General features: G+C 40.5%; 1 protein-coding gene across 1 annotated transcript; it reads left to right on the top strand.

Annotated features, from left to right (window-relative positions):
* Positions 1–7,002: 7,002 nt before the first annotated feature.
* Positions 7,003–64,349, top strand: LOC128703269 (L-fucose kinase; the record flags this gene model as incomplete). Its single annotated transcript, XM_070099962.1, has 4 exons — positions 7,003–7,204; positions 14,916–15,056; positions 23,351–23,560; positions 59,493–64,349. Coding segments are annotated over 4 exons (835 nt in total), but the record flags the coding sequence as incomplete, so codon positions are not given.
* Between the last annotated feature and the right edge of the window lie 63,347 nt (positions 64,350–127,696).

Genomic DNA, 127,696 nt, shown 5'->3' with positions numbered 1-127,696 from the left:
TGGTACATTGTACTATATGGTACATTGTATTATATGGTACATTATACCATATGGTACATTATACCATATGGTACAATATATCATATGGTACATTATATCATATGGTACATTATACCATATAGTACAGGGTACAGGGACCCTAATGCAAATAAGTCTGTCTGACTTATTTTGGGTTATCCTAGGTTCTCCAAACATATGCTGCTAAGTATGATACTCTATGTAACTTTATTTGTGTATACCTAAATAAACTTACTTACGATGCCACATGCTCTTGAGTAAGTTTATTCAGGTGTACAGAAATACAATTACATGGATTATTATACATAGCAGCCTATGTATAAAATCCTAGGATAACCCAAAAAAATCAGGGTGACTTATTTCCATAGGGATCCTTGTATCTGTACTGTGTGGTACCCTGTACCATATGGTGCCCTGTGCCATGTGGTACCCTGTGCCATATGGTACCCTGTGCCATATGGTACCATGCACAATATGGTACCCTGCACCATATGTTTTCCTGTACTGCATGGTACCCTATACCATATAGTACAATGTACCATATGGTACCCTGTAACATATGATACCGTGTACCATATGGTCAATAGGAGGTGTTGGTGGCATGAGACACCAGCCAAGACTGAGTGAGTGACGACGCAAGCTAGCTACTGACTCAGCAGTTTCCGAGATAAAGTGCTTTGTCATCCACCTCAAGGAACATGCTGAGTTCCTGTACATTTGTAAATATATAATAGAACATTACTAATATACAACATTTTTGCATATTTTTGTTGTAAACAATTATTGTAAACAAAATAATGATGAAAATATAAGTGTGTTTATTGTGTTGAATACAACAGTACCATATAGCACCATATGGTACAATGAACCATATGGTATCATTGTGCTGTATGGTACAATGTACCATATGGTACCATTGCACCATATGGTACCATTGTATCATATGGTACCATTGTACCAAATGGTGCCATTGTACCATATTCTACCATATGGTACCATTGTATCATATGGTACCATTGTATTATGTGCCATTATACCATATACCATATGGTACCATTGTACCATATGGCACAATTGTACTGTATGGTACCATTGCACCCTATGGCACCATTGTACCATATGGTACCATTGTATTCAACACAATAACCACACTAATATTTTCATCATTTTGTTTGCAATAAACTTGTAAACAAGTTTTGTAAGCAATATAATGAAAAACAAATTAGTGCAGCTATTGTGTTGAATACAGTGAGTGTACACTTATACAATATACATTATATTGGGCTCACAGGCTGCAAATGTTACTAGAAAAAGAAAATAATTAGAAAAGAAAAGAAAAATGTATAAAATGCGTAAAATAAAAAAAATGTGATTTTGCGGAGGTCACTGATGTTGCCGCCACCTGGTCATTTTGTGTCAACTTCCCGCCACTGTATCTCGGTAAGTACTGGTCAGAATATTTTTTTTTTGTTTTATTACCTTCACAAAAATATTATCTTTAATTCTGTAAGAATTTTTTTTTTTTTTTTTTTTCAAAATTTCTTGGACACTGGGGCACCCCTTCAGATTTTGGCCTTGGACCCTGAAAGGGTTAAGCATCCCAGAGCGATAAAATGCATATTCAGTTCACTTATTACTTACCTTAAAATATTTGTAGTCTTAATGTAGGGTCAGGGGTGATTAAACGAGATAAAACGAATAAATGAGAGAGAGAGAGAATGAGTACATGAGGGGGCCCGGTGGTCTGGTGGCTAAAGCCCCCGCTTCACACACGGAGGGCCCGGGTTCGATTCCCGGCGGGTGGAAATTCCGACACGTTTCCTTACACCTATTGTCCTGTTCACCTAGCAGCAAATAGGTACCCGGGTGTTAGTCGACTGGTGTGGGTCGCATCCTGGGGGACAAGATTAAGGACCCCAATGGAAATAAGTTAGACAGTCCTCGATGACGCACTGACTTTCTTGGGTTATCCTGGGTGGCTAACCCTCCGGGGTTAAAAATCCGAACGAAATCTTATCTTATCTTATCTTATCTGACAGGTGCAGAGTTATGTAAACAAACCAGGCGAACGCAAGTTTTGTGAGCAAGCCAGGCATACACGTATGGTTTGTGTACAAGTTACATTGTGTACAAGGTGTTTCTACATTGATATTGTAGAAGAAACAAAGAGGAACACTCCCATTCTCATGTAACACCATTTTTAGAAGAAATGATGCTCTGAGTGAAGGGAATGGAAATAAGTCACCCTGACTTTTTTGGGTTATCCTAGGTACTTTACACATATTCTGTTATGTATGATAGTCTATGTAACTATATTTGTGTATACCTGAATAAACTTACATATGAAGGGAGTGATTTTATACAGTTACCCCCAGTAACACATTTTCTCTTATGTTGGACTTGAGAAAATGTTATTCTACTGTGGGGTGTATTTATCATCTTTATATGTTATGTATTGTGTTTATTATATCATTTTGAAGAAATATCATAGATGGATTAACGAAAATATGTATATTAACAGTGATTATTATTATTATTACTAATATGGTGTCTCGAGGCATAAGACACTCTTAGTGATTTTAATGTGTACGTGCACGCCAACACAGTATGTAAGTTTATTTAGGTACAGGTATACGTAAGTATAATTATCAGAGTATACATAAAATATGAAATAACTTAAAAACACTTGAAATTTTGGAGTTTTGGAGTTGGTGCTTAAGAATCTCACGGAGAATGTAAACAAACCAGGTGGGGCATGATGGCCGTACTAGAGTCAGGTGGGGGGAGCCGTAAAGATAGTTTTGGTCATAATTTGAAATGATCCTGTTAGCGGAATGCCGAAAAGCAAAACGCCATAAAGCGGGGCCCTACTTTATTAACGTAATATGTGACATTTAATGAGATTCATTGATTATTATTATTATTACTAATATGGCATCACTCGTACAAGTCGTCTGGCTACCACTTCTCATATTTATGTTTATTTATTCTACTGTGGGGTGTATTTATCATCTTTATATGTTATGTATTATATTTATTATATAATTTTGAAAAAATAACATAGATGGATTAATGAAAATATGTATAGTAATGTAATATACGACATTTAATGAGACTCGGTAATCATCATCAATCATCAGTCATCATCAATCATCATCAATCATCATCAATCATCATCAGTCATCAATCATCATCGTCATCATCATCATCATCATCATCAATAATAATATGGTGTCTCAAGACATAAGACACTCTTACTGTTTTTTATGTGTACCTGCACTCCAGCACAGTGTGTAAGTTTATTTAGGTACAGTATACATAAGTATAATTATCAGAGTACGTGTATAAATAAAATGTGAAATACCTTTTAAAAACACTTGAAATTTTGGAGTTTCCGGACATAATGGAGAGGCGTGGTGCTTTCAGAGGTCATGGAGAATGTAAACAAACCGGGTGGGGCACGGTGACCATTTTAGAAAGTCAGGTGTGGGGAGCCATATAGAGAGTTTTGGTCATAATTTGAAATGACCGTATTAGCAGAACACTGTAAAATGAAACGCCGTAAAGTGGAGCTCTACTGTATTATTATTATTATTATTATTATTATTATTATTATTATTAATTTCTTTTTTCTCTCTCAGTTGTTTGTTGGGCTATCATAATGAAACTTGGGCAATGTATAATGGAAAGATGCTTCTTAACATACACCAAAAATGAAAGAAATCAGACCATAAATAACGGAGTTCACTTCTCAGCCCTTAGCGGATCCATAGCTGTGTATTTTCGTATGGTTTTTAGGGTTGTATTCTCATTTCTTTTGTCTCATATGATAGAATGGAAATAGATATGATTTTCATTGCTTTGATGACGAAAAGTACCTTGAAATTGCGCTCACACTAGCAAAAATGTTCGATTCTTTAGCAATGTTCAAGAGTAAACAATTGACGTCACTGTCTAATACTTGTGTGCCTTAGATTTTGCCACCGAAGTGGCTAGTTTATTGTGCACCCCATATCCATCCTGTGGACGGTAGCGCGAGAGCATGTGGATACACAAAAGGCCTAGGAACTAGGCCCCAAAGGGTTAACAGGAATACATATGGATTTATATCTACATATCTATAGTTCACTTATCTGTTACAAGCAAATTTAGGAAATTTGCTTAGTATATCTGGTATCTTATTTTCATTAATAAGATATCTTGACATGTCACATAGGTTATTATACTGTCTGTCTCTGTATTCTTCAATAAGTGGACAATTAAGCACATAGTGTTCAAGAGAGTGACCATATGCCTGATCACATAATTTACATTTAGTTTGATCATCATCTGTGTGTCTCCCAAACTGCCAGAAGTACTTGTAACCAAGCCTAAGCCTGGCCACTACAACATCAGTCAGTCTGTTCACATTGCAAGTTGCTCCATAAACATACTTATCTACGTTCATGTTATCATAGTGGGTTATAGATCTACTCAGGCTTCTAACTGCATTCCTATAACAATCATCTTCATTATTTACTTCTCTCCTAATATTATTCCTAATGCTAGACACAGTTATACCAAAGTTATATTCTACGTTCTCCTTCTGGATACTCTTCTTGGCTAACATATCAACTTTATCATGAAGGAGTAATCCAATGTGTGATGGGATCCATAGCAATTGTACATTAATTCCTTTGTCCCTAATTTTTGAGTATCTATACCTGGCTTCCCCAATGAGCATGTTGTTGGAGTCATTATATGAGCCAAGAGCCTTCAATGATGACATAGAATCAGTAATGATGATATAGTCAAGCTCAGTATCATAGGTTAGCTTTAGCGCCATTAGGATTGCAAACAATTCAGTTTGCAGTGTAGACGCCCAGTTGTTAATTCTTATGCCTTACTCAACAAATTTATTATCGTTCTTAACTAGGGAGGTGGCAACAAGAGCAGATGCAGCCCTGCCAGAAGACTCCTGTTTAGATCCATCAATGTATATAACTTGTGATAACTTATTACTACCAGCTAGGCGAAAAATTTCTTCTTGAGCAGTTGCTCTAACAAGAGATTTAAGGAAGGGATTACTAGCAATGAGCTTCTTGGGAGGGACTTGTAGGTATGTGATATTAAATGAACACATCTTCCATGGAGGGGTGAAATGCTCTTGTTGCCTACAGTGATACAGTTCATGCAGGTTATAAAACTTAATGCAATTGCACGTTTTCACAATCCATTTAGATCTGTGTGTATTTACCTCTAGACACTTGGTAAGATTCACTGTGACAGTGTCTGGTTCGTTTCTCAACATTCTAATACCGAGTACAGTGTTAATTTCAACAATCCTATCACTGATACTAGAAATACCAAGCTCCTTCCTCATGTTAAGAACTTTTGTAGATCTGGGACAGCCAAGAATAGTCCTGAGAGCTTCATTTTGCATTAACTCCAAGGGTCGGAGGGAACTTTCTCTAGCTAATATCAACATGGGAGCAGCATAATCAATTAAGGACCTAACATAGGCTATGTACATCATTCTCACGATTCTCACATTAGCACCATAGTTGGGATTGTAGCCAGCAACAGCTTTGAGAGCATTTAGCCTAGCTTTACATTTCTTGTTTAGTTGTGGTATAGTGGATTTGTTAAAGGGTACATCTACACCAAGATATCTGTAAGTTTTAACGTAGCTAATGATTTCACCCTGCAAATAGATGGGTGGGGGATGTCGTTTGCTTGTTAATATCTTTGTTTTAGAGGAAGATATTATGAGGCCTAGTCGATTACAAATTGCTTGAACTTCATTAAGAATGGTATTCATCTTCTTATGCCCTGTTGTATGGATCATGATATCATCAGCATAGCTTATAGCTATATGTTTAGGTGAGGCAGGTAGAGCATTTAGGAGAGCATTAATCAGAATATTAAATAGCATGGGACTAAGAACTCCTCCCTGCGGTGTACCTAAAGACATTTCTTTAGAATCACTTCTGAAGCCTTGGTAAAGGACAGAGGATACTCTATTTGACAGGTATCCTATTATCCAGCAGAGTAAGCTACCACCAATATTCATTTTGGCTAGTTCATGTAGTATAACGGTTCTGTTTGCAATATCAAATGCAGATTTTAGATCAAGAAAAGTGGTAAAACTAGTAGAGGTGTGTGCAGTGAGAAAGGTGGAAATACAGTTCTGCACACTTTTACCTTTCATGAACCCATAGAGGTAGGGGGAAAGTTGATGTCTGATTCTGTAGTACAATCTGTTAAGCATCATTCTTTCAAAAGTTTTGCAAAGACAACTAGTTAAGGAGATCGGCCTAAATGTATCAGGCTGTTGGGGCTTAGGGATAGGCACAATGAGACTATTGGTCCAGGAAGTAGGAAGAACGCCCTCAATGTAACTGAGATTATACAGTGCCTGTGTGCCTGCAAGTCCAAATTCCAATATGCAGTCAAGAATGAGTTGACATTATTTATACAGTTATTACAATAATGCAGTAGTATGCATAACAGTAAATCTTCTATTTTTTGTGTGAATACAAATTCCAAATAGTAAGCGAGAGTAATATAAGAGGGGCCTGGAGATGTGACTAATGAACAGAGAAAATGTTATTTTATTGCCAGGAATATCTGAATTGTTTATTCTGGACCCTATTTTGAAATGGCATCTGTTGAAATTTGATGTAGTGTAAAGTTTGTCTAATGTTACTTTCAGTTGCTGTGCATTTTGTTCAGTTGAAATTTCATTTAGTGTAAATTTCACTTTGTTACTCTTTTCTGGAATGCTCACTGTTATTTTATATAATGAAAAACACTTCTGTACTTAGAACTCTCTCTATCTTTATTTGCTGTAACTAACAATTAATAATAATAATTAATAATAATAATAATAATTATTATTATTATTATTATTATGTTATTATGATTATTATTATTATTATTATGTGTTATTATTATTATTATTATTATTATTATTATTATTATTATTATTATTATTTACTGTAGGTATGATGGTGGTTTGGAGGTTGAGGTGTGGTCGCACTTACCCCAAGGTTCAGGACTAGGAGGTAGCAGCCTCCTGGCAGGAACGTTGTTGTCAGCCATTGTTGTGTTGCTGGGTCATCCAGCACCCAGACCCTCACACCTCATCCATGCCACACTCTGCATCGAACAGTGGCTGACAACTGGTGGTGGATGGCAGGACCAGGTCTGTTGTCTTCCTTGTTTCCTTCTTGGCTTCATAACTATCAGCACTCACAACATGGCTTTATAACTATTCAAGGCAGGGGAAATTGCTAACCTAGAGAGCATATGAAGAACTTTCATGGCACACATTCAAATTCAGATTCAGATTTATTTATTTATTTGCAAGTAGTACATTGTGGCTATGTATTTACAATAATTGGGTGCAGTGCAAAGAGAGCCTCTATTATGCCTAGGCATTATGGGCCGACTTAATTTAACCTTTTGACTGTTTCGGCTGTATACATACACCTTATGAGCCGGTGTTTCAGACATACAGTGCACCCTCAACTAATGGCGGCATCAAGTAATGGCAAATTCATCTAACGGAGCTCTTTGGCATAAAAAAAATGGCTCTACCAATGGTGAAAAATTCATCTAACGACATTCGTCCCAAACTTGTCCATGGGGCCAGAGCGCGGTGGCCTGAGCGGGCTCAGCCACTCCAAGACTCCATGTACAGCCAGTGTGCCAGTGTTTACAAGCCGTTTCGGTTGATTCCAAGTGTACCTGCGATATATTTTGTATTATTCCAGTGTCTTTAGTGCTTGTAACTGCTAAATAAGCCACCATGGGCCCAATGGAAGTTTCTAGTGCCAGCCCTGTGATAAAGAAGGAAAGAAACACAATAAAATTCAAGAAAAAACTCGTAGCAAAGTACCAAAGTGGAGGAGGAAGAGAGAGGGGAGAATGTGCCTTCTTCAGTGAATAAGTGATTCTACGACATGTATGATACTAAAGCAGCAGGTATCGATAAAGGCTATATTGCCAGCCAGTGATAAAGTGTGGAATTAACAGTGTAGTAAGTAAGCGATAGAAAAACGACACGAGAGTAACTCTCCAATGTTATTGGATGTGTGCACATTCGCTGAGCATACACCTGCCTGCTATCTTCTACTACTCTAAACCTCTGCCAGCATCTCCTCCATCAAACGAATTAATTAAACTAACATCTCCAAGGTAAGTGTAAATATTAAGGTGTAAGAATAAAAGTAAATATACAGTGGACCCCCGGTTTACAATCAGCTCCCAATGCGACCAATTATGTAAGTGTATTTATGTAAGTGCATTTGTATGTGTATGTTTGGGGGTCTGAAATGGACTAATCTAATTCACAATATTCCTTATGGGAACAAATTCGGTCAGTACTGGCACCTGAGCATACTTCTGGAATGAAATAATATCGTAAACCGGGGGTCCACTGTATTAAGTGTAAATGTAAAAGGACCCCAATGAAAATACTTAAGTCACTCTGACATTTTTGGGTTATCCTAGGTACTTAACACATGCTGCGATGTATGATAATCTATGTAACTGTATTTGTGTATACAGTAGGGCCCCATTTATATGGCAGGTTAGGTTCCAGGCTACCTCGGCAAAGCAGAAATCGCCGTAAAGTGGAACACCCTTTTTTCCCCTTATAAATGCATACAAATACTAGATAACAAGTTTACACTAACATATATTAAGTTAGCAATAGAACTAGGCATCAAAAAACAATAAAAAATTAAAATACACACACATAGTGCACTCATTACTTACCTTAAAATATTTGTAGTCTTAATCTATGGTGAGACAAGTAGTATTTATTGTAAGAAATCAAGTGTGTTATGTATGGTAGTCAGCCAGGCTACCATACCAGGCCACCCCACCTACACATAATATTCTATGATATTTCAGCATCCCAGAGCAATAAAATGCATATGCCGTTCACTCATTACTTACCTTAAAATATTTGTAGTCTTAATCTAGGGTGAGATGAGTAGTATTTATTGTAAGAAATCAAGTGTGGTATATATGGTAGTCAGCTGGGCTACCATACCAGGCCATTCCACCCACACATACTATTCTATGATATTTCAGCATCCCAGAGCGATAAAATGCATATACAGTTCACTCATTACTTACCTTAAAATATTTGTAGTCTTAATGTAGGGTCATGGATGAGTAAACGAGATAAAATGAATAAATGAGAGAGAGAGAGAGAGAGAATGAGTACATGAGGGAGGACAGGCGCAGAGTTACGTAAACAAATCAGGCGAACGCAAGTTTTGTAAACAAACAAAGTGTACATGTCTGGTTTGTGTATAAGTTACATTGTATACAAGTTGTCTCTACATTGATACAGAAGAATAAATAAAGAAGAACACTCCCATTCTCATGTAACACCATTTTTAGAAGAAATGACGCTCTGAGTGAAGGCAGTGGAAATAAGTGACTCTGTCTGACTTTTTTGGGTTATCCTAGGTTCTCTACACATATGCTGTTACGCATGATAATCTATGTAACTGTACAGTAGGGCCCCACTTATACGGCGGGTTAGGTTCCAGGCTGTCGCCGGAAAGCAGACATCGCCGGAAAGCAGAACGCCATTTTTTTCCATTTATAAATGCATATAAATTACAGACAACAAGTTTACATTAAATTATATTAAGTTAGTAATAGAACTAGGCATTAAAAACACAAAGTAAAATACATTTACAGTACATTCAATACTTATCTTAAAGTACTCATAATCTTAATGTAGGGAGAGAGGCGAGTAGTACTTATTTGTCGGAAGTCAGGTGCAGGTAGCCCAGGTGCAGGTAGCCCAGGTGTAGGTAGCCCTGGCTCCCCATCTCATACTTAATATAAGGTATTTAAAACATCCCAGAGAGGTAAAATACACATACAGTACACTCATTATTTACCTTAACATATGTGTAGTCTTAATATAGGAAGAGAGGTGAGTAGTATTTATTTGTAGGAAGTCAGTGTAGGTAGCCAGTAGGTGTAGCCCGCCTGGGCTACACCTACCGGCTACCTACACTGTGGCCCAGAGCCATATTATTAACCCTTTCAGGGTCCGTCCCATAGATCTATGGCTTTACGTTCAGGGTCCAAACCGTAGATCTACGCCAAAATTCTAGCGGCGTCAAATTTAGCGCGAGAAGGCTGGTAGGCCTACATCTGAGAAAATAGATCTGGGTGGTCAGTGTGCACACAATAGAAAAAATCTGGATTTCCCCCAATTTAAGCCCTATTATCGGCCAATTCCATTGTACCAGTCAACAAAAATTGTAACTATTTCACCAGAACTCCACTTTTTCTATCGAATGAGTACAAGAAACCACCCATTTACTGATTTCAACTATCCAATAATGTGGTCAGAAATTGGCAATTTTGCCAGTTTCACACAAATTTCAGATGATGCCAATTTCCAAATAGGGTCCAGAATAAACAAGACAGACATTCTTGGCACTAAAATAACATTTTTTTCTGTTCATTAGTCACGTCCCCAGGCCTCTGTTACATTTCTTTTGCTTTCCACTTTGAATTTTTATTCATACAAAAAAATAGGAGATTTATTGTTATGCAGACTACTGCATTAGTGTAGAAATGGTATAAATAATATCAGCGCACTTGTGAAAGAAGATTAGACTCACCAGTTGATGTGTATTGGACTCATGGCATGATTTGTTTACTTTTGAACTTTGGCAAAAGTCGAACTTTTAGCTCGATATCAAGGTACTTTTCATTGTAAAACCAATCAAAATCATCTCAATTTCTGTAATATATCTTCCATTCTTTAAAATGAGACCAGAAAACTAGAATACAACCATAAATACCATGTGAAAATACACTGAAAATATACTTTGCACACTGACCACATAGACCCATTCTTTCATATGTAGGCCTACCAGCTTTCTCTTGCTAGATTTGAAGGAGCTAGAATTTATGCGTGAAAGTAAGGCACCAACCCTGGTGTGCAAGCCGTACTAGTATGGCACCAACCCTGAAAGGGTTAATATCTGTTGTTACAATATTATTATTATATCACTGATAAAATCCATATACGTAGTCTTTAATCTAAAACTGTGCATATTTTTTCTAGCATCTGTGCATATTTTTTCTAGTAACTGCAATAACAAGTCATTGTCTGGTGCTACATTATCTTATAATTTCGTGTTAATTGCTTTATACATAGTAAATACTATAGTTCATTAATAGCTTAAAACATTGTCAGCACTTAAGTTCATTATGTCTATTATGTTCTACTTAACCAACATTAACTACACAATTGTCCAAACATCCCCTTATTACAGATATCATTATTGGTGCTCAACATACTATAAATAATATAAATAATTACCATTTAACCTAAATGCTGAATGATTAAATAGACTCGGATCTAAATCTATATAATCTAACTCCTAATTAAAATTTAATGGAAAGTAACTGCCTCTATTACACAGCATTTCATGCCAGCATTGTCCTAAGTAAGGCCAGACATATTACAGTTCTCAATTACAATATTAGGTTCCTAAGTAAACTCTATGATGACCTCCTTGTACTCCTTGAGTCCCTCAAGACAACCTTCTCCTGCCACTTGCAGAAGTGTAGATGAATGGTTCACAGAACCGACACGTTGATAAATTAGACACATGTGCAACCCAAGAGTTGCTCATGTGTCTAATTTATCCACTTGCAGAAGTGTTGCCAATATACCTTTTTTTCTATTTTTCATATTTTATGTAATTTTTATGTTCGTATAATTACAATTTGTAGTAGTTCTTGTCATTTCATAACCAATCTTTGTTCTGACACTAGTACAGTATTAGGTACTGAAATTGTACTCAAATTGTCACAAACACACTGAGAGGTGGACATTTACACCTGCCTTGGTCATTTATTATTGTCTTGGAATATATACAGTGGAACCTCAAATATCGAACTTTCTTCGGTCCAGAAGGCTGTTCGAGTGCCTTTACCGAATGAATTTATTCCCATCAGGAATAATGTAAATTAGATTAGTCCATTTCAGACCCTCAAAAATACACTTATAAAAGCACTTACAAAAATACACTTACATAATTGGTTGTGTTGGGAGCAGTTCGATTTTTGAGGTTCCACTGTACAAAGTATTTATAGGTCTCAGCAATGTTTTGGATATGTGGAAGTATGTAATAAGGAGGAGGAGGAGGCAGCGGCGGCGGCATAATACATAATAGGTAACAATAAGTTCCCTTGAAGCATGAAAAACAAAGTCCATCCCTGACAGTGACATAATAAGATGAGATAACATCTGATAAGAGCTGACGTTTGATGAACATACACGAGGGTGGGGGAGGGTGCAGCTGATAAGAAAAGATTAGAGGTGATATTTGATGAGCATCGCCCTCACTTTGTTTTCGCTGGTATACAAACATGTCTGTCTGTCTGTCTATTTGTCTGTCAAGCTCCCTGTTTATCTGTCTATCCGTCAACTCCTGTAACAGGAAAATACAAATATGAAAGAGTCACAGAAAAAATGAATATTGAGCTTCGTCGAACATCCAATTGGGAAAAGAAATGGAGAATTACGACTAACCCTGACAAAGTCCTGGTTAGCATGATAGGATGTTTTGCATCAACCATCGAAGATAAGGGGGGGGGGTATCTCCATCAGAGGTACACCTAGAGCCATTAGAAATCCTAACAAGATCTTGGGATATGAAATAGACAGGCTGCTCCACTCAACATCTCACGTCAATAAAAAGATCAACATAGCCAAAGCCGGTCTTAGCAGTCTCTTTAGATTTAATCAAACCCCTTCACATGTCAAAAAAACATCTGTATAAAATGATGATAAGACCAGTACTCGAATACCCATGTGTCCCAATGTCGTTAACAACAAAGATCAACATGCTAAAGTTGCAACGGGTCCAGAATAGAGCTCTCTGCTTTATTACGGGTACCAGGAGGAGAGACAGAGTCAAAATGGCAGATTTACACGTACAACAGGATATTACTGCCTTAAATGTACACCTTGATATGCTGAAGAAGAGACAACTCTATGCAATGCAAGAACTCTACATACCAGATAGAAAACATCCTCTCCAAGTTGAAAATACCACTGGCTATATCATTAATACTCCTCCTCACAGGACCCAAAGAATGACTCCCACAGAGGGTGCATCGCTTCATCCATAAAGACGATTACCACGACCAATGATCTTGAGCAACCTCCCTGCAGATGAAGATGATTGGGTAACACCAGAACCCTTCTATGTCTACTAAGAAAATTATCGCCCCTAATTAGGGAAATATCTTGTATAACATTTCTACTTCTACATCTACTGTCATAAATATGCTACATTTACTATGGCGGGACACCACCTAGAAAGAAGCTAACATGTCAAGTAATTCTTTACGAACTGTCCAGATTACCGCCCTGTCTTGTCGTTTAAATATTCGTTATGCAATCGCAAAAAAAAAACGAAGAAAGCAATTGCAACTTGTATATCTACTACCAATAATTCAGAGTCATGTACCTATATATCTGTTATATCTATGTGACTCTGATGGGTTAGTATTATACCCCTTCAAGAATATTCTATTATTTCACATACACTTTTTAAATTGCACCAAAGTGGTTGGGCACTTACCTTTTATATTCTACCTCACTCCCCCCTCCCACCTTTTTATATCCTACCTCACTCCCCCCTCCCCCCCTTTTATATCCTACCTCACTCCCCCCTCCAACCCTTTTATATCCTACCTCACTCCCCCCTCCCACCATTTTCCAATATTTCTATCCTTACCCATCTTACCAAAGACTCTGGTCATAAGAATCGAATAGAATGCAAGGAATCGTCCTCCCTGGCTTGTAAACAATGGCACACTACCTGTACATGGGTTCAGGCTGCACGGACACGTTCAGGATGAATGCCCTTAACCGAGTTTTTGGGCATTATCCGAGCCAGTATTTTGATGCAAAAACATGCCACTATCCAATTTTAGCGTTAGCCAATGCCACCGTTACCCGAGGGTCCACTGTATATAGAAAGCCACTTGTTATGCAGAGCATTGTGGGCAGATTAGGTCAGTTTTGTCCCAGGATGTGACCCACACCAGTCAACTAACACCCAGGTACTCATTTTACTGATGGGTGAACATAGACAACCGGTGTAAGAAAACACGCCCAGTGTTTCCACCCAGCCTGGAATCGAACCCGGACCGCATGAAGTGAGAGTTTTTGCCACCAGGTCACGGGCCACGGTTACAGAGGTCTGAGCCAATTGTCCTCAAAGATGTGTTAAGTTATACCATGAATTAAAAAACGATTCTAGACTTCATCTTACGAAACAGACAAAGCAAGTATGATAGTAATTATGGACAAGGTAGATTACAGTGGAAAAATTAAATTACATGCCCCTTAAGCTTGCCCAAAATACTCTGCATAACCATGGACTCTTGACATGCATTTAAATATCACGTTATTGTACAAACATTGTATCGTGTTGAAATAGACTTGTACAGCGGTACCTCGAGTTATGAACTTATTTTGTTCTAGAAGACTGTTCGAATGCCAATACCGAATGAATTTGTTCCCATAAGGAACAATGTAAATTAGATTAATCCATTTCAGACCCCCAAAGATACACTTACAAAAGCACTTACAAAAATACACTTAGATAATTTTTCCAATTGGGAGCTGTTCAAAACTCGGGGTACCACTATACATATTTGTATTTAAAGGTAAGGCAAATAAAAAGCACAGCTTTAGTTGTTGCTTTCACTATGCTGTCTCTTAATATCAGAGCTGAATTACCCTTCTGGGTTTAGCACTTTCCATGAATATAATATATTTTCATTTATTGATATAACACTGTGTGTTTCATATTTCTCATGTTTATAATGAAGTTTATTGTTAGGTTGGTGGTCTTGTTGGAGGAGGGAAGCTTGGTGTGAGCAGCCAGGGAACACCAGTCACGGTCTCCACTTATAACATTCCTCTCTCCCACACATTTGTCACCTCCATTAATCAGCATCTTCTCTTACTTTACACAGGCAAGGTATGTTTGAGTAATGTTTTCTTTATACAGTAATCCTCACTTTATACAAGTTGTATATTTAGTTTATTTTAAGTTGGAGAGTATAATTCAAATGTGTAACTGCAGATTTCACTGTTTTATTTGTAAAATAGTGTGAAATTTTTTACTCCCATTTCTTGTTTCTTTCAACAAACCGGCCATATCCCACTGAGGCAGGGTGGACCAAAAAGAAAAACAAAACTTTCTCTTTTTAACTTTAGTAATGTATACAGGAGAAGGGTTACTAGCCCTTTGCTCCCAGTATTTTAGTTGCCTCTTACGACATGCATGACTTGCAGAGGAAGAATTCTGTTCCACTTTCCCATGGAAATAAGAAATAAATAAGAACAAGAACTGGTAAGAAAATAGAAGAAAACCCAGAGGGGTGAGTTTATATATGCTTGTACATGCATGTGTAGTGTGACCTAGGTGTAAGTAAAAGTAGCAAGACATACCTGAAATCTTGCATGCATATAAGAGACAAAAATGACACCAGCAATCCTACCATCATGTAAAGCAATTACGGGTTTCTGTTTTACACTTTGCAGGATGGTAGTACTTCCCTGGGTGGTTGCTGTCTATGAGCCTACTACCTATTATTCCCATTTAACATCACTAATTAATTTTCAGTTTACCTCTTCTCAGCAGCTAAAGTACAGTAGGGCCCCGCTTTACGGTGTTTCACTTTACAGCTTTCCGCTAATAAAGACATTTCAAATTATGACCAAAACTCGCCATACGGCTCCCCCACCTGACTTTCTAACACAGCCACCGCACCTCACCCGGTTTATTTACATTCTCTGTGAGCTCCCCTAAGCATCACGTCTCTCCATTATGTCTGGAAACTCCAAAATTTCAAGTGTTTTTAAAAGTTATTTCATATTTTATATATATATACTCTGATAATTATGCTTATGTATACCTGTACCTAAATAAACTTACACATTATGCTGGCATGCAGGTACACATTAAAATCAGTGTCTTATGTCTCAAGACCCCATATTAGTAATGATAATAATAATCCTCAATAATAATCACTGAGTCTCATTAAATGTTGTATATTACGTTAATATACACATTTTCATTAATCCATCCATGATATTTTTTCAAAATTACATAATAAACACGATACATTACATATAAAGATGATAAATGCACCCCACAGTGGAATAAATTAACATAAATATGAGATGTGGTAGCCAGACGACTTGTACAAATGATGGCAAAAATAACGTTTTGTCTAGTCTAACATAAGAGAAAATGTGTTACTGGGGGTAACTGTAGAAAATTATTCCTTTTGTATACCTTCACTCAGAGCGTCATTTCTTCTGAAAATGGTGTTACATGAGAATGGGAGTGTTCCTCTTTATTTATTCTACCGTATCAACATAGAGACAACTTGTACAGAATGTAACTTGTACACAAACCAGACGTGTTCACCTGGTTTGTTTACAAAACTCGCGTACACCTGGTTTATTTACATAACTCTGTGCCTGTCCTCTCTCATGTGCTCATTCTCTCTCTCTCTCTCTCTCTCTCTCTCTCTCTCTCTCTCATTTATTCGTTTTATCTTGTTTACTCACCTCTGACCCTACATTAAGACTACAAATATTTTAAGGTAAGTGTATATGCATTTTATTGCTCTGGGATGCTTAAATGTCATAGAATATTATGTGTGGGTGGAATGGCCTGGTATGGTAGCCCGGCTGACTACCATACATACCACACTTGATTTCTTACAATAAATGCTACTCATCTCACCCTAGATTGAGACTACAAATATTTTATGGTAAGTATATGTGCATTTTACTTTTTTATTGTTTTTAATACCTAGTTCTGTTGTTAACTTAATATATGTTAGTGTAAACTAGTTATCTAGTATTTATGTGCATTTATAAGTGGAAAAAAAGGGTGCTCTACTTTACGGCGATTTCCGCTTTATGGCGGTAGCCGGGAACCTAACCTGCTGTGTAAGTGGGGCCCTACTGTATTTAGTAGTTGATGCATCTTAGGGCCAGGTTAGTATCTATTAAGTTTTGTTAGCATGCAGGCAAATTTGTTGATGTAGCAAAATAATTAAAAAAAAAAAAAAAGACTTTGAATCATTGGAATCTGTGCCATAACTGGAGAAGGACTTATCTGATACGATTGAAATTTTCACCACAAGTGTTGTTTCCTGAACACAAAGATCACACTGCCATTGGGTGGCATAAGTCCCAATTTGCCAATTTTATTGAATAAATAGTGGCATTTTCTATTCTTCTGATGACTTCAAAATATTATTGATGATACATTCTATATTTATTATTTTTTTTTTTATTATCACACTGGCCGATTCCCACCAAGGCAGGGTGGCCCGAAAAAGAAAAACTTTCACCATCATTCGCTCCATCACTGTCTTGCCAGAAGGGTGCTTTACACTACAGTTTTTAAACTGCAACATTAACACCCCTCCTTCAGAGTGCAGGCACTGTACTTCCCATCTCCAGGACTCAAGTCCGGCCTGCCGGTTTCCCTGAATCCCTTCATAAATGTTACTTTGCTCACACTCCAACAGCACGTCAAGTATTAAAAACCATTTGTCTCCATTCACTCCTATCAAACACGCTCACGCATGCCTGCTGGAAGTCCAAGCCCCTCGCACACAAAACCTCCTTTACCCCCTCCCTCCAACCCTTTCTAGGCCGACCCCTACCCCGCCTTCCTTCCACTACAGACTGATACACTCTTGAAGTCATTCTGTTTCGCTCCATTCTCTCGACATGTCCGAACCACCTCAACAACCCTTCCTCAGCCCTCTGGACAACAGTTTTGGTAATCCCGCACCTCCTCCTAACTTCCAAACTACGAATTCTCTGCATTATATTCACACCACACATTGCCCTCAGACATGACATCTCCACTGCCTCCAGCCTTCTCCTCGCTGCAACATTCATCACCCACGCTTCACACCCATATAAGAGCGTTGGTAAAACTATACTCTCATACATTCCCCTCTTTGCCTCCAAGGACAAAGTTCTTTGTCTCCACAGACTCCTAAGTGCACCACTCACTCTTTTTCCCTCATCAATTCTATGATTCACCTCATCTTTCATAGACCCATCCACTGACACGTCCACTCCCAAATATCTGAATACGTTCACCTCCTCCATACTCTCTCCCTCCAATCTGATATTCAATCTTTCATCACCTAATCTTTTTGTTATCCTCATAACCTTACTCTTTCCTGTATTCACCTTTAATTTTCTTCTTTTGCACACCCTACCAAATTCATCCACCAATCTCTGCAGCTTCTCTTCAGAATCTCCCAAGAGCACAGTGTCATCAGCAAAGAGCAGCTGTGACAACTCCCACTTTGTGTGTGATTCTTTATCTTTTAACTCCACGCCTCTTGCCAAGACCCTCGCATTTACTTCTCTTACAACCCCATCTATAAATATATTAAACAACCACGGTGACATCACACATCCTTGTCTAAGGCCTACTTTTACTGGGAAAAAATTTCCCTCTTTCCTACATACTCTAACTTGAGCCTCACTATCCTCGTAAAAACTCTTCACTGCTTTCAGTAACCTACCTCCTACACCATACACTTGCAACATCTGCCACATTGCCCCCCTATCCACCCTGTCATACGCCTTTTCCAAATCCATAAATGCCACAAAGACCTCTTTAGCCTTATCTAAATACTGTTCACTTATATGTTTCACTGTAAACACCTGGTCCACACACCCCCTACCTTTCCTGAAGCCTCCTTGTTCATCTGCTATCCTATTCTCCGTCTTACTCTTAATTCTTTCAATTATAACTCTACCATACACTTTACCAGGTACACTCAACAGACTTATCCCCCTATAATTTTTGCACTCTCTTTTATCCCCTTTGCCTTTATACAAAGGGACTATGCATGCTCTCTGCCAATCCCTAGGTACCTTACCCTCTTCCATACATTTATTAAATAATTGCACCAACCACTCCAAAACTATATCCCCACCTGCTTTTAACATTTCTATCTTTATCCCATCAATCCCAGCTGCCTTACCCCCTTTCATTTTACCTACTGCCTCACGAACTTCCCCCACACTCACAACTGGCTCTTCCTCACTCCTACAAGATTCCTTGCCCTATACACGAAATCACAGCTTCCCTATCTTCATCAACATTTAACAATTCCTCAAAATATTCCCTCCATCTTCCCAATACCTCTAACTCTCCATTTAATAACTCTCCTCTCCTATTTTTAACTGACAAATCCATTTGTTCTCTAGGCTTTCTTAACTTGTTAATCTCACTCCAAAACTTTTTCTTATTTTCAACAAAATTTGTTGATAACATCTCACCCACTCTCTCATTTGCTCTCTTTTTACATTGCTTCACCACTCTCTTAACCTCTCTCTTTTTCTCCATATACTCTTCCCTCCTTGCATCACTTCTACTTTGTAAAAACTTCTCATATGCTAACTTTTTCTCCCTTACTACTCTCTTTACATCATCATTCCACCAATCACTCCTCTTCCCTCCTGCACCCACTTTCCTGTAACCACAAACTTCTGCTGAACACTCTAACACTACATTTTTAAACCTACCCCATACCTCTTCGACCCCATTGCCTATGCTCTCATTAGCCCATCTATCCTCCAATAGCTGTTTATATCTTACCCTAACTGCCTCCTCTTTTAGTTTATAAACCTTCACCTCTCTCTTCCCTGATGCTTCTATTCTCCTTGTATCCCATCTACCTTTTACTCTCAGTGTAGCTACAACTAGAAAGTGATCTGATATATCTGTGGCCCCTCTATAAACATGTACATCCTGAAGTCTACTCAACAGTCTTTTATCTACCAATACATAATCCAACAAACTACTGTCATTTCGCCCTACATCATATCGTGTATACTTATTTATCCTCTTTTTCTTAAAATATGTATTACCTATAACTAAACCCCTTTCTATACAAAGTTCAATCAAAGGGCTTCCATACATTCTATAATAAGGATGATAACCCACAAGTCTGAGTTGGTGTAAATTTGAAATTTTACTGAAATAGTTAAAAACTTGGAATCATTGGAACTAGATCAATTACTATAGAATATCCTTTGTGATTGGTTTCCAGATTATACCACTGATGGGCTATGTTGAAGCACAGCTTGTCACTCACTCTCTTCTGTGTAAAATTCATTTTTCCAATTTTATTAAGCAAATTGTTTCCCACATAATAACTAATGAATGCCTGTTTTGATTAGCTTAAATCCTAATAGGAAGGATTTTTGTATTAATTTTGTGTTGTGCAAGTGCCAATTTGCCAACTGTTTTTGTACTTATATCAAAATGGATTTTTTAACATCTAAATAATTTTTTTTTTATGGAACTGTGGAAGGATTTAAGCAGAATATAAATCAGAAAAATAAACTGAAAAAAAAAAATCAGTTTTGTTTTCTTTTAGATTTAACGAGAGACTTTCTAATTTTTTTTCAGGATATTCTCAGCAACATTTTTGTTTGCTTTCTCACAAATTTTTGTTTATTACTTGAGAACATTTTATTCAATCAGTTTCAAGTTTTCAACAATTGTGTAATGTATCGTGGGCAAGATTATACAAATAAATACAAATTAAAATTTATATCCTTTCTGCAGTATACAGGTAGTGTAGTTTACATGTAATATAATATTGTTAGGCACCAAAGAAAGCCACAATTATGCAGTTTTTTGGGGCAGACTAATACTAATGCTTAAAGACTACTAAAGAACTAGACATGGATTATTAAGAGGAGTTTTTAAATGTACAACAAGAGAGGTAGCTGAATGAACAATAGTACAATTTTAGATAATGCATTGATACTTCAAATTCTATTTTTTTTTTCTTTTTATGGTATACAAAGTGTGATTTACATGAAATAAAATATTGTTAAGTACAATGAAAGCCATTAACATGTCTGAGCATTTCAGGTAGACCAATACTAACGTTGACACACTACTTAAAACTAGACATAGGTTATGGAATGGTAAATTTTAATTATTCATTATTTTACATTATTACAAAAGAGAGGTAGCCAAAAATTTTATAGTAAGACTTACAGTTGATAAGTAACAAAAAAACAAATGAAAGTATTACAATTAGTACAATTTACACTACAGCCTGTCCTCACTTAACGACTGAGTACCTTACCTAAGACCATATCAGTAAAAGAATTCATCGCTAAACAAGAAGCATACTCTAATGGTAGTGGGTTTGTGTCACCCATCTTTGATATTGTTTTAATGTCGCCTTTGCACCATTTATAAGAACCTAAGAAAGAAGGAACACTGCAGTAGGCCTACTGGCCCATGCGAGGCAGGTCCAATTCTCCCACCGGCTTAAGCCAATCCCTTGACCTAGTCAGGTCAGTCACATTCACTTAAGGAAGGAGCACAGCATCCAGCCTAGTAACACAAGCTAGTCAGGTCCAACTCACACCCACCCACACCCACTCATGTATATATCCAACCTATTTTTAAAACTACACAATGTCTTAGCTTCTATGACAGTACTCGTAAGTTTGTTCCACTCATCCACAACTCTATTACCAAACCAGTGCTTTCCCATATACTTCCTGAATCTGAATTTTTCCAATTTAGAACCATTGCTGTGAGTCCTGTCTATGCTAGATATTTTTAGCACGCTATTTACATCCCCTATATTAATTCCTGTTTTACACCTCAATCATATCCCCCCTAATTCTACACCTTTCTAGAAAGTGCAGATTCAGGGCCATCAGTCTATCCTCATAGGGAAAATTTCTGGTACATGGGATCAACTTTGTCATCCTCCTTTATACGTTTTCCAGTGCATTTATATCCATTCTGTAATACAGTGACCAAACTGCACAGCATAATCTAAATGAGGCCTAACCAAAGATATATAGAGTTGAAGAACAGCCTGTAGCCAGACAGATTCTGTGTCTGATATTTCTAATCTTACATCTTGTCTAACACAACAGTTTAAATTATCTCTGACATACATCGCCACTCCACCACCCTTCCTGTTGACCCTGTCTGTGTTGAATAGTTTATAACCCTGTATGTTGCATTCAGAAGGCATTTTTCTATCTTTCAAGTTGAACCAGGTTTCTGTTATAGCAATAATATATATATTACCTGCACTTGCAAGTAATCTTAGCTCATCTGTTTTATTTCTTAGACTCCTACTATTTTTATAGTAGACCTTAGGGGAGCTAGTCACTCATTGCCCTCTACTATCTCTTTGTTTGTTGAGCAATTGCTTTGCCTTTACTAGCAGCTGCATTTTGAATATTGTCTTTTAAACATATTCCTGGGGTATCCTGATAATATCTGCTGTTTTCAACCATAATGCTGCAGCCTGATTGTTTTCCACAAACACCCATACCTCTATAATCTTTCTTTCAACACACCAGCCATATCCCACCAAGGCGGGGTGGCCCAAAAGGAAAAACGAAAGTTTCTCCTTTTACATTTAGTAATATATACAGGAGAAGAGGTTACTAGCCCCTTGCTCCCAGCATTTTAGTTGCCTCCTACAACACGCATGGCTTACGGCTGGCCAGCCAGCCGGCCCGACGGCCTGACAATGTTGACAGTGCCAGTTCTGGTTAATTTGTTCAGACATTTGGTGTCTTACTGTACAGTAAATAACTGAATTCTTGTTTTTTGTTTAACACACTGGGCATCTTCCACTGAGCTAGGGTGACCTGAAAAAGAAGAAACACTTTCACCATCAACCAGTTAATCACGGGCTTGCCAGGATTGTGCTGACATCACACTGTAACATCCCCACCCCTTCTTCAGGACTCTAGTCCAGCTAATTGGTTTCCCTGATTCATTTTATAAATTTTATCTTACTGACACTCCAACATCACTCCTAATACACTTTCACAAGCCTTTTGAATGTCCAAGCCTCTTGCACATACAAAACTTTCTTTGCCCCCTCTAACTTTTCCCAGGATAATTCCTACCCATCCTTCTCTCCACCCAAGATTATTCAGCCTTCTAATCATCCTATTTTTTCTCTAGCCTCTTATCCTCTCTAAATGTCCAAACTTCCTCAACAGCCCTTCCTCTGCAATTGATATAAATTCCTACAGCTTCCTGTATAATAATAAATTTAGATTACATAAACAGTGCATATTTATACTGTTTATCTACTCAGTATCTTGTCTTCACAATATATCTTAACATTGCTTATGTAGATTTATTCGCATTTCAGGGTTACGCGTTTTGTAAAGTGTCTGTGCTAATTCAGTGCTGTGCAATATTTTCAGGTACGTCTTGCAAGAAATCTGCTGCAGAATGTCATTCGCAACTGGTATGCTGGTGACCCAACCATAACATCATGTTTCTCGCAGCTTCGAGAGTTAGCCTTGCGTGCTGCTGGAGCCATGCTACATAATGACCTTGAGATGCTGGGTTCCTATATTAATGATTATTGGAGCTTAAAGAAAATGGTTGCTTCTGGGTGTGAACCAACCATGGTAAGGGTTTTCGTTCCCCACCGTTTATAATATGGAAAACCTTAAATTTAAGAAACCTTGATTTAAAGGACTTTGGAAAAATTGGGTAAAATCCACTAGGTCATTGATTTGGAAACATCAAAGTCTATTAGTTACAAATAGTTGGCACACAAGAAATATAAAACAATAGATGTGCTAAAACTAACTGCAAGTACAGGAGGGCCCACTTTATGGCATTTCGCTTTACAGAGTTTCACTAATACTGACATTTCAAATTATGACCAAAACTCATACAGCTCCCCCCCCCCCTCCACCTGACTCGCTAATATGGTCACCATGCTCCACTCTGTTTACATCCTCCATGAGCTCCGCATTTCTCCATTCTATTCTATTCTATTATCACACTGGCCGATTCCCACCAAGGCAGGGTGGCCCGAAAAAGAAAAACTTTCACCATCATTCACTCCATCACTGTCTTGCCAGAAGGGTGCTTTACACTACAGTTTTTAAACTGCAACATTAACACCCCTCCTTCAGAGTGCAGGCACTGTACTTCCCATCTCCAGGACTCAAGTCCGGCCTGCCGGTTTCCCTGAATCCCTTCATAAATGTTACTTTGCTCACACTCCAACAGCACGTCAAGTATTAAAAACCATTTGTCTCCATTCACTCCTATCAAACACGCTCACGCATGCCTGCTGGAAGTCCAAGCCCCTCGCACACAAAACCTCCTTTACCCCCTCCCTCCAACCCTTCCTAGGCCGACCCCTACCCCGCCTTCCTTCCACTACAGACTGATACACTCTTGAAGTCATTCTGTTTCGCTCCATTCTCTCTACATGTCCAAACCACCTCAACAACCCTTCCTCAGCCCTCTGGACAACAGTTTTGGTAATCCCGCACCTCCTCCTAACTTCCAAACTACGAATTCTCTGCATTATATTCACACCACACATTGCCCTCAGACATGACATCTCCACTGCCTCCAGCCTTCTCCTCGCTGCAACATTCATCACCCACGCTTCACACCCATATAAGAGCGTTGGTAAAACTATACTCTCATACATTCCCCTCTTTGCCTCCAAGGACAAAGTTCTTTGTCTCCACAGACTCCTAAGCGCACCACTCACTCTTTTTCCCTCATCAATTCTATGATTCACCTCATCTTTCATAGACCCATCCACTGACACGTCCACTCCCAAATATCTGAATACGTTCACCTCCTCCATACTCTCTCCCTCCAATCTGATATTCAATCTTTCATCACCTAATCTTTTTGTTATCCTCATAACCTTACTCTTTCCTGTATTCACCTTTAATTTTCTTCTTTTGCACACCCTACCAAATTCATCCACCAATCTCTGCAGCTTCTCTTCAGAATCTCCCAAGAGCACAGTGTCATCAGCAAAGAGCAGCTGTGACAACTCCCACTTTGTGTGTGATTCTTTATCTTTTAACTCCACGCCTCTTGCCAAGACCCTCGCATTTACTTCTCTTACAACCCCATCTATAAATATATTAAACAACCACGGTGACATCACACATCCTTGTCTAAGGCCTACTTTTACTGGGAAAAAATTTCCCTCTTTCCTACATACTCTAACTTGAGCCTCACTATCCTCGTAAAAACTCTTCACTGCTTTCAGTAACCTACCTCCTACACCATACACTTGCAACATCTGCCACATTGCCCCCCTATCCACCCTGTCATACGCCTTTTCCAAATCCATAAATGCCACAAAGACCTCTTTAGCCTTATCTAAATACTGTTCACTTATATGTTTCACTGTAAACACCTGGTCCACACACCCCCTACCTTTCCTAAAGCCTCCTTGTTCATCTGCTATCCTATTCTCCGTCTTACTCTTAATTCTTTCAATTATAACTCTACCATACACTTTACCAGGTACACTCAACAGACTTATCCCCCTATAATTTTTGCACTCTCTTTTATCCCCTTTGCCTTTATACAAAGGAACTATGCATGCTCTCTGCCAATCCCTAGGTACCTTACCCTCTTCCATACATTTATTAAATAATTGCACCAACCACTCCAAAACTATATCCCCACCTGCTTTTAACATTTCTATCTTTATCCCATCAATCCCAGCTGCCTTACCCCCTTTCATTTTACCTACTGCCTCACGAACTTCCCCCACACTCACAACTGGCTCTTCCTCACTCCTACAAGATGTTATTCCTCCTTGCCCTATACACGAAATCACAGCTTCCCTATCTTCATCAACATTTAACAATTCCTCAAAATATTCCCTCCATCTTCCCAATACCTCTAACTCTCCATTTAATAACTCTCCTCTCCTATTTTTAACTGACAAATCCATTTGTTCTCTAGGCTTTCTTAACTTGTTAATCTCACTCCAAAACTTTTTCTTATTTTCAACAAAATTTGTTGATAACATCTCACCCACTCTCTCATTTGCTCTCTTTTTACATTGCTTCACCACTCTCTTAACCTCTCTCTTTTTCTCCATATACTCTTCCCTCCTTGCATCACTTCTACTTTGTAAAAACTTCTCATATGCTAACTTTTTCTCCCTTACTACTCTCTTTACATCATCATTCCACCAATCACTCCTCTTCCCTCCTGCACCCACTTTCCTGTAACCACAAACTTCTGCTGAACACTCTAACACTACATTTTTAAACCTACCCCATACCTCTTCGACCCCATTGCCTATGCTCTCATTAGCCCATCTATCCTCCAATAGCTGTTTATATCTTACCCTAACTGCCTCCTCTTTTAGTTTATAAACCTTCACCTCTCTCTTCCCTGATGCTTCTATTCTCCTTGTATCCCATCTACCTTTTACTCTCAGTGTAGCTACAACTAGAAAGTGATCTGATATATCTGTGGCCCCTCTATAAACATGTACATCCTGAAGTCTACTCAACAGTCTTTTATCTACCAATACATAATCCAACAAACTACTGTCATTTCGCCCTACATCATATCGTGTATACTTATTTATCCTCTTTTTCTTAAAATATGTATTACCTATAACTAAACCCCTTTCTATACAAAGTTCAATCAAAGGGCTCCCATTATCATTTACACCTGGCACCCCAAACTTACCTACCACACCCTCTCTAAAAGTTTCTCCTACTTTAGCATTCAGGTCCCCTACCACAATTACTCTCTCACTTGGTTCAAAGGCTCCTATACATTCACTTAACATCTCCCAAAATCTCTCTCTCTCCTCTGCATTCCTCTCTTCTCCAGGTGCATACACGCTTATTATGACCCACTTCTCGCATCCAACCTTTACTTTAATCCACATAATTCTTGAATTTACACATTCATATTCTCTTTTCTCCTTCCATAACTGATCATTTAACATTACTGCTACCCCTTCCTTTGCTCTAACTCTCTCAGATACTCCAGATTTAATCCCATTTATTTCCCCCCACTGAAACTCTCCTACCCCCTTCAGCTTTGTTTCGCTTAGAGCCAGGACATCCAACTTCTTTTCATTCATAACATCAGCAATCATCTGTTTCTTGTCATCCGCACTACATCCACGCACATTTAAGCATCCCAGTTTTATAAAGTTTTTCTTCTTCTCTTTTTTAGTAAATGTATACAGGAGAAGGGGTTACTAGCCCATTGCTCCCGGCATTTTAGTCGCCTCATACGACACGCATGGCTTACGGAGGAAAGATTCTTTTCCACTTCCCCATGGACAATAGAAGAAATAAAAAAGAACAAGAGCTATTTAGAAAAAGGAGAAAAACCTAGATGTATGTATATATATATATGCATGTGCATGTCTGTGAAGTGTGACCAAAGTGTAAGTAGGAGTAGCAAGATTTCCCTGTTATCTAGCGTGTTTATGAGACAGAAAAAGAAACCAGCAATCCTACCATCATGCAAAACAGTTACAGGTTTTTGTTTCACAGTCATCTGGCAGGACGGTAGTACTTCCCTGGGTGGTTGCTGTCTACCAACCTACTACCTACCAATATGTTCACTTATGTTCACTTATTGTAAACTTGTTATCTGGCATTTATACGCATTTGTAAGTGGAAAAAAGGGCATTCCACTTTACAGCAATTTCTGATGTATAGCAGTAGCCTGGAACCTAACCCACCACAGAAGTGGGGCCCTACTGTATACAGTGGACCCCCGCATAACGATCACCTCCGAATGCAACCAATTATGTAAGTGTATTTATGTAAGTGCGTTTGTACATGTATGTTTGGGGGTCTGAAATGGACTAATCTACTTCACAATATTCCTTATGGGAACAAATTCGGTGAGTACTGGCACCTGAACATACTTCTGGATTGAAAAAATATCGTTAACCGGGGGTCCACTGTATTATATACATATGCCATTTACTAAGATATTGTTCCATCATTGTTCTAACCACATCACCCGAGATACCCAATAAGTTCCTGGTATCTTTCAATATATTTATAATATAATAGAGAATAAATAAGTATACAAAGTATGATGTAGGGCGAAATGACAGCACTGTAGTGTGTTTGGCTATGTATTAGTTGGTAAAAGTCTGTTGAGTAGACTTCAGCATGTACATGTTTATAGAGAGGCCTCAGGTAATATCAGAGCACTTTTTAGTTGTAGGTAGAGTGAGCGTAAAAGGTAGCTGGGATACAAGGAAAATAGAAGCAGCAAGTAAGAGAGAGGTGAAGGTTTATAAACTAAAGGAGGAGGTAGTTAGGGTATTGGAGGATAGATGGACTAGTGAGAGTATAGGCAATGGGGGTCGAAGACCTCTGGGGTAGGTTTAAGAATGTTGTTTTAGAGTGTTCAGCAGAAGTTTGAGGTTACAGGAAAGTGGGTGTGGGAGGGAAGAAGAGCGATTGGTGGAATGATGATGTAAAGAGTGTAGTAAGGGAGAAAAAGTTAGCATGTGAGAGGTTTTTACAAAGTAGAAGTGATGCAAGGAGGGAGGAGTATGTGGAGAGAAAAAGAGAGGTTTAAGGGAGTGGTGAAGCAATGTACATGAAAAGAGCAAATGAGAGAATGGGTGAGATGATATCAACAAATTTTGTTGAAAATAAGAAAAAGTTTTAAAGATTAATAAGCTGAGGAAGCCTAGGGAATGAATGAGTTTGATAGTTAAAAATAGGAGAGGAGAGTTAGTAAGTGGAGAGGTAGAGGTATCAGGAAGATGGAGGGAATATTTTGAGGAATTGTTAAATGTTGATGAACATAGGGAAGCTGTGATTTCATGTATAGGGCAAGGAGGAATAACATCTTGTAGGATTGAGGAAGAGCCAGTTGTGAGTGTGGGGGAAGTTTATGAGGCAGTGGGTAGAATGAAAGGGGGTAAGGCAGCTGGAATTGATTGGATAAAGATAGAAATGTTAAAAGCAGGTGGGGATATAGCTTTGGAGTGTTGGTGCTTTTATTTAATAAATGTATGGAAGATGGTAAGGTACCTAGGGATTGGCAGAGAGCATTCATAGTTCCTTTGTATAAAGGCAAAGGGGAAAGGAGAGAGAGTGCAAAAATTATAGGCGAATAAGTCTGTTGAGCAAAGTGTATGGTAGTTATTATTGAAAGAATTAAGAGTAAGATGGAGATTGGGATAGCAGATGAACAAGGAGGCTTTAGGAAAGGTAGGGCATGTGTAGACCAAGTGTTTAAAGTGAAACATGTAGGTATGTAGGTGAACAGTATTTAGATAAGGGTAAAGAGGTTTTTATGGCATTTTTGGATTTGGAAAAGGCTTATGACAGGGTGGATAGGGTAGCAATATGGCAGATATTGCAATTGTATGGAATAGGATGTAGGGTATTGAAATCAGTGAAGAGTTTTTACAAGGATAGTGAAGCTCGGATAGGTAGTAGGTTGGAGGATAGTAACCTCCCAGGGAGGTACTACCGTCCTGCCAAGTGAGTGTAAAACAGAAGCCTGTAATTGTTTTACATGATTTATTTATTTATTTATTTAAAAATTTGAGCACACATACAGAGGTACAAAAAATACAGATAAGAGCAGCATGCCAAAGCCACTTATACTATGCATAGCATTACGGGCTGGCTTAAAATTAACTTAAGATTAACTAAGCAATGATGAAATCAGTGATAAAACTTTAATGTAAACAGATTACTATAAAGCACAAGTGAGTATTACAAAGACAGGTCATATGGTTGTATGCATTGTTGTACATTCAGTAGAATGGAGTATTCTGTTAGGTAGTGTATTTAAAAAATAATAAAGTTAGATTGGGTTTTAGGTTTAACATTTATGTGATATAATTGTGAGAAACATTTAAGATATACAATTTATAAGGTTCAGTTATTCAGTATTTATTTGGTTTTGGGTGAGTAAGTGATCTTTGAGAAGAGACTTGAATTTATAAACAGGTAGTGTTTCTTTTATATTTACAGGTAATGAATTCCAGATTTTAGGGCCTTTTATGTGCATTGAGTTTTTGCATAGTGTGAGATGGACACGAGGAACATCAAAGAGTGATCTGTGCCTTGTGTTATGGTCATGTGTTCTGTTGAGGTTGGCAAGGAGATGTTTGAGGGGAGGGTTAATATCAGAGTTAAGTGTTCTATGTATGTAATAGGTGCAGTAATAAGTATGGATGTTTTGTATGGTGAGTAGGTTTAGTGTATTGAATATTGGTGGAGTGTGCTGCCTATAGTGAGAATTTGTTATCATTCTAACTGCAGCCTTTTGTTGGGTAATTAGTGGTCTGAGATGGTTACTTGTTGTTGAGCCCCATGCACAAATTCCATAGGTGAGATAGGGGTAAATAAGAGAGTGATATAGGGCCAGGAGGGCTGACTGTGGAGCATAGTACCGTATCTTCGATAGTATGCCTACAGTCTTGGAAATTTTCTTAGAAATTTGTTGTATATGTGTATGAAATTTGAGTCTATTATCAAGGTGGATTCCTAAGAATTTTCCCTCTGTTAGCTTTGTGATAGGTGATCCGTTTGTCATTATGTTAAGAGGGACATCTGTAGCTCTGTTACCAAACTGAATGAAGTAGGTTTTGTCAATGTTTAGTATAAGTTTGTTAGTCCTCATCCAGGCAGATATTTTCTGTAATTCGGTATTTACAGTATTGGCTAGCGTGACTGGGCTCGGGTGGGAGAAGACGTATGATTGTGTGATTGCTGGTGTCTTTTTTCTGTCTCATCAACATGCCAGATTTCAGGTATGCCTTGCTACTTCTATTTACACTACATTTGCATTTACAAACATATATATACACATTCCTTTGAGTTTTCTTCTATTTTCTTAACCCTTTCAGGGTCGACAGGCCCTCTCAGAGACTTGTTCTCAGGGTCGGCCAAATTTAAAAAAAAAAATTATTTTTTCTTGTGAAAAAATAGAGAATCTTTTCCCGATCATAATGACACCAAAAGTATGAAATTTGATGGAAAACTTACGGAATTATGCTCTCACGAAGTTAGCGGTCTCGACAATGTTTAAGCATCGGCGATTTTGCTCAATTTGAGCCCTATTTTTGGCCAATTCCAGTGTATTTGTCGACAAAAATCATAACTATTTCACTAGAACTCCATTTCTTCTATCGAATGAGTACAAGAAACCACCCAGTTACTGATTTCAACTATCCAATACAGTGGTTAGAATTTAGCAATTTTGCCAATTTCACACAAATTTCAAAAGATGCCAATTTCCGAATAGGGTCCAGAATAAACAAGAAAGACATTCCTGGCACTAAAATAACATTTTCTCTGTTCATTAGTCACATCCCCATGCCCCTCTTACATTCTTTTGCTTTCCACTTTGAATTTTTATTCTCACAAAAAAATAGAAGATTTACTGTTATGCAGACTACTGCATTGGTGTAGAAATGGTATAAATATTATCAGCACACTTGTGAAAGAATATTAGACTCACCAGTTGACGTGTATTGGACGCATAACATGATTTGTTTATTTTTGAACTTTGATAAAAATCGAACATTTCTGCTACTTTGAGTGCAATTTCAAGGTAGTTTTCTTTGTAAAACCAGTCAAAATCATCTCAATTTCTGTAATATGTCTTCCATTCTATAAAATGAGACCAGGAAAACTAGAATACAACAACAAATACCATACGAAAATACAGTGCAAAGTCGCTGTTTTAATCCAAAAACACGGTCAAAGTTTTTTTTTCTCATTATGCACTGTGTGCTGCAGGATTTTTTTATACCACATACACTGACCACATAGACCCATTCTTTCATATGTAGGCCTACCAGCTTTCTCTCACTAGATTTGAGGGCGCTAGAATTTAGGCGTACTAGTACGTCAAAAACCCTGGTGTGTAATCCGTACTAGTACGGCCGAAACCCTGAAAGGGTTAATAGTTCTTGTTCTTGTTTATTTCCTATCTCCATGGGGAAGTAGAACAGAATTCTTCCTCCTTAAGCCATGCGTGTCGTAAGAGGTGACTAAAATGCTGGGAGCAAGGGACAAGTAACCCTTTCTCCTGTATACATTACTACAATTAACCCATAAACGGTCCAAATGTATATATACATTCACTACCCCAGTGCCCCGAATATTTTGAAAAATAAAAAATTTTTTTTTTTTATTTATAGAAAAAAAGAGCACATTTTTCTAAGTGTTATAGGATAAAAAAAATTTTTTTAGGGTCAGTACTTACCGAGATATGAGGCCGCGAAGTTGGCACTTGGTGATCACCTGATGGCAACATGGAGTGCTGCTGCTTGCAGAAACTCTGCATATTTACCATTTTTTCCATTTTTTTTTTTACTTGGTTTTTATGATATGACTTGTATGTTTTACAGTAATTTTTTTATTTCAATGTTAATTGTTGCTTATACACCAATAATATATACAAAATTATTATCATATTGTCACAGACACTCATGTACACACTGACAGGTGATTTTGCATACCTGGCTGAATCACACATTATTATCTACAACTATATACAAGTATCTAGGTAGTAGGTTTGTAGACAGCAACCGCCCATAGAGGTACTATCGTCCTGCCAAGTAATTGCAAAACGAAAGCCTGTAATTGTTTTACATGATGGTAGGATTGCTGGTGTTTTTTTCTGTCTCATAAACATACAAGATTTCAGGTACATCTTGCTACTTCTACTTACACTTAGGTCACACTACACATACGTACAAGCATATATATACACACCCCTCTGGGTTTTCTGCTATTTTCTTTCTAGTTCTTGTTTATTTCCTCTTATCTCCATGTTGAAGTGGAACAGAATTCTTCCTCCGTAAGCCATGCATGTTGTAAGAAGCGACTAAAATGCCGGAGCAAGGGGCTAGTAACCCTTTCTCCTGTATAAATTACTAAATTTGAAAAGAGAAACTTTTTTCTTTTTGAGCCACCCTGCCTCGGTGGGATACGGCTGGTTTGTTGAAAGAAAGAAGAATATACAAGTATTTACATGTCCCACTTATGTTTCTAGAACTCCACAACTGTATGATACTCCATGAAGCATGGATTCGACAGAGTGCCACCCCACACTGGTTACAAATGTATCGTGTATCGTTCCGCTGTTGGGGTCGTTTTGTGGTGGTAGCACACACAACACACTTTTTCTGGGCATGCTTTTTCTTTGGGGTAGGTGGTATTGGTACCAAGTAGTGACAGTTAGGGATGATTCGGTCTGGCACTTCCCCCACTGGCTATGGTTGTGGTTGGGGGACAGGTTGTGGTGTGACAGGTCGCTGTTGAGGGGCAGGTACAGGTGTGGTACCATACGTTTTTGCTATCTGTTTTACGACATTCAGGGAGAATTCTGCAAAACGTTGTTGTTTTCCAGTCTTTATTTCATACATGTTGAATGCATTGAGCACTGCAATGTCTACAAGGTGAAAAAACAGTTTTATATACCACTTGCGACTCCTACGCACACAGTCAACGAACCCTATCATCATGTCACACTTGTCAATGAGTTGCATATTGTTTGTAAAGTCGACAACAGCAGCAGGCTTGACAATACGTTCATTTGTCTCCCTGTTCACTTTGTCTGTTTGTACCATCTCGTTTCTGTGGATGGTTGACAGCAATGTCACGTCCCGTTTGTCTTGCCACGTCAGTGCCATGATGTCATTGGCATGAAATGCTTGCACTGCACCTTCAGTACTGCCTCCACTGAACCTTGGCATATGTTTTCTATTCCTTCTCACTGTTCCACATATATCAGTATTGTTCACACGTAGGAAATCAGCGAGCATAGGGCTGGCATACCAGTTGTCTGTGTACAATGTATGGACCTTGCCAAGGTATGGTTCCATCATTTTTCGAATAACATCACCAGAAATGCCCAACATGCACCTGGTATTGTCGAGTGTGTTTTTCCCGGTATATACAGTCACATCCAACACAAGACGACTCTCACAGTCACACATAACAAAAAGTTTTATACCAAAGCGATGATGCTTGCTCGGTATACAGTGGTCCCTTGCTTTTCGTAGTTCTCGGCAGTCGTAAATTTCGCCAATCATAGGGGTATTTTCGTATAAACATGGACTCGCTTTTCATAGGTTGACTCGAGAATAGTAGTTCGTCTGGGACGCGTACGCACGGTGTGAGCCGGGGAGGCCTCCCTACCCAGCCAGTCTGGCATTGTTTACCAGTGAGTGAAGGTCCCCTCAAGTGCTCCTACGAAATATTTCATAATATTCCACTCATTTTAGTGCTTGCAAGTACTAAATAAGCTACCATGGCTCCAAAGAAAGCTCCTAGTGCCAAGCCTGTGGTAAAGAAGGTGAGAAATATGTACAGTGACAAAGTCTTGGGCCATTTTAGGGAAGTGTTAAAGAGACGCCAGAAACAGAGCTCTCTCCACAGTTACTTTGCGAGACAGGACTAGAGTGACTCTCAAGGTGGTCCTAGTGGCATTAAGAAACAGAGAAGAGAAGCAACCCCAGAGAAGCAATTGGTACCTGAGGTGTTGCTGGAAGGGGATTCCCCTTCCAAACTGTAAACAATCCAATCTCTCTCCTCCTCCAGTCTCCCATACAGTAAGAAGAATCTCCAAAAAAGGTAAGTGTTATGCTGTTAATGTTTCATTCATCATTTCCCATTGTATTGTTTATGTATTATATGTATATTTCATGTAAAAAATTTTTTTGTTTTAATACTTCTGGGTGTCAGGAACTGATTAATTGTATTTACATTATTTCTTATGGGGAAAATTGATTCGCAAATCGTAAATTTCGTTTATAGTAGCTCCTCCAGGAACAGATTAATTACGAAAAACGAGGGACCACTGTATATTGTTTGAATGACAAGCGTCCCTTGAAAAGAATCAAGGACTCATCAACAACAATGTTCTTGAAGGGATAAAAGTAGGCACTGAATTTCTGCTTCATGTAGATAAACACTTCCCGGATTTTGTATAGAAGGTCATTTCTGTTGGGCCTATTCCTGTCTGAGAAGTGTAACATTCGTAGCAACAGAATGAATCTGTTGCAGGGAAGGAGGTCACGGAAGACAGGAGTACTGATAAAGTAGTCTGTGGTCCTCTCCAAGATACGATACTACGTGCCGCAAAATGCCCTTTTCACACTATACCACTCACTTATTTATCCATACCTCACCTATGCTATTTGTGCTTGGGGATCAACTGCAGCAACACACCTAAAGCCAATAATAACCCAACAAAAAGCTGCAGTAAGAATAATCACCAAATCCCATCCCTGGCAACACCCCCCCCCCCCCCACTCTTCATAGACCTAAACTTACTCCCTGTTCAGTACATCCACACTTACTACTGTGCAATCTACATCTACAGGGCCCTAAACTCTAATATCAACCTTGACCTAAAACGCTTTCTTGATAGCTGTGACAGAACCCACAGGCATAACACCAGACACAAACATCTCTACGACATTCCCCATGTCCGACTAAACCTTTACAAAAATTCAATGTATGTCAAAGGCCCTAAAATCTGGAATACCCTACCTGAGAACTCTAGAACTGCAGACACATTCATCATCTTCAAAACTACCATTAGAAAACATCTTATCTCCCTGATACACCCCGTCAACTAACTACACGAATACCACCTGGTGGTTCACACTTACACTCACTCACTTATTTGACCATAAACAGAAATATTAATCTCAATCTTAAAATAATGAATCCTGTGATACTCCAATACTGAAACTATGTACTGTGCCAAAACAAAAGCATTCACATTGCTAAACTCACAAACTAGTATTTAGTCATTTAGCCATAATACCAACTTACCTCATAATTTGTAATATTTTACAATTAAGAATAAAACTAAGTCTGCCCGAAATGCCTAGCCATGCTAAGCGTTCTAGTGGTACACTCTGTAATCACTATTTTACAACATGTAAACCACACAATAACCAAATTTCTGTAAACTCAGCATTGTAATCCTTATAGAGAATAAACTTTGAATTTGAATTTGAATTTGAATTTGAATTAGTTACGTACAGGAGGGCCTCGCTTTATGGCGTTTCACTTTACGGCGTTCCGCTAATACGGTCATTTCAAATTATGACCAAAACTCGCTATACGGCTCCCCCCAGCTGACTTTCTAATACGGTCACCGCGCCCCACCCTGTTTGTTTACATTCTTCGTGAGCTCAGTAAGCACTAAGTCTCTCCATTTTGTCTGGAAACTCCAAAATTTCAAATGTTTTTAAAAGTTATTTCATATTTTATATATACTCTGATAATTATACTTATGTATACCTGTATTTAAATAAACTTACATACTGTGCTGGCATGCAGGTACACATTAAAATCAGTAAGTGTCTTATGTCTCCAGACGTCATATTAGTAATGATTATAATATCATCGAGTCTCATTTAAATGTCGTATATTACGTTAAATACACATTTTCATTAATCCATCTATGATATTTTTTCAAAATTATATAATAAACACGATACATAACATAAAAAGATGATAAATACACCCCACAATAGAATAAATAAACATAAATATGAGATGTGATAGCAGACGACTTGCACAAGTGACGCTATATTAGAAATGATAATAATAATAATAATAATCACCGAGTCTCATTAAATGTTGTATATTACATTAATATACACATTTTCATTAATCCATCCATTATATTTTTTCAAAATTATATAATAAACACGATACATAACATAAAAAGATGATAAATACACCCCACAATAGAATAAATAAACATAAATATGAGATGTGGTAGCCAGATAACTTGTACAAGTGATGCTAAGAATAACATTTTCTCTAATCTAACATACGAGAAAATGTGTTACTGGGGGTAACTGTAGAAAATTATTCCTTTCGTATGTATGTAAGTAAGTTTATTGAGGTATACACAAATACAGTTACATAGATTATCATACATAACAACATATGTGTAGAGAACCTAGGATAACCCAAAAAAGTCAGAGTGACTTATTTCCATTGCCTTCACTCAGAGCATCATTTCTTCTCAAAATGATGTTACATGAGAATGGGAGTGTTCTTCTTTATTTATTCTACCGTATCAATGTAGAGACAACCTATACACAATGTAATATTGTACACAAACCAGACGTGTACACTTTGTTTACAAAGCTTACCTTCGCCTGGTTTGTTTACATAACTCTGCGCCTGTACTCTCTCATGCACTCATTCTTTCTCTCTCTCATTTATTCGTTTTATGTCATTTACTTACTCCTGACCCTACATTAAGACTACAAATATTTTAAGGTAAGTAATGAGTGAACTGTATATACATTTTATCGCTCTGAGATGCTTAAATGTAATAGAATATTATGTGTAGGTGGGTTGGCCTGGTATGGTAGCCTGGCTGACTACCATACATACCACACTTGATTTTTTACAATAAATACTACTCATCTCACCCTATATTTTAAGGTAAGTAATGAGTGAACTGTATATACATTTTATCGCTCTGGGATGCTTAAATATCATAGAATTGTATGTGTGGGTGGGGTGGCCTGGTATGGTAGCCTGGCTGACTTCCATACATACCACACTTGATTTCTTACAATAAATACTACTTGTCTCACCCTAGATTAAGACTATAAATATTTTAAGGTAAGTAATGAGTGCACTATGTGTGTATTGTACTTTTTTATTGTTTTTTTGATGCCTGGTTCTATTGCTAACTTAATATATGTTAGTGTAAACTTGTTATCTAGTGTTTGTATGCATTTATAAGTGGAAAAAAAGGGTGTTCCACTTTACGGCGGTTTCCGCTTTACGGCGGTAGCCTGGAACCTAACCAGCCATATAAGTGGGGCCCTCCTGTATATTGCTCTTATAGGTATGTGGCATAAGCATGGCAGTGGCAAGGAATAAATATATTTCATCCACTGTTGTATCTTTCCATCTGCGCAGCCATGACGATTCCCCAACCTCTGGTGTATTGTCCATGATATAGCGGTAATTGTTCATCTGGGTCACTATCAAGTTCATTATAGGCTCGTCAAAGTATAACTGGAAAAAGTCTAACTCTGTAGACTCATTCGTTATGGGACATTCTGGCAGGATGCCACTTCCACTCACATCAAAATCAAAAGGCTGTGGCACAAATATACTTTGTGTCCAGTTCCACTCTCGGTCACATGGTGCAGGGTGGACCTCTGGCATGGGGCGTAGGGGAGCAGGAGGGGGGACAGGAGTGGAGGCAGCACATGGTTGAGGGGATGCTGGGCGGTCCTTTGTCTGTTCACCCACTGCGCCATGTGGCCCAGGCACAGTGCCACCCACCACTATTTCCTCCATCCCCACATATTCACCTTCATGATCACTTTCACTATCAGTGGCAGGGGTTTTGGATTGTGACCTGCCATGACCCTTGCTGCGACTGCAAATGGCACACTGCCTGAACATAGGTAATGATGCCTAAAAGTACACTTCACTGGTGAATAATGATCACTGTCACTAGACGAATCCTCTAATGGCATAAAATCAATTTCATCGTCACTTATATCACTTTCACTATCACTAAAACACCGGGAAAATGATAGTTTCCTCTTGTGTAGTTGCCTATGTGTAACACTCGCCACTCCAGAGGTGCTTGGCCCAGGGTCTTGTGTGGCCACACTAGCCACCCCAGAAGTGTTTGGCCCAGGGTCTGGTGTGGCCACACAGGCCACCCCAGAAGTGCTTGGCCTAGGGTCTGGTGTGGCCATACTGGCCATCCCAGAGGTGATGGGCTGAGGGTCATCTGGGTTATCGTCTCTATTTTCACTATTTCCTTGATCATTAGTAGCCACATCTGTGTCAAATCCACGAAACACCTTCCATATCACTTTCCTCGAATAATAGAGTGCTAATACGATGAAGCATGAGTGAATCATGAGGATGTGCCATGATGTTGACCCAAGATGGAGCTGAATGTAACTAGTCCTACCATGCGGTACCCAGGCGTCCCAGATTTTTTTTGATACTGCACACACTGAGTGTGCACATCCATTGTCTCATGTCTACGCAACTCAGGCATATTGCGCCAATTTTGAAGGAATGAAAAATAAAGCGTAAATATACGTTTTGGGCAGTATCGGTAAAAACGTATATATATGTTTGGACCGTTTAGGGGTTAAAAAGACAAACTTATGTTTTTCTTTTTGGGTCACCCTGCTTCTGTGGGATGTGGCCAGTGCATTGAAAGAAGAAATGAGGCTCAGATTACAGTATGTAGGAGAGAGGGAGATTATTTCCCACTAAAAGTAGGCCTTAGACAAGGATGTGTGATGTCATCATGGTTGTTCAATATATTTATAGATGGGGTTGTAAGAGAAGTGAATGCACTGGTGTTGGCTAAAGGTGTGGGGTTAAAAGATAAACAATCTAACACAAAGTGGGAGATGTCACAGTTGCTCTTTGCTGATGACACTGCTTTTGGGAGATTCTGAAGAGAAGTTGCAGAGGTTGGTGGATAAGTTTGGTAGGGTATGTAAAAGTAGAAAATTAAAAGTGAATATAGAAAGAGTAAGGTGATGAGGATAAAAAATTAGGTGACGAAATATTGGATATCAGATTAGAGGGAGAGAGAGTATGGAGGAGGTGAATGTATTCAGATATTTAACCCTTAAACGGTCCAAATAGATCGACGTTCAAATCTGTAGTGCTCCAAAAGTAGATCTGTTTTTTTTACACATTTTCAAATGTAAAAAAAAAAAAAAGATGATGTACATTTTTTTACATACTTTCAAATGTTGACAAAACGTATATATACATTTCGACCATTTAAGGGTTAAGAGCAGACATGTCAGCAAATGGGTTTATAAAAGACATAGAGAATCATAGAATTGATGAGGGAAAAAAGGTGATTACAGCCTCTCCTCACTTAACAACGGAGTTCCATTCCTAAGACCACGTTGGTAAACGAATTCATCGCTAAGTAAGAAGCATACTATAATGGTAGTGGGTATGTGTCAGCCATCTTTGATATTATTTTAATGTCACCTTTGCACCATTTATAACATATCTGGTATATTGTTAAATATTTATACAGTAGTGTACTGTATATTGTAATAAACAGAATTGAAGAAATCAGCCCTTATATACATTATTTAGGTATGCACACTGGTCAGAGAGCCCTTTGTAAGTCCGAGTCATTGATAAACGAGTACAGTGGTCCCTCGACCTACGATATTAATCTGTTCCTGAGAGCCCATTGTAAGATGAAATGATCATAGGTTGAATTAATTTTCCTCATAAGAAATAATGGAAATCAAATTAATCCGTGCAAGACACCCAAAAGTATGAATTTTTTTTTTTTACCACATGAAATATACATTTTCCTACACACAATAGTTGAGTAGTACATGCACAATATATATTGTGCATGTACTACTCTACTAAATGAAGAATAAATGACACTTACCTTTATTGAAGATGCAGCAATGACTGGTGAGACACTGTGTCCTGGGAGTGCCTATTCCTCCTAAGTAATGTAGGTCCTGTTTGGCATTTTCTTCCAGAACATGCCTTATCACACTGTGTATGCCACTACGATTCTTAAATCTCTCAAACCAATCTTTGCTGGCCTTAAGTTCACCAATATGAGCACTAGTTCCAGGCATTTTTTCCTGTTCACCTGGGTGTTAGTCGACTGGTGTGGGTTGCATCCTGGGGGACAAGATTAAAGACCCCAATGGAAATAAGTTAGACAGTCCTCGATGACACACTGACTTTTTTGGGTTATCCTGGGTGGCTAACCCTCTGAGGTTAATTGTTTCTCGATATTCTCGATAACCCACACCAATAACGGTGTTACAGCAGCAGCAGTAGCTGACAGTGCTACAGCAGCAGCAGCAGTAGCTGACAGTGCTACAGTAGCAGCAGCAGTAGCTGACAGTGCTACAGCAGCAGCAGCAGTAGCTGACAGTGCTACAGCAGCAGCAGCAACAGCAGCTGACGGTGCTACAGCAGCAGCAGTAGCAGCTGACAGTGCTACAGCAGCAGGAGCAGCTGACCGTGGTACGATAGTATTTCGATAATATTTCTCACCCTTTTTACCACAGGGTTGGCACTAGAAGCTTTCTTTTGGCTCATACTGGCTTATTTAGCAGTTAGAAGCACTAAAAACACTGGAATAATACAAAATATTCTGAATGTATGCATGGGAGCAACTGCTCTGGCTTGTAAACATTGGCACAGTAACTGAGGGCAGGCCTGCTGAGGCGCGTTCAAGCGGACAGACATGTACACGCAAGCATGCGTGAGCATTTTAGATAGAAGCGAATGGAGACAAATAGTTTTTAGGACGTGACGTGCTGTTGGAGTGTGAGCAAGGTAACATTTTTGAAGGGATTCAGGGAAACTGGCATGCCGGACTCGATTCCTGGAGATTGGAAGTACAGTGCTTGCACTTTGAAGGAGGGGTGTTAATGTTGCAGTTTTATAACTGTAGCGTAAAGCACCCTTCTGGCAAGACAGTGATGGAGTGAATGATGATAAAAGTTTTTCTTTTCTGGGCCACCCTGCCTTGGTGGGAAATGGCCAATGTGTTAACAAAAAATACAGGTATGTAGGTTTCGAGGTCCCACTACTTGGACCTGTTGTAATGAGACTTTGTCACCTATACAAAGAAAGGCTGAGAGCACTTAGAGTTGTGGCAGGTTTTCATCCAGTGATTTAATGTAAGCAAGATACATCATTTTCACAGTTTTAACATTAGCACCATTCCTTACCTGGAGGTTACCTGGAGAGGGTTTTGGGGATTAATGCCACCTGTGTATGCTGGGAGGCAGCTGAACAGTCTTGGGCCCCAGACACTTACTGTGTTGTCTCTCAGTGCACTCGTGGCACCCCTGCTTTTCATTGGGGGAATGCTGCATCTCCTGCCGAGTCTTTTGCTTTCTTAGGGAGTGATTTACGTGTGCAGGTTTGGTACTAATCCCTCTAGGATATAGACTTAGTGGGTGGGTGGGTACTCACCTAATTCACCTAATTGTGGTTGCAGGGGTGGAGACTCAGCTCCTGGCCCTGCCTCTTCACTGAGCGCTACTAGGTCCTCTCTCTCCCTGCTCCATGAGCTATATCATACATCATCTTAAAGCTATGTATAGTTCCTGCCTCCACTTCCTCACTTGCTAGGCTGTTCCACTTCCTGACTACTCTATGACAGAAGAAATACTTCCTAACTTCCCTTTGACTCGTCTGGGTGTTCAGCTTCCGATTGTGACTCCTTGTTTCTGTGTCCCTTCTCTGGAACATCCTGTCTCTGTCCATCTTGTTTATTCCATGCAGTATTTTGTATGTTGTTACCATGTCTCCCCTAACCCTCCTGTCCTCCGATTTCCCTTAACCTTTCTTCATAAGACGTTCCCCTTAGCTCTGGAACTAACCTTGTCATAAACCTTTACACTTTCTCTAATTTCTCAATGTGCTTGATCAAGTGTGAGTTCCAAACTGGTGCTGCATACTCCAGTATGGGCCTGACGTATACGGTGTACAGCATCTTCAACGATTCCTTACTAAGGTATCGGAACGCTGTTCTCAGGTTTGCTAGGCGCCCATATGCTGCAGGTGTGTGTGTGCGTGTGTGTGTGTGTGTACTCACCTATTTGTGGTTGCAGGGGTCGAGTCACAGCTCCTGGCCCCGCCTCTTCGCTGATTGCTACTAGGTCCTCTCTCTCCCTGCCCCATGAGCTCTATCATACCTCGCCTTAAAACTATGTATGGTTCCTGCCTCCACTACATCCCTTTCTAGGCTATTCCATGGCCTGACTACTCTATGACTGAAGAAATACTTCCTAACATCCCTTTGATTCATCTGAGTCTTCAACTTCCAATTGTGACCTCTTGTGTCTGTGTCCCATCTCTGGAACATCCCGTCTTTGTCCACCTTGTCTATTCTGCGCAGTATTTTATATGTCGTTATCATGTCTCCCCTGACCCTCCTGTCCTCCAGTGTCGTCAGGCCGATTTCCCTCAACCTTTCTTCGTAGGACAATCCCCGTAGCTCTGGGACTAGTCTTGTTGCAAACCTTTGCACCTTCTCTAATTTCTTGATGTGCTTGACTAGGTGTGGATTCCAAACTGGTGCTGCATACTCCAGTATGGGCCTGACGTAGATGGTATACAGAGTCTTAAACGAATCCTTACTGAGGTATCGGAACGCTATCCATAGGTTTGCCAGGCGCCCGTATGCTGCAGCAGTTATCTGATTGATGTGTGCCTCAGGAGATATGCTCGGTGTTATACTCACCCCCAGATCTTTTTCCTTGAGTGAGGTTTGCAGTCTTTGGCCATCTAAACTATATTGTGTCTGCGGTCTTCTTTGCCCTTCCCCAATCTTCATGACTTTGCATTTGGCAGGGTTAAATTCAAGGAGCCAGTTGCTGGACCAGGCTTGTAGCCTGTCCAAGTCTCTTTGTAGTCCTGCCTGATCCTCGTCTGATTTGATTCTTCTCATTAACTTCGCATCATCTGCAAACAAGGACACTTCTGAGTCTATCCCTTCCGTTATGTCATTCACATATACCAAGAACAGAACAGGTCCTAGGACTGACCCCTGTGGAACCCTGCTTGTCAGAGGCGCCCACTCTGACACCTCGTCACGTACCATGACTCGTTGTTGCCTCCCTGTCAGATATTCTCTGATCCATTGCAGTGCCTTTCCTGTTATGTGTGCCTGATCCTCTAGCTTTTGCAGTAACCTCTTGTGAGGAACTGTGTCGAAGGCCTTCTTGCAGTCCAAAAATATGCAGTCGATCCACCCCTCTCTCTCTTGTCTTACTTCTGTCACCTTGTCATAAAACTCTAGTAGGTTTGTGACACATGATTTTCCTTCCCTGAAACCGTGCTGGTTGTCAGTTATACCCTTGTTTCTTTCCAGGTGCCCCACCACTCTCCTCCTGATGATCTTCTCCATGACCTTGCATACTATACATGTTAGTGATACAGGTCTGTAGTTTAGTGCCTCATGTCTGTCTCCCTTTTTAAAAATTGGGACTACATTTGCCATTTTCCATACCTCAGGGAGTTGCCCAGTTTCAAATGATGTGTTGAAGATCTTTGTTAATGGCTCACACAATATCTCTGCTCCCTCTTTAAGGACCCATGGAGAGATGTTGTCTGGTCCCACCGCCTTTGAGGTGTCAAGTTCGCATAGCAGCTTCTTCACCTCCTCCTTGGTTATATGTACCTCATCCAGCACTTGCTGGTGTGCCCCCCAGTTCTGATTTCTTGGAGTCCTACTGGTTTCCACTGTAAATACCTCTTTAAATCTTGTGTTGAGCTCCTGACAAACCTCTCGGTCGTTTCTTGTGAATTCCCCATCACCCTTCCTCAGTCTGATTACCTGGTCCTTGACTGTTGTTTTCCTCCTGATGTGGCTGTACAACAGCTTCGGGTCAGTCTTTACTTTTGATGCTATGTCATTTTCATATTGTCTCTGAGCCTCCCTTCTTATCTGTGCATATTCGTTTCTGGCTCTTCGGCTGATTTCTTTATTTTCCTGAGTTCTCTGTCTTCTGTACCTTTTCCATTCTCTAGTACACCTAGTTTTTGCCTCCCTACACCTTTGGGTGAACCACGGACTCGTTCTGTTCTGTTCTGTGTGTGTGTGTGTGTGTGTGTGTGTGTGTGTGTGTACTCACCTAATTGTGGTTGCAGGGGTCGAGACTCAGCTCCTGGGCCTCCCTCCTCACTGATTGCTACTAGGTCCTCTCCCTCTCTGCTTCCTGAGCTTTGTCATACGTCTTCTTAAAACTATGTATGGTTTCTGCCTCCACTACTTCACTTGCTAGGCTATTCCACTTCCTGATGACTCTATGACTGAAGAAATACTTCCTAACGTCCCTGTGACTCGTCTGAGTCTTCAGCTTCCAATTGTGACCCCTTGTTTCTGTGTCCCCTCTCTGGAACATCCTGTCTCTGTTCACCTTGTCTATTTCCCACAGTATGTCGTTATTATGTCTCCCCTGACCCTTCTGTCCTCCAGTGTCGTCAGTCCGATTTCCCTCAACCTTTCCTCGTATGACATTCCCCTGAGCTCTGGAACTAGCCTTGTTGCTAACCTTTGTACTTTCTCTAACTTCTTGACGTGCTTGACCAGGTGTGCGTTCCAGACTGGTGCTGCATACTCCAGTATGAGCCTAACATACACAGTGTACAGTGTCTTGAACGATTCCTTATTAAGGTATCGGAATGCTATTCTCAGGTTTGCCAGGCACCCGTACGCTGCAGCAGTTATTTGGTTGATGTGTGCCTCCGGTGATGTGCTCAGTGTTATGGTCACCCCAAGATCTTTCTCCCTGAGCAAGGTCTGTAGTCTTTGTCCACCTGGCCTATACTCTGTCTGCGGTCTTCTTTGCCCCTCCCCAATCTTCATGACTTTGCATTTGGCAGGGTTGAATTCGAGAAGCCAGTTTCTGGACCATGTGTCCAGCCTGTCCAGGTCTTTTTGCAGTCCTGCCTCATCCTCATCCAATTTAATTCTTCTCATCAGCTTCACATCATCTGAGAATAGGGACACTTCAGAGTCTATTCCTTCCATCATGTCGTTCGCATATATCAAAAATAGTACTGGTCCTAGAACTGACCCCTGTGGGACCCCGCTCATCACAGGCATCCACTGTGATGCCTCTTCACGTACCATGACTCATTGTTGCCTCCCTGTCAGGTATTCCCTGATCCATTGCAGTGCCCTCCCTGTTATATACGCCTGATCCTCCAGCTTCTGCGCTAATCTCTTGTGAGGAACTGTGTCAGAGGCCTTCCTGCAGTCCAGGAAAATGCAATCAACCCACCCCTCTCTCTCGTGTCTTACTTCTGTTACCTTGTCATAAAACTCTAGAAGGTTTGTGACACAGGATTTGCCTTCCATGAATCCATGCTGGTTTTCATTTATAATATTGTTCCGTTCCAGGTGTTCCACCACTCTCCTCCTGATAATCTTCTCCATGACTTTGCATACTATACATGTCAGAGTCACAGGTCTGTAGTTTAGTGCCTCGTTTCTGTCTCCTTTCTTAAATATGGGGACTACATTTGCCGTCTCCCATATCTCATGTAGTTGCTCAGTTTCAAGGGATGTGTTGAAGATTGTGGTTAGGGACACGCACAGCATCTCTGCTCCTTCTCTAAGGACCCACGGGGAGATGTTGTCCAGTCCCATCGCTTTTAAGGTATCAAGGTCAATTAGCAGCTTCTGCACCTCCTCCTCGGTTGTTCGTATGTCATCCAACACTTGTAATATATGATAATTCTATGTAACTGTATTTGTGTATACCTGAATAAACTTACTTACTTACTTACTTACTTACTTACTTACTTGGTATATTCCCTCTTGATGTTCCCTTCAGTGCTGTCTTCTCAGAGCCCTTCTTGTCTCTACTGTAAAAACTTCCTTAAATTTCCTGTTTAGCTCCTCACATACCTCCTGATCATTTCTTGTGAGTTCTCCACCTTCTGTCTTCAGTCTGATCACCTGGTCTTTGACTGTTGTCCTCCTCCTGATGTGGTTATACAACAGTTTCGGGTCAGTCTTGACTTTCGATGCTGTGTTATTTTCATACTGGCACTGGGCCTCCCTCCTTACCTGTGCATACTCGTTCCTGGCTCTGTGACTTATCTCCCTATTTTCATGTGTTCTCTGCCTTCTGTATTTTTTCCATTCTCTGTCGCACTTAGTTTTTGCCTCCTTACACCGTCGGGCGAATCAGGGGCTTGTTCTGGTCTTCCCATTGTTTCTGTTGCCCTTGGGAATAAACTGTTCCACTGCCTCCTTGCATTTTGTTGTTCCATATTCCATCATTTCATTTACTGGCTTTCCTGCCAGTTCTCTGTCCCATGGAACCTCCTGCAGGAAGTTCCTCAAACCTATGTAGTCCCCTCTTTTATAGTCTGGCTTTTCCCATTCAACTCCTATTACTCTCTCTACTTGCAACTCTACTATGTATTCAAAGCACAGAACCATGTGGTTACTAGCTCCTAGGGGACTCTCATATGTGATGTCCTCAATGTCTGAACTGCCCAGGGTGAACACAAGGTCCAATCTTGCTGGTTCATCCTCCCCTCTCACTCTGGTAGTGTCCTTAACATGTTGGTGCATGAGGTTTTCCAGCACCACATCCAACATCTTGGCTCTCCATGTTTAGGGACCCCCATGTGGCTCCAGGTTTTCCCAGTCAATCTCTATGTGGTTGAAATCACCCACAGGGAGATTGACTGGGAAAACCTGGAGCCACATGGGGGTCCCGAAACATGGAGAGCCAAAATGTTGGATGTGGTGCTGGAAAACCTCATGCACCAACATGTTAAGGACACTACCAGAGGGAGGGGGGAGGACGAACCAGCAAGATTGGACCTTGTGTTCCTTGTGTGTGTGTGTGTGTGTGTGTGTACACACCTAGTTGAGGTTGCAGGGGTCGAGTCCGAGCTCCTGGCCCCGCCTCTTCACTGATCGCTACTAGGTCACTCTCCCTGAGCCGTGAGCTTTATCATACCTCTGCTTAAAGCTATGTATGGATCCTGCCTCCACTACATCACTTCCCAAACTATTCCACTTACTGACTACTCTGTGGCTGAAGAAATACTTCCTAACATCCCTGTGATTCATCTGTGTCTTCAGCTTCCAACTGTGTCCCCTTGTTACTGTGTCCAATTTCTGGAACATCCTGTCTTTGTCCACCTTGTCAATTCCTCTCAGTATTTTGTATGTCGTTATCATGTCCCCCCTATCTCTCCTGTCCTCCAGTGTCGTCAGGTTAATTTCCCTTAACCTCTCCTCGTAGGTGTGTGTGTGTGTGTGTGTGTGTGTGTGTGTGTGTGTGTGTGTGTGTGTGTGTGTGTACTCACCTAATTGTGGTTGCAGGGGTCGAGACTCGGCTCCTGGCCCCGCCTCTTCACTGATCGCTACTAGGTCCTCTCCCTCTCTGCTTCCTGAGCTTTGTCATACCTCTTCTTAAAACTATGTATGGTTCCTGCCTCCACTACTTCACTTGGTAGGCTATTGTGTGTGTGTGTACTCACCTATTTGTACTCACCTATTTGTGGTTGCAGGGGTCGAGTCCTAGCTCCTGGCCCCGCCTCTTCACCGGTTGCTACTAGGCCCTCTCTCTACCCGCTCCATGAGCTTTATCAGACCTCGTCTTAAAACTGTGTATGGTTCCTGCCTCCACTACGTCATTTTCTAGGCTATTCCACTGCCTTACAACTCTATGACTGAAGAAATACTTCCTACTATCTCTCTGACTCATTTGTGTCTTCAACTTCCAATTGTGGCCTCTTGTTTCTGTGTCCCCTCCCTGGAACATCCTGTCTTTGTCCACCTTGTCTATTCCACGCAGTATTTTATATGTCGTTATCATGTCTCCCCTGACCCTCCTGTCCTCCAGTGTCGTCAGGCCGATTTCCCTTAATCTTTCTTCATAGGACATTCCCCTTAGCTCTGGAACTAACCTTGTCGCAAACCTTTGTACTTTCTCTAGTTTCTTGACGTGCTTTATCAAGTGCGGGTTCCAAACAGGTGCTGCATACTCCAGTATGGGCCTGACATACATGGTGTACAGTGTCTTGAATGATTCCTTACTAAGGTATCGGAATGCTGTTCTCAGGTTTGCCAGGCGCCCATATGCTGCAGCAGTTATCTGATTGATGTGTGCTTCCGGAGACATGCTCGGTGTTATACTCACCCCAAGATCTTTCTCCTTGAGTGAGGTTTGCAGTCTTTGGCCACCTAGCCTATACTCTGTCTGTGGTCTTCTGTGCCCTTCCCCTATCTTCATGACTTTGCATTTGGCAGGATTAAATTCGAGAAGCCATTTGCTGGACCAGGTGTCCAGTCTGTCCAGGTCTCTTTGAAGTCCTGCCTGGTCCTCATCAGATTTAATTCTCCTCATTAACTTCACATCATCTGCAAACAGGGACACTTCTGAGTCTAACCCTTCCGTCATGTCGTTCACATATACCAAAAATAGCACTGGTCCTAGGACCGACCCCTGTGGGACCCCGCTCGTCACAGGTGCCCACTGTGATACATCATTACGTACCATGACTCGTTGTTGCCTCCCTGTCAGGTATTCTCTGATCCATTGCAGTGCCCTTCCTGTTATATGCGCCTGATGCTCTAGCTTCTGCACTAATCTCTTGTGAGGAACTGTGTCAAAGGCCTTCTTGCAATCCAAGAAGATGCAATCAACCCACCCCTCTCTCTCTTGTCTTACTTCTGTTATTTTATCATAAAACTCCAGAAGGTTTGTGACACAGGATTTGCCTTCCATGAATCCGTGCTGGTTGGCATTTATACTCCTGTTCCCTTCCAGGTGCTCCACCACTCTCCTCCTGATAATCTTCTCCATAATTTTGCATACTATACACGTCAATGACACAGGTCTATAGTTTAGTGCCTCTTTTCTGTCTCCTTTTTTAAAAATGGGAACTACATTTGCCGTCTTCCATACCTCAGGTAGTTGCCCAGTTTCCAGGGATGTGTTGAAGATTGTGGTAAGTGGCACGCACAACATATCTGCTCCCTCTCTAAGGACCCACGGGGAGATGTTGTCCGGTCCCATTGCCTTTGAGGTATCGATGTCCCTTAGCAGTTTCTTCACCTCCTCCTCATCTGTATGTATGTCGTCCAACACTTGTTGGTGTATTCCTTGCTGGTGTCCCCATCTGGTCTGTTCCCCCAGAGTCCTTCCTGTCTCTACTGTAAATACTTCCTTAAATCTCGTGTTGAGCTCCTCGCATACCTCTTGATCGTTTCTTGTGAGTTCTCCACCTTCTTTCCTCAGCCTTATCACCTGGTCCTTGACTGTTGTCTTCCTCCTAATGTGGCTATACAGCAGTTTCGGGTCAGATTTGACTTTCGATGCTATGTCGTTTTCATACTGTCGCTGGGCCTCCCTCCTTATCTGTGCATACTCGTTTCTGGCTCTTCTACTAATCTCCTTGTTTTCCTGGGTCCTATGCCTCCTGTACCTTTTCCATTCTCTGTTGCACTTAGTTTTTGCCTCCCTACACCTTCGGGTAAACCAAGGACTCGTTTTGGTCTTCCTATTATTTCTGTTTCCCTTGGGAACAAAACTTTCCTCTGCCTCCTTGCACTTTGTTGCCACATATTCCATCATCTCGTTTACTGATTTTCCTACCATTTCTCTGTCCCACTGAACCTCCTGCAGGAAGTTTCTCATACCTGTGTAGTCCCCCCTTTTATAGTTTGGCCTGTCCCCTTCAGTTCCTGTTACCTTCTCCACTTGTAACTCTACTATATAGTCAAAACTCAGAACCACATGATCGCTAGCTCCAAGGGGCCTCTCGTAAGTGATGTCCTCAATGTCTGAACTGCTCAGGGTGAACACAAGACCCAGTCTTGCTGGCTCATCCTCCCCTCTCTCTCTGGTTGTGTCCCTGACATGTTGATGCATGAGGTTTTCAAGTACCACATCCATCATCTTGGCTCTCCATGTTTCGGGACCCCCATGTGGCTCCAGGTTTTCCCAGTCGATCTCCCTGTGGTTGAAATCGCCCATTACCAGTAACTTTGCTCTGCTCGAGTGAGCTCTTCTTTCCACCTCAGCCAGTGTGTCCACCAACACCCTGTTGTTTTCTTCGTACTCCTCTCTTGGCCTCCTTCAGTTCTGTGGTGGGTTATACATCACTCCAATGACTACTTTATGTTCTCCGGACTGAATTGTACCTACAATGTAGTCTCTTTCTCCAATCATGTCCATGCCTTCCATTTCCTCAAATCCCCATCGGTGTTTTATGAGCAGTGCAACCCCTCCTCCCCCTCTACTCCTTCTATCTTTCCTCAGGATCTGATATCCTGTTGGGAAGATTGTGTCTGTTATTGTCTCAGCGAGTTTTGTTTCTGTGACTGCTATGATGTCTGGGGATTCTTCACTGATTCTTTCATTCCACTCCTCATGTTTATTCGTTATTCCATCCGCGTTTGTGTACCAAACCTTTAGTTTCTTTTCTATCATTGTGGTCATGCAAGTATATTGGGGTTGGGGGAGCGAGAGCCTTTGTGGGGGCCTATATGGGGCTGTGGTGTAGGTGGGGTTTGTGTTGATGGGTGTGTGTGTGTGTGTGTGTGTGTGTGTGTGTGTGTGTGTGTGTGTGTGTGTGTGTGTGTGTGTGTGTGTGTGTGCGTGCATGCGTGTGTGTGTGCATGTCTGTGCTTCTGTGTATGTGTGTGTGTTTGTGTGTTCATGTGTGTATGTGTGCACACATTGTGTGTGTGTGTACTCACCTAATTGTGGTTACAGGACAGGGATCAAGTCACAGCTCCTGGCCCCACCTCTTCACTGGTTGCTACTAGGTCACTCTTCCTGCTCCATGAGCTTTATCATACCTCTTCTTAAAGCTGTGTATGGATCCTGCCTCCACTACATCACTTCCCAGACTATTCCACTTTCTGACAACTCTGTAACTGAAGAAATACTTCCTAACATCCCTGTGATTCATCTGAGTCCTCAACTTCCAACTTTGACCCCTTGTTGCTGTGTCCCATCTCTGGAACATCATGTCTCTGTCCACCTTGTTGATTCCTCTCAATATTTTATATGTCGTTATCATATCCTCCCTATCTCTCCTGTCCTCCAGTGTCGTCAGGTTGATTTCCCTTAACCTCTCCTTATATGACATGCCCCTTAGCTCTGGGACTAGTTTTGTTGCAAACCTTTGCACTTTCTCTAGTTTCCTTACTTGCTTGGCTAGGTGTGGGTTCCAAACTGGTGTTGCATACTCCAGTATGGACCTAACGTACACAGTGTATAGGGTCCTGAACGATTCCTTATTTAGATGTCAGAATACTGTTCTTAGGTTTGCTAGGTGCCCATATGCTGCAGCAGTTATTTGGTTGATGTGCACCTCAGGAGATGTGCACGGTGTTATACTCATCCCAAGATCCTTTTCCTTGAGTAAGGTTGAAGTCTCTGGCCCCCTAGACTGTACTCCATCTGCAGTCTTCTTTGCCCTTCCCCAATCTTCATGACTTTGCACTTGGTGGGGTTGAACTCCAGGAGCCAGTTTCTGGACCAGGCCTACAGCCTATCCAGATCGTTTCGTAGTTCTGCCTGGTCCTCATTGTTTCCAAGGTTACAAGAGGGCTGGATTTCAATTTGAGTTCCATCAAATTTAGAGGGATAGGGAACAAAATTACCACTCTGCTACCAATCCGAGATGCAGTCTGCTGGTGAGTACTGGGTATTGATAGCAGGTTCTGAGTGTGCAGGTTATGGTGTGTGTATGATTGAGGCCTTGCTTGTGGATGTCCTGAGTGAGCGTGGGGTACTGCTGGTGCCACATCCCCTGTGGCACTACCACCACATATTGCCGTATGTGGTCAGTTATCCATTCCAATTGTAGCCACATCATCACTTTCACCATCTATTCCAGGATGTACTCAGTCCCCTTGGAATAGCATAAGGCACACTACCAGACCTTGTGTGGCATCAAATGAATCAACAATTCACCAGTGAATATTCCTCTTCAGTGTCGCTACTTGAACAGTCATCGAGATCTAGGAAATCACAGTCAGTATCAGTGCCATCACCATTGCTCACATCTGAGTCCTGGCTGCAGGAAAATATGAGCTTATGCTTATGCTGTGGTACAAATGAATGTGAACCAGACAGACCAGCCCCAGAGATGGATGATTGAGGGTCGTCAGGGTTTTCGGCACTATTTGCATCATCCTGAGCATTGCTTTCATTCACAAACTCCTTGAAAACCATAAAATTCATCTTCACTTCCACCTCCATCAGTGTTAGAACTGTCACTTGGGAAGTGAAGATTCCCGATTCAGTGAGGAGTGAGGTTTTTCTTACCGTGAGGCATGGTGAACAAAGCATTCTAAGATAGCATTCCCCCAGTGTACTGCAAGTACCCTGATTTTTATTTGTATACTGCACACACTAACCACACAGACTCATTTTCTCATATGTAGGCCTACAAGTTTTCTCCCACTACATTTTAACCCACTAGAATTTTGATATAGAACTATGGGACCGACCCGCACTTCAAAGCCCTTAGGACTATGGGATCCACCCAGAAAGTGTTAATCATTAGGATTAGTTTGCCCAAAATACACTGCATGTTAGTGGCTTTCTTTTGTGCCTGATAATATTTTATTACATGTAAACTACATTACCTGTATACTGAAGAAAAAACTGGATTTGAAAAATCATGAAACAGAATGGAATGCAAAGCAAACAATAAAAAAGACAAACTAGAATATATAATTCTTCTTTCAACAAACCAGCCATATCCCACTGAGGCAGGGTGGCCCTAAAAAGAAAAACGATAGTTTCTGTCTTTAAATTTAGTATGTATACAGGAGATGGGGTTACTAGCCGCTTGCTCTTGGCATTTTAGTTGCCTCTTAAAACAAGCATGGCGTACGGAGGAAGAATTCTGTTCCACTTCCCCAAGACAATACCCTATAGTTGAGTCCCCAAACTCATAAGAGTTACATTCCTAGTGCTCTTGCAAATCTAGAATTAGTGAAAAATATTATTTAAAATTATATATTCTTAACCCTTTCCGGATTTCCGACATACTAGTACGGCTTACGCACCAGGGTTATTGATGTACTAGAACGCCTAAATTCTAGCGCTTTCAAATCTAGTGAGAGAAAGCTGGTAGGCCTACATATGAAAGAATGGGTCTATGTGGTCAGTGTGCACAGTTTAAAAAAAATCCTGCACCACACAATGCATAATGAGAGAAAAAAAACTCCGACCGTGTTTTTGGTTTAAAACAGCGACTTTGCAGTGTATTTTCGTATGATATTTATGGTTGTATTCTAGTTTTCCTGGTCTCATTTCATAGAATGGAAGACATATTACAGAAATTGAGATGATTTTGATTGGTTTCATAATGATAAGTACCTTGAAATTGTGCTCAAAGTAGCAGAAATGTTCGATTTTTACCAAATTTCAAAAATAAACAAACCACGCTAAGCGTCCAATACACGTCAACTGGTGAGTCTAATATTCTTTCACAAGTGCACTGATATTATTTATACCATTTCTACACCATTTCTATACTAATGCAGTAGTCTGCATAACAGTAAATCTTCTATTTTTTCTGAGAATAAAAATTCAAAGTGGAAAGCAAAAGAGATGTAAGAGGGGCCTGGGGAGTGACTAATGAACAGAGAAAATGTTATTTTAGTGCCAGGAATGTCTGTCTTGCTTATTCTGGACCCTATTTGGAAATTGGCATCTTCTGAAATTTGTGTGAAATTGGCAAAATTGCCAATTTCTGACCACTTTACTGGATACTTGAAATTGGTAAATTGGTGATTTCTTGTACTCATTCGATAGAAAAAATGGAGTTCAAACAAAATAGATGTGATTTTTGTCGACTAGTACATACAGTGAAATTGGCCGAAAATAGGGCTCAAAGTGGGCAAAATTGCCGATGCGTAGCATCGTTGAGACCACTAACTTCTCAAGAGCATAATTCCGTAAGTTTTCCATCAAATTTCATACTTTTGGTGTCATTATGACTGGGAAAAGATTCTCTTTCATTTCACAAGAATGTTTTTTTTTTTTTTTTTTTTTTTTTTTTTTTTCAAAAAAATTTCGACCCTGAGAACGAGTTTAGAAGAGGGCCTCTCGACCCTGAAAAGGGTTAATAAATTTTGTTAAAGGTTTAGTTTTGTTTGGTGTTTTAGATGTCGTATATCTTTAAATAGTTCTCTAAAATAGTTGATATTGACATAAGAATGACCAGAGAGAGATATATGAAGGGAATTCAGCTTATCTTGAATACAGTGGGCCCCAGCATACCGTTGGCATCACATACCGTTTATTCCGCATACCGCTCACTTTAATTGCAAAAATTTTGCCTCGCATACCGCTCAAAAACCCGCTCACCGCTGTTCGTCCGAGACGCGTCCAATGTGCGCCTTAGCCAGCCTCACATGTTCCGCCGGTGGCATTGTTTACCAGCCAGCCTCCGCGGTAGCATCCAAGCATACAATCGTAACATTTCGTATTATTACAGTGTTTTTGGTGATTTTATCTGGAAAATAAGTGACCATGGGCCCCAAGAAAGCTTCTAGTGCCAACCCTACAGCAATAAGGGTGAGAATTACTATAGAGATGAAGAAAAAGATCATTGATAAGTATGAAAGTGGAGTGCGTGTCTCCGAGCTGGCCAGGTTGTATAATAAACCCCAATCAACCATCGCTACTATTGGTGGTACAGCTGCTGCTGCACTGTCAGCTGCTGCTGCTGCTGTAGCATCGTCTGCTGCTGCTGTAGCATCGTCTGCTGCTGCTGTAGCACTGTCAGCTGCTGCTGTAGCATCATCTGCTGCTGCTGTAGCATCGTCTGCTGCTGCTGTAGCATCGTCTGCTGCTGCTGTAGCATCGTCTGCTGCTGCTGTAGCACTGTTGTTGGTGTGGCTTATTGAGAATATACCAAGAAACAATTAACCCCAGAGGATTTGCCACCCAGGATAACCCAAAAAAGTCAGTGTCATCGAAGACTGTCTAACTTATTTCCATTGGGGTCCTTAATCTTGTCTCCCAGGATGCAACCCACACCAGTCGACTAACACCCAGGTGAACAGGGAAAAATGCCTGGAACTAGTGCTCATATTGGTGAATTTAAAGCCAGCAAAGGTTGGTTTGAGAGATTTAACCCTTTGACTGTTTCAGGGCCCTCTCTGAAACTGTCATTCTATGTCGCCAAATATTCGAAAAAAAAAAAAATTATTTTTTCTTATGAAAATGTTAGGAATATTTTTACTAGTGTTTTAAGCCTAAAAAAAATTTTTTGCCATCAGTACTTACCGAGATATAGAGCCGCAAAGTTTGCAGAAATTGACGTGCGTACGGCAACAGCGGCGACTGCCGCCCACCCGGTATTATTTTATTTACTCTAATTCAAAGGTTTCTTGCATTTTTCAATATTTTTCTTTTCCAGGTAACTTATGTGGCCTGTGAGACCAATGTAAGGTGCATTGTTCAAATATACACTCATTATTTACAACACAATAACAGAACAAACTTTATCACTATTAGTTTGTGTATACACTTTGTTTACACAAACAAACAATACAAAACAATGTTTATTACTATTGTTCCATAATATATATACATATGTACAGTCACTAAACATGTTCCTAGAACTGCTGCAGCTTGTGGAACTCTTTGAAACATGGGTATATGCAGAGGGGCACTTCACACTCCTCACACATAAAACGAGTGTCTCTGCGTGTTTGTGGGCGTTTTGTGGTATGCATACATACATAACACCTCTTCTGAGCATTTTTCTTGGCAGTAGTAGGAGGCAGTTGTATGGGGTAGTGATCACCAGGCCTCATACGAGATGACGTCTGTGGGCGCTGGTCTATTGCAGGAGTTGCGCCTTTGTACTTTGCAATTATTTGTCTGATTACTGACAGGCAAAATTCACCATATTTTGGTGTTTTGTTAGTCTTCAACTTGTATATGTTATAAGCATTTAGCATAGAGATATCAACAAGATGGAAAAAAAGTTTGATATACCACTTATAACTCTTGCGTACACAGTCTGCAAACCCAATCTGCATGTCACATTTGTCCACTAAGCGCATATTGAGGTTGTAGTCCATGACAGCTGCAGGCTTTAGAATGGGTTCATTGGTCTCTCTGTTGTCCCTGCCACTGGGTACCATTTCGTTTGTGTGAACTGATGTCAACAATGTGACATCACGTTTGTCATGCCACCGAAATGCCATGATGTCATTGGCAGCAAAGGCTTGCACCTCACCTCTGCGAGTGCCAGCGTCGAACCTTGGCATATGTTTGCGATTACCACGCACTGTGCCACACACGTCTGTCAAGTTCACTCGCAAGAAATCACTGAGTAAGGGGCTTGTGTACCAGTTATCAGTAAATAACATATGCCCCTTACCAAGATATGGTTCCATCATTGTTCGAACCACATCACCAGAGATACCCAATAACTTCATGGTATCTCTCAAAGTATTACTGCCAGTGTACACAATAATATCTAAAACAAGACCACTTCTGCAATCACACAGTACAAATAGCTTTATACCAAAGCGTTTCCTCTTGCTTGGTATATATTGCTTGAATGAGAGTCTTCCTTTGAATAAAATCAAGGACTCATCAATAACAAGCTTCCTGAAGGGATAAAAATACATGCAGCACTTTTGTTTCAGGTACATAAACACATTTCTTATCTTATATAACCTGTCGCTTCTGTCAGGCCTGGTTTTGTCTGAAAAGTGTAACATACGCAACAGTATCAGGAAACGATTGACACCTATAATGTCACTAAAACCTGGAGTTGAAATCAGGCGATCTGTTGTCCAGTATGTGGTGACAGTGTGCTTATACACATGTGGCATAAGCATTATTGTGGCAAAAAACAGGTACATCTCTGCCACAGTTGTCTCCTTCCACTTGTGTAGCCGTGATTTTGGTGAGAGAATTGTATTTGCCATGGTGTATTCACAGTATGTATTTGTTTCCCTGACAATGATGTCCATCAGGGGTTCATCGAAAAATAACTCAAAGCAGTCCAGTTCACTGGCATTGTTCCCAAGTGGACAAGATGGCTTTATTCCACTTTGTGTTTCATCAAAGTCATGGGGACTGGGAACAAACTCGTCACCGTCCTGCCAATCCCAGATGCGGTCTGCTGGTGGGGTCTGGATATTGTACCGTGGTTGTGGCTGTGCAGGTTGTGGTGGTGCAGGTTGTGGCAGTGTGGGGTAGGGTGAGGCTGGTTGTTCTGCTGAGTCAGCCGCGTGGCTAGTAGCGTGGCCCGGTGATGGTGCCACATGGGCCGTGCCACCCTCACTATCACCACCACTGCCTCCTCCCTCACTGTCACCATTCATACCCATCGTTACAATATCGTCATCTTCACTATCAGGTCGTGGTGTTGGGCCACGGGATGTGCTCCCAGAGTTTCTCCTTCCCCTTGGAACAACATATGAAACACTACCAGACCGCATGCTACGTCGTACATACTGGCGCTTCACTGGGGAATATTCACTCTCACTGTCACTAGAACTGCTTTCAATGACCTTGAAATCACTATCACTATCAATATCACTATCACTGCTATCATCAGGGTGTTGTACACGACCAAATAGTTTCCTCTTTCGTCCTGGTACAGGCGAACGTGAACGTGAACAAGCCGGCACAGCACCAGAGGTCGAAGGTTGTGGGTCATCTGGGTTTTCGTCACTATTTACGTTATCCTGGGCACTTTTTTCGGTAACACTCACTTGAAAACCCTTGAATTCACTGTCACTGACACTTTCATCGCTGTTAGAGCTATCACTTGGGAACAAAAGACCTCCAATCCGCCGAGGAGTGAGGAACTTCTTACCGAGAGGCATGGTGAAAATGGACTGACAACATGGCGTTCCCACAATGCACCGCTAGGTCCCAGATTTTTTTCACAGGGTGCACACCGACCACTGAGACCCATTCTCTCCCGTGTAGGCCTACCAGGCCTTTGGCGCTCGATTTGAAGCCGCTAGAATTTGTGCGTATAAATACGTCAGAAACATTGGCTCATAAGACGTATTTATACGTCGGAAGCAGTCAAAGGGTTAAGAATCGTAGTGGCATACACAGTGTGATAAGGCCTGTTCTGGAAGAAAATGCCAAACAGGACCTACAGTACTCAGGAGGAAAAGGCACTCCCAGGACACAGTGTCTCATCAGTCATTGCTGCATCTTCAATAAAGGTAAGTGTCATTTATTCTTCATTTAGTAGACTAGTACATGCACAATATATACTGTGCATGTACTACTCTACTATTGTGCATGTATCCTTCTCTTTGTGTGTAGGAAAATGTATATTTCATGTGGTAAAATTTTTTTTTTCATACTTTTGGGTGTCTTGCATGGATTAATTTGATTTCCATTATTTCTTATGGGGAAAATTCATTCGCATACCGATTATTTCGCATACCAATGAGCCCTCTTGCACGGATTAAAATCGGTATGCGGGGGTCCACTGTACTAGGTTTCCCTCACTTTATGTGGGTTTATAGTGTAGCTTCACTTCATACATATTCACTATTATGCATTGTGCCATTTCTCTCAGTAATTCCATGTATGTGATATACTCTAGCCATGTGCAGTTGTGTAGTTCACAAAGCATAGTGAAGATTCTTTTGTGGAATAAATGTTGATGGCCAATTTGAGTTTAGTACAGTACATCTAACATGGACCCAGAATGTGACAAGCCTTTTAAAAAAGACACTGCAAAAAAGCATGAATAATGAACGTTATTCATGAGAGGTTCTTCAGTAAAATCACTGTATAATTGACCTCCTTGTGATGAGACAGCTGCAAATTTTAGACTTCAACTGTAAAAGGCTTAGAAGTGTTTAGTTCAACATGTTAATGTTGATACAGAAAAAATTCAGATCAGAAAACATTTTCATGATAGTAGTAGTACTGTATTTTTGTGATCTCTTACTAATATAGCATTTTTCTTTTTCAACTATAATATTTTTAGATATATTTTTAAAATCACAGAATTATACTATAATGATTACTTTCAGGTATCCAAGCTCATGACCACCCTACAGGAGCACTGTTTAGGCATGTCTCTGGCTGGAGCTGGTGGAGGTGGCTACCTTTATGCACTAAAAGCCAGGCCTGGTCCACTAGCAGACAGTGTTGACCTGGGTGACCTAACTAGTGACTGCGTAGAAGTAGACCAAGAAGGGCTGGAGTTGTGGGTAGCTGGTGAAGCAGTTACTCGAGCCACTGAAGATGAAGATGTCTTGAATCATGAAACATTGATGGCATTGCTTGAAACAAAAAACAAAAGGTTTTTGTAGTCAGCATAGTTACAATAATCACTTTTTTTTTTTTTTTACACATACCTACCTTATATCTATGTAAATGTGATCATAGTAACATTTTCTTATATTTAGCAGTTGTGCTAGTGAAATCATGGTGCTCATTAATGTAGTTCTGCAAGAATTACCACGTGTTTTATCATATTTTTTTTAATGGGATATTCATGTCTTCAACATGTACACATCTGTCTCTCATTTAGGAGCCAAGGTATCCAAGTTATTTTTGCAAGAGACAACTGCCATTCTCTAATGGAATTCTTCTTCTTTCAACAAACTGGCTGTATCCCACCAAGGCAGGGTGGCCCAAAAAGAAAAAACAAAAGTTTCTCTTTTTAACTTTAGTAATGTATACAGAAGGAGGAGTTACTAGCCCCTTGCTCCCGGCATTTTAGTCGCCTCTTACAACACGCATGGCTTACGGAGGAGGAATTATATTCCACTTCCCCATGGAAATATGAGGAAATAAACAAGAACAAGAATTAGTAAGAAAATAGAAGAAACCCCAGAGGGATGTGTATATATATGCTTGTGCATGTATGCGTAGTGTGACCTAAGTGTAAGAAGAAGTAGCAAGATGTACCTGAAATCTTGCATATTTATGAGACAGATAAAAGACACCAGCAATCCTACCATCATGTAAAATAATTGCAGGCTTTCATTTTACACTCACTTGGCAGGACTGTAATACCTCCCTGGGTGGTTGCTGTCTACCAACCTACTACCTAGATATAATGGAATTCATTTTTTTTTCCAACAAACTGGCTGTATCCCACCAAGGCAAGGTGGCCAAAAAAGAAAAACGAAAGTTTTTAAATTTAGTAATTTATACGGGAGAAGGGGTTACTAGCCCCTTGCTCCTGGTATTTTAGTTGCTTCTTACAACACGCATGGCTTATGGAGGAAGAATTCTGTTCCTGTTCCCCATGGAGATAAGAGGAAATAAACAAGAACAAGAACTAGAAAGAAAATAGAAGAAAACCCAGAGGGGTGTGTATATATATATGCTTGTACATGTATGTGTAGTGTGACCTAAGTGTAAGTAGAAGTAGCAAGACGTACCTGAAATCTTGCATGTTTATGAGACAGAAAAAAGGACACCAGCAATCCTACCATCATGTAAAACAATTACAGGCTTTCGTTTTACACTCACTTGACAGGACAGTAGTACCTCCCTCGCCGGCTGCTGTCTACCAACCTACTACCTAGATATAATGGAATTCATATACAGTATATATATTCATCATCACCGTCTCTTCCAGAGCTCACATTCTACTGTACTACTGCATACAGTACAGTATTAGACAGTGAATATGATGTACAGTGAGAGTTGTCACAATTGCTCTTTGCTGAGAACACACTTCTTTTTGGAAATTTTGAAGAGAAGTGGGCAAAGGTTAGTGGATAAATTTGGAAGGGTATATGAAAGTAGGAAGTTAAAAGCAAACAGAAAAAGAGCAAAGTGATAAGGTTAATGCAAAGTCTAGGCATTGGTAGATTGGATATCATATTGAAGGGAGGGAGTATGGAGGAGGTATATGTTGGTAAGTAAGACACATAGGCAACAGTTAGGCATCTTTATTCCGAAATGTTTTGCCTACACAGTAGGCTTCTTCAGTCGAGTACAGAAAGTAGACAGGAGCAGTAGAGATGTGAAGACGATGTAATCAGTCCATAACTGTTATGAACATAGCCAGTTGGTCCCTGGGTTATAGTGCTTTTCGTAACAAACTAACAAACTTAGCATGTCTAGGGGTCTTCACTCGTAGAGGAAAAGGAATTTTCTTAGTTTCTATTTAATTTATTAAAAACCATAATAACCACTTAAATCCACTTTCTCATATTTTGCACTATGAGTAGAACACTTATCCCACTCCTCATTAAAACATCACAGTACTAGGTTAAGTATTTACAAATGGCTCTGAGTGAGTCAGGAAATATCAGTATATGTACATGCACAGGCGTTGCTTAAAAACTCGAACACCACATTGATAGAGCTCTTACATAGGGTTCACTCTGCAATAAGCCCTCTTACACCACAGAGGCTTGCTCACTTGACTTCATTTTCTCTGAGAGCTTCTCAACCGCCTTCTCCAACTGAGATAAGTCTTAGCAATGAGTTTCCGAAAATTCCTGGTATTTTCTAGGGAGGCGTATGGTGGTTTAGGGGTGGATACTTCCCTAGACCCTTCCTGGTCCAGAGGAAGGTATGAACTGAACAAAATGAGGCTTTACCAGCCAACTTTGACTCGGTTGGAACAGGGGTTGAGCAGCTCAAAATACCTACTGGTGCTTGGCTAGGTCACACCAGCAGTTTGGACTAATTAAATAACCTACCTATGTACAAAGCTAAGTAATACGACCAGATAATATTATAAAGTCGAGTAAATCCATTTCAGCTATTAATGGAATTACTCCTGAATATAATATTAAGTGAAATAGCAAAAATAACATGTAAAAGTATACCATTGTGATAATAACAAGTAGAAACAGTCTACTTAAAATGGACAAAAGGGGTGTAACACCCCCTCCACATGACCATATGTCGCACTGACAATAGGGCAAAAATATCCCTGAATCTTTTAGATAGTAGAAGAACTGAAATACCAATATAGCAAAGCTGGTATACATTTCTCCGCCAATTTGTCCCAGACAATCTTCTTCATATGCTCCGAGGATATTCCAGGAGGATATTGTTTAGACAACAGACATCCGCCTCAACAGAATTGAGTTTTCTCTCTTGGCCTTGGGTGACACGAAAGTTGTCTCTCAAGCAAGATGTAAGGACACAACAACTGGTCTCCAAGCTTCATCCTCCATAACTAAACTGTAAACAGTATCACTCATTCACATAACTGTAGGCAAAAAGGGAAATATTAGGCATAAGTTAGAACAGGGGCATACTGGTGCAACTGGTCTTAATTAAGGGCGGGACAAAGCGTCCGCAATTACATTATGTTTGCCCTTTATATGTAGGATTTTTATAGAAAAAGGCTGTATTCTAAGGGCCCACCTCTGTATTCTGGCATTCTTAGCCTTCATGGTATTAATGAATGTCAAAGGGTTGTGATCTGAGTATACCGTAATCTGATGAGGTGACGTTCCCAAGTAAACTTCAAAATGCTCGAGGGAGATAACCAGGGCTAGAGCTTCTTTTTCTACGGTTGCATAATTCTTTTGGTGTGGCTTTAAGGTGGAGGAATAATAACATATTGGATGTAGAATCGTAGCTCATAACTCAATTTACTCGTATATCAAATTAATTGAAAAGCCATTAATTCGTTCCTACACTCTGGAGAGATGAGAAAAAATACTTGAATGTGATGCTATTATCAACTGTACGGCTTATTTATCTATCACAATTCATCTAATATGACATAATAAACAATATAATTAGCACAGAAACATGATATACACTCTTGAATGAATAAAATAGGCCATAATATGGTGGCAGTGGCAGACGTATCGGCTATTTCTGTCCCAATTTGAATATAGTATCTTCCCATGTTCTTACTGTAAGAGAAAACAGAGTATTTTTGAGGCTAACTGTAGTAGATCACTAGGACCCATGGTTAGAAAAAAAAAATTTAGCCAAATGACTAAAAAAAATGCAAACAAGCACTAGAGAACTGCCCCCCTCAGGGATGTAAACATATTTACTGCTTACCAGCTGTGCCAACTGGCAGAAGCAGTCTGAATTATTATTATGTATGTCTTATGCATTATTATTACTGAATGACTTGACTGACTTACTGAGTGACTTGACTGACTTACTGAATGACTTATCTGACTTACTGAATGACTTGACTGACTTACTGAGTGACTTGATTGAATGACTTGACTGACTGACTGACTTAGTGAATGACTTGACTGACTTATTGAGTGACTTGACTGACTTACTGAATGACTTGACTGACTTACTAAGTGACTTGACTGACTTACTGAGTGACTTGACTGAATTACTGAGTGACTTGACTGAATGACTTGACTGACTGACTTACTAAATGACTTGACTGTAATAATTTTACATTATTATTATTGCTGAGATGAAAAAGAGAATGATTTCATGGAATTAAAGTATGAAATCATAGATAAACAAGCGAGGTGTCCAGGTTTTGGGTTGAGGGGGAAGAGGGAGGGGGGGGAGCTGGCTCGTAACTCAAATGTTGGCTCATAAGTCAGAGCAAAAAATCAACCCAGGGACTGCTCGTATCTCAAAAAGCTCGTAAGTTGGGAGACTCGTAAGTCAAGGTTCCACTGTATATATATAATCTAAAGATGCACAGTTTGGATTCCCAAAAATGAGAGAGTGGGTGAGATGTTATCAACAAATTTTGTTGAAAATAAGAAAAAGTTTTGGAGTGAGATTAACAAGTTAAGAAAGCCTAGAGAACAAATTGATTTGTCAGTTAAAAATAGGAGAGGAGAGTTATTAAATGGAGAGTTAGAGGTATTGGGAAGATGGAAGGAATATTTTGAGGAATTGTTAAATGTTGATGAAGATAGGGAAGCTGTGATTTCGTGTATAGGGCAAGGAGGAATAACATCTTGTAGGAGTGAGGAAGAGCCAGTTGTGAGTGTGGGGGAAGTTCGTGAGGCAGTAGGTAAAATGAAAGGGGGTAAGGCAGCCGGGATTGATGGGATAAAGATAGAAATGTTAAAAGCAGGTGGGGATATAGTTTTGGAGTGGTTGGTGCAATTATTTAATAAATGTATGGAAGAGGGTAAGGTACCTAGGGATTGGCAGAGAGCATGCATAGTTCCTTTGTATAAAGGCAAAGGGGATAAAAGAGAGTGCAAAAATTATAGGGGGATAAGTCTGTTGAGTGTACCTGGTAAAGTGTATGGTAGAGTTATAATTGAAAGAATTAAGAGTAAGACGGAGAATAGGATAGCAGATGAACAAGGAGGCTTTAGGAAAGGTAGGGGGTGTGTGGACCAGGTGTTTACAGTGAAACATATAAGTGAACAGTATTTAGATAAGGCTAAAGAGGTCTTTGTGGCATTTATGGATTTGGAAAAGGCGTATGACAGGGTGGATAGGGGGGCAATGTGGCAGATGTTGCAAGTGTATGGTGTAGGAGGTAGGTTACTGAAAGCAGTGAAGAGTTTTTACGAGGATAGTGAGGCTCAAGTTAGAGTATGTAGGAAAGAGGGAAATTTTTTCCCAGTAAAAGTAGGCCTTAGACAAGGATGTGTGATGTCACCGTGGTTGTTTAATATATTTATAGATGGGGTTGTAAGAGAAGTAAATGCGAGGGTCTTGGCAAGAGGCGTGGAGTTAAAAGATAAAGAATCACACACAAAGTGGGAGTTGTCACAGCTGCTCTTTGCTGATGACACTGTGCTCTTGGGAGATTCTGAAGAGAAGTTGCAGAGATTGGTGGATGAATTTGGTAGGGTGTGCAAAAGAAGAAAATTAAAGGTGAATACAGGAAAGAGTAAGGTTATGAGGATAACAAAAAGATTAGGTGATGAAAGATTGAATATCAGATTGGAGGGAGAGAGTATGGAGGAGGTGAACGTATTCAGATATTTGGGAGTGGACGTGTCAGCGGATGGGTCTATGAAAGATGAGGTGAATCATAGAATTGATGAGGGAAAAAGAGTGAGTGGTGCACTTAGGAGTCTGTGGAGACAAAGAACTTTGTCCTTGGAGGCAAAGAGGGGAATGTATGAGAGTATAGTTTTACCAACGCTCTTATATGGGTGTGAAGCGTGGGTGATGAATGTTGCAGCGAGGAGAAGGCTGGAGGCAGTGGAGATGTCATGTCTGAGGGCAATGTGTGGTGTGAATATAATGCAGAGAATTAGTAGTTTGGAAGTTAGGAGGAGGTGCGGGATTACCAAAACTGTTGTCCAGAGGGCTGAGGAAGGGTTGTTGAGGTGGTTCGGACATGTAGAGAGAATGGAGCGAAACAGAATGACTTCAAGAGTGTATCAGTCTGTAGTGGAAGGAAGGCGGGGTAGGGGTCGGCCTAGGAAGGGTTGGAGGGAGGGGGTAAAGGAGGTTTTGTGTGCGAGGGGCTTGGACTTCCAGCAGGCATGCGTGAGCGTGTTTGATAGGAGTGAATGGAGACAAATGGTTTTTAATACTTGACGTGCTGTTGGAGTGTGAGCAAAGTAACATTTATGAAGGGATTCAGGGAAACCGGCAGGCCGGACTTGAGTTCTGGAGATGGGAAGTACAGTGCCTGCACTCTGAAGGAGGGGTGTTAATGTTGCAGTTTAAAAACTGTAGTGTAAAGCACCCTTCTGGCAAGACAGTGATGGAGTGAATGATGGTGAAAGTTTTTCTTTTTCGGGCCACCCTGCCTTGGTGGGAATCGGCCGGTGTGATAATAAAAAAAAAAAAAAAAAAAAAAATGTATAAGACATTTCCTTCATATACTAGACATGATCTGCTTTAGTGAATCATAATTAAATGTGCAAATAAGTAAGACATTACAATACACAAATTCCATTAATGCAGATATAGTATCACATGAGACAGTCTTTTCAAAGATGTAATACACTGGGAATATTCTTTCTCAAGAGAGTTTCAGGCATACACAGTAGACCGAGTTGAAGCACAATGAGTACAGTTTCCTCCTTAAATACACATATGGGCTAAGTACAATCCTCTAAAGCTTCATAGTGTAGGCACTGTTGTGACATCTTCTACCAGAGTATAGAAGCTCCTTCAGTGTAGTCAAGAGAGAGACTGCCTAGACAATCCCTCATGAACTACAGGTCACGTTGGGTCATGTGATATATTTAACATTTGGCGCCAACTTGTGACGTCACTAACCAGCCATACCCTTGAACTGTGCAATGATGATTATGTACTTTTACATATAAATGAGCTCATAACCCAACATTAATACATATATTAATTTCTTTAATAATCAAGGAGGGGTGTTAATGTTGCAGTTTAAAAACTGTAGTGTGTAAAGCACCCTTCTGGCAAGACAGTGATGGAGTGAATGATGGTGAAAGTTTTTCTTTTTCGGGCTACCCTGCCTTGGTGGGAATCGGCCAGTGTGATAATAAAATAATAATAAATCAAATAACACAAACACATGATGAGGGATGAATAGGATAATAGTACAACGATCCAGTAGCTTCTTTTTAGCTAATAATGAAGTTACCAGCATGGTAGTATTTTCAGAGTGATGAATTACATATGAGATATCGTAACAAAACCATAATTAGACTAAATGAAGAAAAAGTAGATGGTACGTTAAGGTATCTATGGTATTACGAATAGAAGACACCTTTAAAAAAAGTTTTTTTGTTTTTCCCGGGCAGCGTTGTTTTCTTCTCAAGAAGAGGGGGAGTCTCCTTTTTTCAGAATACTATTAATGAATCGGTTTCTTTGATGTCTCATTTATATCAATCTTCGAAAAGGGGTAAATCAAGACAAGGTCATCAATACTATGTTAGTTTTAATGAACATTCTTATCTCCATTTAGAATATACGAATAAGAGTACACTCAGATTCAAATAGTTTGGGCCCGTTAAAGACTAAGCAATTCCAGTGCTTAAATATACAAAATTGATAATCTTTATACATATGATAGAAATTACTATGTACAATTCCTCACAGCTCAGGTGGGGTACCACTTTCTCAATATCCGAGAAGACACCTATTTCCAAGCATGTCCTTGCCTAGGAGGGATATATGCAAACACCGTAAGCCAATACTCGAACCGATGAGTTGGTCTGGCGTCTCCAATCCCAGGGTAGATGAGGTAGAGTCAATGGGGAGTAGAACGGTTCTCAGAGCTTGCCAGAGAGAGACTGCCGGGAACAACCCTCATGAATGGTAAGTAACCTCGGGAGGCCAGAAGCCGCCAAATTATGACGTCACTAACAACCCAACTCTTGGACTAGGTTGAGCTTATTTTACTTAACCATACCTAAATGATGAAGGATGAATATGGTAATACTACAACGATCCAGCGGCTTCGATTTAGCTATTACCAAAGCAGCTAGCGAGGTAGTATTATCTAGATGATAAAAGAAAAGGAATATTACGATACATCGTAACATATGGGGAGAAAGAAATTTATCTTTAGAGGCAAAATGGGGAATGTGTGAGGATTTAAAAGTTGCAGTGAGGAGGAGGAGGCTGGAGCAGTGGAGATGCCTTGTTTGAGGCCATTGTAATGTGAATGTTACAATACAGTATAATTTTTATTTCTTTATGGTGTACAAGTAACATAATTTACATATAATAAAACAGTAGGCACAGAAAGTACTAATTATACAATGCATTTTGGGCAAACTAATCCTAATACTTAACTGCTACTTAAGATCTTCTAGACATAGACTATTAAGTAGGATTTCTTGAGCAGTTAACTACAGTCATAAGTACAATAAGAAAGGTAGCTGATTCAGTGATCTTCAGTTTTGTGAAGTGAATGAATAGAGAAGACGATACATCAAGTTACATAGTTACAAGAGTGGGGTAACATGTGTTTCCAGTTATGTATGGAAGTTGAAGGAAAACTGGAAGAAGAACAGGAACAGAATTTGATAAGAGCTGGTTTTGTTTGATATAAAGTATTGTTGTCTCAATTATGTTAGGAAGATGAGGTCCTTTTTAACAATACCTCTGAGTCGATTAGCTGATAGAGGGTATTTTGATGCTTAAGACAGGAAATTCCAGATCATAGAGCTTTTTATATTCATTGTGTTTTTACATAGGTGAAGTTGGACATGGGGGATGTCAAAGAGAGTTTTGTGTCTTGTGTTATGTCTGTGTTCTGTTGCAGCTATCAAGGAAAAGTTTCAGAGAAGGGTTTATATTGGAAATGAATGCTCTATATATATATATATGCCTTGGTGGGAATCGGCCAGTGTGATATTAAAAAAAAAAAAAAATATTAGGCACAGTTGCATGAGGCCTATTATGTATACTAAGTAATTTCAAGCTTTTGAAAAGTGGGGGAATGTGTTGTTTGGCACTGCAATGGGTAATAGTCTGCATTATGTCAAAGAATTTGGGCACTGGAATTTGAAGATGGTGTGAGGTTATCAAAGATATATTAAATTCATAGGGCAGAGGAGGGGTTGTTGTGGGGGTTTGGGCATTTAGAAATGGAACAGAATAGGATGACAAGAGGTCGCATAAATCTTGGGTGGAGAGAAAAAGGGGTAGAGGTTATCCAAGTAAGAGTTAGGAGCTTGAACATCCAGCAGGCTTGTGTGAAAAATGTTAGATCTAAATTAGTGGAAACAAGTGTTTTTTATGACTTTATATGCAGTTGGGCTCTCTTTTTCTTGACCACTTCCACTCTCATTCTCATGCCATCGCAGTGTACACAGATGGCTCTTAGTCTTTTGACGGTGTCAGATTCGCAGCAGTGTTTCTGGACAGCATCATGCGAGGGCATTTACTGTCTTCGGCTAGCATTTTTACTGCTGAATTGTATGCCATTCTTGCAGCACTTATCCGTATTGCATCTTTGCCTGTGTCATCATTTGTGGTTGTTTCAGACTCCCTTGGTGCTTTACAGGCTATACAAAAATTTGATACACCTCACCCCCTAGTTCTCCGTATCCAACTTTGGTTACGCCATATCTCTACCAAGCATATATTGTTTTTTTGTTGGGTCCCTGGTCATGTTGACGTACAGGGCAATGAACAGGCAGACACTGCTGCGCGGTCAGCAGTACATGACCTTCCGGTTTCATATAGAGGTGTACCATTCACGGACTATTTTGCTGTTATAGCTACCCACCTTCACACCCGTTGGCAACAACATTGGTCTGCTCTGCTCAATAACAAACTTTGTTCTATTAAATCGAGTATAGGTTACTGGCCGTCTTCTTGTCATCAGTGTCGAGGTTGGAAGACTACTCTCTCCCGCCTTCACATTGGCCACGCTCGTCTTACTCGTGGATATCTCATGGAGAGGCGCCCTGCTCCTCTGTGAAAATTGTCAGGTTCCAGTATCGGTCAGCCACATTCTGTTAGACTGCCCACTCTATCAGCGAGCATGCAGAATTTACCTCCAACGTCGTCTGCACCCTGCTGCTCTCTTTTTACCTTCCCTTTTTGCTGATGGACACTCCTTTAATCCGGACTCTCTCACTGACTTTTTGACAATAACTGACTTACTCCACAAACTCTGATGATGATACCTTTAGCACTCCCCTCAGCCCTTTCTACCTCAATCTCTTGCTACCCTCTTCCCCCGCACTATCCCCTACCTCGCTGTTTTCTGTAACCTACTAATCATCCCTTCTCCCTTTTGCTGCCTGATACCCTTGCTTCCTTTCCTGCCCTGCAGCGCTGTATAGCCCTTGTGGTTTAGCACTTCTTTTTTATTATAATAATAATAATATATGGAGTTGGAGTGACAAGGTAACATATATGTAGGGATTCAGGAAAACCAAGTCCTGGAGGTGGAAAGTACAGTGTGTGCGCTCTGAAGAAGTTGTAGGGATGTTATAGTTTACAGGATCATTTGAATTGTGATCTCTGCATTTCTGGTTAGAGAGCTATTAAAGGAGGGCCCTGCTTTATGGCACATCACTTTATGGTGATTCTCTAATATGAACATTTCTAATTATAGCCTAAAGTTTATACAGCTCCCTGATTTGCTATTATGACATTCGCATACCACTCTGTTCGTTTCCTTCCTCTGTGAGCTCTGCGTCTCTCAGTTATGTCAGGAAACTTTCCAAAATTTCAAATTTTTTAAAGTTATTGCATATTTTAAACATGCTCTGATAATTATACTTATGTGTACCTTTACATAAATAAACTTACTGTGCATTAAAATCACTGAGAATCTCACTAGTGTTGAAAACGCAATAAGCATAATAATCTGGGGCACTTTAAATGTCGGCTTATAGGAGTGACGGCAAGAATATTCTTTTTGTATGCTTTCTCTCGTATTGTTTTATGCTCTAAAAATGGTGTGTTGCATGAGAATGGGAGTGTTGCTGCTATTTATAGATAACAAAAAAAGGCACAATATCATGACTTGAACAATACACAAATAACCTACACAAAGAACAGAGGAGCTTACGACGATGTTTTGGTCCGACTTGGACCATTTACAAAGTCACACCAAACAAAAAGGAGAGGAGGAGGTGAGTGTATATAGGCCAGCAGACATTGATGGGAGTAAGAGAGGTAGTGGTGGAAGAAGTGGTAGTAGTAGTGAAGTCAGTCAAATACTAAGAAAGAGGAGCACCGCAAGGGAGCTAGGGGCCCACAAGGGAGCTAGGGGCTTACAAAGGAGCTAGGGGCCCACAAGGGAGCTAAGGGCCCACAAGGGAACTAGGGGCCCACAAGGGAGCTAGGGGCCTGCAGAGGGTAGGAGCAAGAACTCGGAGGGGGGGGGGAATAATAAAGGACAAATATCCAAGGCAGAAGAAAGAAAACCCAAAGGATAATGAGGAATAAGCATAAAAATAACAATAAGTTGCTCTGGGGCACTTTAAATCTTATATATTATTATAGATATTTTCATTAATCCATTTTTAAACTCGGTGAACAAGATATGTTGATGGCAATAATCATAATAATAATAATAATCAGTCTTGGGTACTTTAAATGTTGTATATTACATTATTATAGACATTTTCATTTATCCATCTTAAGCCTTTCAGTGTCACGATCCCTGCTTGCAAACTTGTTCCCAAGCCTGAAAATCCCCCCCCCCCACCCCCCCCCCCCCCCCCCCAAAAAAAAAAAAAAAAAAATCTTATGAAATGATAATCTTTTTCCAAGGGTAATAAAGCCAAAAGTATGAAATTTGATGAAAAACTTACTGAATTATGCTCTCGCAAAGTTAGCAGTTTCGGCAATATTTATGCATCGGCGATTTTGCCCACTTTACTCTCTATTTTTGGCAAATTCCATTATTTCAGCCAACCAAACTCATAGCTATTTTAGTAGTATTCCTTCTCTCAAATGGGTACAAGAAACTCCCCATGTACCTATTTCAACTACCCAATAAAGTGATCAGAAATTGGTAATTTGACCAATTTCACACAAAATTTAACAATTGCCAATTCGAAAATAGAGTCCAAAATAAAGTGTAGAAACTCCTGGCACTAAATAAACATTTCCTCTGTTCTTTAGTCTCGTCTCCAGGCCCCTCATATATTACGCTTTTGAATTTTTATTTGCACAAAAAAATAGAAAATTTACTTTTATGCAGATTACTGCATTATTGTAATAATTATATAAATAATGTCAGTACATTTCTAAATGTGTATTAGACTGGCCAGTTGGTTGCGTATTGGACAAGTGATGTCATTTGTCTCCTCTGGAATACCAGTAAAAATGGAACATTTCTGCTAGTTTGAGCTAAATTTCAAGCTACTTTCAGTCTTGAAACTAATCAAAATCACCCCTATTTCTGTAATGTATCTTCCATTCTGTCAAACGAAACCAAGAAACCAAGATTACAACCATGAAAACCATGCGAAAATGCACCGCAAAGAGTTTCATCACTGCTTGTAAGATATTGTCTTCACAACTACTGAGCATTATCTGTACATAGCACTCAGAGGCAAGAGACATATATTTTAGCCTGTCAGTTGTCAGCATTAACTGACAAATTATCAAATTCATTATAATGGCAACTGTTTAATTAGCAGTACAATATAGCAGGTATTTCTTACAGTAATTCAATGTGGCTTATCTAATCTTCAGCTTAGGTAAGATCCATGTGGGGTATACCTGGAGGGGGTTTTGGGGGTCAGTGCTCCCTCAGCCTGGTCAATGACCAGGCCTCATGGTGAATCAGGATCTGATCACCCAGGCTGTTACTGCTGGCTGCATGTAAACAGACGTAAGAGCCACAGCCTGGCTGGTCAGGTATTCACTTTAAGTGCTTGTCCAGTGCCTTCTTGAAGACAGCCAGGGGTTTGTTGGTATTCCTCCTTATATATGCTGGGCCCCAGACACTTACTGTGGTGTCTCTTAGTGTATTATTCGTGGTGCCCCTGCTTTTTGCTGAGAGGATGTTGCATCTCCTGCAGTCTTTTCCTTTCATAGGGAGTGATTTTCATGTGTAGATTTGGGACTAGTCCCTCTAGGATTTTCCAAGTGCATATTATCATGCATCTTTCTCGCCTGCATTCCAAGGAATACAAATCAAGGGACTTTACGATTCCCAGTAATTTAGGTGCTTTATTGTACTTATCCATGCCATGAAAATTCTCTATATATTCTCCAGGTCTGTAATTTTGCCTGCCTTGAAAGGGGCTGTTAGTATACAGCAATATTCCAGCCTAGAGAATCATCATAGGCTTGGCATACCTAGTTTTGAAGGTTCTCATTATCCATCCTCTCATTTTTCTAGCAGATGTGATAGATATATTGTGAGCTTTGAAGATGAGAACCTATGACATTATTACTCCCAAGTCCTTCACATTAGTTTTTTGCTCTATTGTGTTGTTGGAATTTATTTTATACTCCTGTACAGTTTTAATTTTCTCAAGTTTTCCATAGCGGAGTAATTGAAATTTGTCTTCATTGAACTTCATATTGTTTTCTTTGCTCCATTTAAAGATTTGGTTAATGTCCGCTTGGAGACTTGCAGTGTCTTCGATGGATGGCACTGTCACTGTCATGGGATGAGTGGGGATAGGGGAAGAATAGGTTGTGTGAGGAATTTTTGAGTGGTAGAAATAGAGCCAGGGTTTAACCTAGCAGCTTGGTAATCATGGCAGTAATGACTGGTGCAGTGGTGAGGAGTGGTGAGGCAGATGGGTTGGGTAGGTGCCAAAACACATATTCAAGGTGCCTCTTAGAACAACTCCAGCTCATTGTTCTTTGGAGTGAGTTGCGATCAAGAAGGAACATCTTTTAAGGTCTACTAGTGTGGCTGATGTTTTTTAATTACAGTGTTCAAGTGTTTTTTAGCAATACAGTGTGGCAGGTGTTGTTTAGCAATACAGTGTGGCAGGTGTTTTTTAGCAATACAGTGTGTCAGGTGTTTTTTAGCAATACAGTGTGGCAGGTGTTTTTTTCAGTAGTGAAGGAGTAGTGAGGGTGGCGGGTGGAGTAGTGAAGGTGGTTCTTATTTAAAAACCCATAACAAAAAAATTGGGTGTTTTTTGGGGGGCTGGAACGGATTGACGGCATTTCAGTTAATTTCAGTGAGGAAAATTTATTTGATATACGAGCAAATTGAGTTACAGGCTGGGTCACAGAATGAAATAAACTCGTAAGTCAAGGTACCACTGTATTGCTGTGATTCCTGGTGATTTAATTGGATGTCTCGATAAACACACTTTTCAAGAATAATATGAGAGACATGAAACAGTTTGAGGATGGAAGGAAAAAGGACATTTACCAAAGGATGCAGCACAAGGGCTCTGACATGGGTATCATTGTGAAAATGAGTTGTGGAGGCTAGGGATGAAGTTGAATTGAAATAGTCATCAAAACATTGAAGAAAAATGGTGTACTCAATTGATTTCATGGTACAAAGGATGATATTTTATGAAATGAAAGTGTTTGTTGAAGCTATTGCTAATCATGATTGTGATAATCCATATGCAAATGCAGTACAATTGAATTAATAGATTGTGAAGAGTTAATTGTTGCTGACTATGACCAGCAGAGTGATTTTGATGGATTTTAATAAATGGAACAATAATATTTGTTTATATTATCCTGGGCAACTGTGATTCACATTTCATATTTATAAGGAGTCAGACAAGATGACTACATAATTAGTCTTGAGGATGGGAATAGTGGCCAGTCTAACAGTCTGCAGTCATTAACTGTTGTTCTTGTAAACAATCTGAGGGAATACACAAATAACCCACTGTGAAGGTGTAACGGCCCTATCAGACCCCCAAAGAGTATTTGATAGGACTGATTCCTCCTTATGGAAATAAAACAGAAAAATAGATGATAACATAATAAGATAAATTTATTAACCCTTTCAGGGTCCAAGGCCAAAATTGGAAGGGACGACCCAGTGTACAAGAAATTTTGAAAAAAAAAAAAAAAAAAAAATTCTTACAGAATTAAAGTATATTTTTGTGAAGGTAATAAAACAAAAAAAAAAATTCTGATCAGTACTTACCGAGATACAGTGCCAAGAAGTTGACTCAAAATGACCGGGTGATGGCAACATCAACGATTTCCACATGCGTGCATTACTTTATTTTACGTTTTTTATAGTTTTTCTTTTCTTTTCTATTTTTTTCTTTTCCTACTAACATTTGGGGCCTGAGAGACCTATACTGTATATAATGTATATAGTATATAAACTCACTGTATTGAACATAATAACTGCACTAAAGTTATCATATTATTGTTTACCACTTTTGTTTATTACAATAAACATGCACAAATCTTGTATAATACTAATGTTCTATCCTATATTTACATATTTACAATCACTGGACATGGTTTTAGAACTGCTGGAGCTTGTGGAAGTCCTTGAAACAAGGCACCATACACAAAGGCACCTTACATTCCTCGCACATAAACCGAGCGCCTTTGCGTCTTTGTTGCCATCGTTTTGTTTGTGCACAGACAATGCATCTCTTCTGAGCAAATTTCTTCTTAGTTGCAGGAAGCTGTATTATGAAGTGATCACCTTCCCTCCTCAAATGCTTGGGTATATTCTGAGGAGTTCGAGGATGGTTTTGTATAGCAGGTGTTGTTACCTGGTACTTCATTATGAGTTGTCTGACAACAGACAAACAAAATTCACCATACGGTGGTCTGTTGCCAGTCTTCACTTGGTACATATTATATGCATTGAGCATTGAAATGTCCATGAGATGGAAGAAAAGTTTCATGTACCACTTGTAACTTTTACGAACACAATCAACAAAGCCAATCTGCATGTCACATTTGTCAACCAAGTGCATGTTTTGTGTATAATCAATCACTGTCACTGGTTTTCGAATATGTTCATTAGTCATTCTATCAACTTTGCCACTGTCTTGCATTTCGTTATGGTGAATGGTTGTCAACAATGTGACATCTTGTTTGTCATGCCACCGAATGCCATGATGTCATTGGCAGTAAACACCTGCACTTCATCACCACGAGCACCTGTGTTGAACCTGGGCATATATTTATGATTAGAACGCACTGTGCCACACACATCTGTCTTGTTCACTCACAAGAAATCTCTGGGTAAAGGGCTTGTGTACCAGTTATCGGTATATAATGTATGCCCCTTACCAAGATAAGGTGCCATCATGTTTCTCACTATGTCACCTGAGATACCCAATAACACTCTGGTATCTTTCAATGTTTTACTTCCCGTGTATACAACAATATCCAATACCAGGCCACTGTCACAGTCACAGAGGACAAACAGTTTTATACCAAAGTGTTTCTTCTTGATCGGTATATACTGTTTGAATGACAGTCTACCTTTGAACAAAATCAAAGATTCGTCAAGTACAAGATTCTTGAATGGATAAAAGTACATGTTGAACTTTTCTTTCAGATACATAAAACATTTCTAATCTTGTATAACCTGTCGCTTCTGTCAGGCCTGGTTTTCTCAGAGAAGTGCAACATATGTAACAGTAAGATAAACCTGCTCACTGGGATGATTTCACTGAAGATCGGGGTAGAAATTAGCCGATATGTGGACCAGTATGCTTTTGTATTATGCTTATATATCTCTTATATAGCCTCTACCAAGGAGGCTTTAGGAAAGGTAGGGGGTGTGTGGACCAGGTGTTTACAGTGAAACATATAAGTGAACAGTATTTACATAAGGCTAAAGAGGTCTTTGTGGCATTTATGGATTTGGAAAAGGCATATGACAGGGTGGATAGGGGGACAATGTGGCAGATGTTGCAGGTGTATGGTGTAGGAGGTAGGTTACTGAAAGCAGTGAAGAGTTTTTACGAGGATAGTGAGGCTCAAGTTAGAGTATGTAGGAAAGAGGGAAATTATTTCCCAGTAAAAGTAGGCCTTAGACAAGGATGTGTGATGTCACCGTGGTTGTTTAATATATTTATAGATGGGGTTGTAAGAGAAGTAAATGCGAGGGTCTTGGCAAAAGGCGTGGAGTTAAAAGATAAAGAATCACACATAAAATGGGAGTTGTCACAGTTGCTCTTTGCTGATGACACTGTGCTCTTGGGAGATTCTGAAGAGAAGTTGCAGAGATTGGTGGATGAATTTGGTAGGGTGTGCAAAAGAAGAAAATTAAAAGTGAATACAGGAAAGAGTAAGGTTATGAGGATAACAAAAAGATTAGGAGATGAAATATTGGATATCAAATTGGAGGGAGAGAGTATGGAGGAGGTGAATGTATTCAGATATTTGGGAGTGGACGTGTCAGCGGATGGGTCTATGAAAGATGAGGTGAATCTTAGAATTGATGAGGGGAAAAGGGTGAGTGGTGCACTTAGGAGTCTGTGGAGACAAAGAACTTTGTCCTTGGAGGCAAAGAGGGGAATGTATGAGAGTATAGTTTTACCAACGCTCTTGTATGGGTGTGAAGCATGGGTGATGAATGTTGCAGCGAGGAGATGTCATGTCTGAGGGCAATCTGTGGTGTGAATATAATGCAGAGAATTCGTAGTTTGGAAGTTAGGAGGAGGTCCGGGATTACCAAAACTGTTGTCCAGAGGGCTGAGGAAGGGTTGTTGAGGTGGTTCGGACATGTAGAGAGAATGGAGTGAAACAGAGTGACTTCAAGAGTGTATCAGTCTGTAGTGGAAGGAAGGCGGGGTAGGGGTTGGCCTAGGAAAGGTTGGAGGGAGGGGGTAAAGGAGGTTTTGTGTGCGAGGGGCTTGGACTTCCAGCAGGCATGCGTGAGCGTGTTTGATAGGAGTGAATGGAGACAAATGGTTTTTAATACTTGACGTGCTGTTGGAGTGTGAGCAAAGTAACATTTATGAAGGGGTTCAGGGAAACCGGCAGGCCGGACTTGAGTCCTGGAGATGGGAAGTACAGTGCCTGCACTCTGAAGGAGGGGTGTTAATGTTGCAGTTTAAAAACTGTAGTGTAAAGCACCCTTCTGGCAAGACAGTGATGGAGTGAATGATGGTGAAAGTTTTTCTTTTTCGGGCCTCCCTGCCTTGGTGGGAATCGGCCAGTGTGATAATAAAAAATAATAAAAGTCTCTACCAAGCATAAAGATATTGTTTTTTGTTGGGTCCCTGGTCATGTTGACATCCAGGGCAATGAACAGGCAGACACTGCTGCGTGGTCAGCGGTACATGACCTACCAATTTCATATAGAGGTGTTCCATTTGTGGACTATTTTGCTGTAATAGCTACCCACCTTCACACCCGTTGGCAACAACATTGGTCAACTCTGCTCCGTAACAAACTTCATTCTATTAAACCGAGCATAGGTTACTGGCCGTCTTCTTGTCATCAGTGCCAAGGTTGGGAGACTACTCTCTCCCACCTTCGCATTGGCCACACTCGTCTTACTCATGGGTATCTCATGGAGAGGCACCCTGTTCCTCTCTGTGAGCAGTGTCAAGTTCCAGTATCGATTAGCCACATTCTGTTAGACTGCCCTCTCTATCAACGAGCATGCAGAATTTACCTCCAACATCGTCTCTGCTCTACTACTCTCTCTTTACCTTCCCTTCTTGCTGATGGACCCTCCTTTAACCCTGACCCTCTCATTGGCTTCTTGACAACGACTGATTTACTCCACAAACTCTGATGATACCTTTCGCACTCCCCTCAGCCCTTTCTACCTCAATCTCTTGCTGCCCTCTACCCTTTCACCATCCACTACCCCGCTGTTGTCCGTAACCTATTACTCATCTATCTCCCTTTTGCCACCTGATACCCTCGCTTCCTTCCTGCCCTGCAGCGCTGTATAGCCCATGTGGTTTAGCGCTTCTTTTTGATTATAATAATAATAATAATATATTATACTTATAGACAGGAGGCATAAGCATTATTGTTGCAAAAAGCAAATACATTTCTGCAACAGTCGTCTCTTTTTACCGGTGATATCATGTGGTGATATCATCGTATTTGTCATGGTGTACTCAAAATACATGTTACTTTCCCTGACAATAGTTTCCATCAAGGGCTGGTCAAAGAATAGTTCAAAAAATTCCAGTTCATTGGCAGTGGTTCCAAGGGGACAAGTTGGTAGAATTCCACTTTGAGAGTCATCAAAGTGGTGGGGCTTGGGAACAAAATTGGGATTTTGCTGCCAATCCCAGATACGGTTTGCTGGTGGATACTGGACATCATAGGCTGGTTGTGCTGGTAGTTGTGGTTGTGGTGGGCTGGTGGCTGACGCTCTGCTTTGTCCTTGAACTGAGGAGTCAGCAGCGTGGGTCCCAGCCTGGGCTGGTGAGTCATGCATGGCTGTGGCACTACCATCACCACTACCACCACCTACTGATGCCTGTGGTCTATCCATGCCAAGTGTAGCCACATCATCCTCACTTTCACTGTCTATTCCTGGTGTAGGGCCATGGGATGTACTCCATCCCCTGGGTACTGCATAGGGAACACTACCCGAGCGCATGCAGCGGCTTATATACTGACGCTTCACTGGTGAATATGTTTCCTGACTATCACTGCTCGAATGATCGTCAAGAGCAATAAAATCACAATCCACGTCACTATCATCATCATTACTGAAGTCAGAGGCCTGGCCACGCGAAAATAATAGTTTTCTCTTGCAATGAGGTACAACTGACCATGACTGAGGAGTGCCCACACCAGAGGTAGAAGGTTGAGAATCGTCAGGGTTTTCTGCACTATTATCGATATCCTGGTCATTCCTTTCAGTCACTAACTGATCAAAGCCAAAGAATTCGTCTTCATTTCCACTTCCATCAGAGTCAGAACTATCAGATAGGAAGAGGAGAGTCCCAGTTTTCCTTGGAGTGAGAGCTGCCTTGCGACGAGGCATGGTGAACAAAGGTAACTGAGCCGGCGTTCCCACAATGCTATGCGGGCACCTAGAATTTTTGTTTATGGCGCATATACACCATGCAGACCCATTCTCTCACATGTAGGCCTACCAGCATATTCGCGCTAAATTTGACGCCACTAGAATTTTGGCATAGATCTACAGTTTGGACCCTGAACATAAAGCCATAGATCTATGGCACAGACCCTGAAAGGGTTAATATGCAGAACTTCTATAAATAAAAAACACTTAAACATAAAAAAACCTATCTGAAACAAATAATGAAAAATTAAATAATTATAATGACTCAAAGCTAATATATACACATAAATTAATATAGCAAATGGATGGACTTCCACAGTGCCTATGTTCTTTGCATGTAGCTTCTAATCACTTGGGAGTTTGGGAATGCTGATTGATGTAGGGAGGTCACTGGTAGACATGACTGATGTGACTCCTGAAGAAAACAGAAGGTGATCCCAACAAGTGTAGAAATTCTGTAAAATGGAAGTACTTGGCGAGTCGGAAGAATTGCCCTAAGCGTTAGAGTGGTCAGTGTTCACCACTATTAAATGTTGGTGGAGAACAACTAGAGAACTGCTGTAGGATGGTCTAAAGATGTCATTACATCAGCCACAATTGGAAAAGGAACTGCAGAGATCCCCTCAAGGTGCAGAACTTAATATTACCAAGTTATGCACCAATGTTGATTTTTTTTTCAACGAACCTGCCATATCCCACCTAAGCAGGGTGGCCCAACAAGATAAACAAAAGTTTCTCTTTTTAACTTTAGTAATGTATACAGGAGAAGAGGTTACTAGCCCCATGATCCTGGCATGTTAGTTGCCTCTTATGACATGCATGGCTTTCAAATTCAAATGCAAATTCAAATTTTTATTTCTTTGCAAGTTTACAATGAGATTCACATGTTGTAGGGAGTCCTGTTTACACAGTTTACAATGTGTTTACCTGGAGTTTACCTGGAGAGAGTTCCGGGGGTCAACGCCCCCACGGCCCGGTCTGTGACCAGGCCGCCTGGTGGATCAGAGCTTGATCAACCAGGCTGTTACTGCTGGCTGCACGCAAACCAACGTACGAGCCACAGCCCGGCTGGTCAGGAACCGACTTTAGGTGCTTGTCCAGTGCCAGCTTGAAGACTGCCAGGGGTCTGTTGGTAATCCCCCTTATGTATGCTGGGAGGCAGTTGAACAGTCTCGGGCCCCTGACACTTATTGTATGGTCTCTTAACGTGCTAGTGACACCCCTGCTTTTCATTGGGGGGATGTTGCATCGTCTGCCAAGTCTTTTGCTTTCATAATGAGTGATTTTCATGTGCAAGTTCGGTACTAGTCCCTCTAGGATTTTCCAGGTGTATATAATCATGTATCTCTCCCTCCTGCATTCCAGGGAATACAGGTTCAGGAACCTCAAGCGCTCCCAGTAATTTAGGTGTTTTATCTCTGTTATGCGCACCATGAAGGTTCTCTGTACATTTTCTAGGTCAGCAATTTCACCTGCCTTGAAAGGTGCTGTTAGTGTGCAGCAATATTACAGCCTAGATAGAACAAGTGACCTGAAGGGTGTCATCATTCAAATTCAAAGTTTATTCTCTATAAGGATTACAATGCTGAGTTTACAGAATTTGGTTATTGTGTGGTTTACATGTAGTAAAATTGTGATTACAGAGTGTACCACTAGAACACCTAGCATGGCTAGGCATTTCGGGCAGACTTAGTTTAATTCTTAATTTTAAAATATTACAAATTATGAGGTAAGTTGGTATTATGGCTAAGTGACTAATTACTAGTTTGTGAGTTTAGCAATGTGAATGCTTTTGTTTTGGCACAATACATAGTTTCAGTATTGGAGTATCACAGGCCAACTTATGACTAGTTAGGATTCATTATTTTAAGATTGAGATTAATATTTCTGTTTATGGTCAAATGGGTTAGTGAGTGTAAGTATGAACCACCAGGTAGTATTCGTGTAGTTAGTTGACGGGGTGTATCAGGGAGATTAGATGTTTTCTAATGGTAGTTTTGAAGATGAAGATGATGAATGTGTCTGCAGTTCTAGAGTTTTCAGGTAGGGTGTTCCAGATTTTAGGGCCTTTGACATACATTGAATTTTTGTAAAGGTTTAGTCGGACACGGGGAATGTCGTAGAGATGTTTGTGTCTGGTGTTATGCCTGTGGGTTCTGTCACAACTATCAAGAAAGCATTTTAGGTCAAGGTTAATATTGGAATTTAAGGTCCTGTAGATGTAGATTGCACAGTAGTAAGTGTGGATGTACTGAACAGGGAGTAAGTTTAGATCTATGAAGAGTGGGGGGGTGTGTTGCCAGGGATGGGATTTAGTGATTATTCTTACTGCGGCTTTTTGTTGGGTTATTATTGGCTTTAGGTGTGTTGCTGCAGTTGATCCCCAAGCACAAATAGCATAGGTGAGGTATGGATAAATAAGTGAGTGGTTTAGTGTGAGAAAGGCATTTTGCGGCACGTAGTATCATATCTTGGAGAGGATCCCAACCGTTTTGGATACTTTTTTTGTTATGTGTTGGATATGGGTGCTGAAATTCAGGTTGTTGTCAAGGTATAGGCCTAGGAATTTGCCCTCATTATGTCTGGTAATTAGAGTGTTGTCGATCTTAATGTTAATTTGCGCATCTCCTGCTCTGCTACCAAACATAATATAGTAGGTTTTGTCAGTGTTAAGCGTAAGTTTATTGGCTGTCATCCAAGTCGATATTTTGATCAGCTCCTCGTTAACAATGGTGTTGAGGGTGGCAAGATTAGGGTGAGAGATCACATAAGTCGTGTCGTCAGCAAAGAGAATGAGTTTCAGGTGTTGGGATACGTTTGGAAGATCATTGATGTATATGAGGAAGAGCAGGGGACCAAGGACACTTCCCTGCGGAACTCCAGTATCAAGTGGCCGTGTTGTTGATGCTGTGTCTTTAATGGTGACATACTGATACCTATTAGTAAGGTAAGATTTGAAATATGCAAGCGCATGGCCTCTTATACCATAATGGTCAAGTTTGTGAAGTAGGATACCGTGGTCTACTGTGTCAAAAGCTTTTCTTAGGTCAACAAAAATTCCTAGTGGATATTCCTTATTTTCCAATGCTGTGTAAAGCAGATTTAGCATTATTATGATTGCATCCCCTCAGGGAAGGTTCCTTGATGTTGGTGAGGGGCTCTTGATTTAGGGAATTGGATCTGTGCTCCAGTTCCCCGAATTAAGCCTGAATGCCTTCCACATCCCTCCCAGGCGCTGTATAATCCTACGGGTTTAGCGCTTCCCCTTGATTATAATAATAATAATATGATTGCATCATTAGCGCTTTTATTTTTCCTGAATCCAAATTGGCAGGGGTTGAGTATGTTTTGTGCCGTTATAAATGAATATAGTCTCCTGTGCACGAGTTTCCTGAAGATTTTGGATAGCAATGGTAAGTTTGATATTGGCCTATAGTTGTTTAAGTCTGTAGGGTCACCACCTTTATGTATTGGTGTAACCCTTGCCATCTTGAGTAGTTTCGGGAAGGTGCTAGTTTCTAGTGACTTGTTAAAAAGTAATGAAATAGCATGCGAAAGGACATGGGTCGCTCGCTTGTACAATAATGGTGGGACATGAGACAGATTCCTTGAGTTATTTTTAAGTGACTTTATAATCTTGGTGACTTCCGTGGGCTCAGTTGGTGCAAGATAGAAGGAATTTGGGAAATTCCCATCTAGGTAGTCCCCGGCATGAGCATTGGTACGTGGGATTTTATTGGCGAGATTAGATCCTATGGTTGAGAAGAAGTCGTTTATCCTGTTAGCTGTGTCAGTGGGATGTAGTGGTGTTTCATTAGGTTTAGTTAGGACAATATTCTTGTTTTTTTCAGTTTGTGGGTCCCTAGAATCTGAGAGAGTGTTTTCCAGGTCTTTTTTATATCTCCACTAGTGTCTGTGAATCTACTGGAGTAATATAGTTGTTTGGCTTTCTTTATTACTTTGGTGAGAACTGATGAATAGTGTTTAAGAGTATCTTTGTGTATTAAGCCCTGTCTATATTTCTTTTCATATTGGTGTTTCTTATCAATGGATTTCAGAATGGTGCTGGTTAGCCATGGTCAACCGAGCTGTTTGTTTGTGATCTGTTTCATTTTTATAGGACAATGTTTGTTGTATAGTCTAAGTAATTTGTTAAGAAAAATGTCTGTCCAGTCATCAATACCATTGGCCTTGGAGAATTCTGTAGGCCAGTCAACAGTCTCTAGGTCAGCTGTGAACTTCCTTATTGAGGCCTCGTCATGGAGTCTAAATGAGACTTTGTTGTATTCAAGTGGTGGTTTACTAATGTTTGTCAGGAGGAAGGTAGGGTAGTGGTCTGTAGTGCTATCTGTGATTATCCCTGATTTAAGGGGGGCTAGTATATTGGTCCATATGTGGTCTATTATGGTTGCACTTGTCTCAGTGAGCCTGGTTGGTTTAGTTATTGTTGGTATGAGAAGTGTGTTGTTCATATTGTTGATGAAATCAGTTACAGGCTGATCATCTAGTATGCCAAGGTTGATGTTGAAGTCTCCAGCTAAGAGAAGGTGGTGCTTATTCATTTGTCTGTTTGTTATTAGTGACTAATTTCTCACTGAAATTTGGGATGCTTGTGTGGGGTATCCGGTAAATGGCACCGATTGTTATGGGTGTCTTAAGGTTTTTTACAGTAAAATTAGCAAAAATGTATTCCCCATATTCATCACTAAAGCAAGTGGTGCTAATACAAGATAATTGGTTAGAGTAATAGATTGCAATACCACCCCCAACTTGGTTTGGTCTGCAGTTGTGAATTGCTGTGTATCCTGGTAGAGGGTAGATATCTATTGTGTCCTGCTTAAGCCAGATCTCTGTAAGAATAATGCAGGAGAAGGGTGTCTTTAGTGATTCAAGGAGTTCCAGGAGGTCATCATAGTGTTTGCTTAAGGACCTGATGTTGTAGTTAAGTACTGATAGACTTTTAGCATTGTTTAGGATAGTGCTGGCTTGTGATGCTGTGTAATAAAGGCAGTTACTTTCCAATAGGTTTTGATTGGGTGTCAGATTATGGAGGTTTAGATCAGGGTCAACGTGAGCAATCATCTTCTAGGTTTAAACTATGGTTATTTATATCCTGAGTTGTGTGTTGAGTTCTAGTACTGATACCTGTAGTGGTGGGAAGTTTGGACAAGTATATAGCTAGAGTATTTTGGTCATATAGAGTATAGTCACTAATACACATAATGAAGTTGATGTTGTCTATGTGTTGTGCTGGAATGAACTAAAGTACAACTAGGTATAAACTAATAATATAAAAATACAAATTAAAAATAGAACAAGACTCTCACTTGTAATTGCACTACGGTCTAATATAATGACTTTTGTGTAGTCTATGTTTTGAGCTAGAATGAGCTATAGTACAACTAGGTTTAATCTAATAATATAAAAATACAAATTAAAAATAGCACCATTCTCTCACTAGTAATTGCACTATGGTCTAATATAGTGAATTTGGTACTGACTATGTATTGAGCTAGAATGAGCTATAGTACAACCGAGTTTAATCTAATAATATAAATAAGGCACAAGACTCTCATTTGTAATTGCACTAAGGTCTTATATAAGTTGTTTACAAGAATTAGAGTATAACTAGATTTAAATTGACAAGATAAAATACACAATTTAAGGTAGCAAAAGAATAATAAAAAAAAATTATAAAAATAAAAATGGCAATGGCTTGGTTATTTATGGGCTTGGCATCCCTAGTTTTGAAGGTGATCATTATCAATCCTGTCATTTTTCTAGCAGATGCGATTGATACAATGTTATGGTCCTTGAAGGTGAGATCCTCCGACATGATCACTCAAAGGTCTTTGACGTTGGCGTTTCGCTCTATTTTGTGGCCAGAATTTGTTTTGTACTCTGATGAAGATTTAATTTCCTCGTGTTTACCATATCTGAGTAATTGAAATTTCTCATCGTTGAACTTCATATTGTTTTCTGCAGCCCACTGAAAGATTTGGTTGATGTCTGCCTGGAGCCTTGCAGTGTCTGCAATGGAAGACACTGTCATGCAGATTCGGGTGTCATCTGCAAAGGAAGACACGGTGCTGTGGCTGACATCCTTATCTATGTCAGATATGAGGATGAGAAACAAGATGGGAGCGAATACTGTGCCTTGTGGAACAGAGCTTTTCACCGTAGCTGCCTCGGACTTTACTCTGTTGACTACTACTCTCTCTGTTCTGTTAGTGAGGAAATTATAGATCCATCGACCGACTTTTCCTGTTTTTCTTTTTGCACGCATTTTGTGCGCTATTACGCCATGGTCACACTTGTCGAAGGCTTTTGCAAAGTCTGTATATATTACATCTGCATTCTTTTTGTCTTCTAGTGCATCTAGGACCTTGTCGTAGTGATCCAATAGTTGAGACAGACAGGAGCGACCTGTTCTAAACCCATGTTGCCCTGGGTTGTGTAATTTATGGGTTTCTAGATGGGTGGTGATTTAACTTCTTAGGACCCTTTCAAAGATTTTTATGATATGGGATGTTAGTGCTATCGGTCTGTTGTTCTTTGCTATTGCTTTACTGCCCCCTTTGTGGAGTGGGGCTATGTCTGTTGTTTTTAATAACTGTGGGACGATCCCCATGTCCGTGCTTCCTCTCCATAGGATTGTAAAAGCTCGTGATAGGGGCTTCTTGCAGTTCTTGATGAACACGGAGTTCCATGAGTCTGGCCCTGGGGCAGAGTGCATGGGCATGTCACTTATCGCCTGTTCGAAGTCATTTGGTGTCAGGATAACATCAGATAGGCTTGTGTTAACCAAATTCTGTGGCTCTCTCATAAAAAATTCACAATAATGATTTGAAGTGCAAAGAGAGCCACTATCATGCCTTGGCATTACGGTCAGACTAAATTTAATGGTTTATAGACTACTTAACCCTTAAACGGTCCAAACGTATATATACGTTCTCTCGCGTAGCACCCCAAACGTATACAGTGGACCCCCGCCTTACGATATTAATCCGCTCCTGAGAGCTCATCGTATGCCAAAATTATTGTAAGGCGAATTAATTTTCCCCATAAGAAATAATGGAAATCAAATTAATCCATTCCTGACACCCCAAAGTATGAAATATAAAATTTTTTTACCACATGAAATATTAATTTTAACATACACAAACTGAAGAAGACATGCACAGTTAATACTCTACTAAGAATAGAATACATGATACTTACCTTTATTGAAGATCTGATGATGATTGATGGGATGGGAGGAGGGGAGAGTATGGAAGTTGTTATTGTGAAGAAGGGGAATCCCCTTCCATTAGGACTTGAGGTATCAAGTCCTTTCTGGGGTTACTTCCCATCTTCTTTTAATGCCACTAGGAACAGTTTGAGAGTCACTGGACCTCTGTTGCACAACATATCTGTCCATAGAGCTTTGTACCTCTTGTTTCTTTATGATTTGTCTAAAGTGGTTCACAACATTGTGATGCACGCATGAACAAAGATCACTTACTACTCTCAGGTGACTTCAGTATAAATCTCCTACAAGACCAAGATCCATATGTTACTGAATTTACAAACACTGTGAGTAACTGCATGTTACTACCAACAGTAACAAAACCTACAAGAGTTACATAGACTAGTGTTTCCCTACTAGACCACATCTGGACCAACACCATATCCCCCTTAAGATCAGGCATAATCACAGATAATACCACAGACCACTACCCTACCTTCCTCATAACAAACCTTGGCAAATTACCCCTAGACACTACTAAAGTCACTTTCAGACTTCACAATGAGGCAGCTATCAATAACTTCACAGCAGCAGCGACAAACATTGACTGGCACACTGAGCTAGAAATCTATACAGATATTGACGAATGTATTAATAATATTCTAAAAAAGACCCAATACCTCTATAACAAGCACTGCCCTAAAAAAACTAAACAGATGACTGTGAAGAGACTGAACAGTCCCTGGCTAACACCGATTTATTTATTTATTTATTTATTTATTTAGTAATTTTAGCATACATACAGAGGTACAAAAAAATACAGGTAAGAGCAGCATGCCAAAGCCACTTATATGCATAGCATTACGGGCTGGCTTAAAATTAACTTAAGATTAACTAAGCAATGATGTAATCAGTGATAAAACATTATTGTAAACAGATAACAATAAAGCACAAATGAGTATTACAAAGAAAGGTCATATGGTTGCATGCATTGCTGTACATTCAGTAGAATGGAGTATTCTGTTAGGTAGTGTATTTAAAAAAATAACAAAGTTAGATTGGGTCCTAGGTTTAACATTTGTGTGATATAATTGTGAGTAACATTTAGGATATACAATTTATAAGGTTCAGTTATTCAGTATTTATTTGGTTTTCAGTGAGAAAGGTAGTGTTTCTTTTATATTTACAGGTAATGAATTCCAGATTTTAGGGCCTTTTATGTGCATTGAGTTTTTGCATAGCGTGAGATGGACACGAGGAACATCAAAGAGTGATCTGTGCCTTGTGTTATGGTCATGTGTTCTGTTGAGGTTGGCAAGGAGATGTTTGAGGGGAGGGTTAATATCAGAGTTAAGTGTTCTATATATGTAATAGGTGCAGTAATAAGTATGGATGTTTTGTATGGTGAGTAGGTTGAGTGTTTTGAATATTGGTGGAGTGTGCTGCCTGTAGTGAGAATTTGTTATTCTAACTGCAGCCTTTTGTTGGGTAATTAGTGGTCTGAGATGGTTAATTGTTGTTGAGCCCCATGCACAAATTCCATAGGTGAGATGGGGTAAATAAGAGAGTGATAAAGGGCCAGGAGGGCTGACTGTGGAACATAGTACCATATCTTCGATAGTATGCCTACAGTCTTGGAAATTTTCTTAGAAATTTGTTGTATATGTTTATGAAATTTGAGTCTATTATCAAGGTGGATTCCTAAGAATTTTCCCTCTGTTAGCTTTGTGATAGGTGATCTGTTTATCGTTATGTTAAGAGGTACATCTGTAGCTCTGTTTCCAAACTGAATGAAGTAGGTTTTGTCAATGTTTAGTTTAAGTTTGTTAGTCCTCATCCAGGTAGATATTTTCTGTAATTCGGTGTTTACAGTATTGGCTAGCGTGACTGGGCTCGGGTGAGAGAAGACGTATGTAGTGTCATCTGCAAAAAGTGTGGGTTTGAGTAATTGCGAAGCATTTGGTAGGTCATTTATGTATAGGAGAAAGAGAAGAGGGCCAAGGACACTTCCCTGTGGGACACCAACTGTAATTGGTTGAGCAGAAGAGCTTGCCCCATTTGCGTACACATATTGGCTTCTGTTGCTGAGGTATGACTTGAGGTAGTTGAGGGAGTGCCCTCTAATACCATAGTGTGACAATTTTACGTGGAGCAAGTCATGGTCAACTGTATCAAAAGCTTTACGTAAGTCAATGAAGATCCCCAGTGGGACTTCTTTTTTCTCTATTGCAGTGTATATATGTTCTAGCATGTGTATAATAGCATCATTAGTATTTTTATTAGGCCTGAATCCAAATTGGCAGGGGTTGAGAATGTTTTGGGAGATGAGGTAGGAGTAGATTCGTTTATGAATTAATTTTTCGAAGATTTTTGAGAGAGGGTGTAAATTGGATATTGGCCTATAGTTATTCAACTCTGTTTGGTCTCCTCCTTTATGGATTGGGGTGACCCTTGCTGTTTTGAGAGCTGTAGGGAAGGTGGAGGATTCAATGGATTTGTTAAAGAGTGTTGCAATGATTGGTGATAGTACTTTTGACACTTTTTTGTATATAAAGGGTGGTAAGGTATTTAAATCTCCTGCCTTGTTTTTTAGTGCGTTGATAATAAGGGAGACTTCGTATGGGTTAGTCGGAGCTAGGAACAGTGTGTTCGGGTAGTTGCCAGTGAGGTAGTCATTTGGTGGGGTATCTGAGCTTGGGATTTTATTGGCAAGGTTTTGTCCTATAGTGGAGAAGAAATTATTGAGTCTGTTTGCTGTTTCTGTTGGTGGGAGTTGGGGTTCATCTGATTTTGCTAATTTTATTTCGCTATTTCGTGATATCTTTTTTGTTCCCAGAATTTCTGATAGGGTCTTCCAGGTCTTTTTTATATCACCTCGTAAGTTGGATAATCTGTTCTCATAATACAATTTTTTTGCCCTTCTTATCAAGCTGGTTAGGATTGACGAGTAATGTCTTGTTTGGTCTCTGGTTATGTGACCCATTCTGTACTGTTTTTCATATCGGTGTTTTGTATTTATGGATTTGAGAATGCTGGGTGTTAGCCAGGGAATATTCAGTCTCTTAGCTGTCATCTGTTTAGTTTTTTTAGGGCAGTGCTTGTTATAGAGGTATTGGGTCTTTTTTAGAAAATTATTAAAACATTCGTCAATATCTGTATAGATTTCTAGCTCAGTGTGCCAGTCAATGTTTGTTACTGCTGTTGTGAAGTTATTAATGGCTGCCTCATTGTGAAGTCTGAAGGTGACTTTAGTAGTGTCTTGGGGTATTTTACCAAGAGTTGTTATGAGGAAAGTAGGGTAGTGGTCTGTGGTATTATCTGTAATTATGCCTGATTTTAAAGGGGATATGGTGTTGGTCCAGATGTGGTCAAGTAGAGAAACACTAGTCTGTGTAACTCTTGTAGGTTTCGTTACTGTTGGTAGCAAACATGCAGTTACTCATAGTGTTTGTGAATTCAGTAACGTGTGGGTCCTGGTCTTGCAGGAGATTTATACTGAAGTCACCCGAGAGTAGTAAGTGATCTTTGTTCATGCGTGCATCAGTTATCGTACTTCCTAGGTTTTGACTAAATTGGCTAATATTTGATTGTGGAACTCTGTAGATGTTTATCACTGTGTTACGTTGGTTTGTCCCTTATTACTTTGATAGTAAGGTTCTCACTACATGTTCTAGTGTGGGGTAGCTTTTACTTAATGGCCTTATTTGTCTAGGGGTAATACTTACATCATGGCTGATCATCTTGAGTGTCTCTGATACCCTTTCACCAGCCCTCTTCACAGGTTATGTAAACTACTACTATAAAAATATAACTGTATTCTCAATAGATATGTACAGAATATACAATCACAGCCTCACATTTTCAAAACAAAATCTACACACTCCATACCTGTTCTCCACATGGTGTGTTCCAACAACTTTTATCCTTCTCTCTTCTTGACATAACTCTGGGCTAACCAGTGTTTTGACACACTTTAGTCACCCTGGGTATGGTGGCCAAAACTTAAATTATAAAAACTCACCCCTGGAGCACACATGATGCCCCAAAAGCTAGGAGAAGGACCCAGAGATCCTGCCAGGTTGAAGGTCAGCCACAGAGAGAGAGAGTCAGAGAGAGGGAGAGAGAGAGAGAGCCTGGCTAAGCTCCTCCCACCAAAACAAAAGACTGTTGCCAAGCACAATTCTCCAGTTACCACAATTCTACCACACCTTAATTTTACTTTTACAAAAAGAAATACAACTTTATAAACTACTTATTTAAATTGTGTGTTTATGTGTCTATAGTATAACCTATTATATTGAGAAAAATAGGCTTGACCCAGCTGCTTCTCAGTCATAAGGTTGATCAGTCCTTCTGACATTTAGAGCAAAGTCCCCATCAATTCAATATAATTAGGTATTCCAGAGTAACTGTTACTTATAAATACATGTTGGGTCCTATAGCCCCATAACACCCCCACCTCCAGACGAAGTCTCACAAAAGCTAGCCGTGTCCCTCAGGATACGGCTAGTAAAAAGTATATTGCTTAAGTCTGAAGGCGGTAACCAAGACTACTAGAAATGCTACATATTTCCCAGCACCATAACTACTCTTCACTTTACTGTTATTTACAACAGATTGCAGAATTTTTTATAAAAGCATTTTAACCATACCCATATACTCAAGTGTGTAACTATTTACAATTTTAGTGACTTTTAAACAATACACACTACAATGCAAAATTGCACACAATGCCCACTGTGAAAGCCCGCACCAACAGGCCTGTGCCTCTGCTACGGTAATCCAGCAAGCAACTGGTACTCCAGGGTGGCATCTTCCTGATCAGGAGACGAGAGTAGAGCCAAACCCAGAGCAGTCAGGTGTACACCAGGCAGGAAACTTCACAAAACATGTCAAGGTGTCTCTCACTTGGTGGCCGAACCAAACAGTGAGACTTCCAGTCAACACTCACGATCCTTAACATGGTCAGGCACTCAAGCCCATCTTCCGAGGTCCCACTCCACACAGATCCTCCAAACTTATGAAGAGGAGGCTGACATAGAACATGGAGGGATCCAGGGGACCACAAAGGCAAACCGTCGGGCCGTTTTGTATATAGAGCACACCAAGACACAACATACCTTTCTGAAAGTCTCATGTTACCGAAGGTTGTCAACAACTGCCTCAACTCACATTTACGTACACCCTGACCCTCGTCACACTTTTGGCTCTGACTCGACCCCTTCACAGTCAGATGGCTGGTAGAGAGTACTCAGGCTCGCTGAGAGTTCACCACTGCAAAAACAACAAGGTCAGCACAAGACAAACACTATGTACAAAGTACGCACCATGCATCTACATGAAACATCTAGAGAGAGCATCAGCAACCACATTCTCTGAGCCTTTTATATATTTGACTTCCAAATTAAAAGGCTGTAGGAACAAAGCCCATTTTAAGAGTCTGATTTTAGTCACTATACACAGGAACAGGATGAAGAGATCCTGAGACATGTACAAATGCTGAATAGCCAGCCCCAAAATGAAAATTTTCTTTCCTGTGGTAAAATGTTGACATTTAAACTTAGAAGGTTGTTCATAGACAGTAACAGTTCTGCAACCTCTCACAGTGCAACAACAAACACCAAACACATCTCTTTGCACCCAGGTTGGATACATCAAGTTTACACAAACACCATCACGTTCCATCTTGCACACAAATTTTAAACACACAATGAACACAATTTGCATTACACACATTAAAATGGTGCTTGAACACAGACCATGGAAATCACATCTTCCATGTTTTAGCTTATTTAAAATGTTTTCATCTTTTAGTGCATAAGTATCAATCTTTCTAATTCTGTAAACCTTAGTTGTTAAACGTACTCTGTGGTAGTCAGTGTTCATGCCCAGGGTGCCATCTAATTTGGGAACCATGAAGCATGGGAATGCCCACTGACTCTCACTAAGCACTACAAACTGGTGTTGGAAGAATTTAATTTCTTCCCCCATCTCCAATTTTTCATACAGATTTTTCTCACACAAAAATTGTTGAATTGGCTCAGTTTCCTTAACAATTTCCTCATGGAGTTTCAATTTTTCCCCATTACTGACATCCCAAACTTTTATAAAGTTCCAAGGTGGCTGAGCCAACTCTCCAACATTTTTCTCATTAAACCCAAGCATGCATTTCCCAAAATCTTTTACACACATGTTATTTCTTAAATACGCTTTTGGTATTTCATATAGATTATTGTTTTGCAGCCCTTTACATTCCATTAAAACATTGGTCTCTCTGAATTTTTGACATAACTTCAAACCCTTTAACCGGTTACTGTGTACACTATACTCATTCTTTTCTTGCTTGGGGGTGTGGGTTTTATATCTAACCCCTGGGAACTTTCCCTACAACATGTTCAGCTCGCAGCAACTTGCCATACAGATTTTCACATGAATTGGCTCCAGTATCAGCACTTCCTCTCCAGCCTCCAGAGTATCATGGTCCACATTATGGTCCCACATCATCATCCTGGTCTGGTTGATGGGCACGTTCACTGGTACCATCCACCTCATACGAGCCAAACAGTATCTGAAACTGAGAAAAAGCTCCGAGGGGGGAGCATCACCATCCTCCCCAAGCCAATAACTCAGAGATTCCAGAGTGCTTCCCCACTCAGCAAATACAAAGAAAGGGATCCTCTCATCCCAGTTGTTAGTATTGTCTATACCATAGGCTTGCATCATTGTCTTGAGGGTTTGATTTAATTTCTCTATTTCCCCTTGAGATGGAGAGTGATACACAGTCGAACACTGAGGCTCTACTTTTAGTCCTTTCAAAACATTTCTAAAAGACTTTGAGGTAAAGTTAGGCCCTTGGTCTTTTTGTACTGCTTGAGGAAACCAAACATGAAAAAAGAACTTCATCAAAACCCTTAAGACTACATGAGCAGTTATCTTATGTAGAGGGACTGCTTCCAGGTATCTGGTAGTGGAGCAAATATTTGTGAGTAAATAATCATTTCCCAGTTTGGTCCTTGGGAATGGACCAAGTACATTACTACCAGCTTGCTGAAGGGTTCACCTGGTGCTGAAATAGACTGAAGGGGAACAGGTTTAATACTTCGACTAGGTTTCCCTATAAATTGAAAGACATGACAGGTCTCAATATACTCTCTGACAGTCTCCCACAGCTGAGACCAGAAGAAATGCCTGGAAACCTTGGACATCACCATCTGGGGACAAAACCCTTGTTCTCCTTCCATCGATACTGCAAACAGAGGTGAATTCTTTGTAAGAGTTTCCTCCCTGAAATGAAAACACTTATTTAACTAACATTTTTTCCTCAGCAACAGCGACATTTTCCTGCACAGAAATTAATTGCACCCTAGTAGATGCAGCCTCTCTCACGCTATTTAATTGATCCATTCTCCCATCATGCTCAGCTCTGGCTGGATCATCCTTTTCTTCAGTTGACTGCAGTTCAACATCAGAAAGCAGAGTTACCAAACTTAAGCCCTCTCCATCCTCATGAGAAATATCATGAAGACTGTTGGTAGCATGATCATGAGCCATACTTCTCATGGTGGAACCATCAGGGAGAAGGTCTGGCAGGGTTTTCCTAGCCATTTCCTCCCAACATTTGGGACTTGGTTTCCCCCAAACTAGTTGTTCCTCACTGTCTAACAGGCCCATAACATTATTCCCTAATAAGAGGTCGACCCCTTCGAAGGGAATTTCATCTGAGACGCCTACAGGGAGATAGCCAACTTGGTATGCAGATTCTACCCATAATTTGTGTACAGGTGTCCTTATAGTTGAACCCGTAATACCCTTCAACAATATATCTACTCCAGTATAGGTATCCTTAGACACTGGCAGCACTCCAGCACGTAGCAAAGAGTAGGTGCTACATCCATCTCTCAAGGACAGTATGTTCTCAACTCTGCCTACATCCTTTTGCAAACCAACTGCGGACCTACTAGAAAATATACACATCCTGGGGTCTAGATCCAAAAGTTCCTCCTCACCTTGCCTTGAAGACCTAATGCAGGCAACTGGATGTATCTCTGCAGTTAGAGTCCTCTGGGGTGGTTCCTCCCTTTCCTGATCTCGCCGCCTTGACCAGCAAAACTTTTGTGTGTGTCCAGTTTTGTTACAGTAATAACAGATAAAACTCTTAAAGGTATTTTTACCATTTGGTGTAGGACTGATACTGTTTACTCGAGGATCTGAAACATTATCTGATTGTCTAAGTAAACTTTGAACTCCAGCTGACTTACCTTTTCCTTCTATTTTAGAGGGCACCTCAGCCTTCATTTGTCCCTGAAAATTCTTGTCCCACTTACCTTTATGACCACAGGACTTGGAATAAGGTTTAGAATGAGTGGGGAAATTTTCAGAAGCAGCATGACTGTTTTTACTTACCAATTCCCTGCGAGCCACGAATCGGTCACCTAGGTCTAGTGCTTCTGAAAGATTATCTGGGTTTTTGTCCTCCAGATACTCTCTGAGGTCAACAGGGATTGTATTGTACAATTCTTCATGAACCATCAGATCTACTAATTTGTTATAGTCTTTATTAGCTCCTTTGGAACAAACCCATTTCTTAAAAAAGGAACAGTTTCTCATTCCCAAACTCAGTTAAGGTCTGCCCATCCTGAAATTTTTGATTCCTGAACTTTTGTCTATTTTTCTCAGGTATCATTTGGTAGGCAAGCAATACTTCCTCTTTAATCTTATCATAATCAGAAAAATCTTGCCCCTCCAGAGTCTCTACTCTCTGGAATCCTTTACCCACAAGTTGTGTGCGAACTAGGGTAGCCCACTTCCGTTTGGGCCATCCTTGCTCCAGAGCCGTCTTCTCAAAAAAAGAAAAATATCTATCTGGGTCACTCTGTAAACTTAGGGACAAAATTTGCAGCTTTAGTTATGTTAAAGTACTGCTCAGGCTCTTGTTCAGAACCTCCTAATCTTTGACGTTCTTCCTCCTTAGCTTTCATTAATTTCATTTCAGCCTCTAGTACAGCTAATTTCAGTCTCATTCTCTCAATTTCCATATCACCTGGAGTAGGTGATCCCTCATGTTCACTGTTAACAGGCATGTTTACTGATGAATTATTACCTTCTTCCCTGAAGCCTAAAAAATCTGAAGACTCATCTTCTGACAGTTTTATCTTTAAACACTTGCTTCCCTCTTACAGTATCAGTGGACAAAGTTTTCCCACAGGCACATAAAATAACACAAATTGAATGTAAACTATGCACATAGCACTTACCATAACCACAACACAAATGTGTTACTTAACCTTTCTCCCACCTTAGGAGAAAAACAACCTGTAAACTAATATATGAAAACAACACTTCCCTCAGTTACTAAAAACAACAGACATAGCCCCACTCCACAAAGGGGGCAGTAAAGCAACAGCAAAGAACTACAGACCAATAGCACTAACATCCCATATCATAAAAATCTTTGAAAGGGTCCTAAGAAGCAAGATCACCACCCATCTAGAAACCCATCAGTTACACAACACAGGGCAACATGGGTTTAGAACAGGTCGCTCCTGTGTCTCAACTACTGGATCACTACGACAAGGTCCTAAAGGCACTAGAAAAAAAGAATGCAGATGTAATATATACAGACTTTGCAAAAGCCTTTGACAAGTGTGACCATGGCGTAATAGCGCACAAAATGCGCGCTAAAGGAATAACAGGAAAAGTCGGTCGATGGATCTATAATTTCCTCACTAACAGAACACAGAGTAGTCGTCAACAGAGTAAAGTCCGAGGCAGCTACGGTGAAAAGCTCTGTTCCACAAGGCACAGTACTAGCTCCCATCTTGTTCCTCATCCTCATTGTCAGTGGAACGCCTTCCAACTGAACAAAAGAAATTAATGGAAAAATAAATAAATAACTTAGGAAAATGAGAATAATGATTTGAGAATTTTACTTAAAATTTAAATATAATAAAAAAAAATGGCCTTCAGTTCTTTGAGTTGGGTAGTAGTAGGTATGGCCCTGGATAGTTCCTCTGATGTTATTTATGTAGGTTATCCTGGGCAGATGGTAATCCGATGTTCTGGAATCTCCTACCACTTGGATGGAGCACAAGTAGAATAGGTAAGGGCCGGTAGTAGTAGAATAATGTTAATAAGTATTATTAACACACGTCTTGCTCCTTTATCTGGCGTCTATCCTGGAAGACCACGCCAGGAACAGAGCTGGTAATAAGAAAAAATAAACTGGTTACCCATAGTCATGATAATATAACATTTAAGAATTTAAAAGAATGATAAATGCCAAAATCATTACTGGTAACCAGCAAACAAAATAAAGAAACAAACAGTGATACTCCTGGTATATCATCCTACCTGATTAGGAGAAGAGTGGAGGTGAAGTGACTCTCCAAACTTCAACCCACACCAGGTAAGGTCAATATTACCAGGAGTAGAAACTAACAAATCGGACACCAGGAACTAGTTTCGCCCCAGCCCGCCAGAGGGGGGGGGGTGCACGCGACGTAACTAATGGTTCCTGGTTGCCCGAACAACCTTAACCCCACTTACGCCTACTTTTCCCTCACAATACCCCCTTCCAAAACTTATGGACGGAGTCAATAAGTCAACGAACAGAGGGAAAAGAACTAAGTACAACCTCGGCTCAGCCAATCTGAGAAGTGGTTTTCAGAGCCAGAAATATGAACGACTTTAGACTTATAGGGCTGAATAGCCAGAGCCCCTTTCAAGTGTCTGTTAATGCATAACATTCTTTATCCACAGTGGAATATCTTTCTTCTTTGGGCAGTTGGACGCCTAGTCAAAGATAAAATATATTTATGACCTGATGAACGAGGAGTGATAGGGTCAACTATATCTACTGCAACCCTCGCAAAAGGGACTGAGAAAATTGGCATCTTTACCATAGGAACTCTCCCAGTTCTACCCTTCTGCGTGGAAAGTTGACATACGTGACATGATCTGCAGTACTTATAGATGTCAGAGGACATGCTAGGCCAGAAATATAGGTCCTTGATTTTATTATAGGTCTTCCTATGTGAAAAATGGCCAGAGACTGGTAAGTCATGAGAAATCTTTAAAATGGTTTCACGGCAATCCTGCGGAATGACTAACAGGCTTCGACCAACGTCATTGGGTTTGTCCGCAGACACTATAGTCTTGTACAAAAGATCGTGTTTGAACTCAAACTTGTAAGAAAATTTCTTTCTCTGGGTCACCTTGCCATTTAAAGCTAACTTCCGAGATTCCTCTAAGGAAGGACAAGTCTTTTGAAGACCCTCTAAATCTATATGAGACAGCTCGATTGGCTTTCCTTTGGAAAGAACTAATGGGTGGATAGGTTTTACCTTAGACTGAGCTCTGGTAAGGACGTTAATTGAGTCTAGTTGTTGAATAGATTGTGCCACACGTAGTTTTCCACTGGTGTCTGCGTTGTCCAGTTCAAGTGACTGACTTACTAAAGGTGTTACCGGAGTTTTGTAACCATCAGCTCTCTGATTTAGGTTATCCAACTGAATCTCATCTGGAACTATCTGTGAAGAAACAGATATTAGGTTCCAACCCTTCCTTGGAAACTCCAAATTCCAAACAGTCCTTCTCAGATGGAAAAGCAGCCCCTTGTATGTTCCCAACCAAAACAGAACACGAGGTTATCGGGGCAACTACGGCATCTACCCATCCTGAGAACCATTTGCACCTAACGAAACATCTGACTGTTGGAAAAGAATCGCTTCTTCCTAAATAGTCAGTTAATTTAGTGGACTTATAACGTGAAGAATCTAAGTTAGGGAAAAGCTTACTTGAGATAACAATACAGGAACATCCAGTGTCTCTAAGAATGGTTGACACATTCATGCCATTGACTGTACCTTCACTAAAAGGTGCGTTTATGTTTGATTCAGTGAAACATTTACCGACATTTTCACCTTTTTTTCTAGGACAGTCGGGCCGTCTATGACCCCACTCATTACAGTTGAAACATTTTACTGTGAAGGCCGTGGAATTCTTAGGTATGGAGGGTTTGGATCCCTCAGATTGCTTAGGCACAACAGGCTTATATCTGCTACGTTCTTTAGGGTAGTTATTATGAGCGCACGCATATATATCAGCAGCTTGTGCCATTTCCGCAGCCGTATGAATGTTTCTTTCTTTAATGAATATTCGTAAGTCAGAGTTTACAGAAGAAAGGAATTGATCTCTTACCATCAGGTCTCGTAAAGATTCGAAATCGTGGTCAACCTCAGCACTTTCAATCCACGAATCAAATAATCTGAAAAGTGTTGTTAAGAATTGCATGTAATTTTGATTAGGAGTTATTTTAATGTGTCTAAACTCAGACCTGTAATGATGAGTAGTTTTTTTGAAAGCCTGAAGTATAGCTTTCTTCAGCAGGCTATAACTAGAAATAACATCAGAGGGTAGAGTGGAATAGACGTTTAATGCTGAACCTGACAGTAGTAAGCCGAGCCTAGTAGCCCAAGAATCTACTGGCCAGTCACAGAGAGTAGCAGTACTCTCGAATCTAGTAATATATGCCGCTATGTCATCTTTTTCTGAGAAAGGTGGTATTTGTGGCATCCTAATATTAGGTTCTTGGGAAGGGTATTCTAGAACCCCTTCATCTATTTTCTGCTTAGATAGTTCTATCTTCTTTGCTTCTAATTCCAACCTTGATTGTTCTAACTCAATTTCCTTCATTTTGAAGGCTACCTCTCTTGCCTGAACTCTGTCTTCTCTAGCTATCCTTTCCTGTTCGATTTTATCCTCCCGAGCTAGTCTTTCCTGTTCCTTTTTCTCTTCTCGAGCTAGTCTTTCCTGTTCCTTTTTCTCTTCCCGAGCTAGTCTTTTCTCCTCTCGAGCTAGTCTTTCCTGTTCCTCTTTCTTTTCTCGAGCTAGTCTTTCCTGTTCCTCTTTCTTTTCTCGAGCTAGTCTTTCCTGTTCCTTTTTCTCTTCAATAGCCATTTTAGCAGTAATGTAATTATGAAGGCTTTGTCCAGTAAATCCCATTTCCTTTCCAGCTTTCAACCAGAAATCTAAAGAATCCATCTTGTAAAAAGAAATATTACGCACCCAACTTCAACTGACTTATTTAAAATTAACAGTAACGTCTGTTACAAAAGAGGGACACAGTCCGCACACTTTAAACATCCCAAAGTAGAAAATGAAATAAATATTTCTCCCCGGAAGAATACACTTGTGGGCTCAATAGCCTTCACTAAGCAAAATACACACGGTTCACACAGGAGGGGTTATTATCAAAGTTCCCCAGGTCCAACAAATAGGTAAACTTCTAAACCGAACCCTAGAACCAAACAACGGTAAGTCAACCAGACTACCAGTAATGACTTGACACCTCAACTAACTCACCCTTTTCTATCTTAAATGTTATACTCACAACCAGTTGAACCATCAGGACGATGTTGCTTCAAGAGTCGGATCCTGGCAAGGTCGCCATTGTCAGTGGAACGCCTTCCAACTGAACAAAAGAAATTAATGGAAAAATAAATAAAGAAATAACTTAGGAAAAATGAGAATAATGATTTTTGAGAATTTTACTTAAAATTTAAATATAATAAAAAAAAATGGCCTTCAGTTCTTTGAGTTGGGCAGTAGTAGGTATGGCCCTGGATAGTTCCTCTGATGTTATTTATGTAGGTTATCCTGGGCAGATGGTAATCTGATGTTCTGGAATCTCCTACCACTTGGATGGAGCACAAGTAGAATAGGTAAGGGCCGGTAGTGGTAGAATAATGTTAATAAGTATTATTAACACACGTCTTGCTCCTTTATCTGGCGTCTATCCTGGAAGACCACGCCAGGAACAGAGCTGGTAATAAGAAAAAATAAACTGGTTACCCATAGTCATAATAATATAACATTTAAGAATTTAAAAGAATGATAAATGCCAAAATCATTACTGGTAACCAGCAAACAAAATAAAGAAACAAACAGGGATACTCCTGGTATATCATCCTACCTGATTAGGAGAAGAGTGGAGGTGAAGTGACTCTCCAAACTTCAACCCACACCAGGTAAGGTCAATATTACCAGGAGTAGAAACTAACAAATCGGTCACAAGGAACTAGTTTCGCCCCAGCCCGCCAGAGGGGGGGGGGTGCACGCGACGTAACTAATGGTTCCTGGTTGCCCGAACAACCTTAACCCCACTTACGCCTACTTTTCCCTCACACTCACATCCGAAATAGACAAGGATGTCAGCCACAGCACCGTGTCTTCATTTGCAGATGACACCCGAATCTGCATGACAGTGTCTTCCATTGCAGACACTGCAAGGCTCCAGGCGGACATCAACCAAATCTTTCAGTGGGCTGCAGAAAACAATATGAAGTTCAACGATGAGAAATTTCAATTACTCAGATATGGTAAACATGAGGAAATTAAATCTTCATCAGAGTACAAAACAAATTCTGGCCACAAAATAGAGCGAAACACCAACGTCAAAGACCTGGGAGTGATTATGTCGGAGGATCTCACCTTCAAGGACCATAACATTGTATCAATCGCATCTGCTAGAAAAATGACAGGATGGATAATGAGAACCTTCAAAACTAGGGAGGCCAAGCCCATGATGACACTCTTCATCTATCTAGGCTGGAATATTGCTGCACTCTAACAGCACCTTTCAAGGCAGGTGAAATTGCCGACCTAGAAAATGTACAGAGAACTTTCACGGCGCGCATAACGGAGATAAAACACCTCAATTACTGGGAGCGCTTGAGGTTTCTAAACCTGTATTCCCTGGAACGCAGGAGGGAGAGATACATGATTATATACACCTGGAAAATCCTAGAGGGACTGGTACCGAACTTGCACACGAAAATCACTCACTACGAAAGCAAAAGACTTGGCAGACGATGCACCATCCCCCCAATGAAAAGCAGGGGTGTCACTAGCACGTTAAGAGACCATACAATAAGTGTCAGGGGCCCGAGACTGTTCAACTGCCTCCCAGCACACATAAGGGGGATTACCAACAGACCCCTGGCAGTCTTCAAGCTGGCACTGGACAAGCACCTGAAGTCAGTTCCTGATCAGCCGGGCTGTGGCTCGTACGTTGGTTTGCGTGCAGCCAGCAGCAACAGCCTGGTTGATCAGGCGCTGATCCACCAGGAGGCCTGGTCACAGACCGGGCCGCGGGGGCGTTGACCCCCGAAACTCTCTCCAGGTAACTCCAGGACACCACCTTGGTAAATCTTCTACCAGAAACATGCAACTGTTATTACCCCATACTAGCACATATAGTTCAAAGAATGTTTTGAGTTATTTTAGCAGTCAAATAACTCTCCCGGTCAAGCTCCCATGTTACGTAGGTTTGTCCCTTATTACTTTGATAGTAAGGTTCTCACTACATGTTCTAGTGTGGGGTAGCTTTTACTTAATGGCCTTATTTGTCTAGGGGTAATACTTACATCATGGCTGATCATCTTGAGTGTCTCTGATACCCTTTCACCAGCCCTCTTCACAGGTTATGTAAACTACTACTATAAAAATATAACTGTATTCTCAATAGATATGTACAGAATATACAATCACAGCCTCACATTTTCAAAACAAAATCTACACACTCCATACCTGTTCTCCACATGGTGTGTTCCAACAACTTTTATCCTTCTCTCTTCTTGACATAACTCTGGGCTAACCAGTGTTTTGACACACTTTAGTCACCCTGGGTGTGGTGGCCAAAACTTAAATTATAAAAACTCACCCCTGGAGCACACATGATGCCCCAAAAGCTAGGAGAAGGACCCAGAGATCCTGCCAGGTTGAAGGTCAGCCACAGAGAGAGGGAGTCAGTGAGAGGGAGAGAGAGAGAGAGAGCCTGGCTAAGCTCCTCCCACCAAAACAAAAGACTGTTGCCAAGCACAATTCTCCAGTTACCACAATTCTACCACAATTTAATTTTACTTTTACAAAAAGAAATACAACTTTATAAACTACTTATATAAATTGTGTGTTTATGTGTCTATAGTATAACCTATTATATTGAGAAAAATAGGCTTGACCCAGCTGCTTTTCAGTCATAAGGTTGATCAGTCCTTCTGACATTTAGAGCGAAGTCCCCATCAATTCAATATAATTAGGTATTCCAGAGTAACTGTTACTTATAAATACATGTTGGGTCCTATAGCCCCATAACACACTGTGAGAGGTTTTTGTAGGTATTTGGATTTGAATTTAGCTATTATATATTCCCCATGTTCATCCCTTGTGCAAGTATTAGTGATACATTCTAGTTGGTCTGAGTCGTATATAGCTGTGCCACCCCCTTGTTGTCTGAAAAACAGTACAGAATGGGCCACATAACCAGAGACCAAACAAAACGTTACTCGTCAATTTTAACCAGCCTAATAAGAAGGGCTAAAAAATTTTATTATGAGAACAGATTATCCAACTTACGAGGTGACATAAAAAAGACCTGGAAAACCCTATCAGAAATACTAGGAACAAAAAAGATAACACGAAATAGCGAAATTGTTTTAACAAAACCAGATGAACCCCAATTCCCACCTACTGAAACAGCAAACAGACTCAATGATTTCTTCTCCACTATAGGAAAAAACCTTGCCAATAAAATCCCAAGCTCAGGTACCCCACCCAATGACTACCTCACTGGCAACTACCCGAACACACTGTTCCAAGCTCCGACTAACCCAACTGAAGTCTCCCTTATTATCAACAAGCTAAAAAACAAGACAGGAGATTTAAATATCTTACCACCCTTTATATACAAAAAAACGTCACAAATGCTATCACCAATCGTTACAACACTCTTTAACAAATCCATTGAATCCTCTACCTTCCCTACAGTTCTCAAAATAGCAAGAGTCACCCTGATCCATAAAGGAGGAGACCAAACAGACTTGAATAACTCTACGCCAATATCCAACTTGCACCCTCTCTCTAAAATCTTCAAAAAATTAATTCATAAGCGGATCTATTCCTACCTCATCTCCCACAACATACACATGCTAGAACATATATACACTGCAATAGAGAAAAAAGAAGTCTCACTGGGGATCTTCATTGACTTACGTAAAGCTTTTGATACAGTTGACAACGGCTTGCTCCACATAAAACTGTCACACTATGGTATAAGAGGGCACTCCCTCAACTACCTAAAGTCATACCTCAGCAACAGAAGCCAATATGTGTACACAAATGGGGCAAACTCTTCCGCACAGCCAATTACAGTTGGTGTCTCACAGGGAAGTGTCCTTGGCCCTCTTCTCTTTCTCATATACATAAATGACCTACCAAATGCATCGCAACTACTCAAACCCACACTATTTGCAGATGACACTACATATGTCTTCTCTCACCCAAGCCCAGTCATGCTAGCCAATACTGTGAATACCGAATTACAGAAAATATCTACCTGGATGAGGACTAACAAATTTACTCGAAACATTGGCAAAACTTACTTTTCAGTTTGGTAACAGAGCTACAGAGGGAAAATTCTTAGGACCCCACCTTGATAATAGACTCAAATTTCAAACACATATACAACAAATTTCCAAGACCGTATGCATACTATCGAAGATACGATACTATGTTCCACAGTCAGCCCTCCTGGCCCTATATCACTCACTTATTTACCCCTATCTCACCTATGGAATTTGTGCATGGTGCTCAACAGCATTAAACCATCTCAGACCACTAATTACCCAACAAAAGGCTGCAGTCAGAATGATAACAAATTCCCACTAGAGGCAGCACACACCACCAATATTCAAAACTCTAAACCTACTCACCATACAAAACATCCATACTTATTACTGCACCTACTACATACATAGAACACTTAACTCGGATATAAACCCTCCCCTCAAACGTCTCCTTACCAACCTCAACAGAACACATGACCATAACACAAGGCACAGATCACTCTTTGATGTTCCTCGTGTCCATCTCACGCTATGCAAAAACTCAATGCACATAAAAGGCCCTAAAATCTGGAATTCATTACCTGTGAATATAAAAGAAACACAGTCTGTTTATAAATCTTCCTGATCAGCCGGGCTGTGGCTCGTACGTTGGTTTGCGTGCAGCCAGCAGCAACAGCCTGGTTGATCAGGCGCTGATCCACCAGGAGGCCTGGTCACAGACCGGGCCGCGGGGGCGTTGACCCCCGAAACTCTCTCCAGGTAAACTCCAGGTAAACTCACCCACAACTAAATAAATACTGAATAATTGTATCTCATAAATTGTATCTCACAAAAGTTTCTCATAATTGTATCTCATAAATGTTTAACCTATGACCCAACCAAACTGTTATTTTTTATTACATTACCTAACTGAATATTCCATTCTGCTGAATGCTCAGCAACACAGTAAATGACCATATGGCCTGTCTTTGTAATACTCATTTGTGCTTAATTGTAATCTGTTTACAATAATTTTTGTACCACTGAATATATCATTGCTTAATTAATCTTAAGTTAACTTTAAGCCTGCCCATAATGCTTTGCATACAAGGGGCTTTGGCATGCTGCACTTAATTACTGTATTCCTTTGCACTTCTCTGTATCATGTTCAAATTAATAAATAAATAAAATAAATAAATAAGTCACTGAGGTACTGGTGGTGTGCGCAGTGATCACTAGTGACTCAGAAGATGCCAACAAGTATATTTGGATAAAAATCGTAATTTCTGGAGCAGAAAAAAAAAACAAAAAAAAAAACACCCAAATTGGTATCCTGTCATCTTGACCTCAGCAGCAAAACAAAAAATAAATCGAAAAAGATACTTCAAAATATGCTAGAAACAAGCTGATTACATCAAAATGATGCCAGAATTATGCACCAATTTTTGGTAAGAAAACATAAAATTATTTGATTTTTTTTCAGAGAGGTGGATTCCTAAGAATTTTCCCTCTGTGAGCTTTGTGATAGATGATCCATTTATCATTATGTTAAGAGGGACATCTGTAGCTCTATTACCAAACCGAAAAAGTAAGTTTTGCCAATGTTTAGAGTAAGTTTGTTGGTCCTCATCCAGGTAGATATTTTCTGTAATTCGGTCTCTTGATTTAGGGATTAAGCCTGAATGCCTTCCACATCCCCCCCCCCAGGCGCTGTATAATCCTCCGGGTTTAGCGCTTCCCCCTTGATTATAATAATAATAATCTGTAATTCGGCATTCACAGTATTGGCTAGCATGACTGGGCTTGGGTGAGAGAAGACGTATGTAGTGTCATCTGCAATAGTGTGGGTTTGAGTAGTTGCGATGCATTTGGTAGGTCATTTATGTATATGAGAAAGAGAAGAGGGCCAAGGACACTTCCCTGTGGGACACCAACTGTAATTGGCTGTGCGGAAGAGTTTGCCCCATTTGTGTACACATATTGGCTTCTGTTGCTGAGGTATGACTTTAGGTAGTTGAGGGAGTGCCCTCTTATACCATAGTGTGACAGTTTTATGTGGAGCAAGCCGTTGTCAACTGTATCAAAAGCTTTACGTAAGTCAATGAAGATCCCCAGTGGGACTTCTTTTTTCTCTGTTGCAGTGTATATATGTTCTAGCATGTGCATAATAGCATCATTAGTATTTTTATTAGGCCTGAACCCAAATTGACAGGGGTTGAGTATGTTGTGGAAGATGAGGTAGGAATAGATTCGCTTATGAATTAATTTTTTGAAGATTTTAGAGAGAGGGTGTAAGTTGGATATTGGCGTATAGTTATTCAAGTCTGTTTGGTCTCCTCCTTTATGGATCGGAGTGACCCTTGCTATTTTGAGAACTGTAGGGAAGGTAGAGGATTGGATGGATTTGTTAGTGTTGCAATGATTGGTGATAGCACTTGTGACGCTTTTTTGTATATAAAGTGTGGTAAGGTATTTAAATCTCCTGTCTTGTTTTTTAGCGTGTTGATAATAAGGGAGACTTCAGTTGGGTTAGTCGGAGCTAGGAACAGTGTGTTCGGGTAGTTGCCAGTGAGGTAGTCATTGGGTGGGGTATTTGAGCTTGGGATTTTATTGGCAAGGTTTTTTCCTATAGTGGAGAAGAAATCATTGAGTCTGCTTGCTGTTTCAGTTGGTGGGAGTTGGGGTTCATCTGGTTTTGTTAGTTCAATTTCGCTATTTCGTGATATCTTTTTAGTTCCTAGAATTTCAGATAGAGTTTTCCAGGTCTTTTTTATATCACCTCTTAAGTTGGATAATCTGTTCTCATAATACAATTTTTTAGCCCTTCTTATCAGGCTGGTTAGGATTGACGAGTAACGTTTTGTTTGGTCTTTGGTTATGTGACTCATTCTGTACAGTTTTTTGTATAGGTGCCTTGTATTTATGGATTTGAGGATGCTGGGTGTTAGCCAGGGACTGTTCAGTCTCTTAGCTGTCATCTGTTTAGTTTTTTTAGGGCAGTGCTTGTTATAGAGGTATTGGGTCTTTTTTAGAAAAGTATTAATACATTCATCAATATCTGTATAGATTTCTAGCTCAGTGTGCCAGTCAATGTTTGTTACTGCTGTTGTGAAGTTATTAATGGCTGCCTCATTGTGAAGTCTGAAAGTGACTTTAGTAGTGTCTTGGGGTAATTTGCCAAGATTTGTTATGAGGAAGGTAGGGTAGTGGTCTGTGGTATTATCTGTGATTATGCCTGATTTTAAAGGGGATATGGTGTTGGTCCAGATGTGGTCTAGTAGGGAAACACTAGTCTGTGTAACTCTTGTAGGTTTCGTTACTGTTGGTAGCAAACATGCAGTTACTCATAGTGTTTGCGAATTCAGTAACATTTATGAGTCACTAGTGATCACTGCACACACCACCAGTACCTCAGTGACTTATGAGTCGCCGATCACAGTTGAGTTATGATGGTCGGTAAAAGGTGGCGCGTGGCCACCCTAGAGTTTCATGCAAACTGTATATGTGAATAACTCCGGAATAAGTTATTGTTTTTATTTTCCTCTTTTTGCGAAGTTTTTATAGGAGCATCATGATTTTTTTCACACGTTATTGATTGTTCTATAATCCAATAGAAGGGATTTGTGATATGTATTACCGTTTTGTTTTCATGTTTTTTTTTCCTAAAAAACAAAAAAACAAAATCAACTTTCAACAATTTGTATAATGCAGTCTATTGACGGTTTGCTCATTCCCTTCTATATGGCTCATTCCCTTCTATATGGCTCATTCCCTTCTATATGGCTCATTCCCTTCTATATGGCTCATTCCCTTCTATACGATGATTACCTAACTCTTTATCTTTCGTCTGATATCACTAGAACAATGTACATCTTACCAAATTTGTTGAAAGAGGAATCTTGTAAAACCTATAGAATATAAAAAATTTATTTTTTTTCTATCTAACTACAAGGAAAAAAAGTGAAAAGAAACATATTGCGTAAGTTTCAAATGCTGCTTAATTCACAGGAAAAATTTCATTAAAATTAAAAAAAAAAAGGCAAAACCACTCCTCTCCCCCCTCAAGGTTCTCCCTGGAGCTGTTTGAATATTTTCTTCTCATACCACCCAGCATAATTTATATAATATATTTACTTTATTAATAGACAGAATATATTGATAGAAAGCACAAACATGAGTACAATGGTACAATATATCAAAGGTTATGAATCTCCTCCAGCTCCTCCGAAGCCAGATGCGAGCCCAGTATGCAGCATGTACTTCCCCTCTGGGTGGCTATGCTGAGGTGCTAGAACATGAAAATGGCTGCCCTTGGGTCCCTGGTGGTGTCCATGAGTCTGGAACCCAGTTGTTTATGGAAACGTGTGGCATGTTTTCCCCATGATCCCAAGGTCTCTTATCCCACTGGGACAAATTGATACTGTTGGCTTATGTCCCTGTACTTGCCGATCTTGTACTCCTCCCTGTGGTCAGAAGCTCCTCCCTGTCACCTGACATTGTGATGGATATAGGTGTCAGCCAGTGTGGACACACAGGTATAGTCCCATGCTAAGAGCTTGCCATTCTTCCAAGGATAGATGGTGATCCCATCAGGGCAGTTTGCTGGGTTGTGGGTATTGTTGGCTGCTAGTGATCAGGGCTCCCTCTCGGCTGGGCATCCAGCTGCAGCAAGGGTTCTCTTTATGATGTCATTGACCTCATTATGGCTTGCATGCCAGCCCTTGGTTTTGGAACAGTTGAAACCATGTAGACCATATTGGTCGGCTTGCACATCACCGCAAATACACATATATTCCATGTGAATTGGAGCAGCAAGGCACAGAGCCACTGCAGTACGGAGGGTCTTAGGGTCGACGCACGTTCCCAATGCATATGGGAAATGTTTGGAGGAAGTCCCTGGAGCGATGTGCACTCACAGCTTGGTAGACGGGCAATCTCCCTGTCTGATGTTGCAGTCCTGAGCATGTTGCAAACACCTTTTCAGCACTGGGGCCATCCCAGCTTGACTGTTTGTTTATATACATATGCAAGACAAGCCACGGGGGTGGAAATCTTTAGCTCAAGTACTTTCACACATCTCAGTGCATCATCAGGAGCTATGCAATTTTGCAGGGCAACAGCAGGAGTGAAGGGAAATTTTTTCAGAGTAGCACATTGCGGGTTTGTTACCTGCCACAGCCTCTCTTGGAATGTGAGCCAGCGGTTTGTGCCACCCCTACCCCCCACCATCCCCATCCCCCCACATGGGGTAGGAGGGTTTTGAGATGTCAAGGATTATGAAATTAGAAGGTATAATAACCAGTCCCAAGCTTTTTCTAGCCACTTAGAACAGGTCATGTGACTTGAGAAAATATGTTTCTCAGTGGATACTATAGATATGGATTGCTATTATTCTCTGTAATCTTTTTAATTAATGAAAGAAAGGAAATGAATGTGCCTTATGTCCATTTAAATGTCCTGGTTTGGAGTACTCGAATGTTCCCAGGGCAACTCAGAAATATCTCTTCTTCTTTTCCTAAATATTGTTTATCAGTCTTCTCAGTATCGATTAATATGCCGTACTTGGGAATCTTCCATACCATTCTAATATGTCTTTGATCCAAATTTCTACTTCTAATATCCTTTAACCCCACTACCTATGTTATTATATACTCTTGTGTACCTGTCAATGTATGGTACAGTAACAGCTAAATGCGTTGTATAACCATTTACAACTGACGTAGCATGATGTTTTGGTGCATAGACACAGGTCGAGCGTCACCCATCCATCATGAAACCACCTGCCATAGTGAACAGTCCTGTGATTTTGTATAGTACTGTTGTTTAAGACTGTATACAATTGACTCTACTTAATAGCTATCGAGCTTGTATAACCCATAATTTGAGTTATATACGGCATTCCTGTCATGATTCAAGAGAGAAGATTCATTTATGATTCTTTCTATGACAGAACTTTTGGGTACAATAGTATGGGCAGCATCCCACCCAAGTGAGTGATTACAGGTACTAACGTGGTTAAAGATAGCGTTCGACTCCTGCCCTGTACCAACTAGAGGAAACAATCTGCTTGACTTGGTTCTTGTCAACAAAGATTCACTAATTAATAATCTTGAGGTTAATGATAAGCTTGGAGAAAGTGATCACAAATCACTTGGTTTCAATATATCATGGAATTACACAGATAACTGCAATCAAATCTTTGTCCCAGATTTTCGCTTGGCCGACTTCATGGAACTGAAAAATTACCTGGGTGGGCTAAATTGGGATGTCCTGACTATGAGTCAGGTAGGTGATCTTGGTTGCCAAAATGACTTTTTCCAGAGCATAGTTCTAGCTGCCCAGACAACTTTTGTTCCGAGCAGGGAAATTAGATCTAACAAAAATGATCCCAAATGGATGAACAATAGATTAAAACATCTCATTGATCAAAAGAGAGGCATGTATAGGGTTATCAAAAGAGGGGATGGGCAGTTAAGAAATCAATCTTTCAATTAGAGAGAGAAAGAAAGGAATAAGTAAAGCAAAAAGGGATTATGAGGCTAAGGTCGCAAGGGATTCAAAGACTAACCCAAAAGGGTTCTTTCAGGCATACAGAAGTAAGATTAAGGACAAGACTGGCCCACTTAAGATTAACTCTTATCAGATCACTAACAGTGATAAGAATATGTGTGAAATTCTCAATACCTACTTCCTCTCAGTTTTCACCCAGGAAAATACTAGCAATATTCCTGAAATAATAGATTATGTAGATCAGGATGATAATAAACTATGTACGATTGCGGTAACTAGTGACATGGTCCTCAGACAAATAGAGAAACTAAAACCTAACAAATCCCCAGGCCCTGTTGAACTGTTTGTAAGGGTGTTAAAGGAATGTAAAGAGGAACTTAGCATACCTTTGGCTAATCTTTTTAACATATCACTACAAACTGGCATAGTGCCTGATAAGTGGAATATGGCAAATGTAATTCCCATTTACAAGGCAGGTGACAGGTCCTTGGCTTTGAACTATAGACCAATAAGCCTTACCTCCATAGTGGGAAAATTTATAGAATCAATAATTGCCGAAGCAATTCGTAGCCATCTTGACAGGCACAGATTGATTAATGAATCTCAACACGGTTTTACAAAGGGGCGTTCCTGTCTTACGAATTTACTAACTTTTTTCACTAAGGTGTTTGAGGAGGTAGATCATGGTAATGAATATGATATTGTGTATATGGACTTCAGTAAGGCTTTTGATAGAGTTCCACATCAGAGGCTATTGAGGAAACTTAAGGCACACGGAATAGGAGGAGAAATTTTTTCCTGGGTAGAGGCATGGCTGACAAATAGACAGCAGATAGTTTGCATAAATGGGGAGAAATCAGAATGTGGGCACATCACAAGCGGTGTTCCTCAGGGGTCAGTGTTGGGCCTGTTGTTGTTCTTAATTTACATAAACGACTTAGATGAGGGAATAAATAGTGACATTAGCAAATTTGCTGATGACACCAAAATAGGCCGTCCAGTTCATTCTAATGAGGACACTAGAGCACTCCAGGATGATTTGAATAGACTGATGCAATGGTCGGAGAAGTGGCAGATGCAGTTTAATATTGACAAATGCAAAGTTCTAAATGTTGGACAGTTAAATAACCATGCCACATATAAACTAAATAATGTAGATCTTAATACTACTGACTGCGAAAAGGATTTAGGAGTTCTGGTTAGCAGTAATTTAAAACCAAGACAACAGTGCATAAGTGTTCGAAATAAAGCTAACAGAATTCTTGGCTTCATATCTAGAAGTATAAATAATAGAAGTCCTCAGGTTGTTCTTCAACTCTATATATCCTTGGTTAGACCTCATTTAGACTATGCTGCTCAGTTCTGGTCACCTATGGCGCTATTACGCCATGGCCACACTTGTCGAAGGCTTTTGCAAAGTCTGTATATATTACATCTGCATTCTTTTTGTCTTCTAGTGCATTTAGGACCTTGTCGTAGTGATCCAATAGTTGAGACAGACAGGAGCGACCTGTTCTAAACCCATGTTGCCCTGGGTTGTGTAACTGATGGGTTTCTAGATGGGTGGTGATCTTGCTTCTTAGGACCCTTTCAAAGATTTTTATGATATGGGATGTTAGTGCTATTGGTCTGTAGTTCTTTGCTGTTGCTTTACTGCCCCCTTTGTGGAGTGGGGCTATGTCTGTTGTTTTTAGTAACTGTGGGACTACCCCCGTGTCCATGCTCCCTCTCCATAGGATGGAAAAGGCTCGTGATAGCCCCTATCACGAGTTCCATGAGTCTGGCCCTGGGGCAGAGCGCATGGGCATGTCATTTATCGCCTGTTCGAAGTCATTTGGCGTCAGGATAACATCGGATAGGCTTGTGTTAATCAAATTTTGTGGCTCTCTCATAAAAAATTCATTTTGATCTTCGACTCTCAGTCTGGTTAGCGGCTTGCTAAAAACTGAGATGCAATCAGTAAAAAATTAATTGAATTAATTACTTAATAATTAAGTGACTGATTGAAGAAAGTGAGTATAGGGTACACAAATTTAGTCGGTCATGTGGTGGATGATAATTAGCCCAATTAATTACTAGCACATGGGTGGCTATTATTTATACAAGTGCAAGAATTACTCACACAAAGTGTCTACTTAAGTCGTATAATTGGTGATTATTAATTCCCTAACCATGGCTGGGTCTGAGGAAGTTAGTGCGGCTGGCAAGTCCATGGATGCCAAAGCAAAGAAAGCGTCACTACAAGCTCGGAAGGGTCATGTTACTAAATCATACAACAAGTGTATGGAGTTAATGAGACAAGAAACGGTAAACCCTGATGAATTAAAGCTACACCTAGATGCCTTAGAAAGTAGATATGAGTCATATAAATTGTGGTATAAGGACTGTGAGAGCGATCTGGTGAATTGTGCAGATGATGCTGAAAGGGAGCGGCTGCTGGGAAGGTAAAGGGTGTAGACAATGTTGTTGGTCAACCTAGTAAGGAAAATCAGAGGTGTCTACCAAAACTCCCAGAATTGTGCATGCCTGTGTTTATTCCGGGAGAAAACTGGGAGGAGTTTTGGTCTATCTTTAAAGCAGTCGTACATGATAGGAGTGATCTTGCAAGTGTTACCAAATTATGCTATTTAAAGGGACAAGTAAGGGGAGATGCGCATGTTCTCATACAAGCATTCCCAAATGTAAATGACTCCTATAGTGAGGCAGTTGACTTGTTGGAGGTCACTTACGGTAACTTGGAGCAAAGTAGGCTGGATCTAGTAGCTAATTTGGCTAGTTTGAAGACTCCAGATCACAACTGCAACAGCTTACAGCAATTTAGGATCAAACTAGAAAGCACTCTTAAGACCTTGAGTAATAAATATGATCTGGAGGGAGCAGAGTGGTTGTTGAGTGCCTTGATTCAGAATAAATTGAACCACAAGACAGTGAAGTGGCTATCTAACAGATATCACAAGGGTTACTTCAGGTTGGAAGAAATAAGAGTGGGCCTGCAGGAGCTAATTGTCCAACTGCAGACCAGCCAACCCATTACCTCTAAGAATACCACGTCTACAGACCCCAGTGCACCTGTCAAGTTCCACAAAAGGAAACTTTATCCCAACATCAATAATCATAAGTCACCTACTAAACGGGGTTACGTAGGCACATATCAAGTGACAGGGGGCAGTAATAGTGTTTCTCCACATCAAAGCAAGAGGAGGAAGTACCACAATAAGGGTAGCCCAGTTGATAAGAGGTCAGGCAAAGAAAGGAGAGATTGTATCTTCTGCAACGGTACTCATTTCTCTAAGAACTGTAATGCCTATAATTCATGGGATGTTAAAGTGGAAAGATTGGAAGAGCTTGCTAGATGTATCAGGTGTCTAGGAAATCATAATGTAAGGGATTGCCGTGCTAACTTGCACCATTGTTATCAGTGTAACAAGGGAAGACACCACATAGCTATGTGTAAGGGCGGATCTAATCGTAATAATGGTAACAATAGTACTGATAGTGATAATAACCCGGACACAACAGTAGCCAACGTAAAGATTGCAGCTAATGTCGATAATGATGGCCTAGCTGAGGTAGCTTTACCTGTGTTGGATGTGGTGATTAATGATAAACGACGTAAATCCAAAACTATAACAGCATTACTGGATCAGGGATCACAACATACCTTCATAAAACGTAATTGCCTTAATGGCAATTCTCTCGAATTTCTCTCGAATAAGAAGGCCCAGTCATACGACACTGTTTATGTAACTGTCAGGCTGGGCAATGAGAGAAAACGTATTAATGCCGTAATTGTGGATAGGCTCCCAGAGAAAATATCTACAATAGGGCTTGGTAACGCTACTGAAAGGCTTTCAAGTAAGGTAAATTTGGCACCTTCTGGTGTAAATAATGATTCTGTGGGGCCAATAGATATTTTGATAGGTAGTGACCATTATGCCACCTTTGTAAAGGGTATGACAAAGAAATGCGGAGTCACCCTTCTAAGGACCGCAGGAGGTCACGTGATGTATGGCAGGCTTCCTCGTACTGATAATGAATGACTGGAGGAAGCCATAAATACAGTTACGGTGTGTCTTACTCATGAAATATCACCCCAGTATAAATATACTTCAATAGAGGATGAAGTTGAACCTGTGTATAAATTATGGGAATTGGACAGCATAGGGATCAATGTAAATGAAGAAAGTCCAGATGATTCCTTTACTCAAGAACAATACCAGAAGGATGTTAAATTTGAATCTGGACAATACTGGGTGAGACTTCCGTGGAAGCTGAACCATCCAGACCTACCAACTAATTACCGGATGGCGTATGGACAATTAAAGGCTCAGCTCCACGAACTGAGCAAGACACCAGAACTGTTGACTGCTTACGATGATATAATTAATGAGCAGTTAAATAATAAATTCATAGAGGAGGTACCTCCTGAGCAAGCCCAGATTTATGGTCACTATTTGCCACATCACAGAGTGAAGAAGGATTCTAAGACCACTCCTCTGAGGATTGTGTTTAATTGTAGTGCCAGGAGTAACAAAAATATACCTAGTTTGAATGACTGCTTGATGACAGGTCCATCGTTGATGGAAAAACTGTGAGACATATTATTAAACTTCAGGGTTAAGAATTATGCCTTTAGGCGGACATAAGTAAAGCTTTCCTGAGAGTGGGTCTGCAGGAGGCTGACCGGGATTGCACTAGGTTCTTATGGCCCGAGAATCCTAATGACCCACTTAGTCCCATGAAGACTTTTCGCTTCAGGAGTGTATTGTTTGGTGCTACCTCCAGTCCGTTCCTACTCCAGGCAACGATAAATGCACACCTTAAGTGTACGGGTGGTCCACTGAGTGGAGTAATGGGTAAACAATTTTATGTGGACAATTTCCTGGGGGTGACGTCTACTGAAGAGGAACTAATGAGCATATATGAAGGGGCTAATGAAATAATGCAAGGTGCAAATATGCCCCTGAGGGAATGGAACAGTAATTCATCCAGTTTAAGGGCTCAAATAAATAAAGACAACCCTGGAGTTGAAGTGTCTAAATATAGTAATGTGCTGGGACTGACTTGGGACACAGAGAGAGACTTGTTATCGTTAAAGTCTAATAACTACAGTATGCCCAATAAATTAACCAAGAGAGTCTTACTTGCGGAAGTTTCAAAATGCTTCGATCCACTAGGCTTAGTGTCCCCACTTACCATAAGAGGAAAATTGTTGATACAAGAAGCATGGCAGCTTAAGTGTGCTTGGGATGAAACCCTACCTGAGGAATTTGTTGAAAGGTGGGAAGAACTAATAGGTGAATATGTAAAATTACCAATGTTGGAGTTCCCACGTAATGTGGCCAGTCAAGATGGAGAAAATGTACTCCACTTTTTTTGCGATGCTTCGAAATTAGCATATGGAGCAGTCGCTTACCTTCAATGTAATAGTGCCATTTCTCTTGTTATGTCTAAGGCTAGGGTGGCTCCAATCAAATCACGTACCTTACCTCAGTTGGAATTAACGGCCATTTATGTAGGTGTCAAATTAGCCAATTATATAAGAAATAAATTGCGAGAGATAAATATCAGCGACACTTAATTTGGTCTGATAACGAGGTATCCTTACAATGGATTCGTAATGGTAACAGTAAGATTGTGCATGTACAAAACAGAGTCGCTGTAATCAATCAAATGCAGGAGAAATATAACAGTTTGGGTCAGCATATGTTAACCTTTAATCACATTCCTGGTGACGAGAATCCGGCTGACTTCTTGTCTCGAGGCTTGACTTATGGAAAATTTGTGAGTGCTTTATCGTGGTTTAAATGGCCAAGTTGGCTGGTGGACAAAATTAACTGGCCGGTGCAAAAGGCACATATTGCTCCTGTCGAAATTACGGTGAGCACCGTTCCAGTCAGTAGTCCCTCCTTAGCCATTGACATTAATAGGTATTCTTCCTTACCCAAGCTGATTAGCGTGACAAGGTTAGTGTTTAAATTTATAAGATGAATATCTCATATAATTTTCACCATCCCCTGAAATACTGGCTACAGAGGGTACAAGAAGAAACCTACAGGGATGAGATTAAATTAATGATGGACGGAAAAATTGTGAAAGGCTCAATAATAGAAAAGCTGGGGCTGTATTTAGAGGATGATGTAATTAGGTGCAGAGGCAGGTTACAAAATGCTGAATTGGGGGAATATGCTAAGCACCCTATCTTGCTGCCCAAAACTCATCACCTGACAACCTTGATTGTCTTTAATGCCCATAATAACGTGATGCACGGTGGGGTACAGGATACCTTAAACTGTATTCGGGAAACCTTCTGGATTCCACAAGGACGGCAAAGTGTAAAAAGGGTTATCAAGTCGTGTGTAATATGTCGCCGGGTGGATGCCAGAACCTACATGTACCCAGGTCCTCCACCATTGCCCAAGGAACGCGTGCAGTTGGTAAAACCATTTGATGTGACCGGAGTGGACTATAGTGGGCCAATCATTTTAACAGGTACTTCAGATGGTGTTCCCTTGAAGGTGTATGTATGTCTATTTACTTGTACAGCTACTAGGGCTGTTTATCTAGAAGTGGCTCAGGACTTGTCTGCAGAACAGTTCATACAGCTGTTCCGGAAATTTGCAGCTAGGAGATCCTGTCCAAGATTGATGATCTCAGATAATGCCACCAATTTTGTAGCAGGTGCTCAACACTTGATGGAATTAAATAAGAGTGATGATATACAGTCCTTGTTGACCCAGCGAGGGTGTGTCTGGAAATTTATTACTCCCAGAGCCCCTTGGCAGGGAGGACTGTACAAAAGAATGATAGGTACAGTGAAAAGATGTCTTCGTAAGGTGCTACACAGGAAGAGAATTAATTTGGAGGAATTCCGTGCAGTGTTGGTGGAGGCAGAGAATCGTGTAAACAATGGCCCTCTGTCATACATGAGCGACACTCCTGACGCAGAGATCCTGACTCCCTCTCACCTAATATGCGGACGAAGGTTAGAAGCTGCACCTATCTATAGAGATAATCCCGAGGGAAGTGATGAGGATTACAATAACGTGACCGTGTTGAGTGATAAGTTCAAGATGTTAAATAAGGTAATTACTCATTGGTCTGATGTGTAGTGTAAAGAATATCTTCTTACACTATGTGAACACTTTTATGGTGCGCCAGAGGCAGTAAACCGACAGAACATTCAACCAGGTGACATTGTGTTAATTGATACTGAACAACATCGAACATTGTGGCCTCTGGGCAAGGTAGTTACATTATACCCAGATGCACAAGGTGTTGTCAGAAACGTCAAAGTGTTGTGTCGTGGTCAGGAAAGTTTGCGTACCATTAATAAATTAATTCCCTTAGAATTAAATGGTGTTCAATCCAGTGCAGATGGAAATCTAAGGGAAAGTGACACGAGTGATACTGAAGACACTGACCGAGTAATGCAAGAAGAAATTGTAGTAAGACCCACTAGGAAAACAGCAGCGCAATCTAGAGAGGGCTGGAATCGTCTCCTGAAGGAAGACGCAATTTAAGTCATCTAACAACGACTTCCGCCCGGCCACAGTGTGGAAATTATTTAATTTCCGCATCTATAATGCCTAATAAGTGTTTAATGTGTTGATTTGGGTCAAAATGAATTTGTATTTTGAATGGAACCAACTGGGTTCCCACTGCGCATGCACAGACGTGCGGGGGTATAGGTCGAACTGGGGCACGAGAGGCAGGATTGTTTTGAATGTAGTGAGGAGGCTGGGAAAGCATGGAACCAGGAAATTGGCGTTCACGGCGGCCTAAGGATTAATATAGGCCTCATTTCATAATAGGAAGTGTCGTAACTGTTCCTGGTGGAGAGTGAGGGAACGTGATTTACGGGACCACCGTAATAGAGTGGTAAAATGAGTGAATAAGAGTAGGACCGGTGGTGACTGGCGCGTCGCCATGGACTGGGTCCCGGGGAAAATTACCCTTGGTTTAATCATCACTCATCGGTCTCAGATCTTAATGGAGTGATCTCTAATGTGTATAATAATTATGAGACATTAAATCGTCTTGTGAATTGTAATGTAATTAATGATAATAACGCTAAGTTAAGAGAATGCGTGAAGTGAAATAAGTCGCCTTGCTCCGAGTGAACACGTTAGACCTCGTTGTTCCCGTGACGAGGAAAGTGAAGTTCATTGAGTCACGACTTCTAAACGGGGACAAACCAACGGATACCTCGTCCTGCTGGAATGAGAACCGTGTCGGTGTAGCAGGACATCGAAATGAGATGGTGAATGGAGGAAATATGGAGTATCAATCACCCACAGTTAAGTAACCTTTCTAGTTATAGTAGACTGATACTGGCCAGTTGGGTATGTTGTAATTGGATAGGTTATGGGTGATCCAACTACATCAAGTGACCACCAGAGAATATCTGGTAAGTGGTGGGATTATGTACAAGTGTTTTTCCTTGATGGATATACCCATGTGTAACCTACCCCCCCTCCCCCTTCATTCAGTTAAACTAATATAATCTATACAGTCCACAATTAATTAGTAGCGCCGTACTTGAGGGTGCTACCCAATTTATACTGGTCTCGGATAGATATGGATAAGATTGTGAGGGTCGAGGGGGCCACCTGCAGTGACCAGAGGTGGTTAAGTTTTCTCACATGTCTAAATGGGTGACTATGGTAAACAATATCGTTGTTGTCTCCCAAGGAGATTACTCGTATGCATGTAATGTCGAGGTACATACAAGTAATCACTCCTATAAAATTTTCCACAAGTAGAGCAAAACCCAGCTGATGCTGGATTTTGCTATACTCTTTGCTATACTTTTTTGCTACACTCTTTTGCTATACTTGCTCAGTTCCCCTCCTCTGTTGCTTATCATTATTTGCAGATTGCACTAAAATAAGCGTGAAAGAAGACACCTGGTAGAAGACACTGAAAAATGCAAGATGGATCATGTCACTAGTGACTTTGATATTGCATAATTTATTTTCGTTCTGACCAGTACAAATATTTATTTCTGGAATTTTTATGTATCCTCTTGTGTAAAAACAGTTACTTAATTACATTATAGTGGGCGTATCTTTTTTGGCGGGGGATTCTTTTTGGTGAGGGGACATTCTGCTGTCGTCCACAGGTGTCTTGCACCAACGTATAATCCAACGCTAAACCCGTTGGATTATACAGCGCACATGGGGAGGGGATGAAAGGTATTCAGGTTCAATTCAGGGAACCAGATCAGATCCAATTCCCTAGATCAAGAGCCCCTCAACAGCGTCTAGGAACCTCGCTGGAGAGGGAGGTTCCTTGCTTGCGCTGTGCTGGCAAGAAGAATAAAATGACCCTAACAGTGGACCTTCAACAGATCCTGTGGCATGCAAAGAGTACGTAACCTTTATTCGGCGCATGGACACACCCTCATTTACAGGCTATCTCCCCCAACCAGCGAACCAGGTTGCTAAGAGTTGATGATGGGGCCCCATCGTTCAACTAGTGACCAGGTTCTAGCCAATAAGAAGGTGGGATTGACAATCTCAGAGGTTATGTGGATACCGCTCTCCTGTCTGCCCTTGTCATTCCCACTCTAGAGCTGGTTGAAGCACGGTCTGCTATCTTGTGGCTTCTATTTCTGCCTTGCTTACCGTGGAGTGCACTATATTTATCACTGTACATAGTGTACATATTGCTGTTATAATTGGTGAAGGATAATATAAGTCTAAACTTTTTCTGCTGTGTTTATTTGCTCCCATTACACCTGGGATAACAGGCCCTTTGAAATCCTAGGTTGTAATATGGGTAGCCTGTCCGAGAGCTGGACTTAGAGAAACGGTTGAGCTTAGGGTGAAGCTTGTAGCAGGAACATTGTGTAGCTTGCTGTTTCGCTTCGCTTTACAAATTTTGCGTGTCAGTTGCTTATGATCAGCCTTGCTATTGTGTGATCGTTCAACAGCTCGCTACTAGCTTGTTCAGTGTGCTCGCTTCGCTACGGTCAATCTTGTGTGCAGTCGGCTTTGCTTGTATGCGTATTCTGCAATCGTACTGTGCATAGCTAAGCGTGTTCTGCAAATTAACGTGTTACGTTGGGGTATTCGTACTGTGCATAGCGAATAACTTATGCCACCTAGACGAGTCAGACGCCTGGTGTCGGCATATACTTTGCATAACCTACCTAAATTGTCCCTACAGCGTTGTTGGCAAATTGCTCGTTCCATTGGCATTCCCTATAAACGCACTCTTACAGCTGCGCAACTGCGTTCACTTATTGCTGACATACTTATTGAAGAAGAGATGGCACATCAAACTCCTCCCTCTACGGGAGCTGGGGCAAAAACTACTATGTTCTCGCAGGAGGAAGATGATATACCTACGGAGCAAAATGGTCAGTATAGTGCAGCTGGGTTGTCTCAGGGTGAATCAGCGTCGTTGGCACTTGAGCTGGCAAAAATCAATCTTGAGCAAACTAGGGAACAGAGAGCATTCGCAAGGGAAGAATTTGATAGGGAAAGAGAAAGGAGGCAGTTTTCGCATTCTGTAAACGATTTCAGTTTACAAAAAGCAGTACAGCTTGTTCCCCACTTCAATGAGGCCGAACCAGAGCAATTTTTCGAAAGCTTCGAAAATCAGGCTCGAGCCTTGAGGTGGCCGGAACAGCACTGGGCAGCGTTGGTTCATACAGCATTATTGGGTAAGGCACAGGAATTTACGTCGGTATTAACTGACGCTGAATTCTCTGATTATCAAGTAGTGAAGACCACAGTGTTGGGAGCATATACATGTATCCCAGCTAAATATCGTAAGACCTTCAAATTGAACAGGCGGCAGCTTGGTCAATCCCTGGTGGACTTTGTGAGACAGCAAACCAAAGCTTTTACCAGCTGGTATAAAGCGAGTGGTGTCTCTAACTTTGAGGAGCTGGTGCAGCTTATTCTGATTGATAACCTGCTGGAGTCTGTGGGACCAGAGGTTCGTGTCTTTCTGCAGGATCGTGACTTAACCACTGCATTGGAGGCGGCCAGGTTGGCTGATACCTTCGAAACGAACCGCTCCTTGTCCGAGCGGTCCTGTCTCTCTTTTCAACAGTCTGGCGTGAGCAGAGATCGACAACATTGGAGAATGAAGTGCCAGCCGGAGGGAGAGCGTCTACGTCATCCAAATAAGTCACCTGGTGAGCCACGCTTCTCAACATATGGTCCCCCTGCGGAGAGGCAAACTACTTATGGAGCATCTCGACAACAATATCCAGAGAGGCACCAGCCAGAACGACACCACTTGCAACGTCATCAGGGAGTAAAGGGCAAGCCTGTCGTCTGCTTCAGATGTAATAAAGTAGGTCACATCAGTTCCAACTGCCCCCAAAAGCCTCAACCCATCGGGAAAATCTCTAATATCCCTAGTAACATGTCCCCTAGAGAAGTAGAAAAAGGTATGGCCCCTTATTATTGCGAAAGTCTTATTTCCCTTCAGGAAAACTCAGAACCAACTAAAGTAAATACCTTTAGAGATACTGGAGCATATTGCTCACTTGTCAGAGAAGGAATATTACCCCTTTCAGAGAATACTTCCTTGAATTCCTCAGTTTTATTGGAAGCTTACGGAGGAACTATATATTCAGTTCCTTTGCATAAAATTTATGTACAGTGCAAATATTACACTGGGTACTTGACTGTAGGTATCTCAAAAGGATTTCCCATGAAAAATGCCATGTTATTACTGGGTAATAACATTACTACTGTTACTTCGTGTCCTGAACCTATAATGATTAATGCTTCTCCAGTGTTGGCCATAACTCGGGCAACATCCCAAGGGTTGTCTGGGGAGAATGTTGACCTATCCTTGGACGACTCCGATCTCGGAATAGCCACGTTGTTTTATGAGACACACCGGCCGGAGTCTCGTAAATCAAGTGAACAGACCCCGATCAAGCCTTCCTATTCCCAGGTTGCAGGATTCCCAGATGTCTCTGTTTCCATGCCCGAGGGACTGTCCTTCCGGGAGGAACAACGTAAGGACCCTTCGTTAAAATTCGCTTTTGAGGCAGCCATGGGTAAATCCTCTTTGGGTCATCCAGTCAAGTATGAAGTTAAAAATGATTATTTGGTATGCACTGAGACTGGTAAGGAGACAGAGGGCCGGCAATTATACGACAGGTTAGTGGTTCCAACCAAGTATAGACCTCAGATATTAAATATAGCTCATAATACGTCATCAGGAGGTCACTTAGGAATTACAAAAACCTTGTATAGAATCACAAAAGAATTTTATTGGCCAACATTAAAGAAAGATGTGAAGAATCATATTAGGTGTTGCCGAGAATGTCAGCAAGTTGGAAAACCTGGACATTCTATTAAAGCTGCACCTCTCCAACCCATACCTGCTGATGGAGAACCTTTTGCAGATTTAATTATAGATTGTGTAGGTCCACTACCTAAGTCAAAGTCTGGAAATCAGTATTTATTTACAATTATGGATAAAGTAACCAGATATCCTGAAGCGATCCCAATGCGTAGTATCAATACTAAAGCTATTCTCAAAGCTTTAACAAAATTCATTTCTTGTTTTGGCATTCCTAAAACTATACAAAGTGATCAAGGTACTAACTTCACTGCCAAAGCATTTAGGGAAGTATTAACTAGGTTAGGGATAATTCACAACTTATCCACTGCCTATCACCCTCAGTCCCAAGGCGCCTTGGAAAGATTCCACCAAACATTAAAAACAATGATGAGAAGTTTTTGCATGCACTTTCCGACAGATTGGGATGAATCTCTACCGTTGTTGCTATTCTCAGTACGAGAGACGGTGCAAGAGTCTACAGGGTATAGTCCGTTTGAGCTGATCTTTGGGCACAATGTACGAGGTCCTCTTCGGGTGCTCAAAGAAGGATGGATGGGAGAAGACGTAAGCTCAGCACTCTACAACCCGTCTTCAAGGTTGCAGGTGGCACGTGAGTTAGCCACGGCTAACCTAAAGATAGCTCAAAGTAAGATGAAACAGAGGTATGACAAAAGTGCACAATTCCGCTCCTTCCATCCAGGAGACAAGGTGTTGGTGCAGGAACCTATACCTGGCCACACCTTGAAAGCTAGATATACGGGACCTATGCAGATAGTAAGTAGAGTATCTGATTTAAATTATGTGGTAGCTCCCATTGGTAAGACCTCAAAAACAAAAACTTACCACATTAATCAAATCAAGGCCTTTCATACACCAGATAAAGTCCCAGTAATGACTCTGTCCTCTACCTCTGAGGACGACTCTGACTCTTTGCACTCTATCTCTGAAATTAATACTAAACTTTCAAATTCTGTCCTCCTCAAGGATCCTAGCCCTTTAATGGCTGGATTATCTGAAATACAAGCAACCAATTTAACTGAGCTTCTACAGTCATATCCTAATATTTTTTCGGATGTGCCGAAAAAATGTACGTTAGGTTACCATGATGTAGATGTGGGAAAATCTAAACCAATTAAACTCTCCCCCTACAGAGCTAATCCTGAAAAGCAAAGGCTACTTCAGCAGGAAGTAGACTTCTTGTTAGAACATGGTTTAGTGGAGGAGTCATCTAGTCCATGGGCTTCACCGTGCATCCTAGTAAAAAAGGCTGATGGAGGGTTTCGTATGTGCACAGACTACCGTAAAGTGAACGAGGTCACAATTACAGATGCTTACCCTCTTCCTCGTCTGGATGACGTAATTGACTTTGTGGGTAAGGCTACTTTTGTGTCCAAATTAGATCTCCTTAAAGGTTACTATCAGGTACCTTTGACGGATAAGGCGAAGGAAATCTCTGCCTTCGTGATTCCAGGAGGTCATTATCAGTATACAGTTACCCCCTTCGGAATGAAAAATTCCCCCTCTTCATTCCAGAAACTCGTCCATCAGGCTATTAAAGGACTTGAAGGCACGGCAGCATACCTAGATGATATTGTTGTGGTGTCTGATACTTGGGATCAACACCTACTTAGACTTAAAGCTCTGTTTGAGACCTTTAAGAATTCCCAATTAACAGTTAATTTGTCTAAATCTTCCTTTGGCCAGGCCACTGTCACTTTTCTAGGCCATGAAGTAGGTAGTGGTAAAGTTGCACCTAAACTTGCTAAAGTTCTTTCGATTAAAGATTATCCAGTTCCTCATGATAGGAAATCTCTTCAACGTTTCCTAGGCATGATAGGATTTTACAGAAGATTCTGTAAGAATTTCTCAGATATTGTAGCCCCTCTTACCTCTCTTACCAGTCATAAAGTTCCCTTTAATTGGACGTCAGATTGTAACACTGCTTTTAATAAAGCAAAAAGATTATTGTGCTCTGCACCCATTCTCTTGTCTCCAGACTTCTCCAAACCTTTTTCATTACAGGTTGATGCTTGTGAGTCTGGGGTTGGGGCGGTACTATTACAAATCGGGAACAAGGAGCTGCAGCCAATCGCATACTTTTCAGCTAAGTTCCAGCCACATCAGAGAGCTTACTCTACCATTGAAAAAGAAGCCCTCGCGCTGGTAATGGCTTTGGAGCATTTCGATGTTTATGTGGGCCAAACATCGCAGGTGGTCACAGTCTACAGTGATCACAACCCGTTAGTCTATCTCCAAGCCATGAAGAATCACAACACAAGGCTTATGCGTTGGACTCTCAGGCTGCAGCCCTACAATATTTTTATTAAATATATTGCCGGCAAAGAAAATGTGTTGGCAGACTCTTTGTCAAGAGTCTAGTTTAATATTTTATTTAGGTTAGGATGTATTTGTGGTAACCCCCCTTTCAAGCTCTTTTTTTTATCCCCTGATGTGGGGTTTTTTTTTAGTGAGGGGATACGGGCTACCGTCCGCTTGTATCTTGGACCTATGTTGGCCTATCTGACTGCTGTCTCACTCTGAGTTTAGGGTTTGGCTTTTGGTCACTAGGAAAGCTGAGCTCTATCTAAGAGTGGGATGGTGGAGAGGATAGGCGGTCCCATTATTTTGTGCCATGGCGGCACGGTTACCACTGGGAGGTGGCAGCCTAATCCTGAGCCTTCTCGGGGGTGGGGGTGTGGCATGCAAAGAGTACGTAACCTTTATTCGGCGCATGGACACACCCTCATTTACAGGCTATCTCCCCCAACCAGCGAACCAGGTTGCTAAGAGTTGATGATGGGGCCCCATCGTTCAACTAGTGACCAGGTTCTAGCCAATAAGAAGGTGGGATTGACAATCTCAGAGGTTATGTGGATACCGCTCTCCTGTCTGCCCTTGTCATTCCCACTCTAGAGCTGGTTGAAGCACGGTCTGCTATCTTGTGGCTTCTATTTCTGCCTTGCTTACCGTGGAGTGCACTATATTTATCACTGTACATAGTGTACATATTGCTGTTATAATTGGTGAAGGATAATATAAGTCTAAACTTTTTCTGCTGTGTTTATTTGCTCCCATTACACCTGGGATAACAGGCCCTTTGAAATCCTAGGTTGTAATAGATCCTACACAAACGCATAAAACTCCTTTATTACTGAAGTTGTGTCAGTAATGCCAGTTTCACGACTACGACAGTGCATAGATGCCAGAACAGATGTAGGTAGAGAGTTGAACTCGGGACCAGAGATATAGTGTCTCCATGACAACAACTCTGAAAACATCAAAAATCACCAAATCTTAATAATGCTTTGTGAACTGAGTTGCAAAGAGTTATGAGATGTATGTCCTGGTTCACCTTCAGAGACATACTCTACCAAAAACAGTTTCAATAACACGAGCTGAGGGGAATAACATTCTCCCAGACAGAGTAAGAGACAAAATGTTTCTTCAGTGAGGAGCAGCGAGAGAGGAAGAGAAGCAGACTTGTAGATACTGGCACCAGCTAGTGCCTGGTACGAACTGCATTCTTTCTCTAAGGTCGCAATAAAGGGCTCAGTAGCCTTGATCATAAGATACCTGCACATGCTTATTGTTTCAAGAATCTGACTCTAACTCTGCACCAGCGTTGATATTTTAAAACTGATTCGAAGAGATCTTCTCGAGTTATTAGCAAAATAATATCAAAAAATTAGAGAAAAAAGAGAGAAGAAAAAACTCAGGCAACCTCTTAAATGCCAACTGTGAAGTTAGGGTATAGCTCTTCACCCCAATTGCTATCAATGAAAGGAGAAACTGTGATAAAACTATTTTACGAACAACAAGATATGGTCTCCGTAAAAATTTGCATTCTACTGTCTCAGTTGATGACCCCTTGCTTACACTTGCCAGTCTGTTATGTGACGAGTCTGAGCCCTACTATTGACCATCACATTATCATGGTCGGTTGAGCAGCCGGCTCGTAAATTCTTGCCCCGGTTCATAGACAGCAATTTAGGTGAAGAGTTACTCTCTGGCTTTGTTTATGAGGAGAGAAGAGGAGAGGAGAGGAGAGGAGAAGGGAGGAGAGGAGAGGAGAAGTTCTCTGTGAAGACTTGCAGTCTACGACCACTGCTAACATTTCCCAGTCCAGTATAAGACTTGAGCATTCTTAATAAAAGTTTCATTAGCATGGTCAGTAGAGCGGTGGGCTGGTAAATTCTTGTTTACAATCCGATCCTTTGCAAACAATAAAAGAAATATACCCTTCCACTCCCCCTCCCCACCCCCTACCCCCTTTACACACACACAAATATACTTATTCACACATAAACATACTCACATTCACACAAACACACACACACACACACACCGATGTAGTGGAGGCAGGATCCATACATAGCTTTAAGCAGAAATATGATAAAGCTCACGGTTCAGGGAGAGTGACCTAGTAGCGACCAGTGAAGAGGCGGGGCCAGGAGCTTGGATTCTACCCCTGCAACCTCAACTAGGTGAGTACAACTAGGTGAGTACACACACACACACACACACACACACAAACACACACACACACACACACACACACACACACACACACACACACAC

This window comes from Cherax quadricarinatus, chromosome 70, assembly GCF_038502225.1.
Source record: "Cherax quadricarinatus isolate ZL_2023a chromosome 70, ASM3850222v1, whole genome shotgun sequence".
NCBI lineage: Eukaryota > Metazoa > Arthropoda > Malacostraca > Decapoda > Parastacidae > Cherax > Cherax quadricarinatus.
This window is presented reverse-complemented; position numbering and strand designations above follow the sequence as displayed.